This window comes from Dipodomys merriami, unplaced genomic scaffold (genome assembly GCF_024711535.1).
Source record: "Dipodomys merriami isolate MVZ:Mamm:240054 unplaced genomic scaffold, mDipMer1.0.p SCAF_3, whole genome shotgun sequence".
NCBI classification, from domain to species: domain Eukaryota; kingdom Metazoa; phylum Chordata; class Mammalia; order Rodentia; family Heteromyidae; genus Dipodomys; species Dipodomys merriami.
The window spans coordinates 85,272,916-85,414,061 of NW_027204492.1; the positions used below are offsets into that span (position 1 = coordinate 85,272,916).

Consider the following 141,146-nt stretch of genomic DNA (forward strand, 5'->3'; position numbering starts at 1 on the left):
GCTTATCTTTTTTGGGGGTAGGTGGGTTTCCAGGGCTTGAACTCAGGCCCACATGATTGCTTTCCCCTCTCCCCTCTCCCTTCTCCCCTCTTCCCTCCCTTCTCCCCTCTGTCCTGTATGTGTGTGTTTGTGTGCTGTTACTAGGCCTGGAACTCTGCCTTCAGCTTTTTTGCTCAAGGATAGGGCTCTTATCACTTGAGCCACAGCTCCATTTCCAACTTGCCTCAGGTTAATTGGAGAGAAGAGTCTCACAGACTTTCCTGCCCAGGCTTGTTTCTAAATGCAATCCTCAGATCTCAGCCTCATGAGTAGCTAGAATTGCACACATGAGCAACCAGTATCCTTTCTTTTTAAGGCTATTAATATTCATCATAAATGTATACTGCATTTTGCTTGTCTATTCATCCATCTGTCAATGGACATGAGCTGTTTTTACTTTGAGGCCATGGTTAATAATACTCGTATGCATATGGGTATGCAAACATCTCTTTGAGATCTGCTTTTAAATCTCTAGCATAGCCAGTTGCTGGTGATTCACATTGGTTCAAAGCTAGCCAGGCATCAAAGTCCATGAGACTCTTCAGTTAACCTCTAAAAAACCCAGAAGTGGGGCTGTGGCTCAAGTGGTAGAGGACTAGTATTGAGCACAAAAGCACAGGGACAGCACCCAAACCCTGAATTCAAGCTCCAGGACAGGCACAAGAAAAAAATCTCTTGCCTATCTCAACAGTAGTTCTGTTTTTTTGAGGAAGTTCCATACAGTTTTTGGCAGATGCTGCACTGTTTTGCATTCCCACTAACATCCTTGTTAACTTTATTTTTTTTAAGTATATGAAACAATGCTGAATGCCAGTGGCTCATCCCTGTAATCCTAGCTATTCAGGAAACTAATATCTAAGGATGGTGATTCAAAGCCAGCCCAGGCAGTAAAGTTCATGAGACTCTTATCTCCAAATAATTACCAAAAAATCCAGAAATGGAGATGTGGCTCAAGTGGCAGAGCGCTAGCTTTGGACAGAACAAAAAGTGAAAGGACAGTGTCCAGACCCTTTGTTCAAGCCATTGTACTTGCACCAAACAAACAAAAAAAACAAGCCTAGATTTTAATCCTGTCTGAGCACAGATATATACATGAATATTTTTCAAGCAATTTTCCACTCCTGGGCATTAATGCAAAAGATTACAAACCAAGATACAGTAAAGCCACCAGTGCAACCATGTTCATTGTAGCAAGGTATGGAATCATTATAGCCAAGGTATGGAATCAGCCAAGATGCCCCTCAATGGACAAATGGGTCAAGAAAATGTGGTATATATAGATGATGGAATTTTACTCATCCATTAGAAAGAAGGATATTGTACCATTTGTAAGGATATGGAAAGACCTGGAAAAGATTTATGTTAAGTGGAATAAGTCAGATCCAGAGAGACAAAGAATGCATGTTTTCCCTTATATGTGGAGGATTGAGTTATCCTATAAACTCATACATAAATATGTTGGGTGGAATGCAAGTATATACAAATGTATTAACTGACATCCACTAGACTCAAGGGAGAACTCAAGTAGTGTAACTCCTTAGATAGGCAAAGTCGAAAATTCAACAAAATAAACACCAGTACACAGGTACTTGATAAGGGTGGAGTAGGGTCAAAGAGGGGTAGATGAATGAACAAGAGAAGAGAATAATAAAGTCAAGAATTCTACAAAATTAAGAAGAGGGAGGGAGGGATAAGTAAGGGAGGGATAAGTGAGAATGTTGAAATGGATAACATTGATCAAGATACATTGTATTCATAAACTTCCTTGTTAAATGGCAACGTTGTTGTACAACTACTTAAAGATAATTTTAAAAACAAACATAGGGCTGGGAAGGTGGCTCAGTGGTAGAGCGCTTGCCTTGCATGCATGAGGTCCTGGGTTTGATTCCTCAGCACCACATAAGCAGAAAAAAAGCCGGAAGTGGCACTGTGGCTCAAGTGGTAGAGCACTAGCCTTGAGCTGAAGAGCTAAGGGACAGCGCCCAGGCCCTGAGTTCAAGCCCCACGACCGGACCCCCCCCAAAACAAACAAACAAACAAACATAAAAAACGAAACAAATGAACAAATTATCTCCCAACTGGCTGTGTGTGTGTGTGTGTGTGTGTGTGTGTGTGTGTGTGTGTGTGTGTGTGTGTGTTAGTACTGAGGCTTGAACTCAGGGCCTTGCACTCTTGCTTAGCTTTTGCACTCAAGGCTAGTGCTCATCCACTTGAGCCACAGCTCTACTTCTGGCTTTTTGCTGGTTAGTTAGTCATAAAAGTCTTTTAGATTTATCTGCCTGGGCTGGCCTTGAAACTTGATCCTCAGATCTTAGCCTCTTCAGTAGCTAGGTCCTGAGCTACCAGCACCTAGCTGTTTTGAGATTTTTTTTTTTATTTAATTTTTACATTTTTTAATTTAATTTTATTTTATTTTATTTGAGAACATACTGTACAGAGGGGTTACAATTACATGGGCAGGATAATGCATGTTTTGAGATCTTGATAGCACTTACAGAACTTACAGAGCTGGCTTCATATTTAAGGGTTCTTTATTCATAGATTCCATCTATACTTTATTCATAGATTCCTTGTTAAGTGGCCTAGAGCATCAGTAATAACATTAAATGGAGGGATAAAATTAAGTCTGCCCAGACATAGTGTTTGACACCTGTAACCCTTGCTACTCAGGAGGCTGAGATCTGAATATCTTGGTTAGGAGCCAGTCTGGGCAGACAAACCAGAGACTATTCTCTCTAATTAACAAACAGAAAGTTAGAAGTGGAGATGTCACTCAAGTAGTAGAGCTCCATCCTTGAGGAAAACAACAACAACAACAACTAAGGGGCAGAGCCTAGGCCCTGAGTTTGAGTCCCAATACTGGCACAAAAATAATAACCAGCAGAACACAGAGCTAGAAATGTGGCTCAGAGAGTAAGAGCTCCTACTTAGAAAGCATGAAGCCCAAGGCTCAGGTGCACTGAGGGAGGGAGAAAGGGACAAATGAAGAGAGGGAGGAAGAAGGGAGAGAGCAAGAGGGAGAATCTAGTTCCATCTAGGAAGAGAGGGAGAGGGAAAGAGGAAGAGGGAGTTCCATCTCTGGAATTAGCCTGTCCTGAGCAAACCTTTTGTCCATAGGCTTTTGCCACATCTCTGTCCTGTTTAGGATCGTCATTGTTCCAGATGATGTCTGGCCAGTGTTATTAACTCCACCAACCAGGCTACAGTAGTGATGAATATGAGGTGGCCTTTACCTGCCTGAATAAGTGCCTGAGATAGAGCTGATGCAGGACTTCTTGGCTTTGGGGACATTGAAGCCCCTTCTCACCCTCTAGTCCCATTGCCCTTGGCGTCCAGCAGTACTCTAGAAGCAGGCTACAATCTCCTTCTTTGAGAGGCAGTTGGGGTTTCTGCGCAGTACCTTGCCCCTAGGAGCTTCCTAGTACACTGTGTCCCCTGCTCCAAATGCTCTAATACTACAGAATCTGCTAGCAGTAGCTGTCAGGAAAGAGAGCTGTTGCTGACTAGGTCCTGACACCTAGAAGCCTGGCAGCACGTAACAGGCAAGGTTGGTTTGGTCACTAAGCCTTGTTCTCTTCCACAATGTTGTTCCTAGGAGAAATTCTCAACTGTTATACTAGCTTTCATTCTCTATGAATGACAGCTCCTTTCAATGGAACCAACAATGCCTAGTGCTCCTGACAGAGGCCTAAGATGGTTTCATTGGATCAAAATTCAACTACACTCGGGAAAAATTCGAAGCTGTTGTCCTTAGGGCTGTACTCAGCTGCAAGCAACCTAGATTTTCTGTGTCCTTCCCTTGGCAACATAGCCATGCTTCCTGCCAGTCCCCCTAAGCTTGATTGAGCCAGTTACATTGGGGTCCACATGCCTGTTGCCCCTGACCATGTTCCATCTCTGGCACATATGCCCAGAATGCCTGGTGTGGATCAGACCTCATGAGTGCCCTACATACTATACTATGTAAGCATTCATTTGTCCATCTGTCCATTGGTCTCAGGGATAGTACCTATGAACCACATCCTTCCTGGAGTTTAGTCTTTTGCTTCTTTGAGTCATATGCTAGAGGACGGTTTGTCTATCTCCTTGGGTCCTGCAGCAGGAGCCTACTGGCCATCTCAAGCTACTAGCCATGTTCTCCTGGTACTGGCGTTTTTTTGTCAGTTGTGGGGCTTGAACTCGGGGCCTGGGCACTGTCCCTGAACTTTCTTTTTCTTTTTCTTTTTGCTGGTCCTGGGGCTTGAATTCAAGTACTAGGCACTGTCCCTGAACCTCTTTGTGCTCAAGGCTAGCACTCTACCACCTGAACAATAGCTACAACTTCTGGCTTTTTCTGTTTATGTGGTACTGAGGAATCAAACCCAGGGCTTCATACATGCTAGGCAAGCACTCTACTACTAAGCCACATTCCCACCACCCCCCCGAGCTCTTTTTTCTAAAAGTTAGCACTCTACCACTTTGAGCCACAGCTTCTCTACTGTGGGGTTTTTTTTTTTGGTAGTTAATTGGTGATAAGAGTCTCACAGACTTTCCTGCCTGGGCTGGCTTTGAACTGTTATCCTCAGATCTTTGCCTACTGAGTAGCTAGGATTATAAGTGTTAGCCACCAGTGCCTGGTGGTCATGGTTCTGCACTTGCTAAAAGCTAGCTGAACAGGTGGTTGTCTCCCCTTTTGGACTAGAAGAGAATGTCAAGGGTAACAGTCAGATATGGTTCATCTCTGTGTGCTCTTAATTCACACACAAACCTGGATGCCCAGCAGGCATCAGAAATGTTGGTGCACATTAGGGAGTTAGATAAATGAACAGAGAGAGTAAATATGGGTTGATGATGAGAGTGAGGCTAGCTGAGCGCTTGAGTATATTACAAGTATGTTCAAGAGCAGGTTGATAACTGTTCTAATTTTTGAACATGTTTCATCTACCCTCCAGTCCTTGTCTCCAATCCTCTTACACACTGCCCATGTTTAATGGCTTATAATGGAGTATACCTTCCCCTGTCCTTCAAAAAAAGTCAAGGTTTGCTGGGCACCGGTGGCTCATACCTATAATCCTAGCTACTCAGGAGGCTCAGATCTGAGGATCCCAGGTCAGAGCCAGCCTGGGTAGGAAAGTCCACGAGACTCTTCTATTAACCACCACCAACACAACCAGAAGTGGAGCTGTGGCTCAAGTAGTAGAGGGTTAACCTTGAGCAAAAATTCTCAGGTAGCCGGGCGCCAGTGGCTCACGCCTGTAATCCTACTCAGGAGGCTGAGATCTGAGGATCACAGTTCAAAGCCAGCCCGGGAAGGAAAGTCTGTGAGACTCTTATCTCCTATAAAAACCATTAGAAAACTGGAAGTGGCATTGTAGCTCAAGCGGTAGAGCGCTCACCTTGAGCTGAAGAGCTGAGGTATAGCGCCCAGGCCCAGAGTTCAAGCCCCACGACTGACCAAAAAAATGCTCAGGTACAGTGCCTAGGCTCTGAGTTCAAGCCCCCAAACTAGCGCGCGTGCGTGCGTGTGTGTGTGTGTGTGTGTGTATGTGTGTGTGTGTGTGTGTGTGTGTGTGTGTGCGCACGTGTGCGCACATCCCCACCGTCCCCTCCATTTTATCAGCGATAAAATTGAGCTCACTTCTATTATCCTAGCTACTCAGGAGACTGAAATCTGGAGGGTTGTGATTAAAAGCCAGGCTGAGCAGAAAAAGATGTGAAACTTTATATCCAAAATAGGTAGCAAAATGTCATGCTGGAGGTGTGGTTCAAGTGGTAGAGCACCAGCTGTGAGTAAGCAAACTGAGCAAGCCAGAGGTTCTGTTCAAATCAGAGTCAGAAACTGATCTTAGGGTTGTAGTTCCATGGCAGAACCATTGCTAGCATGCATGAGGCTGTGTGTTTGATCCCAAGTGCTGAAACCAAAATTAAAAAGAAAGAAACTCATGCTCAATGAATATATACCTACACAACGGCATTTGGAGCAGAGCCAAACTGAGAGATTGACAGGGGGACACATATTCTCCCAGAGGAAGGGAGCAGCATTTGCAGAAACTCTTCAGTGCCTACAGGGCCATCTGCTCTGCAGAGACATAAGCTGGGAAGGAGGTTGCTCTCTTTCCTCCTCCGCTGTCTCGGAGTTGGTTCACTGAGTACTTGGAAGTCTCCCCAGAGAGCCTCCCTCCCCCATCCTTTGCTGCATTGCCCTAAATTCAGCCTGAAGAGCCTTCGTCTTTATAGACAGCTTCTGTCACAAACATGTTTCACCACTCCTGGGAATCATTTCCATTTTAGTATAAATTATCTTGCCATCTGTCATAGCAGCCAGAATTTCTGGTGGCTATGAGAGGTGGGTAATTTTGTTGCATAACTAACCTCAGCCACATGCTGGTGGCTCATGCCTGTAATGTAGCATTCAGGAGGTTGAAATCTCAGGATTGTGATTCAAAGCCATTCTGGGCAGATAAATCCAAGAGACTTCTTTTTCTTCTTCTTCTTCTTTTTCTTCTTCTTCTTCTTCTTCTTCTTCTTCTTCTTCTTCTTCTTCTTATTATTATTATTATTATTATTATTATTATTATTATTATTATTATTATTATTATTATTGTCAGTCCTGGGGCTTGAACTCTGGGCTTGGGTGCTGTCCCTGAACTCTTCAGCTCAAGGCAAGCACTCTACTGCTTGAGCCACAGTGGCACTTCCGCTTTTCTATTGGTTTATTGGAGATAGTCTCACAGAGTTTCCTGCCTGAGCTGGCTTTGAACTGAGATCCTCAGATCTCAGCCTCCTGAGTAGCTAGGATTACAGGTGTGAGACACTGTCTTCTGGCTCCAAGAGAATCTTATTTCTAATAAGCCAATAAAAAGGCCAAAGTGGCTGGGCACTGGAGGCTCTTGCCTGTAATCCTAGCTACTCAGGAGGTTAAGATCTGAAGATCACAGTTCAAAGCCATCCCAGGCAGGAAAGTCCATGAGACTCTCATCTCCAATTAACCACCAAAAAGCTGGGAATGGAATTATGGATCAAATAGTAGAGCACTAGCCTTGAGCAAAACAGCTCAAGGACAGAGCCCAAGACCTGAGTTCAAGCCTCAAAACTAGCAAAAAACAAAAACAAAAATCTTGGAGTGGCTAGTAAAGCACTAGTCTTGAGTAGAAAAAAGCTAAGCAAGAATATGAATCCCTGCCCCTGCAAACACAAAAAAGTTAAGGACTGGGCTGGGAATGTGGCTTAGTGGTAGAGTGCCTAACATGCACAAAGCCCTGGGGTTCAATTCCTCAGTACCACATAAACAGAAAAAGCTGGAAGCAGCACTGTGGCTCAAATGTTAGAGTGCTATTCTTGAGCCAAAGAAGCTCAGGAAGAGTACCCAGACCCTGAGTTCAAGCCCCAGGTCTAGCAAAAAACAAAACAAAACAAAAAACAAAAAACTCTAAGGACTGAGCAGGGCACTGGTGGCTCACGCATGTAATCTTAGTTACTCAGGAGGCTGAGATTTGAGGATCACACTTTAGAAGCTGAAGCAGGAAAGTTTGTGAGACTCTTACCTCCAATAACTACCAAAAAGGAGCTGGAAATGGAGCTGTGGCCCAAGTGCTAGAGCACTAGCCTTGAGCAAAAGAAGCCCAGACTGTGCACAGGCCCTGAGTCCAAGCTCCAGGACCAGCACAAAAACAAATACTGACTCACACATATAAACCTAGCTTCTCAGGAGGCTGAGATCTGAGGATCACAGTTCAAAGCCAGTTTAGGCAGGAAAGTTCATGAGGCTCTTATCTTCAATTATTATTATGAAGAAGAAGAAGAAAGAAGAAAGAAGAAGAAGAAGAAGAAAGAAGAAGAAGAAGAAGAAGAAGAAGAAGAAGAAGAAGAAGAAGAAGAAGAAGAAGAAGAAGAAGAAGAAGAAGAAGAAGAAGAAGAAGAAGAAGGAAGAAAGAAGAAGGAAGAAGAAGAAGAAGAAGAAGAAGAAGAAGAAGAAGAAGAAGAAGAAGAAGAAGAAGAAGAAGAAGAAGAAGAAGAAGAAGAAGAAGAAGAAGAAGAAGAAGAGGAAGAGGAAGAAGAAGAAGAAGAAGAAGCAGCAGCAGCAGCAGCAGCAGCAGCAGCAGCTAGAAGTGGCACTGTGGCTCGAGTGGTAGAGCATTAGCTTTGAGCAAAAGAAGCTTAGGTATAGCATCCAGGCCTGAGTTCAAGCCCCAGGACTGGCACAAAAAAAGAAAAGAAGAAACAAACTAAGGACCTTCAAATGAGTTTCAGTGGGAATGCCAGGCGCCAGTGGCTCACGCCTGTAATCTTAGCTACTCAGGAGGCTGAGATCTGAGGATCATGGTTCAAAGCCAGGCCAGGCAGGAAAGTCTGTGAGACTCTTATCTCCAATTAACCACCATAAAACCGGAAGTGGTGCTATAGCTCAAGTGGTAGAGCGCTAACCTTGAGCTGAAGAGCCAAGGAACAGCACCCAGGCACAGAGTTTAAGCCCCACAACTGACAAAAAAAACCAAAAACCAAAAAACCATGAGTGTCAGAGGGAGCAGGGAAGCTAGTTTTTTTTCCCCTGAAGGATTAATGACTCACTGTAGCAGTAGCAGTTCACATTCCTATTGCCAAATCAGCATATGCTAATTTCCTTCAATTAAATGCCACCCACTCTCTCCATTTCCTTTTTTTCCTTCTTTCTTGTGATACTGGAATTTGAGCTCAGAGCTTTGCATTTGCTAGGCAGATACTCTACCACTTGAACCATAACTTCAGCCCAGCTTTTTGCTGGTTATTTTGGAGATGGAGTCTCAAATACTTTTCTACCCACAGTAGTTTTGAACTCTGATCCTCAGATCTCAGTCTTTTGAGTAGCTAGGATTACAGGCATGAACTATCGGTGCCTGGTGCCTGGTTCATCATTTTTATACTTCACCTTGCTGACTGCATGTGGTTCTTGAGCAGGCATTGAGGGGAGGCTCCCACAGAGGAACTGATTAGTCTAGCCAATGAGAGCAGTCCCTAATGTTGACCACAGGATCAAAGCAAGCCACGAAGCTCGAACTGAGAGAAATGTGAGATTTTTGTCAAGATCTGGGGCTCTTAACTGTAGGTGAGGCAGCACCCCACTGGGAGATCCTGCCAGTGGTCCATGCTGTCAAAAGGAAGGCAGATCCCCTTTACAGATTCACATAGAGTATAGTGCATGGCTGTGCTATGCATTCCCGTTGCTCCTGCTCACTTAGGCCCATGCCTTTTTCATTACTCCCTGCTACCTTTAACTGAGTTGACTTGGCTTTCTGCCCTTTACCATTCACACACCCCACAGAGTATATCTGCTCTTTCTGCCTTGGTGGGACTATCTTCCCATTTCATAGGAGTCCAGACATGAAGGAATCCCTCAGGCTCCTCAATCTATTCTGTGGCCCCACAAGCTCCCCAAGCAGACCTAGGGAGCCTATGCCTATTTCACTTAGGAACTCCTCCCTGGCCCAGAAACTTGGGCAACCGGGTTCTCTGTTGCTCAACTTGCTGGGTAACTTCCCATGCTGGGTATGTGAGGAGGAGTATATTCTCCATTCTTGTCTGGTGGACTTCATTTTCAAGAGCAGGGTCTGCCCTAGGGGAAGAGGGAAGCTTCAATGTCTAGCTGTTAGAAGCCAGGAGACCATCTGTTCCCCCCCCCTCCAAATAATAGTTGAAGGCCTGGGGATATGACTCAGTGGTAGAGCATCTGCCCTAACAAGTGTGAAGCTATGAGTTCAAAACCCATCATTATTGGAAAAAATTTAGTTGCAGATGCCTTTAGCAACTCCAGACCATTGTACAGATGTGAAAACTGAGGCCCCAGGAGGCTACACATGCTTTTGCTTTTCCTCCTTTAACTCCCAGGCCCCAGGATCCCCTAAATGACAGTCTGGAGGCTCCAAAGAGAGAGGGAGAGAGAAAGAGAGAGGGTGGAGAGAGAAAGGGAGAGAGAGGGAGAGAGAGAGGGAGAGAGGGGGGGAAGTACATCCTCCCTGCCAGGGATCTGACTTCTGTCATCTATTATTACGCATGAAGAACTTATTGTGGGTCTTATTCAAGCATGAAGCAGCTGGGACCGACTAGGTTATCATCTGGAAAGGGTTCAAGAAACCTTTAAAAAATATCTGCCTCGGGGCTTGGAAGGTGGCTCAGTGGTAGAGCGCTTGCCTTGCATGCCTGAGGCCCTGGATTTGATTCCTCAGCACCACACAAGCAAAAAGAAAAAAGCTGGAAGTGGCGCTGTGGCTCAAGTGGTAGAGCGCTAGCCTTGAGCTGAATTGCTCAGGAACAGTGCCCAAGCCCAGAGTTCAAGCCACAGACTGACAAAAAAAAAAGGTTTGTGCAGGCAAGTGCTGCTCGCTCAAACCTGCAATCCTAGCTATGCAGGAGGCTGAGATCTGAGTGAGAATTGCTGTTCAAAGCTAGCCCAGGCAGTGACACTTTTATCCCCAATCAACCACTAGAAAAAACAGAAGTGGAGCTGTGGCTTAAAGTGGTAAAGTGCTAACCTTGAGCAAAAGAGTTTGAGGACAGTGCCTAGGCCTTGAGTTCAAGGTCCATGAACAAACAAAAATAAATACAATAAAGACTTGTGCCAGTACTGGGACTTGAACTCAGGACTGAGGTGCTATTCCTTAGCTTTTCTACTCAAGCTGGCACTTTACCACTTGGGCTATAGTTCCATTTCCAGCTTTTTAGTGGTTAATTGAAAATAAGAGTCTCAAGTGTGAGCCACTGAAATTCAGTATTTTTTAAATTTTTAGTCAATTACTAATTAACAGATCTTTACTGATGGACTCAGTCGTTACTCCAGGACGCAAGCAAACTTCCTCAGCTCAAGCTTCAACCACTTAAGTAAAAGAGTGTGCCTGGCTTTGTATTTGCAATCATTTTGGTGGTGCTGGAGTTTGAACTCAAGGCTTGGTTTAGGATAAGCACCCTACTGCCAAGCCACACCTGCAGTTATTTTGCTTTTAGTTTGTTTCTGATGTAGCATTTCTAGGTTTTGCCTGGAGGAAGGGCCTCTGACCCAGATCCTCCTTCATCCTACTCTAGAGTAGCTGAGACCACATGCCTGGGAAATCACACAAGGCCTTCACTTTTTTTTTTGCTAGTCCTTGGGCTTGAACTCAGAGCCTAGGCACTGTCCCTGAGCTTCTTTTGTTCAAGGCTAGTACTCTACCACTTGAGCCACAGTGCCACTTTTGGCTTTTTCTGTCTATGTGGTACTGAGGAATTGAACCCAGGGCTTCATGCATGCTAGGCAACCACTCTACATTCCCACATTCCCAGCCCAAGGCCTTTATTTTATTTTATTTTATTTTTGTCTGTCATGGGGCCTGAACTCTGAGCCTGGGCGCTGTCCCTCAGCTCTTCCACTCAAGGCTAGTGCTCTACCACTTGAGCCATAGCACCACTTCCAGCATTTTCTGCTTCTGTGGTGCTGAGGAATGGAACCCAGGGCCTCAGGCATGCAAGGCAAGCACTCTACCACTGAGTCACCTTCCCAGCCCAAGGCCTTCATTTTATAAGAGCAGTCATTAGCTTTGCATGGGATAACTTTTACGTCTATTGTTTAAAAATTGTCCCACACAAAAAAGAAAGAGAATAAGGTGGGTGCCAGTGGCTCATGCCTGTTATGCTAGCTACCCAGAAAGCTGAGATCATGCTTTGAAAGTCAGCCCAGGCAGGAAAGTCCATGAGTCTTTTTATTTTCCTGGTCCTGGGGCTTGAATTCAGGGCATGAACACTGTCTCTGAGCCTCTTTGTGCATAAGGCTAGCACTCTACTACACTAGCCCCAATCCCACTTCTGGCTTTTTTGGAGTAGTTTATTGGAAAGTCTCATGGACTTTCCTGCTCAGGGTGGCTTTGAACCTCAGATCTCAGCCTCCGAGAAGCTAGGATTACAGGCATGAGCCACACTGGTGTCTAGCTATGAAACTTTTTAATTAACCACCAAAAAAAGTTGGAAGGAGAGCTGTGGTTCAAATGCAGCTGTGGCTCAAGAGTTAGAGTGCTAGCCTTGAGCAAAAAAGCTCAGGGACAGAGGCCAGGCCCTGAGTTCAAGCCCCAGGACTGGTACAAGAGAAAAAAAGAAAGGAAAGAAAAAAAAACAGGCTGGGAAGGTGGCTCAGTGGTAGAGTGCTTGCCTTGCATTATGAGGCCCTGTGTTTGATTCCTCAGCACCACATGAACAGCAAAAGCTGGAAGTGGCTTTATGGCTCAAGTGGTAGAGCGCTAACCTTGAGCTAAAGTGCTGAGGGACAAAGCCCAAGCCGAGTTCAAGCCCCACAACCAAAAAAAAAAAAAAAAAAAAAAAAAGAAAAAGAAAAAGCAAGCTATTGGTTTTGGGTTGAAGTAGAGATAGAGCAGGTTGTGATACTGAACCTGAGGAATTTGGGGGCCAGGCTGAGGTGCTGAGACCAGAGGGCCGATCTTTCTGCCCACTCCAAATCTGCTCCTCAACTGGGCTAGATTGGGAATTTAGAATCAACAGTTATTCTTCTCCAACCAAATCCAGGAGGAGGGGCTGGGAAGGTAGCTCAGCGGTAGAGTGCATGCCTTGCAAGCATGAGACCCTGGGTTCGATTCCTCAGCACCACATAAACAGAAAAAGCCGGAAGTGGCGCTGTGGCTCCAGTGGTAGAGCACTAGCCTTAGCTGAAGAGCTGAGGGACAGCGCCCAGGCCCAGAGTTCAGGCCCCATGACCGGCAAAACAAACAAACAAACAAACCAAATCCAGGAGGAGACTTGGGGGTCCCTTGCCTTCCTTGCCACGCTCACATGAGACCAGGGCTTACAGCCCCTTTAGGCCTAGTTTCCCCCATAACAGGTCTCAGCGGAACTGTGGTTCCCCAGTACACTTCCAAGCTTTGTTCCTGGGGACAGGGTGTGTAACAGGAAGGGTTTTGGGTCCAAAAGAGTGGACTCTTTGTCCACTTACTATGGTTTATTCTTTCCATTCAATGCTTGCCTGACCTGGACTGCAGATAGGCTAGTCATTGGTCAGTGGACAACCCTGAAGCTCCAGAGACTAGTGGAGTCTTGGACAGATAAATGCTCTCCCTTAAACTTCCCACAGCTCTGGACCCCTCCCAGGACTAGGAAAATGTTGCCATAAGTTAGGAGATTTAGATAGTTTTCTGGCCAAACAAACTCTACTCCCAGGCTCCAGCCTTGCCAGGGCCCGAGCCTCCCTTGTCTATTTGCAGAACCCAGACCTGAAAGTCCAGATCTTCTCCATCGTTGCGGGCAACCTCTGAGAATGAGCACACATCTTCTCTCTGCTGGATGGGCTTCTTGGCACCTCTGTCTCATGTTGTGGATGCCTCTTAACTTTATTCATCACGAGGTAAGCTAAAGCAGAGAAAAGCTGTGGAAAATGACAGCCAGGAATTCACAAACACCACATTCATGAATAAATGGCCTGAATAAAAGCACACAGGTTAGCTGGGCACTGGTGGCTCACACGTAGCTACTCAGTAGGCTGATACCTGAGGGGCGAGGTTCAAAGGCAGCCCAGACAAAAAAGTCCCCAAAAACTAGAAGTAGAGTTGTGGCTCAAATGGCAGCGTGCCAGGGCTGGGAAGGCCGTTCAGTGGTAGATTGCTTGCCTTGCATGTATGAGGCCCTAGATTGGATTCCTTAGCACCACATAAGCAGAAAAAAAAAAGCCTAGGCTGAGTAATTTTTTTTTTTTTTGGGTCCAGTTGTGGGGCCTGAACTCTGGGCCTGGGCGCTGTCCTTCAGCTCTTCAGCTCAAGGCTAGCGCTCTATCACTTGAGCCACTTCCGCCACTTCCGGCTTTTTTCTTTTTGCTTATGTGGTGCTGAGGAATCGAACCCAGGGCCTCAGGCATGCAAGGCAAACGCTCTACCTCTGAGCCACCTTCCCAGCCCTAGGCTAAGTAATTTTAAAATACATTTTATCTGTGTATGGAGATGACATACAAAATCACATTGAAAGGCATTAAACAATAAGAGGGTGGAGAGATGAGACTAAGATATACAATTTTTAAAAAGAGAGGAAAAACATTTATGCTGTGTATGGGAAATACTTGGGAAAATGACTCCTTTGGGTGCAAAAACTGCTTGCAAAGGAAAATATTTTTCTCAAATATTTCTCAGCTTTGAAGGGAGTATCTGACAGAACCTGATTCTTTTTCTTTTCTTTTCTTTTCTTTTTTTGTCAGTCGTGGGGCTTGAACTCTGGGCCTGGGCGCTGTCCCTCAGCTCTTCAGCTCAAGGCTAACACTCTACCACTTGAGCCACTGGTTTTGTGGTGGTTAATTGGAGATAAGGGTCTCATGGACTTTCCTGCCCAGGCTGGCTTTTAACTATGATCCTCAGATCTCAGCCTCCTGATTAGCTAGGATTACAGTTGTGAGCCACCGGCACCTGACCATTTCTTTTTAATAACTTTTTTTTTGGTGCTAGTACTGGGGATTGTACTCAGGTCCTGGGCCCTAATCCTTAGCTTTATTGTTCAATTCTGGCACTCTACCACTTGAGCTGTGGCTCAAGTGGCCTTTTTATTGTTATTTGGAGCCTGGAAAGTCTCGGGTACAAACTGTGATCTTCACATCTCAGCCTCTTGAGTAGCTAGGATGATGATGATAAATGTAAGCCACCAGTGATTGCTCTAACGTTTTTTTTGTGTGTGTGTGTGTGTGCGCGCACGCGTGTGCGTGTGTGCATGTGCACACATTCATGTGCACAACACCCTCAAAGGTAGGTACAAACCTCCCTCCTCTTAGAGATCTTCCTGAAGCATTGCTGGTTTTAGTAGTAATTTGCAGCCCTCTGGTATCTGGCTACATTGTCTCTGGGTTGGCACAGAACTCTAAGAAGTGGTCTACTCAGGGGGAGGGGGCTGGAGGAACAAAGCTACAGTTTAGTTCCAAATGAAAAAGTTTGACAGGAGTCAAATGGTCCTAATTTCAATCCCTTGGTTCTGCAGAAAACTAGATTCTTAAGGGGAAAGCATTCCTTGGCTTCCTTTAGGATCCTCAGCCAAATGAATGTGCACATTAATCTCCAGCTCATGGCCACAGAAGCATGCATAACTGTTAAACATAATTCCCCAAAGAGACATGTGCAGACACCAAGATCCTAGCCCCTGGCATGGCTGTCCTAGGGGAATAGCCATGCATGAATAGCCACCAAGGCCTAGGGCCACATCTGAAACCTGAACACACACCCATACACAGGCCTCAGGGTTGCACATGAGTGCGACCTAGCCTTGTAGGTACACCTGCATTTTCTTTAAAAAAAATTGGCTTGGCCATGGGTGGCTGACACCTGTAATCCTAGCTACTCAGGAGGCTGAGATCTGAGGTTCATGGCTGGAAGCGAGCCAGGGTAGGAAAGTCCATGAAACTCTTATTTCTAATAAACTACTCAGAAAAAGCTGGAAGTGGCACTGTGGCTCAAATGGTAGAGTGCTAGCCTTGAGCACAAAGAGGTTCAGGGACATGTCCAAGCCCTGAGTTCAAGCCCCACAACCGACAAAAAAAATTATAGGTCCTGTTTGAACTACTTGAGCTATACTACTTGAGCTACAGGGGTCACTTCTGGGTTTTGAGTGATTAATTGGAGAGTTTCATGGGGACTTTTCTGCCCTGGCTAGCTTTGAACCATGATCCTCAGATCTCAGACTCCTGAGTAGCTAGGATTAAAGGTGTGAGCCACCAATGCCCCGCATTTTTTAAAATTGTTCTTATAAAGGTTCTGTATAGAGGAGTTACAATTACATAAGTCATGTAAAAGAGTACATTTCCTTTTGGACAATGTCACTTCTTCCTTTCTTCCTTCTCTCTCAGTTTTCCCCTCGTATTCCTACTCACAATTTTATAGTTCATTTTCAACATAGTGTCTAGTATCACTGCTGCATTTGTTCACCCTTTGTCCCTCCATTTTTGTGCCCCCTTACCTCCCTCAAAGACAGATAAATGAATAAACAAGACAAAACACACTTGCATTTGTATACACACACATGCAAGAATATGCAGAGACACATGCACACAGACACTAAGGGCCAGGTCTATGAGCACACCTGGTCACTTTCACACACATGTGTTTACACATACACCCCACTCCAGGCCCATGGAGAAATATTCATCTGTATACATGTACATGTTTATGGGCATCTTGGTATGTATATACTCAGGCCCAGCCCAATGGAGATCTTTGCACACACACACACACACACACACACACACACACAGAGTGTGCATGCACATACATATGTACATACAGGCTTTCACAGATATACAAGTACTGACTTCCAGGCCCAGGCCTGTGTGTATACCTGTTATTCGTTCTTGCACCTGTTATTCGTTCTGTGTATCACCTAGAGGTTTATATGAGTATACACCAGATAGACCAGCCTTGGCCAGGGGGCCACCTGTACCTATACACAAACACACACAGAATTCATGAGCACCCAGATGCACATATGTGCACACAGACATGACCCATAGCTATAGGCTTTTGCTTATAGAATCAAAATCATATGCACAATTGCTTATGCACAAATGCCATCTGTACACTAACATCTCCATGAGAATATACACTTGCACTTGGCTAAGCCCCATGTACATATAATTACACCTGTACCTGAGGCAGCAAAAGTATAAATTCACACACATGTACTGTGCATGCATGCACAAAGCTTTGTGAATTTGCACACACATATAAGCAAAAGCATACTGGGTGCATGCACACAATTTCACTCCCTGGGCTGTAAGCATCTTCATGAAGACAAGCCCACCCACCTATCTGCACAACTTATCATCTACCAACACTGCCTGGCTGGCAATCACTTCCAGCTTCTACATTTGACAGAACTTTCTACTGAGGCATGGTCTGTGGTCCATGATTTAGCTCAGCTTTCCACAGTCCCTGTGTCATCATCTAATCAGAGTAAGACACTCCTTCCCATGGGCTGCTACTAGGCCTGAGCTGACACACAACACATGCTCTTTGAACAAAGGCATGACTGGCTCTTGTGGCTCATGCAGGGAACATGCTTGGGTGGAGCATTAAGAGGGCAAACAGACCATTTTGAATGTTCCCTAAACAGTCATTACTCATCCTGCAGCATGGCAAGGAGGATGTAAGAAGCAATTTTCCTTCCTTCATTTGAGGGCCTGTTGCCCTGAAATCAGCCCTGAAACTGAGAGGCAATGAATGTGTTAATTGCTAGAACTATAACAAAATACCATAGGCTAGTGGGGCGGGCACTGGTGGTTTATACTTATCATCCTAGCTACTAAAGGTTCAAAGCCAGCTATGGTAGGAAAGTCCATGTGACTCTTATCTCCACTTAACCAGCAAAAAGCCGAAAGTGAAGGTTGTGGCTCCAGTGGTAGAATGCCAGGTTTGAATAAAAAAGCTAAGGGACTGAGAATGTGGCTTAGTGGTAGAGTGCTTGCCTTACATGCATGAAGTCCTGGGTTCAATTCCTCAGTATCACAAAAACAGAAAAAGCGGGAAGTTGCTGTCGGTCAAGTGGTAGAGTGCTAGCTTTGAGCAAGAGAAGCTCAGGACAGTGCACAGGCCCTGAGTTCAAGCTCCATGACTGGCCAAAAAGAAAAAAAAAAGCCAAGGGAGAGTATAAGGCCCTGAGTTCAATCCCCAGTAAGGCACAAAAATAACCACATACTTGAAGGGGTAGGGTGCAATCAAGGCGAAAAAGGTGGACAAATGAAGAGGAGTGGGGGAGAATGCAGTTTAGAATCAAATGTATGGGGCTGGGAAGGTGGCTCAGTGGTAGAGTGCTTGCCTTGCATGCATGAGGCCCTGGGTTCGATTCCTCAGCACCACATAAGCAGAAAAAGCCGGAAGTGGCGCTGTGGCTCAAGTGGTAGAGTGCTAGCCTTGAGCTGAAGAGCTGAAAAGCAGTGCTCAAGCCCAAGAGTTCAGGCCCCACGACCGACCCCCCCCCCCAAAAAAAATCCAATCCAATGTATATCCTACAAAATTAAGAAAAGTAATGGAGGGATGGGTAGGAATGTGGAAGGGGTGACAATGAACAAGATATATTGTATTCATGAGCTGCTTTGTTACACGGCAACTCTTTTGTTCAATTAAAGATAATTTAGAAAAAACAATTTTATTTATTTTTGCTGGCGCTTGTAGTCTTGCTCAAGGCTAGCACTCTACCACTTGAGCCACAGCACACTACTGGCTTTTTCGGTGATTAATTGAAGAGTCTCACAGATTTTCCTTCCCCGGTCTGGCTTTGATCCGAAATCCTCAGTTCTCAGCCTCCTGAGTAGCTAGGATTACAGGCGTGAGCCACCAGCACCCAGCTCTAAATTATATTTAAATAATAAAGTTCCTGAGATGCTCTGTGTAGGTTATATGAGACTAATATACTATAATACAAGGTACTTGCACATCTGGGCAGTTAGGTGGTGGTAGGTTCTGGGACCAATTTCCCATGAATATTCAGGTGATTGACCAGAGTCACATTAGGGTTTAGAGCCTGACTATTTGCATTTGTTTAAGTCAGAATCCAGTTGGCAATAGACAATGTTTGCTACCCAGAGCAGATGCCTGGCAGCCAGGGCTTCCACTTACTTGGGTACATTCTTGGACATGTCTGTGCAGAAGCCATGCACAGGAGTGAGGCAGAAGCAGCTGGAAAGATCTCAGCAAACACTTTCCCAGACAGAGATCTGTTTAGCATAACATTCTTTTTTTTTATTGTGAAAATACTGTACAGAGGGGTTTCAATTACATGGGCAAGATAATGAGTACATTTCTTATCAAGCATTGTAGCCTGCTCCTTTGTTTTCCCTTCCCATCCTCCTCCCCCCCCACCAAAGTTGTAAAGTTCGTTTTTCCATTTGCAATAACTAGTATATGTCTGAGTCAAGCAGAAAAGGTCAGATAAGTTGATGTTAGGGAAATGAACCCTAAGATATGTATTCAAATGTTTTTTTTTTTCAGGTGATTGTTTCTAACACATTTATAAGATTAGCATAACATTATTGTGTGCAAAATCCTGCCTTTTTTTGTTTTGTTTTTGGTAGTGGGGCCTGAACTTGGCCTGAACGCTGTCCTTCGGCTCTTTCGCTCAAGGCTAGCGCTCTACCACTTGAGCCACAGCGCCACTTCCAGATTTTTCAGCTTGTGTGGTGCTGAGGACTCGAACCCAGGGCCTCATGCATGTAAGGCAAGCACTCTACCACTGAACCACTTTCCCAGCCCCATTAAAGAACTGTTTTTATTTTTATTTTTGTCTTTGTCGGTCATTGAGCCTGAACTCAGGGTTGGGACACTGTCCCTCAGTATTTCAGCTCAAGGCAAGCACTCTACCACTGAGCCACCTTCCCACCTTCTTTTTTTTTTGGTCAGTCATGGGGCTTGAACTCTGGGCCTGGGTGCTGTGCCTGTGCTCTTCAGCTCAAGGTGAGAGCTCTACCACTTGAGCCACAATGCCACTTCTGGGTTTTTGGTGGTTATTTGGAGATAAGAGTCTCACAGACTTTCTTACCCTGGCTGGTTTTAAACAGCGATCCTCAGATCTCAGCCTCCTGAGTAGCTGGGATTACAGGCATGAGCCACCGGTGGATGACAAAATCCTGCCCTTTTATGAAGGTATAAGTTACAAAGAGTTAAAATTTTCCTACAGTAAAGTTCACCCTTCTAGGTTCCACTTCTTAGAGGTGTTTTTTCTTTGTCAGTCTTGGGGCTTGAACTCAGGGCCTGGGCAGTGTCCTTGAGCTTTTGTTTACATCTAGTACTCTACCAATTGAGCCACAGTGCCACTTCCGTTTTTTTCTGTTTATGTGGTACTGAGGAATCGAACCCAGGGCTTCATGCATGCTAGGCAGCACTCTAATTCTAAGCCACATTGCAGCCAGGTGTGTGTGTGTGTGTGTGTGTGTGTGTGTGTGTGTGTGTGTGTGTGTGTGTGTGTGTGTGTGTGTGTGTGTGTGTGTGTGTGTGTGTGTGTGTGTGTGTGTGTGTGTGTGTGTGTGTGTGTGTGTGTGTGTGTGTGTGTGTGTGTCACTTTAATTCTAAGCCACATTGCAGCCAGGTGGGGTGTTTGTGTGTGTGTGATTAATTGGAGATAAGAGTCTCATGGACTTTATTGCCCTGGCTAGCTTTGAACCTAAGATCTCAATCTCCCAAGTATTAGGATTATAGACACGAACCGCCGGTGTCTAGCTTAGCTCTCTTAAATTTTGATAAGTGAAACCACAGTAACATGAGGGATCTTGTTATAATCCAAGTTAGCTTCTGGCCATTCTGCATGGAGCCTTACTCCATGTTATTGCATCTCTGAGTTAAAAAAGAAGTCCTCCCCATGGCCCATGAGTCCCTATAGGCCCTATCTGATTTCTTGTCCTACCACTGGCCCCCCTCACTCATTTAATTTAGCTCCATCACTGGTTTCCTTGCTGTTCCTTGAGTATGCCAGGTTTTTTTTGTTGTTGTTGTTTCCAATGGCATAGATTACTTCCTCCAGGCATACCCTTCCTGGAATCACATGAACTGGCAAGAGACCATGCTTGGGGTCCTAGTCTTAAAGACGGACAGTTCTTTTTTTTTTTTTTCCAGTCCTGGGACTTGAACTCTGGGCCTGGGCACTGTCCCTGAGCTCTTCAGCTCAAGGCTAGTGTTCTACCACTTGAGCCACAGCACCACTTCCTAGAGATGGACAGTTCTGAGGTTGCTAGATGGGGCCCAAACTACTCCTGGAACACCACATCAGCTGTATACTGGGGCCACCCAGACTGGAGAGCAGATACTTGAGGTATGACAAGATCGGGTTGTGAGGGCTGGGACTGTGGCTTAGTGGTAGAGTGCTTGCCTAGCATGCATGAAGCCCTGGGTTGGATTCCTCAGCACCACATAAATACAAAAAGCCAGAAGTGGTGCTGTGACTCAAGTGGTAGAGAGCCAGCCTTGAGCACAAAAAGGCTCAGGGAAAGTGCCCAGGCTCTTGAGTTCAAGCCCTAGAACTGGCAACCCCCCCCAAAAAAAACTAGGCTATGGCAGGTCCTGTGGCTGCAGACTAAGCTTTACTGTCAGCTGGGATCCCAGACACTTGCAGACAATGGAGTCTGCTCTGTAATAGATGTGGCTCCACCTGTGATCAAAGTCTTTTGTGGGCTCTCACCAGGCTTTTGCATATTCCTGGGGCCAGAGTCCCCAAACAGGTGTGGCTACTCCTGTGGTCAGAGATTTAAACACACACACACACACACACACACACACACACACACGCGCGCGCACACACACATGCACACACAGAGTTGTTTCCACACTATTTTCAGTGGGAGGAGCAGTGCAGTCATGGATTTGAGGCTGTGTACTCTTGGGGCCACACAGACATGGGTGTGGCCACTGGTCAGGCCACAATCCAGTCTGGAAAGACTAGGGTCTGACTAATCCTTGGGTCACAGAGGATGTGGGCTTCTAAAACCACAGACTAAGCTGGGAAGTCTAGGTCAGTTCCTGTTTGCTAAATTCAAGACTGGACAGACTTTGGGAGATATATATATATATCAGTGCTGATGATGGAACCTGGGGTATTGCAGGTGCTAAGTATCAAGCATTTCCTTTTTTATTGTAAAGATACTGTACAGAGGGGTTACAGTTACATGAGTAAGGTAATGAGTACAATTTCTATCTAGCATTGTTACCCCCTCCTTTGTTTTTCCCCTACTATCCCTTCCCTCCCCACCTCCTTCCCCTTCCTCCCTGAAGTTGTAAAGTTCATTTTCAACATAGTGTCTTGTACATCTCATTGTTACAATGGGTCAACCTGTATCCTTGTTTCAGAATTCTGTTATTTCCCTTCCCCTCCCCAAATTAGAAAAATGTATATACAAGATGCAGGTTACCAGAGTTAAATACAGTGACAACAGGGGTTATACCATGGGGGAAGAACATACAATAGAAACAAAAAAAAATCAGATAGTACATTAAAAACAGCAACAAAGAAAAAATCTCGTGTCCCTATCTTGGGGTTCATTTCACTTATCATCATCTTATTTGACATATGTATATAGCTTTAACCTTTTCTGCTTGTCTGGTAAGATTATCCTAGATGTATACTAGTTATTGCAAATAAGGGAAACCATGAGACCTGTTTCTTTGGGTCTGACTTACTTCACTTAATATGATTTTTTCCAAGTTTTTCCATTTCCTAACAAATGAGGCAGTGTCATTCTTTCTGATGGAGGCATAGAATTCCATTATATATATATCTCGCATTTTCTTGGTCCATTCATCTACTGAGGGGCATCAGGGTTGGTTCCTTATCTTAGCTATGGTGAATAATGCTGTGATAAACATAGTTGTGCTGGTAGCTTTAGTATGGCCTTGTTTGTGCCTAAAAGTGGGATTGCTGGGTCATAGGGGAGCTCTAGACCTGAGGACCAATGGAATATAACTGAAGACCCAGAAAGAACCCATACTTATAGCCACCTAATCTTTGATAAGGGAACTGAAAAAATAGAATGGAAGAAAGCCTCTTCAGTAACTGGTGCTGGCAAAATTGATTAAACACCTGTAGTAAACTAAAGATAGATCCTTATATATCACCCTGCATCAGAATCAACTCCAAAGGGATCAAAGACCTTGAAGTAAAAGGAGACATTACAGGAAATATTAAAGGAAAGAATAGGAGAAACTCTAGGGCTCCTTGGCACAGGCCAAAATTTTCTTTCCTTTTTTTTTTTTTTTTTGTCAGTCGTGGGGCTTGAACTCTGGCCTAGGCATTGTCCCTCAGCTATTCAGCACAAGGTTAGCGCTCTACCACTTGAGCCACAGTGCCACTTCTGGTTTTCTAGTGGCTTATTGGAGATAAGAGTCTCATGGACTTTCTTGCCTGGATTGGCTTTGAGCTGTGATCCTCAGATCTCAGTCTCCCGAGTAGCTAGGATTACAGGTGTGAGCCACTGGCGCCTGGTTCTGAATTTTTTTTGGGGGGGGTCCGGTCGTGGGGCCTGAACTCTGGGCCTGAGCGCTGTCCCTCAGCTCTTCAGCTCAAGGCTAGCGCTCTACCACTTGAGCCACAGCGCCACTTCTGGCTTTTTTCTTTTTGCTTATACGGTGCTGAGGAATCAAACCCAGGGCCTCAGGCATGCAAGGCAAGCAATCTACCACTGAGCCACCTTCCCAGCCCCTGAAATTTTCTTAATAAAGACCCAGAAACAATCAAAGAAAGGTTGAACAAATAGGATTGCATGAAGTTGCCGAGCTTCTACATGTCAAAGGACATAGCCAGCAAGATCAATTGAAAGCCTTTGGATTGGGAGATCTTCACTAGCCATACAACGCCCTCATATCTAAAATATACTTAGAACTCAAAAAGTTAAACGCTCCAAAAATAAATCCTCAAAGAAACAACTGCCCCATTAATAAGTGGGCTAAAGACTTAAAGAGAGACTTCTCTGAAGAGGAAATAAGAATGGCCAATAGACACAAGAAGAAATGCTCAACTTCTCTGGCCATAAAAGAAATGCAAATCAAAAGAAAACTGATATTCCATCTCACCCCAGTTAGAATGGCTATAATCAAGAAATCTATTAACAGATGCTGGAGGGGATGTGGCCAAAAAGGAACTCCACTGCATTGTTGGTGGGAATGTAAACTTGTTCAACCACTTTGGAAAGCAGTATGGAGGTTCCTCAAAAGACTACACATAGAATTCCTTTATTTTTTTGTGCCTGTCCTAGGACTTGAACTCAGGGACTGAGCACTATCTTTTAAGATTTGTTGCCCAAGCCTAGTGTTCCCTACCTCTTAGGCCACAGCTGTACTTGCAGCCTTTTTTTTTGGTAGTTAACTGGAGTTAGAGTCTCACTGACTTTCCTGCCAGGGCTAGTTTTAAATCTAGATCCACAGGTCTCAGCCTCCTGAATAACTAGCACTATAGGTGTGAGCCACTGGTACAAGGCAAGAGTTTCTTAATGCAGTTTGCTCTTGGAAACATCAGTTAAATCTGTGGAACCAGCCTGACACTGGTGGCTCATACTTGTAATCCTAGCTACTCAGGAGGCTTTGATCTAAGGATCTCAGTTCAAAGCCAGCTCGGGCAGTAAAGTCCTTGAGACTCTTTTTTTTTTCTTTTTTTTTGGTCCGGTCGTGGGGCCTGAACTCTGGGCCTGGGTGCTGTCCCTCAGCTCTTCAGCTCAAGGCTAGTGCTCTACCACTAGAGCCACAGCGCCACTTCCGACTTTTTTTCTTTTTGCTCATGTGGTGCTGAGGAATTGAACCCAGGGCCTCATGCATGCAAGGCAAGCGCTCTACCACTGAGCCACCTTCCCAGCTCGTCCTTGAGACTCTTATCTCCAATTAACTACCAGAAAGCTGGAAATGGTGCTGTGGCTCAAGTGGTACAGCGCTAGCCTTGTGCTTAACAGTTCAGGGACAGTGCCCAGGCCCAGAGTTGAAGCCCCATGACCGTCCCCCCTGCAAAAAAAAAAATATCTGTGGAAACATCACATAAAGTTTTTTGAGTTGTGTGTGTCTGTGTGGAGGGTATCTCACTATGTTGTCCTGGATTCAAGGTCCTCCTACCTCAGCCTCTGGGACTACAGTTGGCAACACTTCACAATTTTTATTTTTGTAGAGTTGAGGATGGTATCCAGGACTTCACACATGATGGCCAAGAGCTGTTACCACTAAGTTGCATCTGAACCCATTACAGAATATTTTCTAAGCACACATCCAAATATACATTGACACATAATTACAATGAAAACCACTAACACTAATTAACTTATTGCAGGTGCTGGGGTTTGAACTCAGGGCCTCACACTCTTGCTTGTTTTTGCCCAAGGTTAGCACTCTACCACGTGAGCCACAGTTCTACGTCTAGCCTTTTACTGGCTAACTGGAGTCTCATGGATTTTCCTGCCTAGATTGGCTTTGAACACTGATCCTTATATTTCAGCTCCTGCGTAGATAGGATTACAGCTGAGCCTTTGGTGCCCAACCTAATTACATTTCTATTGGTAAAAAAATAAAGATCCAAGTTGATGGAGATCACTGATCCCACTTTTGGAGAAGATCCTAGACATAATCAGAACATTTCAGGACAAGTTTAGAGAAAAAACAAGTCCTCACACAGACCAAAAAAAGGTCCCATTGCAGTGAGGCTGATTTCCAAGCAGTTTCTTTCCTTGTTTTCCTCCTGGGGCTGTTGCAGTTGCCTGCTCAGACATCTTGCTCCATATTTGATTGATGAGATTTGAAATCAAGTTAATTAACCCATGATCTGGTTTTCCTGAAAGTTGGCAGCTTCTGAGCTCTAATAGCTTCCTAGCTAACTAATGGTTAAAGTTTCAAACCAGTAGTCCAGAGCAAGCAAAGCATGCACAAAGCATAGATTTCATCTTTAGCACCACTATCACAATAAAAAGTTCCGACTTCCTTCTACTAAACTGCTAACATTTCTATCAACTTTTCAGACTTTTACTATGAACAATGCCATGGAAAATGCATAAAACAGGAGACTGCACAATGGTTCAAGCCTGTTGTCCCAGGTAAGCAGGAGACAGAGGTAAGGAGGACTGAGGTCTGATGCTGGCACTGGGCAAAAGTATGATACCTTATCTAAAAAATAAAACAAAAAAGGTTGGGAAATGGGTGACACTGAAAAAGATTCATTGTACTCATAACCTGACTTTTGGAATTGAAGCTCCTTGTACAAGTATGTAATTTAAAAAAAAAAAAGGTTGGGCTGGGTGCTGGTGGCTCATGCCTGTAATCCCAGCTACTCAAGAGGCTGAGATCTGAGGCTCATAATTCTAAGCCAGCCCCAGCAAGACAGTCTGTGAGACATCCTATCTCCAATTAGTCTCCAGATAACTGGAAGTGGCACTGTGGCTCTAAGTGGTAGAGCACTACTAGCCTTGAGCACAAAAGCCCAGGGATAGCACGCAGGTCCTGAGTTCAAGCTCCATGATTAACCAAAAAATGGTTGGGGATATGGTTCCACTGGTAGAACATCTGCCTATCAAGTGGTAAGGCCCTGAGTTCAATCATTAGTACTACTCCTTAACCCCTTTTCAAAATGCATTATAATGGCTGTGAATGTGTTTGCCTAGCATGCATGAAGTCCTGGGTTTGATTTCCTCAGTACCACATAAACAGAAAAAGCTGGAAGTAGCACTGTGGCTCAAGTGGTAGAGTGCTAGCCTTCAGCAAAAGAAAAGAAACTCAGGGGCAGTGCCCAGGACCTGAGTTCAAGCCCAGGACTGGCAAAAAAAAAAAAACAACCAAAATGCATTATAACACAGCCAATGTGGCAGCTTATGCCTAAATTCCCAGTATTTGAGTGATTAGTCTGAAGCCAGCTTGGGCTACAGAGTGAGAACCTGTCTCAAAAAAACAAAACACAGGCCTCCGGGTGCTTACCACAGGCTGTGTTCTTACACTGACTATATAGAAAGAGGAGGCAGAGTAAACCTACCCCATATACACCTCAGCCCAGGCCTGTGCCTAGTCTGTATTGTGAATGGGGAGACAAGGGGGAAAAACCCAAAAAACAAAACACAGAAAAATTCATGAAATATAAGTTCCACTTATTAAGTAAAAGGCATGATTTTGTAAATTGTAGAATGTTGGTTCTCATTGATGTGAACAGATCATGGTTTATAGGGGAGGAGGGTACTAGAAATAGTGCTGCCAGGAATATTCTAATACTCATGTTTTAGGAGTAGAAATGGTATACATGCCACTTTAGTAGGTAAATTTTCCTAGTGTCTGTACCATTTGATACTCTGAGCACTATGAGTCAAAGTTGTACTTATGGAATAATCTGCCAGTGTTAGCAATCTTTTTCAGTGTTAGCCTGTATTTTCTTTTTGTTTCTTTTTTTTTTGTCAGTCGTGGGTCTTGAACTCTGGGCCTGAGCAGTGTCCCTCAGCTCTTCAGCTCAAGGCTAGCGCTCTACCACTTGAGCCACACACACGACTTCCAGTTTTCTGGTGTTTTATTGGAGATAAGAGTTTCACACCTTTTCCTGCCCTGGTTGGCTTTGAACTACGATCCTCAGATCTCAGCTTCCTGAGTAGCTAGGATTACAGGTGTGAGCCACTGGCACCCGGCTTGCAAATTTTTTTTGTGCCAGTTCTGGGGCTTGAAGTCAGGGCCTGGGCACTGATCCTGAGCTTCTTTGTGCTCAAGGCTAGCACTCTACCACTTGAGCCATAGCACCACTTCCAGTTTTTTTTTTTAATGTGGTACTGAGGAATAAAACTCAGGGCTTCATGCATGCTAGGCAAGCACTCTACCACTACTAAGCCACATTCCCAACCCTAGCCTGTATTTTCATAAGCAGCTTTTCATTCATTCACTGGCCATTGCCATTTTTTTGTCTCCTTATTTATACAACCTTCTCTAGTGTTGGGGATGCAACTCAGGGCCTTGTACTTGCTAGGCAAATGTCCTATAGGACTTCCTCTTCTGGCTTTTTGAGACAATATCTCAGGCTAGCCCCAAACTTGTGATCCCTTGCTCCAGATGCCTGAGGGCTGGAATTATAGGCATTTGAAATCATGCCTGGTTCTTATAGAACGTTCCTAGTATTAAGAATAATATAAGGAGTGACATTGTTCAAAAAAAGAATATAGGGTTGAAGGCATGACTCAAGTTGCAGAACACCTGCATAGTAAGCTTGAATCTCTGATTTCAAATCCAAGTCCTTAAAAAAATACACTACAAGGATTTTAAGTACCTTTCCCACAGTGATTAATTGTCATTGCTTTAATTCTTTTTAAAATATGGTGCTGGAAATGGATCTAGGGCTTCAAACAGGCTTGGGAACATGCCAGCGGTAAGCTGCAATTCCAGCCCTGTTTCGGTCTTGCTATTAGCTTAGGTTAGCTCTTTCAATCCTCTGTCTCATATTCCTGAGTGCCATGATTTCAGACATATACTAACTACCACACTGATTAAATAAGTAAGTGTGATTTTCATTCACAGCTGGCTTTCTACCACTTGAGCCATGCCTCCAGTTCTGGCTTTTTGCTAGTTAGTTGGAGATAAGAGTTTTGGAGCTTTATCTGTCTGGACTGGGTTTGAATCTTGATCCATAGATCCCAGCTTCTTCAGTAGCTAGGATTATAGGCATGAGCCACTGGTGTAAAGCTTCAGTTCTGGCTTTTTGCTGGCTAATTGGAGATGGAGTCTATTAGACTTTTCTGCCTGGTCTGGCTTCAAACTTCCATCCTCCAGATCTTAATTCTCCTGAGTAGCTGGGATTACAGGCGTAGTCAACAGCAATGCCTGCTTCTCAGCTACTTCTTTTCATATTTGTTCTTCCACTTGTCTATGCTGGTTCCTGTGAACACAGATAAGAGATAAAAATCTAGCGATTTGTTTACCTGGGCTAGTTTTAAAGCAGATCCTTAGATCTCAGCTTTTTGAATAGAGCTAGGAATAAGATACTAGCATCTGACCATTGCTATTTTTTCTACCATGCTAGGAACAATTCTACCTTTGGAACTTTGTGGTATTCTTTCTCTGGAATGCTATTCTCCTAAAGAAATACATGGATTCCCTCTCTCTGCTTAAACATTATCTAAAGGAGGTACCTTTATAACCCTGTTTATTGATTGATTTAGTGCTGGTTGTAGTGCTTGAACTCAGGGTCTGGGAACTATCCCTGGACTCTTTTACTCAAGGCTAGTACTCTACCACTATGAGTCACAGCTCCACTTCGGTTTTCTGGTGGTTAACTAGTATGAGTCTTATGGACTTTCCTGTCTGGGCTGGCTTTGAACTGCGATCCTCAGATCTCAGCTTCCTGAGTAGCTAGGATTACAGGTGTGAGCTACCAGCGCCTTGGCCAACCATTTTCACTTAATTTATTGTGCTACTGTGACTTGAACTCACGGCCTCTTGCTTGCAAGGCAGTCTACCAATTGACTCACATCCCTAACCCTTTTATTTTTCAGGTAAGGTCTTGTGGTTTTGCCTGAGATGAGCCTCAGACCTCAAATCCACCTAATTATGGCCCCCTGAATAGCTGGGATCACATGTGCCCACCACCATGCTTGGCTTATTTGTTTATATGAAGTCTCTTTGTTCCCTTCTCGAGCTTCAAACTCGAGTACTGGAAGAGTACCGGACACATAATCCAGCTCTTAGATATACTGAATGCCTCAATATATATATATATATATATATAAAACACGTAAAATGCTTGAAGCAGTTCTCAGCATACAACAGATGGTTAATAAATATTTGCTGACTTTGTTCTTGAGACAGGGTCACATTGTGTAATCCATCCTGGCCTTGAACTCATAATCTTCTTGGATTATAGTTGTAACCACCATGCCAGGATCCCAACTGAAATCTTATCAGTTGGCACAATATTTCGAATGTGAAATTTATTTTGTGGGACTAGGGAGCGAACCCAAGGTCTTGCCCACACAGACAAGTGCTTTCCTATAAGTCTCATCACAAGCTGAAATTTAGCTTGCTATAGGGGTACATATCTGTAGTCCCGGCTATTGAAAAGTTGAGTTGGGTTGACTGCTTGAGACCATGAGTTCAAAACCAGCTTGGGCAATATAGTATGACTCTCATCTCAAAATACATCCTACCTAAAATGAACCACTCAAAACGTGGAATTTTACTGAACATTTTCTTATTCAAACCCTTAAGATTAAAAGGCAAGCCAGGTGCTGGTGGCTCATGCCTGTAATCCTATCTATTCTGGATGCTGAGATCTAATCTCCAATTAACCACTCAAAAACCTGAAGTGGAGCTGTGGCTCAAAGTGGTAGAGGGCTAGTCTTCAGCAAAAGAGCTTAGGGACAGCACCCACATCAAGTTCAAGTCCCACACAAAAAAGGGACAACTTAAAGCCAAGCATAGTGGCAAATGCTTATATTTCTAGCTACTAAAAAGGAGGCTGAATGATTGTGAGTTTGAGACCTGCCCCAGGCAAAGTTACCTGGAAGACTATCAAAAAAATACAAAGCAAAAAGGCTGGTGGTATGGCTGCAGTGACAGAGTGCTTGCTTAGAATGTGTCAAGGCTCTGGGTTCAATGCTCAGAACCATCAAAATAGGGGCAAACTTATCCTAATGTGTTAAGGTGAACAATTTATTTCACTGCCTCCCATGTACCCAAGGAAAAGAAAACCATGTACCCAAGGAAAAGAAAAGAGACTCAGGGCTAATTTATAAGTTATTCCATGTGCCATGCTTGGATTGACCAGTTTTGTGTGTGTGTGTGTGTGTGTACACCGTCTTGAACTCAGGACCTGAACATTGTCCTTGAGCTTTTGTGACCAAGGTTAGCACTCTAGCACTCTCACTTAAGTCAAAGCTCGGCTGGGAATGTGGCTTAGTGGTAGAATACTTGCCTAGAATGCATGAAGCCCAGGGTTTGATTCCTCAGTACCATACAGGCAGAAAAAGCCAGAAGTGGCTCTGTGGCTCAAGTGGTAGAGTGCTAGCTTTGAGCAAAAGATGCTCAGGGACAGTGCTCAGGCCCTGAGTTCAAGCCCTAAGACTGGCAAAAAAAAAAAAAAGTGCCAACGCTCTACTTTTGGCTTCTTGATGGCTAACTAGAGATAAGTCTCATGGTCTTTCCTGCTCAGGCTGGCTTCAAACAGTGATTCTCAGATCTTAGGCTCCTGAAGTTAAGATTATAGGCGTGAGCCATTGGAGCCTAGCATGACCTACAGACTTTTATAGTTAGTAGGAAACAGGAAAGAAAGAAGCAAAGAGAAACCAATGAGTCATGAAAGGAGACACACTGGGAAGGGATCAGTTTAGGCTCAGAGCCCCATTTTCAGACCTTGGGAGCCAGGACGGTGTGGTGGTAAGGGACGGTCTGATCTACTTTGCTGACAGCACAGTACTGGGTATGGACCTCCTTGGCCAACTGCCCCTTCTTCTTCAATATGCAGGCCTCCTGGTACGGGGGTGAAATGGGGGGCTGTGTGGGTGGAGTGTACTCATATTTGGAGCCATCCTTGAGCTGCAGGGACACAGGAACAGGCAGATGGTGAGGACCTGAGAACCACAGTCTTCCCCACCAGCCTTCTGCTGGCTATGCACTCACATCCAAAGAGTAACTGCAGTCTGAGTCGTAGGCGCTCAGGTCCCCACAGGTCACAAAAGGCACAATAAAGCGAGTGGGACCATTCAACTGGTTGAAGTCTGAATCTTAAGGAAAGGCAGAAAGGAGACCGAAGATGGGGCTGGTTATGACTCAGGCCATGGAGTGAATTCTCCCCACCCCCAATCTCCACTAACCACTTTCTCATCCCTTTGGTGACAACTCATCCTTTAGTTCCGATGACCTGTTCAGGGCCCCCTTGACTACCGCCTCTAGGATGTTGGCCTCTGCTCTGCTTTTCATTGAACTTGTGTGCACCTGCCAAGATCTTGTCTCACCCAAGCAAGATCTCAGGGGTGAGGCTACAGACCTACAGGGAACAAATGTTCATTATGGGGGGCCATTTCCACTTGGGAGCATGACTGAGGATCTTCCTAAGAATTTCCTGCCGGGAGCCAGCATCTCATGCCTGTAATTCTAGCTACTCAGGAGGCTGAGATCTGAGGATTGTGGTTCAAAGCCAGCCTGGGCAGGAAAGTCTGTGAGACAGCACCCGGGCCCAGAGTTCAAGCCCCGACACACACGACACACACACGACACACGACACACACACACACACACACACACACACACACACACACACACACACACACACACACACACACACACACACACACACACACACACACACACACACACACACACACACACACACACACACACACACTTCCCTTAAGAAGGTGGAATTCTTCTCTGGGGCAAGGCTTAGGGGCCTGCTGAAGTAGAATTGTCATAAATGATCCTGCAAGGGTGGGGAGTGTCTTAGGCTGGTAGAGGCTCAGGATTCTCACGAGACATGAGCTGAATGATGTGGGGGACACTTCCCCTAGGGACCAGGCCCCTGGGCACCAGCTCTCACCGTATGAGTGGTCCAGCAGGGGTTTGGCCAGGTCTGCCACGAAGCCCTCAGGAGGGTCATAACCCCTACAGACAGCGAAGGCCTCTAAGGGAGGGAAATAAAGAAGTGTGGGGAGAGGGTTTTGACCACTTGCACCTCATGCAGTCCATATTCCCAAGTACCCCCTTGCTGCCAGGCCCAGCTCACAGACCAATGCTAGAGTTCCGGCTGCTCCTGGGCTTGGCACAGAGCACACTGGCAAAGAAGACCCGCAGCTGGCTGTAGAGCAGTGTCACATCCCGGCCTCGGAATATCTGCAGGGTGGAGACCAAGATGAAGGGTAAGGCCAGTTCAAGGACCTCTTTCTACAGTTTACCAGGTCCCCCAAGACCTACCTTGGCCACAAAGCAGCCACCTGGCTTCAAGACATGTGTAGCAATATTTAGCGCCTGTGGGTAAGGACAGAGGCTGAGGCAATGGTGGAGGCTGCCAAGAGGGGGACAAAGCTGGGCAGGGGTGGCTGGGGTTACTCACGGCTAGGAGGAGCTGAGCCTGCATGTACTCATCAACATCATGGAGGCCAGTGACTGTGGCAAGAAGAACAGTGTTAGGAGCCCTCTGCTTCTAGGCAACTTCTTCTATCAGAGATCAGAAAGCTAAAAACACTATGTTTCAGTTTTTGCAACTTACGATCTGTCAACCCAAGTAGCCTGAGTTCCAGGCCCATGATTAGGAAGTTATGTAAATTCTCACAACTTACTCTCCCCTCCACCCTCCCCCCCCGGCCCACAGAAGCAGCATTACCATTCAACCTCCAGCCAGATAGCTGCTCTGAGGTTGCTTTACTGACCAGATGTCACTCACCCACAAACCTAAAATGCTTTATCTCCCTTCCCAAACCCACTCCTTTGATCTCCATCTCCATCTGATTTTATTCTTTTTTTTTTTTTTGTCCGTCGTGGGGCTTGAACTCTGGGCCTGGGCGCTGTCCCTCAGCTCTTCAGCTCAAGGCGAGCGCTCTACCACTTGAGCTACAGCGCCACTTCCAGTTTTCTGGTGGTTTATTGGAGATAGGAGTCTCACGGTCTCTCCTGCACGGGCTGGCTTTGAACCGCGATCCTCAGATCTCAGCCTCCAGAGTAGCTAGGATTACAGGCGTGAGCCACCAGCGCCCGGCTATTCTCTTTTTTTTTGACCTGAGAGCTTTCCCTGAGCTTTTTCACTCAAGGTTAGTGCTCTACCACTTTGAGCCACAGCACCACTTCCAGTTTTCTGGTGGTTTATTAGAGATAAAAGTCTCATGGCCGGGCTGGGAAGGTGGCTCAGTGGTAGAGCGCTTGCCTTGCATGCCTGAGGCCCTGGGTTCGATTCCTCAGTACCACATAAGCAAAAAGAAAAAAGCCGGAAGTGGTGCTGTGGCTCAAGTGTTAGAGCGGTAGCCTTGAGCTGAAGAGCTGAGGGACAGTGCCCAGGCCCAGAGTACAGACCCCACGACCGGACCCCCCCCAAAAAAAAAGTCTCATGGCCTTTCCTGCCTGGGTTGGCTTTGAATTGCCATCTTCAGATCTCAGCTTCCTGAGTAGCTAGAGTAATAGGCGTGAGCCACTGGTACCTGGCCTTCAGTTCTCTTTCATACCTCCCTTCCCTATAAAGAAAAGCCCTCCTCACACCCACACTGCAGTCACTGGCAAATACTGGGGCTCCAATTGCCAAGGACTTCCTGAAGTGACCCTCCTCTCCATATCATCACTCATCTGGAATACTGAGTGGCCACTTCCTCCCCATGGTCTCTGCTTCCTTTGTTCTTCACAGTGCCTAAGTAGCTCAAAGGGTCCAGTCACAACCTGAGCCAGGCAGTCCTTCTCTGCCCACAACTCCCTCATGGTTTTCTCCAAATTCTCCTCTCAGTGAAAAAGGCAACACCTGTACTATATTTATCTCCTGCTTCCCACCACTCTTCCAACCACACTGATCTCACTGTTCCTTATACATCACAAGCACTCACCTACCTCAGAAACTTTGCACAAAGGCTGGAACTTCACATGGATCACTCTACTTCCAGACATATATGAACCATATATGTCCTTTAGTTCTCTGTTGTCAAGTCAGTGAAGCCTTTCCTGTCCATTTAATTAAAAATTCCAACAGATACTCCCCGCTTCCTTATTCCATGATTTCCCTGGACCCCATTTACCATCAGGAGCCCCATCGCACACCACTAGGTCAGCAGGGCAGCCCTCAAAGTGCTGGATAATCTCCTTGGCGGTGGAAAGCTATGGAGAGAGGGAGGACAAGTAGGTCTAGGACCTCAATGCTGCCCTCAAGCCCCACTTGCTCATAGCTGTGGTCCCAAAGCCTCTGGGCCAGCTAAATTCTCAGGCTTTGTCTATCTAACACCATGTTCTATCTCTGGGGACTTAGTCTCATCATTTTTTCTTTGCTAGTCCTGGGGCTTAAACTCAGGGCCTAGGCACTGTCCCTGAGTGTCTTTTGCTTAAGGCTAGTACTCTACCACTTGAGCCACAGCACCACTTCCAGCCTTTTCTGTTTCCCTGCTCCCCTTACCTTGCAGTGCGGGGGATGGAACCAGGGCCTTGCTTATGCTAGATGAGCACTCTACCACTGAGTTACACCTAAATCCTTCTCCCTTTCTCCTTCCTTTACTTTGTCTTTTCAAGGCAGGGTCCTAGCTAGCCCAGATTAGATCAAATTTAAGATTAGCTTCTTGAGTGCTGGGATCACAGGTGTATATCACCACATCCAGCTCCATTTTGATTCTATAGATTGGTCTCTCTTCCCCTTTCCCACAGCACCTAGGATATTTCCCAATACCCTCTGCTATGTTCTCACCTGAGTGATGTCCCCTTGGATCTGTATCACACCTGTAAGGGGAGCCATAGCTTGCAAGTCCACAGCCACCACTTGGCTGGATCCCTGGCTCCTAAGGACAATGTGTTCCATTTCAACCCAGTTTTTTTTACACCCCCCCCCCAGACCCTCCTCTACCCCACTCTCCTGGGCTTCCCACACTTACCCAATTTTCCGGCTCAATACCTGGCTCCAACTGCCAGGGGCTGCACATAGGTCAACTGCCCGTGTCACGCCTGGGCACACACAATGAAAGTGTACTGGTCAGCAGTACCTAAAACTCCAACATGAGGACCCTGCAAAGTTCACTCCTTGCCCCTGGGGAGCATCATGTCTAACTACTGCCCAAGTGCCCATCTGCTCTAGGGCCTTTGTTTCATCTTTCCACTTATCTCCCTGCTGTAACGACCCTCCAACCACAAGGAGCTCTGCAGACAAAGCCTTTCCACCCCACCCCAGGGTGATTTGCCAGTCAGTTAGGGACCTTGAAAGAGCTGAAATTCCTCATCAAGCTGTAGCAGCTTGAAGGCACTTCGGGCCCGCCAGCCATTCTCCTTGGCTAGGCGGTAGTAGACATCTCGCTTGTCCTTCGATGTCCGTCCCATCTCACACACTGTTGACCTAGCAACTTGCTGGCAGTCAGCTGATGCTGCCTGGTTTCAGTCTGTCCCAGGGGAGTAGATGACCTGTGCAGGACAGAGAAAACCATTCACAGTGACTGAGTTCATGTGACAACTCACTCAATATCCAAGAAGACTGAAACCCAGGTACTGATCTTATAAAGCCCCCAAGGATCCTGTTACTGAGCTCTCAGGCTTCATTACTTATCACACAACCCCTTCTCCCATCACTTACCCCTTGAACCTACCACAGACCGCATAAACCCAACATTTACTTGACGACCCATTACTGACCCTGTCTACCTGTCTTCACTGTCAGGAACACTCTACACAGTAATGTCTGTGTTTCTCAACTCTTCTCTGCCACTTCATACCCATTAACACCTCCTGCTCACCTCTCCAATTGTTGTCATTGTCCCTAGATTCATAGAGCTCTCTCAGTCCCCCATTAATCCCTTGCTTTTTACTCCCTCCCACTTTGTAGTATATCTGTCTACTCTGCAAGCCATTTAAATGACTAGCTCTCCAATTGTTTCCCGGTCGTGGGTCTTGAACTCTGTCCCTGCGCTCTTCAGCTCAAGGCGAGCGCTCTCCTGTTTGAGTCAGAGTGCCACTTCTGATTTTCGAGAGGTTTATTGGAGATAAGAGTCTCACGGACTTTCCTGCCCAGGCTGGGTTTGAACCATGATCCTTAGATCTCGGCCTCCCGAATAGCTAGGATTACAGCCACTGGCTCCCGGCTTGTTGTTTCCTTTATTATTACATACTTAACTCTTATTAATGCCTGGAAAACCACAGCCTGTTACTTTCCCATTGCATTCTCTTGATTACTGATTTATCAGCCCTCATTAACCTGGCACTCCAGCTGACCACTTACAGATCATATCACTGGCCTCTGGTATCCCCTACATCAACACATAACACATTACTGCCTGATGCTCACATTAGTTTGCCATTCTCCCCTCCGCTGGTCCCAAAGATCATTCATTTGATGCCCAACCCTCTCCTTGTTCACTTCTTCTTTTTTGGGGGGGGGGGGTCCAGTTGTGGGGCCTGAACTCTGGGCCTGGGCGCTGTCCCTCAGCTCTTCAGCTCAAGGCTAGTGCTCTACCACTTGAGCCACAGCGCCACTTCTGGCTTTTTGCTTATGTGGTGCTGAGGAATCCAACCCAGGGCCTGATGCATGCAAGGCAAGCACTCTACCACTGAGCCACTTTCCCAGCCCTCCTTGTTCACTTGTTTGTGGTCATGTAACAATGTAACAATGCTTACTACAACACTCATCCCTGCTCATCACTGCCCAACCCCACCCCATCCCTTATTCCCTCCATAGCTTCACAATGAGCACTGAGATTACTGTGGCCCATCACTCTTTTTTAACTCACTGAATATCTATCTCCAGCAATCCTCAAGGACCACACACTCCCATCCACCTCCATCTTCTCTAGCTGTCAAATAAAAAACCTCCTTAATCAATGAACAACGCCATCAGCCCCTACGAACATTTCACCTAGAACACTATTGGCCTACACAGATCTACCCCCCTCTCCTCACTCCCTGCCCCCTGACTCCATCTTACATTAACAGCCTTCTGGCCACACCCCTAGTCCATTCTCCTTACCTCAACCATGACGACCCCATGTGGAAACACTAGATCCCCTTTCAAAGCAGATCCATCGATAACTTGGACTGTGGCTTCACTACCTGCTCCAGCCCTAGGAGCTCATCCTGCATCCTAGTACTTCGTAGGACACAAGCTTTAGGTCTGGACCCCACACGGAGGCGAACCGTGCTGCTGTTAGAAGCGCCGAGAAGGGACCACCCTCTATTGCCCCCCCCCTCCGGCTTGGGGAAGTGCAGGTATAGGGGAATGCTGGCGTGCTTTCACCATTCTGGCCGGAATCCTCGGACTCAGTGAGCCTGGAACCTACCTTAGCTCTCGGAGCGGGAAGCTGGAGGAGGAAGGAGGCTGGCCTGCCAGCAGCCACAGCCGCGGCAAAATCGTAAACCAGAAAGGGCTTCAGTTCAGAATCGTAGTTGGCCCAAATGAGCGTGGCAAACTTTTCATTGTGGAACACCGAGGCTCCGGCAAAGTCCAGACCTAAACTTACCACGTGAGTCCCGTCATCTAGGGTCGACGAATCCAGGTCACGTGAACGCCGTCCCCAGAAGGCAAAGGGCAGCCGAACGGACGCACAGCGTGGTGGAAACGTAGTTAAACACATGACAGCGGTCCTTTGTTCTTTTGTCCCAAGGTTAAGATCAAATCCTCTGAGATCGAGAGTTCAAGACTAGCCTGGACTATATAATGAGACCTTATCTCAAGACAAACATACAGAAAAGAGTGTACGATCAACTTACTCTCCCTTTTTGGACCACGGTGGTGTCTATGGACTACATCTCCCAAGATGCAACTGTCCGTCTCTTTCCTGCGTGAAGCGTAGATAACTCACAAAGGGGGCCAGAACGTGAGAGTATGCAAAGTAGCAGATAAATGCGCGAGCGCTGGAATTCGCTAATGTGCTTATGCGCAAACCTACTCTGGTATATTTTCTAACTTCACTTCCGCACGTTTAGCTGTCTTAGAAGTTCAATTTCCCATTCTGGAAAATGGGGCTGATCAGTGGTGCGAAACTCATTGCGTTATTACAGTATTTAGCATGTGCTGGCACGTGAAATGAACTCAGAATTCATCCGTGCACCGTTATGTATCATTACGATCCTGCCAATAAAATAGGGGTGAGTGAATTCAGGAGCACAGGGAATGAATGAAAAGCAGTAAAAGTAATTAGGAAGTGAATTCTGAGCATATTACCTTTAAAAATCCAGTTAAAATAGAATTCATTTCAGAATTTACAGTATTTTATTTTATTTATTTATTTATTTGGGTCCGGTCGTGGGGTCTGAACTCTGGGCCTGGGTGCTGTCCCTCAGCTCTTCAGCTCAAGGCTAGTGCTCTACCACTTGAGCCACAGTGCCACTTCCGGCTTTTTTCTTTTTGCTTATGTGGTGCTGAGGAATCGAACCCAGGGCCTCAGGCATGCAAGGCAAGCGCTCTACCACTGAGCCACCTTCCCAGCCCCTACAGTATTTTATTAATTCTGTTTTGACACAGGGGCTCCTAATGTAGTTCAGGCTGTCCTCAAACTCTAGATCCCTTGCTTCTTTCTAAGGCTTTTTTTTTTTTTTTCTATTTGGTAGTTAATTGGAAATAAGAGTCTTGTGGACTTTTCTGCCTTGGCTGGCTTCAAACCTCCACTCTCAGATCTCAATGGCCTAAGTAGGTAGGATTACAGGTGTGAGCCACTGGTACCTGGCTAGCTTTTGCATTTTTCTCTACACAGAACTCAACATGTTTCTCTCATACCTCCTGATTTTTACTCATTCAGCATGGGAATTTTTTTGTGTGTGTGACATAGAGAGAGAGGAGAGGGAGAGAGAGAGGGACAGAGAGAGAAAGAGAGAGGGGAGGAGGGGAGGGAGAGGGAGAGAGAGAGGGAAGAAGGGAGGGAGTCTGGGGCTTGAACTCAGGGCCTGGACACAATTCCATAGCTTTATTTATTTTATCATTCGAGGGGCCTGCATTCTGGGCCTAGGTGCTATCTCTGAGCTCTTCAGCTCAAGGTTAGCACTCCCTCCCTACCTTCCCCCCTCTCCTTCTCTCTCTCTCTCACACACACATCATATACTGGGTATGGGCGTCTCATGCCTATAATCTTAGCTACTCAGGAGGCTGAGACGTGAGAATCAAGGTTCAAAGCCAGCCCAGGCAGAAAAGTCCGTGAGACTCTTTTCTTTGACTAATAAGAAAAAAAAAAGTGCATCTTTATGGCCTTATACAGCCAGAGTAACTTTTATATATTTGGTTGACATAAACCATACATCGACACAAAGTTTCTCAGACTGTACATGTGTGAAGATTTTAGGCATCTGATCTCCTCCAAGTCAAAAGTAAATTTCCTATTTTATTTTTGGGTTGGTCATGGGGCTTGAACTCAGGGCCCTGGGCACTGACCCTGAGCGTTTTTGCTCAAGGCTAGCACTCTACCACTGAGCCACAGCTCTGCTTCTTGTTCTCTGTTAATTGGAGTTAATAGTCTCATGGATTTTACTGCATGGGCTGACTTCGAATCATGATCCTCAGCTCTCAGCTTCCTGAGTAGCTAGGATTACAGGCATAAGCCACCAGCGCCTGACTTAAAAGATTTTTTTAAATTGTTATTATAAAGGTGATGTACATAGGGGTTACAGTTAGTCAAGTAAAGGGGTCATTTCTTTTTGTACAATGTCAACTCTTCCCTTCCCTTAAAAGTAATTTTTTTTTGTCAGTCCTGAACAGTCTTGAACTCTGGGCCTGGGCGCTATCTCTGAGCTCTTCAGCTCAAGGCAAGCACTCTACCACTTGAGCCACAGTGCCACATCCCATTTTCTGGTGGTTAATTGGAAATAAGAGTCTCACAGACTTTCCTGCCCAGGCTAGCTTTGATTCGCAATCCTCAGGTCTTAGATTCCTGAAAAGCTAGGATTACAGGCATGAACCACTGGCGCCTGGCTCTGAAAAGTAAATTTCTTTTAGAGCTGTGTCAAAATGGCATCCTTTGGGCCCTCTGCTCAAAAAGTAAAATCATCATATTTCCTGGTACCATATTTTATGTGCTGGTACTGAGGCTTGAACTTAAGACCTCATGCTCTCAGTGTTTTTAGGTCAAAGCTGGCAATTTACCACTTCAACCACACCTCTTTTTCTGGCTTTTGCTCCTTAACTGGGGATAAGAATCCCACAGATTTTATCTGCCCAAGCTAATGTCAAATTGAGTTCAACAGATCTCAGACTCCTGAGTAGCTAGGATTAAAGGCATGAATCATTGGCTCCAATTAACCAATAAAAAGTTGATAGTGGGGGCTGGGAAGGTGGCTCAGTGGTAGAGTGTTTGCCTTGCATGCATGAGGCCCTGGGTTCGATTCCTCAGCACCACATAAGCAGAAAAAGCCGGAAGTGGTGCTGTAGCTCAAGTGGTAGAGTGCTAGCCTTGAGCTGAAGAGCTGAGGGACAGCGCCCAGGCCCAGAGTTCAGGCCCCACAACTGGCAAAAAAAAAAAAAAAAAGTTGATAGTGGGGCTGTGGTTCAAGTAGTAGATAGCCGGTATGGAGTGAAAAAGCTAAGCGACAATGGCAGGGCCCTCAGTTCAAGGCCTAGGGCTGGCAACAAACAGACAAACAAATAAAATAAAACAGAACAAAACCAAATGTCACACACAGACTGAATCAGGAAAAACTTTGAGGGGCTGGAGATGTAGCTCAGTGGTCGAATGCTAGCATGCATGAAGCCGTGGGTTTGATTCCTCAGTACCACATAAAAAGAAAAAGCTGGAAGTGGCATTGTGGCTCAAGTGGTAGAGTGCTAGCCTTAGCAAAAGAAGCTCAGGGACAGTGTTCAGTCCCTAAGTCCAAGCCCCAGGACTGGTTAAAAAAAAGAAAAAGAAAAGAAACGAAAATCTTTGAATGATCTTGACAGTGGTCCTACCTCACCTGCCTACTCCTTAGCCTCTAGCCCTAGTTCCCCACTTCTCACTAGCCTCAAACACAGGCTTCATTCCCTCAGTGATCTGAACCCACATCCCGGCTATAAGACCTGCATCTTCACTTCCAGACCTCACATGCACATTCCAGACTCTACCCCCAAATTCTACCCTAGCTGCTGAGCCTTCACCTCTAGACTCTTTCACCTCCCCAAGTCCAGTCTCCCAGACCCACTCTTCCCACTTCTTACACATACACTGACTTCCTGACCCACAATCCCATTCCTTCCTGCCCACTCCCTAGGAGTGCAGATTTATAAGCAGCTGGAACAGAGGCCATTCAGGCTTGTAAGGAGGTAGTAGTGGCCTTGGTCATGTGTGTGCACAATGTTGGGGTGAGGACTCTGGGAGGTAAGGAGTCAACAGGGGAGAGAGGGTGTAGTAAGGTGAGATTTCCCTGGCTGGGCTAGGGAGGTCAGAAGGAAGGGAGAGAGGAATCCTTCCATTTCTTTGTATCCCCACCAACACCAGTGGGGCTGTTACCTGTTCATTATCATAATGAGTTCCCCCTAATTATTGGCCCTTTCCTGCACATGGACCCTGATCCCTGATGGTGAGTGCATCCTGTCCCCTGGCTGGCTTCAGAGCTTGACTACATTTGCATTCCATTTTGCTTTTCCAACAGTGTGTTTCTGCCTGACTCACAGGCATTATTATTAATTATTATTATTATTATTATTATTATTAGTGTGCTAGTTCTGGGTTATGAACTCTGGATGTGTTCCTGTCCTTTAGAGTTTTCATTCAAGGTTGGTGCTCTACCATTTGAACCATAGCTCCACTTCCTGGTTTTTGTTGGTTACTTAGAAAAAGAGTTTCACAGAATTTCTTTTTTTTTTTTGGGTCCAGTCGTGGGGCCTGAACTCTGGGCCTGGGTGCTGTCCCTCAGCTCTTCAGCTCAAGGCTAGTGCTCTACCACTTGAGCCACAGCGCCACTTCTGGCTTTTTTTCTTTTTGCTTACGTGGTACTGAGGAATCGAACCCAGGGCCTCATGCATGCAAGGCAAGCGCTCTACCATTGAGCCACCTTCCCAGCCCTCACAGAATTTCTTGTCCATGTTCTCTCTGAACCATGATTCTTAGATTTCAACCTCAAATATTCTAGCTAGCAGTGGGTTCCAAATAGCCAGTGTGTACCGATGGGTGCGTGTTTCATTTGTATTCGTGTGTGTGTGTGTGTACTCATCCAGTATCTGTGAACTCAGTTTAGTGGGGCAAGGAGGCCCAGGATATGTGGTGCTGGTGGTGAATGTTTGAATGTTTGGAATGTTTGGATGGAGGCCTTAGCAATAGGGTACTGGATGGAAGAGGATGCAGGAATGGACACACAAGAGAATAGAGTTCTCTGATGGACAGAGAAGGCAAAAATTGGTGTTCTGGTAGAAGGAGGCAGGGATGGCAGGACAGAGTCTTAGCAGGGAACAGGGCTAGTTAGTTGGATGGAAGAGGAACAGATGCTTGGCTAAAAAGAAGTACAGAGGTGGTTAATCAGAGGATAGATGCATAGATAGAATGAAGATACAAAATGAGGCTGGATGTCCTGACACATGTGTATATTCAACAGTCAGGAGGCTGAGGCAAGAGGATCTCAAGTTTCAAGTCAGGCTGGTCTCAGCCTAGCTCAAAAATTGGTGGGCTGTTGGTTATAGGGGTTGAAGGAGGGATAATCATGATATAAGTATTTTATACTTATGAAACTAGGATGATAGACACTAAAATTGGCTAAAAAGGGAGGGGGAAAAGAAAGCAATAGAAGATTCAATCATATGTACTGTACACAATGAAACCTCATTAACAATTAAGAGGAAAATGACAGAAAAAAATGTTCAGAGAGAATACATGGTAATATTATATGAAATAAGATTTTTCATTTCACATTTTACTAGATTAATTTTCTTTATTGTGATTAAATTCTCATTAATATACTTTTAGCATTTTGTGGAAAATATCTTAATAATAGATGTACAATATTCACATTTACTTCTTTAGTATTGCATTTTTTTGTTTTGTATAATTTTAAGTACCTTTGATTTCCTACCTGTAATCCTAGCTACTCAGGGGGCTGAGATCTGAAAACCATGGTTCAAAGCCAGCCCAGGCTGGAATGTCCAAGAGACTCTTATCTCCAATTAACCACACACACAAACAAAAGCTGGAAATGGAGTAAGGACAGCACAAACCCTGAGTTCAAACCCCAGTAACAACACACATGCACACAAAACATGACCTGGTCATGTAAAGGAGGAGAAACACGAGTCCTCACCCTTGACCTGCCTTTCTCTCAGCACAGATCCACTTAACACTGTTCCTTAGAAGTTACTGCTTGTGGGCTGGGAAGGTGGCTCAGTGGTAGAGCACTTGCCTTGCATGCCTGAGGCCCTGGGTTCGATTCCTCAGCACCACATAAGCAAAAAGAAAAAAGCCGGAGGTGGCACTGTGGCTCAAGTGGTAGAGAGCTAGCCTTGAGCTGAAGAGCTGAGGGACAGCGCCCAGGCCCAGAGTTCAGGCCCCACGACTGGAGGCCCCCCCACAAAAAAAGGAAGTTACTGCTTCTGCTTGCTGTATCCCTGATCTTGCTGGCTGTAGTTATTATTCTAGTCATCTTGTACCATCCATCTGCATTATTTTTGGGGTTATCAGTCAGTATTTCCCATCCAAGTCGGTAGCATGACCTTACTAGGCCAGCCTTGTACCCAAACATACGTTGATGCCTGTCCCTTCTTGTCCTTCAAGCTCCACCTAAGCTGCAGTCTTCCTCTGCACCTTCACCAGCATCCTCTACCATCATCTGGTACCTTATTTTGGGGAGCCCCCTTTTTCCTAGCCCAATAATCAGGTGAGCATCCCATGAGCAAGGGTTGGGGAAAAGAGCAACATTTAGAGGGACTGTTTGTTCTCAGATTCCTGTACACATCAGAAACATTCTCAGAATGTGTTTGGGGCAGGGGGTTGAGGAAGAGTTAAGCCAGGAAGAGGGTGGATGATTTTGGAAGAAGGAAAGCAACTGCCTTAAGAAGGGGCAGAGCAGAGAGAGCACCTGCAAGGTTCAGGAGCACGAGGGACAATCAAAGGGGCAGGTGGGCTGGTGGTGGTGTTTTTCTGGCAGGGTGTTTTTCTAATGTGCATGACCTTTTGGGTCCCATCTCTAACAATGTAAAGGGGACCAAGGTTACACACAGGGAGGATTTCCCAGATAGATGTAGGGAGCACTATTGAAAGGCAGGAGCAATAAAAAATGGTGGATATTGAAAGTACTTCCTGAAGGGATGTGAGAATATGAAGAGATTGAAAGGAAGGTGCTGGCTTTAAGGAAGGACAGGTTGGACCAGGTGTAGTGGTTCACACCTATAATGGCAACTACTTGGGATGTGGAGTTAGGAGGATTGTAGTTGCACTCTAGACTAGATACCCTCCTCCCCGCCCTCCAAAAGTTATTGAGATTATATTTCAAAGAACAAGTTGGCATGGTGACTCATGCCTATAATCCTGTCTATATGGAAGGTATAATTAGCAGAATATTAATCTGAAGCTAGACTAGACAAAAAGTTTGAGACCTTACCTGAAAAACCACTAAAAGAAAAACGTATGAATGAGTATAGGGCTCAAGTGATGGAGAACCTGTGTAGCAAGTCTGAGGCCCTGAGCCCAAACTCTAGTATTGATAAATACATTTTGAAAAAGGGGAGTGAGCAAAGAGGAGCATTGGGAATGGATGGGACACTCCTGGTGGGGCAGGTGAGGGTTTCAGGAGCCTACTCAGGGGAAGTCTGGGTGAGTAGTCCCTGACAGCCCTGCAGGATCTTTGTTTTGGCATCTTTAACCTCCACCTAATCTGGGCTTCCTGTTTACCAACTGGGCTAGAGATCAAAGCCTGAGGGTTTTTTGTTTTTTATGTTTGGTCATGGGGCTTGAACTCTAGGTCTGGGTGCTGTCCCTGAGCAATTCAGCTCAAGGAGAGTGCTCTACCACTTGAGCCACAGCACCAGTTCTGGTTTTCCGGTGGTTTATTGAAGGTAAGAGTCTCATGGACTATCCTGCCTGGGCTGGCTTTGAACCACAATCCTCAGATCTCAGCCTCCTGAGTAGCTAGAATTACAGGCATGAGCCACCGGTGCCCAGCTAAAGCCAGAGTTTTGAACAATGACATGGACTGTCTTAACATGCTCTATTCCTATTAGCATGAGCATATATGTTGAGGGAAACGGGCCATTTTCCTGAACACCTTCTATGGAGTGGTGGTCCTAGTCCCTATCCCAACCCCAAATGCCATGAGAAATGTAAGGGAGGGTGTGGCTTGAAGGGAATCTCACGAAGCCTAGTTCCTATTCTGCTACCCTGCCTGGTAGCCCAATTATCCTCCCAGGATTTCCTTGAGATTAAGAGAAAGAAGGGCTGGGAAGGTGGCTCAGTGGTAGAGCACTTGCCTTGCATGCCTGAGGCCCTGGGTTCGATTCCTCAGCACCACATAAGCAAAAAGAAAAAAGCCGGAAGTGGCACTGTGGCTCAAGTGGTAGAGCACTAGCCTTGAGCTGAAGAGCTGAGGGACAACGCCCAGGCCCAGAGTTCAGGCCCCACGACCGGACCAAAAAAAAAAAAAAAAAGAGAGATAAAGAATTAAAATGCTGTTTGAAAAGATTGCTTTCAGTCTTCTGATCTTTGTTAAATATGTCTCAGAGGAACCTGTCCTAGGATAAGCAAGGGTAACTGAGGTCTCTAGTTGAGCTTCTTTCACTCATTGCTCTCCCCCTTCAGAACTGGAACTTTCAGAGTGCAATTTGGAGATTGTACAATGAAGGTTTAGATGGTGGGCATAGAGCATTAATTGAAGCAGACAAGCTAAGAGCCAGTACTTCACACCTATAATCCTAGCTCCACAGCAGGCTCATATCTAAGGATGGCAACAAGGGCAGAAAAGTCTGTGAAACTCTCACCTGCAATTAACCACCAAAAAATTAGTAAGTGGAGTTGTTGCTCAAGTGGTAGAGTGGCAACTTTGAGAAAAAACCTAAGAGACAGTGCCAAGATCCAGAGTTCAAGCCCTAGTAACAGCACATAAAATAACAACATAAAATAAAATAATATGAAATATAATATAATAAAACTCAAAAAGAAATGCAGCAGCAGTGGTTTCCCATATAACTAGATCCAGTCTGGTGGCTACTTTTGTGTGAATTGTACCGATTACATTATTCCCATTCCTGAATGATTGAAAACAATCAAAAGAAGAATAGGATTTTTGTGATACTTGAAATTATAGGGAAGTCACATGTCCCTGTGTAAAGTTTTGTGGAACTCAGTCAAGCTTGTTCTATCATATACTCTTCATGACACTGGAGCTGAGGAGTTGCCATTCAGACATGTAGTCAGCAAAGTCTGAGCTATTTACTCTCTGGATCTTTGCAGGAAAAGCTGACTGGCCTCTGATTTAGCAGAGAGAGGCGAAATGCCATCGCAGGTAGAGATGAACACTGAAGTCAATGAGTGAGTGTGAATGTTGAGGAGGCATAAGGGAAAGAGCTTGTTTGGGGTTCTCACTGAGGAAGGAACAAGCAGCATGGACCTGAGCTGTCTAGAAGGAGCATTTCCCATGATTAGCTAGGAAAAGAATGTGTCAGGAACCGGAGAGCAGCAAGTGCAAAGGCCCTGAAGTAGGTACCAGCCTGGCAGATCCAAGCAAGAGTAAGAAGTAGCTAGGGTAAATATTTAAGGGCCAATTTCACCCCAGCTTTGTCAAGAAGTCTGAGTTACAAAACAAGGATTTTTGCTACCCTATTAGGTGAAAAAGTAGTACTCTAAATTTGAGAAATTTACAAAAGCCTGAATTACAAAACATGTATTTTTGCAACCTTAATAGGTGAAAAAGTAGTACTCTAAAATTGAGAAATATATAAAGAAATATATGAAAGTTTGTCATTATCATCTTAGATAATTTTTAGTATGTGTGTATGTATGTATGTATGTGTGTATGTGTGTGTATGTATGTATGTATGTAATTTTTTCTGCTTGTGGGTCTTGAACTCAGGACCTGGGCACTGTCCTTGCACCTCTTTGTGCTCAAGGCTAGCTCTGTACCACTTGAGCCACAATGCCTCTTCTGGTTTTCTGAGTGGTTTATTGCAGATAAGAATCTCATGGGGACTTTTCTGCCTGGGTTGTCTTCAAACCACAATCCTCAAATCTCAGCCTCCTGAGTAGCTAGGATTATAGGTGTTAGCCACTGGCACACAGCCCACTGGGAGTTTTGAGCCTGGGTAGCTTTGAACTACAACCTCAGATCTCAGGCTCCTGAATAGCTAAGATTACAAGTGTGAGCACCAGTGCTGGCTCATTTTTTGTTCTTTTCTGCCACTAAATGTAAGCTCTGAAAGGCTACCTGACATCCTTGGTGCTAGAGACAGAGCTCATGGTCTTGTACATATGAATCACACACTTTCCTACTTAGCTGAACATCCCTTCTGACATGTACAATTGTCCAATTGTCTAATTCTACTTGTGAGCTGGACAGGAGTTCATACCTGCAATCCTGGCTATTTGGGAAACAAATATCAGGAAGATCCAGGTTTGAAGACAGCCCAAGTCAACAAAAAGTTAATAAACCAAGCCTAGGCAAAAAATAAAAAAAAATGAGAGTACTTATCTCAATTAAGAAAAAAACTATGCCTATTATTTCACCTTTGTAATTCTAGCACATCTGGAGGAAAAGGTAGAAAGATTCCAGCAACCTGCCTAGGAAAATGTTTGAGAGCCTAACTGAAAAATAAATTAAAGCAAAAATTGTCTAAGGGGGTAACTCAAGGGGTAGGGCCCTATTGGCCTGGCAAGCCGAAGGCCTTGATTTCATGGCCAGTACCACACACACACAAAAAAAAAGGTAAAGAAAAAAACAGCGGGATTGGAGCTCATGGAAAAGTGTAGCACCATTAGGTGTGACCATATCTCAGTATCCCCTTCCTTCTCCTTCATCAACCTTCCAGCGTGGGCAATTGCAGGATATTGCTGTCACCTTTAAATTCTTAGAGTGGGGCTTGGTTGCCAAGACAGAAGTGCTGGTAGCTTCCCTGGGAGTCATAGCTAAGGGGAGAGACATAAGGATTGGCTGAGGTCAGCCCCTGGGACTCTGTAGGTTAGAAATTTCAACTCTCAACTCTTACAAGCATATGGTGTGTCTGGCTTACATATGCTTCCAGATGCAAATAGTTATTTAGAACAACCACAGCAGGAAATGGATTTAAAAACTTAATTGCTCAGAGAAAAAATTCAGTGGGATGGATTGGAAATTACAATGATGCAGGGGAGGACTGGAGGCATGAGTGAAACCATATGTGTGCAAGATCCCGACTTAAAACTCCAGTAATAACAAAAAATGATCCAGTTGAAAAGGAAATAAAGGGATGAAAAGGATTCTTTTTTTTTTTTGGTCGGTCGTGCAGCTTGAACTCTGGGCTTGGGCAACGCCCCTGCGCTCTTTAGCTCAAGGTGAGTGCGCTACCGCTTAAGCCACAGCGCCACTTCTGGTTTTCTGGTGGTTAATTGGAGATAAGAGTCTCACAGACTTTCCTGCCAGGGCTGGCTTTGAACCGTGATCCTCAGATCTCAGCCTCCTGAGTAGCTAGGATTACAGGTGTGAGCCACTGGCACCTGGAGAAAAGTATCATTAAAGAACTCATAATCCAGGCATCAGTGATTTAGTCTGTAATCCTAGCTACTCAGAAATTGAGATCTGAGGATTGCAGTTTGAAGCCATCTGAGCAGGAAAGTTTGTGAGATTCCTCCAATAAACTACAAAAAATCCTGAAATGGAGATGTGTCTCAAGTGGTAGAGTTGTAGCCTTGAGTAGAAATGCTCAAGGATAGCACCCAGGTCCTGAGTTCAATCCCCAAAACTATCACCAAAAAGAAAAAAAAGAACTCTTATAAAAGTCCTCAAGAGTGAAGCTGGTCCTAGCTACTCAAGAAGCTGAGTTCTGAGGATCACAGTTCTAAACCAGCCTGAGCAGAAAATTCCCTGAGACTATTATCTTCAGTGAACTAACCAAAAGGCAGAAGTGGAGATGTGGCTCAGGTGATACAAGTCAAGCAAGAATGAGAGGCACTGAGTTCAAATGCTAGTAATGGCACAAAACAAAAAGTAAAACTAGGCTTGGTGGAGTTTACATGTAATCCAAGCTCTGCGGGATGTAGTGGCAGGAGTATTGTCAGTCCAGGGGCAGCTGGCAAAGTTAGTGAGATCTTGTCTCATAATAAAAGAGAAAAAAAAAGACTGGGAGCATGATTAATGTAGTAGAGGACTTGCCTATCAAGTTCATGGTTCTGGGTTCAATTTGCAGTACAGAAACCCCAACAAAGTAAAACATATAAAGAATGTCCAGTGGTAGAGAAAATGAAATAAAATTAACACGTGAGAAATAAAAATGAAAACACTGATTGTGTAATTAACTCATGAGAACAATACAGGAATTTGAAGAGGAAAGACTTCAATAAGTGAGTTTCTCATGTTTAGACAACAACTTCATATTTAGAAATATCATAGCACACTAAACAGAAGAGAAACGCATTTGCACATCTCGATATACACAAAAAATTTGAGGTTATGAAAAATGAACATTTTCTTTAATGTTAGTACTGGGGCTTGAACCTAGGAACTCAGGCTCTCACTTGATATATTCGCTGAAGGCTGATGTACTACCAGTTGAGCCAGCCAGATTTTTGCTGGTGAGTCTCTTGGATTTCTCTACCTGCAGTGGTTTCAAACCTTGATTCTCACTTTTCAGCTTCCTGAGTAGCTGGGATTGCTCAGCATCTGACTTTGAGCTCAACTCTGTCTCCAATAAGGCTAAGTGGGGATTTGTAGTCAAGGAGCAGGTTCCCGGGATGATTAGTGATGGAAAATTAGTAAGAGACACACAGGAAAAAGGAGAATAGACTTAAACTAATTTCACCAATGTGGGAACAAGCAGAGATAGTGGACTAAGGGCAGAGCTCACCATTTCCCATACTCAGAAAGAATACCCAAGAATATCCAAGACATGTAAGTCACAAATTGGTTATTCTACACAGAGTCTCATGACCTATTCTCCCCTGGCTGAGTTTGCCCCTGATCCTCTAGATCTTAGTCTCCTGAGTAGACTACTTTACACTCATGAGCCATAAGGGCCAAAGAAAGATGTCTTTGATTCTGTGTATTTGTGCTAGTTCTGGGGCATGAATTCAGGTCTTGGGTGCTGTCCGTAAGCTCTTAAAATTAAATTAAATTAATTTTTTTTTGTGATGGTCATGGTGCCTGAACTCTGGGTCTGGGCGCTGTCCCTCAGCTCTTCAGCTCAAGGCAAGTGCTCTACCACTTGAGCCATAGTGCCACTTCTGGCTTTTTCTGCTTATGTGGTGCTGAGAAATCAAACTCAGGGCCTTATGCATGCGAGGCAAGCGCTCTACCACTGAGCCACCTTCCCAGCCCATTTAAATTTTTTTTATTACCAAGACTACTGCTCTACCACTTGAGACACAGTTCTACTTCCAGCTTTTGGGTGGACTTTCCTGCTTGGGTGAGGTTCAAACAGTGATTCTTAGATCTCAGTCTCCTGAGGAGCTAGGATTACAAACATGATCCATGACCACCCAGACAGGATGTCTTTCTTAAGGGCCCCTGAGCCATCTTGCAGTGAGACCATAAGAAAGTTAAAAGCTTTGTCTCCCTGTCACCAAGGAGTTTACCTAAGTAAACTTGCACCAAGCTGTTAGCATCTGCTTGTCATAAACAGTAGTTTTATTTTTTCTTCAGGTCAAGGCAATTTCCTGGCACAAAAGGCTCCTTCCAGTCCCAGGTGAACTTGTGTGTGATTGGCAGTATTGAGTGTCCACACAGCCTGGCCAGGGAGGGGTGTACTTGGACTTTCTGATTTCTTACCCCACTTTTGAATGGTATGAAAAACTGCACCTCAGAGTATGGGATCCACTTCCCAGAGAGTTGCTCCCACATCCTGTCTCCAAGACCTGCATCCTCACTTCCAGACCTCACACGCACATTCCAGACTTTATCTCCAAATTCCACCCTAAGTGCAGAGCCTTCACCTCTAACCTCTATCACTTCCCCAAGTCCAGGCTCCAAGACTCCACCCTTCCCACTTTTTACCCCAACCCTGACTTCCTGAACCCACGATCCCATTCCTTCCTGCCACTCCCTAGGCATGCAGACCTCTGAGCAGCTGGGACAGAGAGCATTCAGTCCTGTGGGGAGATAGTGGTGGCCTTGGTGATATATCTGCACAATGTTGGCATGAGGTCAGGGGAAAGAGAGTGGAGTGAGATGGGATTTCTGTGGCTGAGCTGGGGAGACTGGAAAGAAGGGAGAGAGCAATCCTTCTACTTACATGTACTCCACCAACACCAGCTGTGCTGTTACCTGTTCATTATCATATCTGAACTCATCCAGGTTATTGGCCCTTTCCTGCACATGGACCCTGATGGTGAGTGCACCACATCCGCTGGCTGACTTCTAGATCCTTTACTCTACCTGTAAGGCCCGGCTGGCTTTTCAACCCTTGCATATCCATCTGCCTCTCAGGGGAGTGTGTGTGTGTGTGTGTGTGTGTGTGTGTGTGTGTGTGTGTGTGTGTGTGTGTGTGTGTGTGTGTGTGTGTGTGTGTGTGTGTGTGTGTGTGTGTGTGTGTGTGCTGATACTGGAGCTTGAACTCAGGCTCTAGGTACTGTCCCTTAGCATTTACACTCAAGGCTGGCAATCTACAATTTGAGCATCATCACTACTTCTGGGGTTTTGGGATTAAATGGAGATGAGAGTCTCATAGGCTTTCATCTCTGGGCTGGATTTGAACCACAATCCTGCAATCAAGTAGGATTACAAATCCTGAATAAGTAGGATTACAAATGTAAATTTCATTAGTCTTGGTTTATTAACTTTGTATTTACCTGAGCTGGTTTCAAAGATGATGGTGGTAGGGCCCCCTGGGAAAAATGGCCCTTCTCCATTCTTCTCACTTGGTGCACATGTGGCCCCTTCCTCATAAGTTCCCAGGTAGCACTCACATCCCAGGTAACTGTTACACCTGGGGACAGTGGGAGCTTGCCCCTGCCCTCCCCACCCCCTGCCTGGGCCCTGAGGTCTTAGCTAGAGCCACACCTCCTCCCTACCCTCTCCCTATATATCAGTCTCCATTACTAGTTCTGCTGCTTTCCCCCTTTTGCTTCTGGCCCCCTTGCAACCTTTCCCGTGCCTCCTTTCCCCTTCTCCCTTCACTTTCCCTTTCCCTGCATGCCTTGGCTCCTGAACCCTCCATCTTGTGCAGACTGGTATGTGCTCTCCCCACAATAAGCTGTTCTGACTGAACCATGTGGTACTTTCCTTTCGCTGAATCTTACAGATGGGTCTTCCTGATCTCAGCTTCCCACATAGCTGGGATTATAGTCATGACCCACTGTCCAGCTCACAAGTGGAATCAGACAATTGCATACATACATTTCAGAAGAGATGTTTAGTTCTGTGGTAGAGCATGTACTTAGTGTGCACAAGGATACAGCTTCCATCTCCAGCAGCATGAAGGTCAGGTAGCTTTTCTGAGCTTACATTTTGTGGCAGTAAAGGATGAATAATGAGGGCTGGGAATGTGGCTTAGTGGTAGAGTTGATTGCCTAGTATGCATAAAGCCCTGGGTTCAATTTCTCAGTACCACATAAACAGACAAAAACCAGATGTGGTGCTGTGGCTCAAGTAGTAGGGTGCTATCCCTGAGAAAAAGCAGCTCAGGTACAGTGCCCAGACCAAGTTGAAGCCCAGGACTGGCACACACACAAAAAGAATGCTAGAAGCCAGTGACTCATGACTATAATCCTAGATACTCAAGAGACTAAGATCTGAGGATCCTGGTTGAAAGCCATCAGGGCCAGGAAAAGTCCATGAGACTCTTACTCCACTTGACCAGCAAAAAATCCAGAAGTGAAACTGTAGTTCAAGTGGTAGAGCATGATCCTTGAGCTAAAAAGCTAAGGGACTGCACCTATGCCTTGAGTTCAAGTTCTAGTAAGGCACAAAAAGTTACCTGGGAGGGACAGATGTGTGGCTCACACTTACAATCCCAGTTCCTGGGGAGGCAAGTATTAGAGGGACTGAGATTCAAGGCTAGCCTAAGGCTACAAGTTATCAAGATAATCCATCTTTACAGATAAGCCTGGCTTTTTGGCACAGACACGTCCTGTCATCTCAACTGTGTGTGAGAGAGGTCTAGCTGTGTACAATAAGGGTTCACACCAATCTGATCCCCCCCACAACACAGTGAGATATTATCTAAGAAATGTTTCAAAATAAAAACCAATCATATGGAAGGCTGGAGATGTAGCTAAGTGGTACAACCATCACCAGGCACTGGTGATTTGACTGTCAAATCCTGAATGTCCACTACAAAAACCAAGAAATAAATATTGTCAGGCACCAGTGGCTCAAGCCTGTAATCCTCGCTACTCTGGAGGCTGAGATCAGAGGATCCTGGTTTGAAGCTAGCTAGGGCAGGAAAGTTGATGAGACTCATCTCTAATTAACCACAAGAAGCTGGAAGTGGAGCTTTGGCTAAAATGGTAGAGGGCACCCAGAAACCCAAACCACAGAAACAGTAAAAAAAAAAAAAAAAAAAAAAAAAAAAAAAGGGCTGGGAAGGTGGCTCAGTAGTAGAGCATAGGAGAAAAAGCTTGTATGGGGCCTGGGATGTCTAGAAAGGAGCATGCCCTGTGATTATCTAGGCAAAGAAGGAGTCAGGCACAGGGAGAAGCAATTGCAAAGCCCTGAAGTACATATGAACCTGACAGATCCAGTCAAGTGTGTGGAGGAGCTAGGGTGAGTATTCAAGGACCAAATTCACCCCAAATTTGCCAAGAAACCTAAATTACAAAGCATAGATTTTTTTTTGTCACTACAATAGATGAAAAACTTATTAGTCTAAAGTTGGGAAATCTATCATTTTTTTCAAGTTTGTCATTAATTTTCCCAGACAATTTTTTTGTTTTTATTTCATTTTTTTTGGGGGGGTCTGGTCGTGGGGCCTGAACTCTGGGCCTGGGCACTGTCCCTCAGCTCTTCAGCTCAAGGCTAGCGCTCTACCACTTGAGCCACAGCGCCACTTCCGGCTTTATTCTTTTTGCTTATGTGGTGCTAAGGAATCGAACCCAGGGCCTCAGGCATGCAAGGCAACCGCTCCACTGAGCCACCTTCCCAGCCCATACTTCCAAATTTTTTGATGACTAACTGGAGATGAGAATCTTACTGCTTTTCCTCCTTGGGCCTAGAATTGTCACCCTAATGTGAGCCTTCTGTGTAGCTGGGATTACAGGCATGTACTAATGGCTTCTAGCTTCTCTGCTTCAATTAATGCTCTATCTACCTCTACCATCTAGAACATTCACTGTTCAATCTCTAACCTGCCACTCTAAAGGTTCCCAATTGCTCTACCAATTCACTGGAGGAGAGAAGTGAATTAATGTACCTTTACTTGGATTCCTAGTTTACCCCTGCCTATCCTCAAATAGGTTCCCCCAAGATGTATTTAACAAAGATCAGAAGACTAAGATGAGTGTTTTCAAATAGTATTTTTATTCTTTTTTTTTATATCAGGGAAATTGGGTAGTGGAGTAGGGACTGGGCTGGGTGAAAACTCTTACCCTCCCTTCTCCATTTTCTATAGCATTTGGGGTTGGGATATGGAGTAGGGTCACCACTCCATAGAAGAGGTTACTGGCCATTTCTCTTGACATATAGGCTACTGCTCACAGGCATAGAGTAGACTTAGGCAGTCCATGTTATTGTTCAAGAGTGTGGCTTTGGCCTCTAGCCCAGTTGATAAACAGGAAGCCCAAGTTGATGGTCTTGAGGAGGATGTCCAGGGTGCTAAAACACAGGGCCTGAAGATGAGAGGCACTGTCAGGGAAGATGAGGATGTCAGGGACTCTTCCCTCAGGCTCTCGTGAGAAGACTGCTGAAAATTTAACCTGCTTCCTTGCCCCCCAAACTGTCCATCCATTCCTGTCTCTCCTCTGTGCTCCATCTCATACTTAAAGAATTATTTATTGGTAATGGAGTTTGGGCTCAGGGCTGCACATTTGTGAAAAAGGTCCTCTACCATCTGAGCCATGCCCTCATCCTTTCTTGGTTTTAGTAATTTTTCAGGTGAGATCACACACATTTAATCTAGGTCAGTTTCACACCAAGATTCTTTTACCCAAACCTCCCAGATAGCAGGGGATTATAAGTATGACTACTGCACCTGGACCTAACTCTCCTCAAAGCCAGCACTTTCCTCTATCCTTATTTTGTAGTGTTCTCACTTCTCTTCACAATAGTTCTCTCTCGCTTGTCTGAAGAATCCTCCTTCTATGTAGCCCTGACCTCCTTTGCAGTGCTAGGAATAGAATCCAAGTGTTCATGTAAGCTAGAAAAACATGTTGCCACTGGGCTCCACTTCCAGCCCTCGTGCCTCTTCCAGCATCCCCCGACTTCCTAGACCCTTCTGGTGCTCTGTCTGTCTCCCTTCATTTTTTGCCAGTCGTGGAGCTTGCAACTCAGAGCCTGGGCATTGTCCCTGAGCTAGCACTCTACCACTTGAGCCACAGTGCCACTTCCAGCTTTTTCTGCTTATGTGGTACTGAGGAATCGAACCCAGGGCTTTCATGCATATTAGGCAAGCACTGTACCATTGAGCTACATTCTCAGCCCCTGTGATGTCCCTTCTTAAGACAATTGCCTTTGTTCATCCAAAACCACGCACCTATTTTCCTGGCTTTACCCTTTCTTTAACACCAAACTCCATCCAGAGAATGTTCCAGAAATGTCAAGCCATCTGAGATCATGCATTCCCTCTGAATGGTGCCTCTTTTCCCCAGCTCTTGCCCATGGGATGCTCACCTGATTATTGGGCTAGGAAAAAAGAAGCTCCACCAGACAAGGTACCAGACAAAGGTAGAGGATGCTGGTGAACAGCCCGATGAAACCTGCAGCTTAGGTGGAGCCTGGAGGACAAGAAAGGCCAGGAGCCTATTTAAGTTTAGGTACAAGGCCAGTCTAATGAGGTCAGGCTGGGGACTGGGGTGGGAAATACTGACCGATAACCCCAAAGATAATCCAGATAGACGATACAAGATGACTAAGACAATAACCACAGCCAGAACGATCAGGGATACAGCTAGCAGAAGTTGTAGCCTGTAAGGAGCAGGGTTCTGTGGATCTGTGGGGAGGGAAAGGCAGGTCAGGGGTAAGGTCTCATGTGCTGCCCTACCCTGAAACAACCAGGTCTTTGTGTTTGTACCAGTAGTATTGTTTCTATTCAGATACTGTCTGACATCACTTTGTTTTTAGGTTCATGGGTGGTACTTTACCACTTGAACTATAGGTCCACTCACAGACTTTCTTGCCTGCGCTAGCTTTGAACTATGATATCAGATCTCAGCCCTCTCAGTAGCTAGGGTTATAGGCCTGAACCACCAGCACCTAGCACTTTAACTCTACCCTTTCTGAAATTCCTGCTTTCTCCTCTGGAGACTGTGTCTCTACCTTCTCTGTCACTCTGTGCCTCCATCATCTAAATGAGCTTCCTGCCTCCACCCTCTGACAAGACATTTTTCATCTGTCTGCCCTTTTATCACTGTCTGAACTCTTTTCTTCTTGTTTCTGTCCACTGCTGCCTCCCCTTAAGACTAGCACCTGTCCTCCCTGGTCTCAAAGCCTTGCTTCTGTCTCCATCTAACTAGCTGTATCTTCAACTGTCAAAATTATTCCGGCTGGGAAGGTGGCTCAGTGGTAGAGCGTTTGCCTTGCATGCATGAGGCCCTGGGTTCGATTCCTCAGTATCCACATATGCAAAAAAGAGAAAAGCCAGAAGTGGCACTGTGGCTCAAAGTGGTAGAGTGCTAGCCTTGAGCTGAAGAGCTGAGGGACAGTGCCCAGGCCCAGAGTTCAGGCCCCATGACCGGAACCAAAAAAAAAAAAAAAAAAAAAAAGCAGCTCAGGGACAATGCCTAGGCCCTGAGGTCAAGCCCCAGGACTGGCAAAAAACAAACAAAAATTATTCTCACCTCCCCATCCAAGCCTCATCCTTTCTGTACCTCCCCCTACTTCAGCCTCCCTTGCCCCTTTGTTTTCTATTATATGCCACTGAGGTGTAAATCCCAAACTGAGTACATGTGTGGTAAGTGTTCTATATTGAGCTACATATTTCTAATTCTTGGGCTTTTTTTATTGCTGTTAGGAAACAATATATATTTTTTGGTGCCTGTAATGGGGCTTGAATGTGGGCTATGGGCCCTGTCCTTAGACTACCACTTGAGCCACAGTGCCACTTTCAGCTTCTATCTGTCTGTCTGTCTATCTATCTATCTATCTATCTATCTATCTATTTTGGTGGTTAGTTGGAGATAAGAGGTTTCTGGACTGACCAGCTCAGGTTGCCTTCACATTGTGATCCTCAAATTTCAGCCTCCTGAATAGTTTCAATTATAGGTATAAGCCACTGTTCCATCAGGAAATGAAGCTATTTAATGAGAATGATCTAAAGCAAAAAAAAATTAACCCTGAAGTAGAAGTGAAAATTGTACTTTTTTATATTGACATACTTTGCCCCAAACACTAAATTTAAAATAATGAGACTTTAATCTAATTTAAGAGAGTTAATCTGCTAAAATATGAAATAACATAAAATAATTTAGGCCATATATTATTACTGTGTATCCCATGTGCAAATTTTTCTGTCATTTTTCTTTTGTTCTGCCAGTCCTGGGGCTTGAACTCAGGGCCTGAGCTTCTTTTTGCTCAAAGCTAGCACTCTACCACTTGAGCCACAGCACCACTTCTAGATTTTTGTGTTTATATGGTACTGAGGAATTGAACCCAGGGCTTCATGCATGCTAGGCAAGCACTCTACCACTAAGCCACATTTCTGGCCCTTTTTGTCACTTTTCTATTAATTGTATGAAGTGTTCTAATCAAGTAGAGTGTACTTGAATCCTCTATTGCTTTCTTTACACCCTACTCCCCTTTTAAACAGTTTTAATGGGTCTCATTATTCTATTTACATACATATAAAATACTTCAATCATGATTCTCTACCAACCCTTGTAACTATCAATCCATCAGTCTTTCTTTCTTTCTTTCTTTCTTTCTTTCTTTCTTTCTTTCTTTTTCTTCCTTCCTTTTTTCTTTTTTTCTCTTTATCTCTTTCTCTCTCTCCTTCCTTCCCTCTTTCTTTCTCTTCTTCCCTCCCTCCCTCCCTCCCTCCTTCCCTCCCTTCTTCCTTCCTTCCTTCCCTTTCTCTCTTTCTTCCTTTGTGTGTGCCAGACTTGGGGCTTAAACTTAAGGCCTAGGTGCTGTCTCAGATTCTTTTTCTCAGAGCTAGCGCTCTACAACTTGATTCACGGTGCCATTTCAGGCTTTTTCTTTTTCTTTCTGTGCCTGTACTGGGGCTTGAATCCAGGGCCTGGGCACTGTCTCTGAGCTTTTGTGCTCAGGCTAGTGCTCTACCAGTTTGAGCCACAGCACCATCTCCAGTATTTTGGTAGTTAATTGGAGAGTCTCATGGACTTTCTTGCCAGGGCTGGCTTTAAATTATGATCCTCAGATCTCAGCTTCCTGACTAGCAAGTATGAGCCACTGACATCTGCTCCAGGCTTTCCTGAGTAGTTTATTATAGATAAGAGTCTTACAGACTCTCCTGCCAGGCTGCCTTGAAACTGGAACCCTCAGCTCTCAGCCTCCTGACTAGCTAGGATTACATACATGAGCCAACAGTGCCTAGTAAGACCTTCAATTTTTGTGATAGGCTCTTACTTAGATATGAGCCTGGCTTCAAACTCAAGACCTTCATGCCTCAGTCTCCTAAGCGCTGGGATTAGAGACATGTGCTGCCACATCTAGCTTCAATCCGTTTCTTCATTCTACCTGTGCTTCTATCCACTGACTAACTGCTTTTGCCTCTCCCTTCTGTCAGGCCATTTGTCTGTGCCTCCTCTCTCGAACTGACTATCCCTGCTTTCTGTTGAGTCTCTCTGTCCTGGCCTCCATTTCTCCTTTTTCATCTGTCCATCACATTTTCTATCTGTTTTTGTTTTTTGGGTCCGGTCGTGGGGACTGAACTCTGGGCCTGGGCACTGTCCCTCTGCTCTTCAGCTCAAGGCTAGTGCTCTACCACTTGAGTCACAGCGCCACTTCCGGCTTTTTTCTTTTTGCTTATGTGGTGCTGAGGAATCAAACCCAGGGCCTCAGGCATGCAAGGCAAGCGCTCTACCACTGAGCCACCTTTCTAGCCCCATCATATTTTCTATCTATCAGACAACTGTGACTTCTTATATGTCCATTTCTGCCTCATTCCTTCCATCCAGTCTTCCCCTCCCCCCCAGCTACATCCAAACAACTATGTCCAGGTCCTCTATTCATCTACCCCCAGCACCCAGTTCTCTGGGCCTCCTCACCCCCCCCCCCACTGGGATCAGCACCGTTGGCAGAGTTAGGGCCCCGACAAGGAGGGCGGCGAGGCACACGAAGAGGCTGCCCAGGTTCTGCTCGTTGTATATGTGGACCATCGCCTCCAGCGTACAATCTGGATATGAGAGAAGAGACATGGTATTTAGGATGTGACAGGAACATGAAAATTGAAGCCTCAAATCCCACACCCACAGTATCAGAAATCTACACAGGAGATGGCATGCTTCCACCCCTTGGATAATGATTGGCCCAAGGTCTGGGAAGAAAGGATCTCAGAGGCTTTTGTCTCAGTCCCTAGCCCTGGTCCAATCTGTATTCACTGGAGAATATGAGGAATCCATAAGTGACCATGAGTCTCTACATGAAGAGCATGGCCCCGATGGACACATTAGCCACAGACTACATCCTAGGCTAGGAGGGACTAGTAAGATCTACAGGCCGTGAAACTGTCATGCTGAGAGCACTGAACTTGGCCCAGGTCCTCAAACCCAGCTTTAATCTCCAGAGTAGCCCCTTCCCAGACTAGCATTCAGCTGGTACACACTGGGGTGGTGTGTGACAGCAAAACCTCTCTTTTCTGTTCTCCTCTCATCCATTCTGTCCACCCCTACCTTTTTCTTCCATTTGCAAGTCTATACTGTGCCTCTGTGTCCCATCACCCATATATTTCCCCATTGCTTTATCCTGCCTCCCTTTCCCATAAACATAACCCTCCTCAGCCATCTCATGGTCTTTGGTCACCAGCCCTGTCCATGCCAATTCCTACTCCAGCTGAGCCCCTGATCCTGCCATTCTCACAGCTACTGGGGTTAAAATAGTAGACAAACTCACTCAGGCAACATGGCTGTCCTTCAGTCCCTCAAGGCTCCTGATCATCTGAAACTCTTCCTTTGTCAGGGTCACACCTGAAACTAAAGTTCCAAGGCTGCTATGGGGACCATCAGACATAAGGAGAGCCCCTCCCGCTCCCAGCTGGCCCATCACACAGGCTCCATGGCTGCCCACTCACTGGCAGAATTCCATGGAGATGTGCATGTCATCAGGGTGACACAGAAGGCCAAAGCCATAATGGGCACTGTATAAGGCACATATGCAGGAGCAGAACAAGCCCATGGGGTCAGAGCATGGGACAATCAAAAGACCTCTTTCTCCCTCTCTTATCCTCTCTGTCAGATACATGTCAGCCCCCATGGTCCACCACATGGCTCCACCATGAGTAATGCAGTAGGGGCCATGACCAGAGTGTCTGAGAGCTCCTACTCTCCTACACCCTTACTGTAAACAACTGGACCTCAAAGGTGCTGTTGAGCCTCTAAGATAGGGAGACTGAAGTGTCTTTTCCCTTCACTGCTGTCTCTTATGGACTTGTAATACAGCTTACTTGTGCTTTTTTAATGTGTATGCTGGTACTAGGGCTTGTAATGAAGGCCTGGGTGCTTTCCCTTTATTGTTCAGATTAGCACTCTACCACTTGATTCATAGCTCCACTTCCCAGTTTTTGGTGGTTATTTTGAGGAAAAAATCTTAGAACTTTACTGCCTTGGATTACTTTGAACTGAAATGTCCAGACCATTAAAGCTACCACAGCTGGTTGCCATATCTCATGCCTATAGTAAGTGCCTGGCCTTGAGTTTGTACAACACAAAAATAGAATTAGACGTTCTCTGTCTCTGGATATTTTCAGAATCAAACCAATCATTTAATAGGATACACACAGATAATAAAAATCAAGCTTTCAGTTAGCCACAAATCAACCACTTCAGAATAGAAGTGACAAAAAGATAAACACCATGCAAAGTCCAGTGACCAGAGTCAGGTCAGTTCTGAATACATAGAACTGTGTGTCAAAACAGAGGATTTGGGAGGAAAATTCATACCTGTAGTCCCAGAACTCTCTAACCCCAGCTCCTGGGAGACTGTGGTCAGAGAATAAGGAAGGAGGAATGCAATTCCAAGTGTAGTCCTAGCTACACAGTGAAACTCCATCTCAGAAAATGGGGAATTGTGCATGTGGCTCAGCAGTAGAGTGCTTGCCTAGCATGCAAGATGCCTAGCACAGTAAACAAATATAAATAAGTCAAGCCACAGAGGGGTAATGTGATGTGTTTGAAAACCCACTCAGTGGCATACCTGGAGTTTTAATAGATACAAACAACCTGACAGAAACTACTGTAGGAAGCTCTAAAATCAATCACAAAGAACCAGAATGAAACCTGTGTGATCATTATAAATATGGATCACACATATACAAATCTACAGGATTCGTGAGAATAGTCACCAAATAAGAGATGGATGGAATTGAATACACACACACACACACACACACACACACACACACACACACACACACACACACACACACACACACACACACACACACACACACACACACCAGCACACATTGATTATTCAGAACCCACTGAATCAGCTAGAAGAACAATCCTAGAATCAGCAGAGCCAAGCAAGAATCACATATACTATTGGTATTTACCATTCACAGGAGTCACCATCTGGGCAGCCCACGTTTCTAAATTGAACATCTGTGATGCTGGGCACTGGTGATTCATATCTGTATTCTTAGTTATTCTGGAGTCTGTGATCTGATAATCATGGTTCAAAGAGAGCCAAGGTAGGAAAAAAGTCTATGAGATTATTTTCCAAATTAGCCACCAAAACCCCAGAAGTGGATCTGTGGATCAAGTGGTAGAGCATTAACCTTGAGCAAAAAAGCTAAGGAATAACAACAGATCCTAAGTTCATATCCCAGAATTATACCTGAAAATCAGGTGGACACATGTAGTTGGAAAAGAAAGGTGAAAGTCACAGATAGAGGCACGGATCTTGAGGTCCATCAGGGGACGGGATGCACTTACAATTGGGGTCTATGTGCAGGAAAGGGCTGATGATCAGGGGGAATTCCGATATGATAATGAACAGGTAACAGCACAGCTGGTGTTGGTGGGAGTATATGTAAGTGGAAGGATTCTTCTCTCCCTTCCTTTCAGTCTCCCCAGCTCAGCCACAGAAATCCCATCTCACCCCACCCACTTTCCCCTGCTGACTCCCACCTCCCAGTGACCTTACCCGACATTGTGCACACATGACCAAGGCCACCACTACTACCCCACAAGCCTGAGTGTCCTCTGTTCCAGCTGCTCATAGGTATGCATGCCCAGGGAGTGGCAGGAAGGTACAGGGCAGTGGGTTCAGCAAGTCAGGGTATGGGTAAGAAGTGGGAAGGGTGGAAGTCTGCCAGCCTGGACTTGGGGAAGTGACAGAGGTTAGAGGTGAAGGCTCTGCACTTAGGGGGGAATTTGGGGATCGAGTTTGGAATGTGCGTGTGAGGTCTAGAAGTGAGGATGCAGGTCTTGGAGCCAAGATGTGGATTCAGATCATGGAGGGAAAGAAGCCTGGAATCAGGGAACTGGGGCTAGAGACAAAGAGTAGGGAGCTGGGGTAGGTCCCCTGTCAAGGTGGCTTTAAGGCTTTGTGGACACCCCCTTATTTCTGGATGTCATCATCTGTGCTTGGGGCAACTCTCTGGAAAGCAGATCACATACTCTGAGGTGTCGTGTTTCACACAATTCAAAAGTGGAGTAAGAACCCAGAAAGTCCAAGTACACCCCTCACTGGCCTGGCTGTGTGGACACTCAGTACTCCCAGTCACACACAAGTGCACCTGGGACTGGAAGGAGCCTTTTGTGCTAGGAAATTGCCTCAATCTGAAGAAAGATTAAAACTGCTGTCTCTATGACAAGCAGATGCTGATAGCTTGGTGCAAGTCACCTAGGCTAGACTAGTTGGAGACAGGCAGATGGGGGTGTCAACTTTCTTTTTTTTTTTTTTTTTTTTTTTGTCGGTTGTGGGCCTTGAACTCTGGGCCTAGGCGCTGTCCCTCAGCTCTTCAGCTCAAGGCGAGCACTCTACCACTTGAGCTACAGTGCCACTTCCAGTTTTCTGGTGGTTTATTGGAGATAGGAGTCTCACGGTCTTTCCTGCCTGGGCTGGCTTTGAACCGTGATCCTCAGATCTCAGCCTCCTGAGTAGCTAGGATTACAGGCGTGAGCCACCAGCGCCCGGCTCTCAACTTTCTTATAATACCACCACAAAGTGGCTCGGAGACCCTTAAGAAAGACATCCTGGCTGGGTGTCTTTGGCTCACATTTGTAATCCTAGCTCCTCAGGAGACTGAAGTCTAAGAATCATGGTTTGATTCCAACCCAAGCAGAAAAGTACATGATACTTCATCTCCAATTAACCAGAAAAAGCTGAAAGTACAGCTGTGTCTCAATCAGCAGAGCAGTAACATTGAGTGAAAAAGCTCAGACTGTGAGTTCAAGCCCCAGTACTACTGCAAAACAAAGAATGAAAGACATCCTGGTTGGGCACCAGTGGCTAATGGGTGTAACCTGAGCTTCTCAAGAGACTGAGATTCAGAGGGTCAAGGTTCAGAGCCACCTGGGAAAAACAGTTCATAAAAGTCTTTCTGTAAAATAACCAGTTCCTGACTCAAGTTTCCTGTTTTGTTTTGTTTTGTGTTTTTCATTTGTGGGCCTGGGCGCTGTCCCTCAGCTCTTCAGCTCAAGACTAGCTCAGTACCACTTGAGCCACAGCACCACTTCCAGCATTCTGAGTGGTTTATTGGAGATAAAAGGCTCATGTACTTTCCTGCCCAGGCTGGCTTTGAACCACAATCTTCAGATTTTAGCCTCCTGAATAGCTAGGATTATAGGCGTGAGTCACTGGCGCCAGGCCTTCTTGGATATTTTTTTCTGAATGTGGGCAATGGCAAGTTATGCAAATAGTCTCTGCCTATTTGCTGCATGGCAAAATCTTTTTTTTTTTTGGTCCAGTCGTGGGGCCTGAACTCTGGGCCTAAGCACTGTCCCTCAGCTCTTCAGCTCAAGGCTAGTGCTCTACCACTTGAGCCACAGCACCACTTCTGGCTTTTTTCTTTTTGCTTATGTGGTGCTGAGGAATCGAACCCAAGGCCTCAGGCATGCAAGGCAAGCGCTCTACCACTGAGCCACATTCTCAGCCCCGGCAAAATCTTTTGAAATCACTTTGTCTATTCTATTTTACCCTGTGTCTTCTTTTACTAATTTTTCACCACTAACCTCCCTCCACCCTACTTCTTGACTACAAATCCCCACTTAGCCTTGTTGGAACCAGAGTTGAACTGAAGGTCAAATGCTGATTGCATGAGCCATTAGCATGAGCTAGTAATTCTACTCAGGGAGCTGAGATGTGAGAATGGAGGTTCCAAACCAAGCCAGTCAAGGAAATCCAAGTGTGTTTTATCTTCAATTCACCAGCAAAAAGCTGACTGGCTCAAGTGGTAGATTGCCAGTGTTGAGCCAAGAGGCCAATTAAGAGTCTGAGTCCCTGGGTTCAAGCACCAAAAGTAGCACCAAAAGAATGTTAATTTTTCGTAATCTCAAATTGCACGGTGTATAGAGGTATGCCATGTATTTCTCTTCTGTTCATCCTGTTCAGTACACTATGTCCCTTCTAGATAGGAAGTTGTTTAAATCTAAGAAAGTCAGTAGTTATTCAAATATTATCTCCTTTTGAATTCCTGGATTGTTTTTATGAGTTAAGTATATAATCAGTGTGCAGATTTTTATTTCTCATGTGTCAATTAGCTTTACTTTATTTTCTCTGTCTCTGGACATTCTTCATGTCTTTTTCTTTGTTTGTTTTTCAGTATTGGGAATTGAACCCAGAACCTTGAATTTGCCAGCCAAGTGCTCTATCATGTTGGTCATAACTGCAGTCTTTTTTTTTTTTTTTTTTTGCATTTGTGAGACAGGATTTCACTTACTTTTCCCACCTGGCCTTGAACTCACAACCTTTCTGCCTCTGTATCCTGAGTATCTGGAATTATACCACCATGCCTAGCTTCACTATATTTTTTTGTTTTATGCCAGTACTAGTGCTTCAACTAAGGGTTACTCACTTTTAAAATGGGACTCTTACCACTGGAGCCGTATCTCCACTTCTGCCTTTCAACTTGTTCAATGAAGATAAGGTGTCAGGGAATATAATCTGCTCAGGCTGAGTTAGAAAAATGAGCCTTAGAACTCAGCCTTTTGAGTAGCCAGGACCAGCTTTACTCATGAGGACTTTTTTTGTGCTTGTGCTGGGGATTGAACTCAGGGCCTAGGCACTGTCCCTGAGCTTCTTTTGCTTAAGGCTACTATTCTACTACTTGAGCCACAGTGCCACTTCTGGATTTTTCTTTTTATGTGGTACTGAGGAATTGAACCCAGGGCTTCATGCACACTAGGCAAGCACTCTACCACTGAGCTACTTTCCCATTCCTCATGAAAATTTTTTTTGGGTCCGGTTGTGGGGCCTGAACTCTGGTCCTGGGCGCTGTCCCTCAGTTCTTCAGCTCAAGGCTAGCGCTCTACAACTTGAGTCACAGCGCCACTTCTGGCTTTTTTCTTTTTGCTTATGTGGTGCTGAGGAATTGAACCCAGGGCCTCAGGCATGCAAGGCAAGCACTCTACCACTGAGCCACCTTCCTAGCCCCTCATAAAGATTTTTGTAAGAGTTAATTTTTTTGTACTGGTTTTGGGATTTGGACTTAGGGCCTGGGTGCTATCCTTGAGCTTTCCTGCTCAAAGCGTTAATTGAGATAAGGTCACTCAAACTTTATTATTTTTTTTTGCCGGTCCTGGGGCTTGACCTCAGGGCCTAGGCACTGTCTCTGAGCTTTTTTCTGAAGGCTAGTACTCTACCACTTGAGTCATAGCACCACTTCCAGCTTTTTCTGTTTATGTGGTGTTGAAGAATCGAACCCAGGGCTTCATGCATGCTAGGCAAGCACTCTACCACTAAGCCACATTCCCGCTAGGCAAGCACTCTACCACTAAGCCACATTCCCAGCCCAATCAAACTTTTTAAAATTTTGGCTAGGTTTGGTTTATTATCTTTTGATTCACCTGAGCTGATCTCTAACCTGGGTTTTCTCTCCTGATATCTGTTTCCCAAGTTGCTGAGATTACAAGCACGAATCCCTGTCTAGCTCACAAGTGGAATTAGACAGTTGTTTGAAATAAATGTCAGAAGAGAGTGTGTGATTAGAATGCACAAGACTGTAGGTTTTCTCTCCAGCACTAAGAATGTCAGGTAGCATTTTCAGAGCTTACATTTATTGGCAGAAAAGAACAAAACATGAGCTAACACTGGTACTCACACTTGTAGTACTAGCTACTCAGGAGGCCAAGGTCTGAGATTCTGTTTTGAAGCCTGCTTGGATTCAAAAGCCAGGAAGGAAGCTCTTAACTTCAGTTAACTACCAGAAAGCCAGAAGCTGGTTTGGTGCCCTGGCTCATGCCTTTAGTCCTAATTACGCAGGAGGCTGATATCTGAGGATCTTGTATTGAAGCCAGAAGGCTGAGATCTGAGGATCTTGTATTGAAGCCAGTCCAGCAGGAATGTCTGTGAAGTTGAAAGTAGAACAGTGGTTCACCTGGAGCACTAACATTGCACAAAAAAAGCTCAGGGACAGTGCCCAGGCCCTGTTGAAACCCCAGAACTGGTACAAAAATAAGTTAATAAAATAAAGCCAGAAGTAGAGTCACAAAGTACAACTTAAGTCTTGAGAAAGAGACCTAATGGACAATGCCTAGACACTTAGTTCAAGCTATAGTATGAGCATATACTCACTCAAAAATGAATAGCAAAATTGCTTGAGCCCAGAGCCACACACAACAAAAAATATGGGAAAATGATTATGTAAATACATTAAAATTATCTGGGAAGAGCAGAGTATTTGTGGTTCATGGGTGTAATCCTAGCTACTCAAGGTGCTGAGATCTGAGGATCCTTGTTTGAAGCCAGCCCAGGCAGGAAATTCTGTGAAACACTATGCCCAGTTAAGCAACAACAAAATTCCAGAAGTGGAGCTGTGGTTGAGCTCCAGCCTTGAGGGAAAATTCTAAAGGACAGTACTCTTGTCCGAAGTTCAAGCCCCACTACTGACAAACACACACACACACACACACACACACACACACACACACACACACACACACACACACACACACACACACACACACACACACAGATTATCTGGAAATTATAAGTGTGGTTCACACTTATAATCCCAACACTGCAGAAGGAAGAAATCACCAGTTTTATGTTAAATGCCTATCTAGGCAAAAAAGTTAGGAAGATGTCCATCTTGAAAAATAAACCTGGTCCTGTGAGACAGACCTGTCATCCCAAATGTGTGAGGCCTAGCTGTATAGGATAGTGGTGTAAGTCATCCTGAACACACACACACACACACACAGACACACACACACACACACACACACACACACACACACACACACACACACGGGTGTGCACATGTAAAATGAAACTCTATCAAAGAAAATTTCAGTATTAAACAACACTTACAATTACCGTGGTCAAATGAGCACTTTTCATGTTTCAAACCCCGATTCAATCTGAACTTCAAAAATAATAAAACTTAAAATTAAAAAATCTAGGAAGATTAATGACAGTTAAACTTGGTCTCGCTATAGGCGATGACGTGCAGGGAGCGTGGGCCCTGGGCCAGGCCTTGGGTGGCTGCCTTGTGGCCTCGAGTTTCCAGGTGCCTCCGCTGGGTGACACAGCCTGCCAGCTCTTCAGCTCAAGGCTAGCGCTCTACCACTTGAGCCACAGCGCCACTTCTGGCTTTTTTCTTTTTGCTTATGTGGTGCTGAGGAATCAAACCCAGGGCCTCAGGCATGCAAGCAAGTGCTCTACCACTGAGCCACCTTCCCAGCCCCTTAAACAGTATTTTTATTTTTTCTCTTTACTTCAGGGAAGTCCTGAGCAGCTACTTGGGCTATGCGGTGGAGTAGGGACTGGGTTTGGTGAGGACCCCTAAAGTCTTCCCCTCCCTCTCGATTTCCCATGGCATTTGGGGTTGGGATTGGGACTAGGGTGTCACTCCATAGAAGGGGTTCAGGAAAGTGGCTCATTTCCCTCTACATACAGTCTTGTGCTCATGGCCATAGAGTGGGTTAAGACAATCCATGTCATTGTTCAAAACTATGTCTTTGGCCTCTAGGCCAGTTGGTAAGCAGGAAGCCCAGGTTGGTTGTCTTTAGGTGGATGCTGAGGGTGCCAAAATGCAGGGCCTGCAGGAGAGAGGGACAGAAGATGAGACTGTCAGGGACTCCTCACCAGGCTCCCCCTGAGTAGCCTCCTGAAACCTTCAACGTCCTCTTCTTCCCAATAGTGTCCCATTTAGTCCTAACTCTCCTTTGTGCTCCCTTTTCTTCCTTTAAAAAACTTATTTGTCAGTACTGGCATTTGGTCTTAGGGCCTCACATTGTCTAGGCAGGTTTTCCACCACTTGATCCATGCCCTCATCCCTTTTCCTTTTAGTGTTTATTCAGATAAGATCTCAAACTGTTTGCCTTGCCTAGCCTCAGATGAATATTCTTCTAACTAAACCTGGTGTATACACAGGATTATAGGCATGAACCACCATGCTAACTTGTTCTGTGAAATTCAATCTTAATAACTTTATTTAGGGAAAGATTTATTTATTTATCTGGTTTAGACTGGAACCACAATTCCTCTAACTCCACCTTCCAAATAGTTGGGATTATAGGTTTGAACCATTGCATCTGGTCTACACTTTATTTCTTTAAATCCAGCACCTTCCTATCAATCTCTACATCTTCTCACACTCCTTCAGAAAGTACTTTCTGCATCCACCATTTTAAAACTACTACTGACTCTTCTTAATAGTGGTCCCTCCATCTATCTGAGGAGTCTTACCTCTATGTAGCTCTGCAGTGCCTACGATGGAACCAAAGGGGTTATGCATGCTAGGAAATTCTGCTCCACTGAGCCCCACCTCTAGCCCATCTGCTTCTTCTAGTGTCCCCCTGTCTTCCTAGACCCTGCTTGTGCTCTGTTTGCTCTGTCCTTTCTTAAGACAATTGGCTTCCTTTTCCCAAAACCATCCACCTCCCTTCCTGACTACACCCTTCTCAAAGCCCTAAAACCCCATCCAGAGAATGTTCTAGAAATCTTCAGGCACCTGAGAACAAGCAAACCTCTCTGAATGTTGCCACTTTTCTCCGGCCTTTGTCCATGGGATGCTCACCTGATTTTTGGGCTAGGAAAAAAGGAGCTCCACAAAACAAGGTACCATATGAAGGTAGAGGATGCTGGTGAAGAGTCTGTAGAGGAAGCTTTCAGCTTAGGTGGATGCTGGACGAAAAGAAGGGACAGGAGTCAACATAAGTTTGGGTGCAAGGCTGGTACAATGAGGTCAGGCTGGGGACTGGGATGGGAGATACTGACTGATAACCCCAACAGTAGCCCAGATACAGAGTAGAATATGACCAGAACAGTATCCATAGACATAAGGATTAAGAATCCAGTGAACAGGAGGCATAGCTTGTAACAAGCAGGATTGTGCAGATCTGTGGTAAAGGAAAGGCAAGTCAGGGGTGAGGACTCATGTGCTGCCCCTCCTGAATGTGATCATGCCATTTTGTGTGTGTTTGTGCCAGTACTGAGGCTTGAACTCAGGGCTTGTGCTGTCCTTACTGCACTTCCAGCTTTTGTTTGTGTGTGTGTGGTTAATTGGAGATAAGTCTTTTGGACAGTCCTGCCTGGGTTGGCTTTGAATCATGATAATCAAATACTAGTCTCCTGAGTATCTAGGATTACAAATATTAGCCACTTTTTTTCAGTAGCAAAGCAAAAATATTTATTTAAAATTATCCAAAACAAAAAATACAATTTTAGCTGGGTGCTGGTGGCTCATGCCTATAATCCTAGCTACTCCGGAGGCTGAGATCTGAGGGTTGCTGTTCAAAGCCAGCCTGGGTAGGAAAGTCCTCGAGACACTTATCTCCAATTAACCACCAGAAAACCAGAAGTGGCGCTGTGGCTCAAGTGGTGAAGCGCTTGCCTTGAGCTGAAGAGCTGAGGGACAGCACTCAGGCCCAGAGTTCAGATCGCACTAAAGCTGCCAGCACAACTATGTTTACTGTAGCATTATTTACCATAGCTAAGATATGGAACCAACCCAGATGCCCCTCAGTAGATGAATGGATCAAGAAAATGTATACAGCCGGGCGCTGGTGGCTCACGCCTGTAATCCTAGCTACTCAGGAGGCTGAGATCTGAGGATCAAGGTTCAAAGCCAGCCCGGGCAGGAAAGACCGTGAGACTCCTATCCCCAATAAACCACCAGAAAACCGGAAGTGGCGCTGTAGCTCAAGTGGTAGAGCGCTCGCCTAGAGCTGAAGAGCTGAGGGACAGCGCCCAGGCCCAGAGTTCAAGCCCCACGACTGACAAAAAAAAAAAAAAAAAGAAAGAAAATGTATACACACACACACACACACACACAATGGAATTCCATGCCTCTATTGGAAACAATGACATCGCCCCATTTGTTAGGGAATGGAAAGACTTGGAAAAAATTATATTAAGTGAAGTAAGCCAGGCCCAAAGAAACATAGGTCCCAATATCAAATACAGTGAAAACAGGGGTTATACCATGGGGGAGGAACATACAAAGAAACAAAAGAATCACATGGTACATTATAAATACGTTAGAAACAATAGCAAGAAAGAGAAAAAAAACAACACTTGGGTCCCTATCTTGGGATGTTGGTGCCCTGCATCTTGTATATGCACTTCTCTAATTTGGGGAGGGGAAGGGAAAAAACAAAATGCTTAAATAGGGATACAGGTTGACCCATTGTAACAATGAGATGTACAAGACACTATGTTGAAAACGAATTTACAACTTCTGCTGGGGGGGAGAATGTAATTGGGGAGGTGGGAAGGAAGGGATGGTAGGAGAAAAACAAAAGAGGAGGCAACAATGTTCGATAAAACATGTACTCATTACCTTACTCATGTAACTGTAACCCCTCTGTACAGTATTTTTATAATAAAAAAACGTAAAAAAAATAATTCTAAATGAGTAAATGTGAAAATTGTACTTCTCTATTGAGATTTTGTTTTACAAAACACTGAAAGTATACCAATGAGAAATCAACCTCACTAAAGAAAATTAATCTGCTAAAATGTGAATTTTCAAAACACCTATGTCACAGAATGTTACTTTGTGTCCTCTATGGGCATTTTTTTCTTTTATCTTTTTGTTGTTGTTGTTGTTGATCATGGAGTTTGAACTCAGGTCTGGGGTGATGTCTCTGGGCTCTTTTTTGCTCAAGGTTAGTGTTCTACTACTTTGGGCCACAGCTTCACTTCTGATTTTTGAGTGGTTAATTGGAGATAAAAATATCATGGAGACTTTTCTTCCTGGGCTGACTTAGCACTGCGATCCTCAAATCTCAGTCTCCTGAGTAGCTGGGATTATAGATGTGAGCCACTGGCACCCAGTTCTCATTATCTTATAGATTGCTAAAGGGGTTTCATCATGTACAGTGCACATGAGTGAATCCTCGATTATTTTCTTTTCCGCATTCTCCCTTTCAACCAATTTTATAATGTACCATTATCCTATTTCATATGTATAAAACACTTCTATCATAATTACCCCTCCCCCAGCTCATATCACCATCAGCCCTTCAATTTTTGGGATAAGTTCTTGGTGTAGAGATAAGCTTGGCCTCAAACTGAAGATCCTCCTGCCTCAGCCTAAGTGCTAGGATTACAGATATGTACTACTACATCTAGCTTCATCTTGTTTCTTCATTCTATCTGTGTGTTTATCCTTTAACCACTTCTACATCTTCCTATTGATCCACTCATCTAAGCCTCCTCCCTCCAACTGACTAACCTTATTCTTTGCTGAGTCTCTTTCTTGTTATGCATGCCTCCCTTTCCTCTAAGACCATTGATTTTTGCCTTCTCTGTGCATCAGAGAAGTATATCTTCATGCGTGTCCATTCCTGCGACCTCCTTGCATATAGCATCCCCTGCCTGAGTTCCAGCCTCCATCCAAACAACCATGTGCAGGCCCTCTATTCATCCACCCCTGGTACCCAGCTCCCTGGGCCTCCTTGCCACCTCCCCCACTGGGATCAGTATCATTGACAACATTAGCCACAACAAGGAGGATGGCAAGGAACTCACAGCGGCTGAGTAGGTCCTGTTAGCTGCATATGTGGACTATCATCTCCAGCATACAAGCTGGGGCACAGGAGAAGTGACATGGCATTCAGAATGAGAAAGGAACATGAGGACTGTCACCCCAAAACCCACCCTCACAGTGTCAGAAATCTACACAAGTGATGTGCATGCACCACCCTAGGAAAGTGAGGGGTCCAAGGTCTGGGAGGGAAAGAGCTCAGAGGTTCTTGTCTCAGACCTCTGACACTAGCCATAATCATTGGAGAAGATGAGGTATCCAAAGTCGACCATAAATCACTACATGAAGAATATGACCCCGATGGACACATTGACTACAGGCTACATCCTGGGCTAGGAGAGACTAATATCTACAGGTCATGGATCTGTCATAGTGAGTACCCTGGACATGGCTGAAGTCCTCAAAGCCAGCCTCTACTTGTAGGAGCCCCACATCCCAGACTAACTGGTATACCTAGGATTGCTAGGTGACTCACTTCTCTGCCCACCTCTCACCCATCCTGCCCACCACTTACTCTTCCTTCCCACAGATCTTCCATATTGTCCATATGTGTCCCTCACCCCTGGATTACTTTATCTATGCCTTCCCCCCACTTAAAGATATCCATCTTCCATCATCTGATCATATCTGTTTTGATGCCTCCTGCTCCAGCTGACCCTCTGATCTCTGCCATTCTCACAGTTACTGGAAGTTAAAATCATAGGCAAACTTACTCAGGCATCACACATGCCCTTATTTCTCCAAGGGCTCCTGATCATTTAAAACCCATCCCTTGTCACAATCTACCCTCAAGCTAATGTTCCAAGGCTCTTATAGGGACCATGAGACCCCATGAGTGCCCCTTCCTCCTGCCCAGTGGCCCATCAAACAGGTCCCCTGGCTGCCCACTCACTGGCAGAGTTTCATGTAGATGTACAAGACCTTGGGGGGCACAGAATGCCAAAGCCACAGTGAGTACTGTGTAAGGTATTTGTGCAGGAATAGAACAAGCCCCTGTGGTTAGAGCATGCAAGCATCAAAAGACCTTCTTCATCCCTCCATAAGCCCCTTTGTGACCCTTCATATCAAACACATGTCAGCCCCCCAGGTCCACCACATGGCCCCATCTTGAGTAATGCATGTGGCCATGACCAGAGGGTCTGGTCATGATGGGAGCTCCCACTCTCCTGCATCCCTACTGTTAGTCAAGTGTCAACAACTGGTCTCACAGGTGTGGTTGAGACCCTGGGATAAGAAGATTGAAGTGTCATTGTCCTTCACTGCTGCCTCCTTGAGAAGCCTCCTTGAAATTCACATGATGGCTTTGCTGTGGGATTTTTTGAAGTGAGGACCTGACAATGCCCTTTAGCTTTTTCACTCAAGGCTAATGATATACCACTTCAACTAGAGCTCCACTTCAGGCTTTTTCACTGTAAATTGGAGATTAGAATCTCAGGATATTGCTGCCTGGGAGCAATAAAAGCCACAATGGCCTGGCTTCAGTCACTCATGTATGTCATCAGCACCTAGGCCTTGAGTTCAAGCCCCAGAACCAACAAAAAAATCAGGCATTTTAGTCTCTATTTTCAGAATCAAACCAATCATTTAACAGTACACAAACAAAATAAAAATTAAACATTCAATTAACCATTACGTAAGTACTCGAGTCAGAATGACAAAACAGACACATACATACACACCACACAAAGTCCAGAAGATAGATTTGTGTCAGTCCTGAACACACAGAACTGTGTGCCAAAACAGTCATTGGATCTTATAGAGCTTATATCTGTAGTCCTAGAACTCTTTAACCTCAGCTCTTGGGAGTTGTGAGGGTATGGAAGGAGGATTGTGAATTCAATAGAAGCACTGGCTACATAGTATAACTTCATCTTAAAAAAGGAGATTCTGCTGGCCGCTGGTAGCTCACACCTATAATCCTAGCTACTCAGGAGGTCGATATCTGAGGATTGCTTTTCAAAGCCAGCCCAGACATGAAAGGCCGTGAGACTCTTATCTCTAATAAACCACTCAGAAAACTGGAAGTGGCTCTGTATGTATCTCCACTGCTTTATCTCCTGCCTCCCTCCTGTTAACATAATCTTTTCCCACCATCTGAACATCTCTTCTTCCCAGCCCAGTCCATGTGATCCCTACTCCAGCTGACTATCTGACCCCTGCAATCCTCTCAGCTACTGGGGGTTAAAAAACTCTCAATAATCATGGCTGTCTTTCTTTGCCTGAAGGCTCTTGACTACCCAAAACTCCTCTCTTATCAGTCTAGCCTGCTATGGGAACCAACAGAGATAATGAGTGCTCCTCCCTCCCCAGCCAGCCTACCACACAGGCCCCCTAGCTGCCCACTCACTGGCAGTTACATGTAGATGGGGAGGTGCTCAGGGTGGCACACAAGACCAAAGTCATAATGGGCACTGTGTAAGACACTTGTGCAGGAACAGAAACAGTTCATGGGGTTAGAGTATGGGAGGATCAGAGGACATCCTGCTCCTTCCCTCAGCCCCTCTATCAGACATCTCCCTATCAGAAACTTATTAATCCCTGAGATTGACCACTGTCTCCAACATGAGTTATACAGTGGGAGCCAGAACCAGAGGGTCTGGATGTGGTGGTGTTGTAACATAAGTCAGTGAGAAATAGAAAAGCCACATTTTGAGAAGACAAATTGGGAATCTTTATTGGAGAGCCAGTCTGCAGGTGGAGTCCTGTCTCAAAGATCTGCAGCCCAGAACAAAACCAAGCTTTTTCTTTTTTCTTTTTTTTTTTTTTTATTGGTCATAGGGCTTGAACTGTGGGCCTGGGTCACTGTCGAGCTCTTTTTTCTTTTGTCGGCTGTGGGGCTTGAACTCTGGGCCTGGGCGCTGTCCCTCAGGAATTCAGCTCAAGGCTAGTGCTCTTCCACTTGCGCCATAGTGCCACTTCCAGCTTTTTCTGCTTATGTGGTGCTGAGGAGTCGAACCCAGGGCCTCATGCATGCAAGGCAAGCACTCTACTACTGAGCCACCTTCCCAGCCCATGTCCCTGAGCTCTTGAGCTCAAGGCAAGTGCTCTACCACTTGAGCCACAGCACCACTTATGGTTTTCTGGTGGTTATTTGGAGATAAGTGTCTCATGGACTTTCCTTGCTGGGGCTGGCTTTGAACCATGATCCTCAGATACCAACTGTAGGGTCTGCTCCTGGATGGCAAGCAGACTCCATTCTCCTTGCTGCAAAGTCTCTGCCTAGTACCTGCATTACCTAGACAACTGGCACACCTGAAAGACGTCACATCTGAATTCAATGTGGCCATACCTTTCTCCACCAATACCTTAGATAAGGCCTAGCCCAGGCCCAGATGCCCTCTTTCCCAGCTGCGTGGAGTGCCAACATGGCCTGGTGCCAGCCTGAATGAATAAACCTACCCCTTATCTGAATACCACGTATGTGGTGCTGGTCTTAACCTCTTTTTAAAACACTGCTGGCCTCTGCATCCACCTCCATGCTTCTACATTTTGGTGAGTGAACTACTCTCTAAGGGTTCTCTGTCGCTCAGTCTCTCTCCAGATGTGGTACCACACTGGAGAACCTGCTAGGCCTTTAACTGAAAGGCCGGTCACCTCTCTGGAGCCAAGGACGCTTGACTCTGGTTGCTTGGCCACTCCTCCCTAAAGGGCTCTGTGGTAAGTGGGGATGCCACTTCCATCCGATAAGCCCTCCTTCACTCACTTTTTTTTTATCTCCTACGCCTTTAATGGGGTGCTGTGTGTCACTCCAGTGATGTGAAACCCCTCTGAAATGCCTCCTGCGCTCCCTGGAAAGCCAGAGCGCCTGTTCTCAGATTTAGACAATTTTTGCCTCTGCAGTGGTAAATGGTCAGAAGTCTGTTTACTTTTAGGTTCGTTTTGCTCTCTCTCTCTGCCAGTCAAGTCCAACTTTCCCTATCTCTCCCTTTCTCTTTTCTACAACATATTGGCTTGTGCCCTGAAGAGTGCAACACAGGCTGGATCCTGGGGACCCCCCTCTAGGTTCCCTCTCAAAGGCTAGCCAATGTAGGCTTGATCTATTTGTTCAGGGTTTCTTTGCATTTTTTTTCAGAAATTCGCCATCTTGGCCACATGGTGGGTTAAGCATTTAGTCCCTTCCACTAAGCGTACTTCTCCATCTATCTATTCTAAGGTGTCTTGCTAACAAGTTGCTCTTTTCAGAAGCCCTGGTAAATGAGGCCCAACCATCTGGTGTGCTTTGTTAGCAAAGATGTCTACACATTGTTGTCAAAAATTTTAGGTTTTGAGTTTTGCCTTTTTTGTTTTGTGTTGTGTATTCTAGCACTGACTACGTGATTCAAAAATATTGGGCATATCTGTGCTAAGATTCTCATCACATCTAACGAGTTTTGTCATTGCAGAATATTTGTTGGTCAATTCTTAATAAGGACCAGGTAAGCTCTACTTAATCTCCCTGTTGCTTTAATTGGAAATAATAAAGGGTTTTTTTTTGTGTGGCAAAGATTGCAATTCAAAGCCAGCCTGGGCTGAAAAATCCCTAAGACTCCATCTCCCAACTAACCTGCAAAGAGCCAGGCTAGAAGCATGGCTCAAGACTCTTATCTCTAATTAACCAGCCAAATACTGGAAGTGGTACTGTAACTTGAAGTGGTAGAGCACGAGCCTTGAGCAGAAGTGCTCAGGGACAGTGCCCAGGCCTTGAGTTCAAACCTACATGAAAACTAACTGGGACAAGCCATCCCAGCAATGAGCACCTAGACTCAGAGTCTGGGGAACAAAGGACCATGGAGAGGAATAAGAGGAGATGATGTCATATCAGCCACTTTGTGCCTGCCCTTTCAAAATTAACCAGAGCTGGGAGGTCAATAGAAATAAGAAGCCTGCCCATCTAATGTCCATATCTGTCTACCTTTTAACTGGACAGTGTTAGGTTTTTAAAAAGAGGTAGCCGAGTAAGAACAGCACCACATACATGGTATTCAGGTAAGGAGTAAAAGCTAGAAAAGAGGTAGAAAAGAGGTAGAAAAGAGAGCGTCTGGGAAAGGTGGGAAAGAGAGAGCTAGGAAAGAGAAGAGAAAGCTAGAAAAGAGAAGGAAAGAGCTAGAAAAGAGCAGAGAGAGCATCTGGGCCTGGGATAGGCCTTATCTAGGGTATGGGCAGAGAAAGGTGTGGCCACATCAAATTCAGATGTGACCTCAGCGGATACAGATGTGACCTCTTCCAGGTGTGCCAATTGCCTAGGTAACACAGGTACTGAGTGGAGACTTTGCTGCGAGGAGGGTGGAGTCTGCTCACCATCCAGGAGCGGACCTTACATTCCGGCCTTTTAATAATCATGAAATAGGTCGCAGATTCTCTCTAGCTACTTCCTGCTGACAAGGGGCGTTGATATTAGGGGTAAAAGGCTAGAATTTGGTCCCTCCCAGAGAAGGTAGCAAGCAGCAGCAGTCCCTTGGTATGCCTGAGTCCTTAGATGAAGTCTGGAGAAGTCTCATGAGCATTGAGGGAATGAAAAAAAAAATACTACAGAGCAAATAAATGGCAAGAGGAAGGATTTGGGGCTGAAAATGTTGCTAGAAATGTCCCTAGCATACTTTGAATTCCAATGGACACAAATAATCTGACAGATAATACCATAAGATGTTAGTATTATGCTCACCTTTTGTCCTGAGCTCCACCCAGACCTGAGCCCCTCCCCTTAAACTCTGCCACTTACTGTTAAGGAGCTTCGGGTAACCTCTCCCTTCTTCCAACTAAAGGTAACCACAAGTATTTGATATGCTAAATGCCTTGGTAACTAAAGGTATCCACAAGTATTTGATATGCTAAATGCCTTGGTAAAGCCCTAGAAGAATGTAGGTCAACAATAGCTTATTTATACTCGCTGAGATAAAAGAATGGATGAGTTTAAGTTTAAGCTCCCCAAAAGGTCAACAAGTTTAGAAATACCAAAAGTGTAAAAAATTATTACATTGTTTTAAACAAAATTTTCAGTTCTTGCTAAACATGAAGATTAAATCTTCTAACATTGAGCATATGGTGGATGTGCCATCTTGGCATCGTGGCAATTCAGGTGCTGTTTTACACCGACTCAACTTGATTCTGTGACCTTATCTCCCCCACCCCCAACTTGACCAGCAGCACCATTATGCTATGCCACAAGTCTGTTAGTGTCTTGTCTCCAATTTACTAAAAGTTTCTTGTAAGGTCTGCACAGGGACACCTCCCTCCCTCTTGGCTAAGTTTCCACTCAGAATCTGTTACCTAGGTAATGGCAGACCTGGAAGCAGTCACCTTCCCCTCCTGCTAGGGTACATCCTAGGCCTCCTCTGGTCACATGCCTCCCACTGACCTTAGGAGGGTCCCAGACTCTGAGGTCACATCCAGATCCAGTTGGCCACACCTTTCTCCCACCTGGCCACACCTCTTCCTGTCCCTGGCCTAGATAAGTCCTGGCCCAGAATTGGGCTGCCTCCCCCCCCCCCCCCCCCCCCCCCGCCTTTCCTTTTGAGCCATGCCTCTCCACCATGCATGGCAGGGCAGCAGTTCGGTAAATTAACTTCTCCTGCCTGAATAGCGTGGGGCTACCTAATGAAACCTACCTATTTAATATACCTTACATATGGTGCTGTGACTCGGATGGGGTTTTTGAGTTGGAAATGTTAGAATTTCCTAACCACCCCTTTTCTGTGAACTGAACTGCGTTGAGACACCACTCGAGACTTTTCACCAATACTATTGCTGGCCTTCACATCCACATCCATGCCACTTCTCTACTCTGGTGAGTGAAACTACTCTCTACGGTTCTCTGTTGCTCAGTCTCTGTCCAGATGTGGCGCCACGCCAGAGAGCTCCTACGGCCTTTAGCTGAAAGGCCGGTCACCTCTGAAGCCAAGGACGCTTGGTTTTGGGGGCTTGGCCATTTCTCTCTAGAGGGCTCTGGGGGAAGTTGGGATGCCTCTTCTGCCTGGTCAGCTCTCCTTCACTCACCAGACTGACTCTCCTACTATTAATGGGGTGCTGTAAGTCATGCCCGAGCCGTGAAACACCTTTGAAATGCCTCCTGCACTCCCTGGAAAGCCAGAGAGCCTCATTTTTATGCCATTCTCAGATATAGACAGTTTTTGCTACTGCAATGGTAAATGGTCAGAGATCTGTTTACTTTCAGGTTCACTTTGCTCTCTCTCTGCCATTCATGTCCAACTTTCCCTATCTCTCCCTTTCTCTTTTCTACATTTTAGCTTGTGCCCTGAAGAGTGTGATGCAGGCTGGGTCCCAGGGACCCCCCTCTAGGTTCCCTCTCAAAGGCTAGCCATTCTAGGTTTGAAAACTGTCAGAGATGGGCTGGGAAGGTGGCTCAGTGGTGGAGCGCTTACCTTGCATGCATGAGGCCCTGGGTTCAATTCCTCAGCACCACATAAGCAGAAAAAAAAAGCCAGAAGTGGCGCTGTGGCTCAAGTGGTAGAGCGCTAGCCTTGAGGTGAAGAGCTGAGGGACAGTGCCCAGGCCCAGAGTTCAGGCCCTACAACCGGAACCAAACAAAAAAATTGTCAGTTTCCATTTGTTTAGATTTTCTTGGTGTTTTTTCAGAAATTCACCATCTTGGCCACATGGCGGGTTAACGGTTGGGTCTTATCTGACTTTTAACCTTCTACCAAGCTTACTACTCCACCTACTTATGCAGCCTTCCCCGTGAGGCACCCCCATTTGTGGCCTCACCAGCGAGGTACACCCCGTTTTATGGCCTTCCCTGTGAGGCCCTCCCCTCTTGAGGCCTCCCAAGTGAGGTGGCCTCCCCAGTGAGGCCCCCCTCTTTTGCAGCCTCCCTCATAAGGTATTCCCTCCTTTGTGGCCACCCGTGCAAGGGACCCCCTCTGGCCTTTCCTGCAAGGCCCCCTTCCCTGCAGGACCCCTCCTCTGCCTTTGTAGTGGGGGAGCTTCATGTGTGCTAGAACCCTCACTGTCAAAATCATTAGCTCTCTGTAGCATTGATCATGTGGTGGATGCACCATCTTGGCATCATGGGAGTTCAGATGCTATTTTGTGCCAACTCGATTTCATGCTGACCTCAACTTGATTCTGTGTGTGCATGCCTATACGCGTGTGCCTGTGTGTAAACTTGTTATCTGGCATTGTAATTAAGTTATTTGGCTTAAATTATCTGAGATTCCTGGTTTGTTAAGTTTGGATACATAGTTCAGTGCTAGCCAGTCTACATGCAGTCCAGATCCAGTCCATCACTTCCAACCTGGAAGACAGGCCACACTCCTGCCTAGACCATCTTGACTACCTCCACCATGGTAAAAGTAGACTGGAGTCTCACTTGGCTCCATCACAAGCAGCTGATTTCCTGGTGAAAGACTGCTTTGGATTTGTAAAAGCTAAGGCTCTTTCTGTAACTTTGGTTAACTTAAGCACTGTTAGGGTTACCAGAAAGAAGTCAATACTATATCTGTGCTAAAATTCTCATCACATCTAACAAGTTTTGTCATTTCAGAGTATTTGTTGGTCAATTCTTGATAAGAACCAGGTAAACTCTATTATTCTACTTGATTTCCTTGTTGCTTTTTTTGGGGGGGGGGGAAGTCCAGTCGTGGGGCCTGAACTCTGGGCCTGGGCACTGTCCCTCAGCTCTTCAGCTCAAGGCTAGCTTTCGACCACTTGAGCCATAGTGCCACTTCCGGCTTTTTTCTTTTTGCTTCTGTGGTGCTGAGGAATCAAACCCAGGGCCTCATGCATGCAAGGCAAGCGCTCTACCACTGAGCCACCTTCCCAGCCCCTTGTCGCTTTAATTGGAAATAATAAATGTCTTTTGTGGCAAATTTTGCAATTCAAAGCTAGCCCAGGCTGAAAAATCCCTAAGACTCCATCTCCCAACTAACCTGCAAAGAGCCAGTCTAGAAGCATGGCTCAACACTCTTATCTCTAACCAGCAAACACTGCAAGTGGTACTATAACTTTTTTTTTTTGGTCCGGTTGTGAGGCCTGAACTCTGGGCCTGGGTGCTGTCCCTCAGCTCTTCAGCTGAAGGATAGCGCCCTACCACTTGAGCCACAGCGCCACTTCCGGCTATTTTCTTTTTGCTTATGTGGTGCTGAGGAATTGAACCCAGGGCCTCAGGCATGCAAGGCAAGCGCTCTACCACTGAGCCACCTTCCCAGCCCCTGGTACTATAACTCAAAGTGGTTCAGTGCTGGCCTTGAGCAGAAATGCTCAGGGACAGTGCCCAGGCCTTGAGTTCAAACCTCCTTGAATACCAACTGGGACAAGCCATCCAAGCAACGAACACCTAGACTCAGCCAGTTTGGGGAACAAGGGAACATGGAGAGGAATAAGAGGAGATGATGTCACATAAGCCACTTTGTGCCTGCCCTTTCAAAATTAACCAGAGCCCGGAGGTCAATAGAAGTAAGAAGCCTGCCCATCTAGTGTCCATACCTGTCTACCTTTCAACTGGACAGGAATTTACATTCTTGCCTTTGTTACCTGACTTCTCTTCTACCTAATCACCAGATGTCAGAAGTAGCTAGGGACATTTCTACCAACATTTTCAGCCCCAAGTTCTTCCTCTTGCCATTTATTTGCTCTCTAGTATTTTTTTTTCATTCCCTCAATGCCTCATGAGACTTCTCCATACTTTAAGAGACTTTCCTCCACCAGACTTCATCTAAGGTCTCAACACTCAGGTGTCAGCTGCTGCCTTCTTCCAGAGGGGAACACATCTCAGCTTTTTACCCCTACTGTCGATGCCCCTTGTCAGCAGGAAGTAGCCAGAGAGAATTTTCACCCTTTTTCATAATTATCAAAAGACTGGAATGTAAGGAATGAACAAGGACACCTCCCTCCCTCTTGGCTAAGTTTCCACCCAGTATCTGTTACCTAGGTAACTGGCAGACCTGGAAGCAATCACCTTCCCCTCCTGTTAGGTCACATCCTGGGCCACCTCTGGTCACATGCCTCCCATCTAACCTTAGGAGGGTCCCAGACCCTGAGGTCACATCCTGATCCAGTGTGGCCACACCTTTCCCCCACCTGGCCACACCTCTTCCTGTCCCTGGCCTAGATAAGTCCTGGCCCAGAGGTGGATTCTCCCCTTTTCTTTTTCAGCCTTGCTTCTCCACCATGCATGGCATGGGCAGCAGTTCTGTAAATAAACTTCTTTTCCTGCCTGAATAGCAAGTGGTGTTCTCTTCATCAGCTACCTAATGAAACCTACCTATTTAATATACCTTACAATATAGAATTTTGCAGGTAACCAATGGGAGGTGTGGCAGTCCATACATGCTGGGAGATGCCACAGCCTTGCCCAGACCTTACCGACCTTGCTTCATCACACATGACCAAAAGCTTGCTGATTTGGAGTTAAAAAATTATGTTAATCCCCACAAGTTAGAGCATAGGGGTGTATGAGCAATGTCATTGGATGTATTTCTAAAGGAAAAGAGATGCTACAGTGCTAGTACATTAAGAAAAGCTGCTAATTTCCTAAAGGTAACTCAGACTGCAGAAAAAAATGGCCAGTCTTTTTTTTTTTTTTTTTGGGTCCGGTCGTGGGGCCTGAACTCTGGGCCTGGGCGCTGTCCCTCAGCTCTTCAGCTCAAGGCTAGTGCTCTACCACTTGAGCCACAGCACCACTTCCAGCTTTTTTCTTATGTGGTGATGAGGAATAGAACCCAGGGCCTCATGCATGCAAGGCAAGCGCTCTACCACTGAGCCATCTTCCCAGCCCCCATGGCCAGTCTTTTGATTCCTACAACTGCTGCATTGCTCACATAGTTGAGGTGCCAGCCGGCAGGGCACCCAGACTGAAAAAAAAAGTGGCCAGTTTAAACTTTTGGCCTAGAGGCAAAGGGTGTAGCCCAGTGTTTCAATGAGGCATTTAAATGCAAATTAAAGTAACTGAACAAAAAGGGATTCAAATGACATCCCCTTTGTAAAAATTTGAGAAGTTGTAGGGAGTGGCTAGCCTCCCAGACTAAGAAAGTTTAAAAGATAAAATTGTCCTAAAGGTTTATTTCAAAGTAGAAAAGATAAATTAGGATTATTCCAGTTTGCCCTTACAGTTTTTTTTTTACAGTTTCCAGCAGGCCCACAGTAAAAGACAGAACAAGCTTGTCAAATGTAACTTAATAATTCCAGGTAAAACCATGCTTATAAAACTACTTCCAATGACCATCTTTGTAGCTTTTAATTGGAGTAAAAGTGGCCACTCCTGGGACCCCAGCAATATTAAAACATCCCGAGGCGATTACAAGCATTTGCTTGGATGACAAAAATGGTATCAGATCCTGAGTTACTTGAGCTTGGCCTTCCAAAAATTGATCAAAGCCAGGAAGTCATGGAAAGAGCTTGTAGACATGCCTACACCCATGTTGGTCCAACTGGGCAAAACTTGTCAGTCATGTGATAGTGGGCAGTAAAAGCTAAGGTTGTAAAATGTAAAAGTAAATTTTAATCCCAACCCCCCTGTATCTGCTCAAAGTCCTAATTGGCAGTAACTTTTGAGCTGGCACCAACCACATAAATTCATCTGTTAAAAAAGCTTGTAAAGCTGAGATTATGTCCCTATTGAGATCTGTCTAAAGGCCTACACTGGTAGGCATTGTTGGGGCCACTAAAAATCAGGTTCCTCTGCCAGCCAAAAAACGCTTTTCCAAAACAGTGTATTAAACAGGCTATGTTGCTGTAGTCCAAGAAAAAGCCTGTACATGTGTTAAAGGTTAAATGTTGTATATAAGTCACTTGAAACACGCTGCCTAAAGGCAGTGGGTGGAACCAATCAGTCAGGTTAAAAACATCTACTTGGTTTTTATTAAAAAATTCTGACTAGTAATTGTTAGTCAGTTGTTAACAAGTTATAGGAAACCCCTATCTCATTGATCTTGTTGCTTTAATTGGAAATAAAAGGGCTTAAGACTCCTTTTGCCACAGTTCAAAGCCATCCCGGGCACAAAGAATCCCTCTAAAACTCCATCTCCCAGCTAATCAGCACAGAGCCAGGCTGGAAACATGACTCCAGACTCATCTCTAAGTATCCAGCCGAAGGCTGAAAGTGGCATTGTGACTCTTAAGGGGTAGAGCACTAGCCTCAAGAAAAAGTGCTCAGGGAGAAGTGCCCAGTCCTTGAGTCCAAACCCAGTAAATGCCAACTGGGACAAGCTATCCCAGCAATGGATGCTGAGAATGCCCCAGGACAAAGTCAGTCCTGACAATGGAAAGCCATGGAGAGGAGTAAGAGGAGATGACATCCTAAATAGAGTCACTTTATGCTCACCCTTTCAAATTAATCGGAGCCAGGAGATCAAGAGAAATAGTTGCTTGTCCACCTATCCATACCTGTCTACCTTCTAACTGGACAGAAAATTAACAGTCTTGCCTTTGTTACCTGTTATTTGTACCTATAGTAGCCTCTGACTGGTAATCCCAACTGTTGGGACCCCATCTTAATGTTACCCAGTGAACCTATGTGACTCCACCCTGGTTAAACATCCATCTTGTTTACAAGTTTTGGAAAAATGTGGATTGCAAGTCTCTGATAACAGCCTAGAGGCCAAGTGGACACATCCAATCACTAACGAGTACATATGTAACTCCCCCCCCCCACCAAGGAATGCAAACCCCACCTCCCCCCCCCACCCCAACCTGTGTGCCCAAACTGACCAAAGTGGTAGGATAGTTTAAACAACTGCTTAGGATGTTATAAACTCATTGGTCACCTGCGTGTGGCCCAGCATAGCTGCATTTCTGTGCGATTTTTGCAATGCTATTGGCCACCTGCACATGGCCAGCCTAACTGTTCCCTATAAAAGTTAGCCTGTGCAGCTGAATAGGGTTCGCTCTCTGCCAAGGCGGCCCTGGCCCGTCAGTCTGTTTCTAGATGCTTGGTGCAAAATATAGCTTTGTCTGACTATCGCTTTGTTTCAGTCTCATTCCTTTGATCATGGACCCCAATATTGGGGGTCCACCCTGATACCAACCAGTCCATTATGCTCTCCCCTACTTAGTTACCCAAAAGACCTTAGACACCCTCTTTCTGCCTTTCTGACCGGAGACCAGTTATTCCTCCCCTGTAATGGGCTGCAACTGGTCTTATATTCCGAATGGAACATTTCTGGCCCATGGCCAAATGTATGCTCTCTCTCCTGTGTCATTCATGTTAACTGACCTTGTCACTGTGTCAGCTTTTTGCCTGATATTTCCAAAAGTCTCTTTCAACAGGATAACATCCCCTGCCCAGGATACCACTTGGAAACATATCAAGGCAATCCTGTTCCTACAGGCAACCAGATACATCACTTACACTGCCGTGCCTTGCCCAGCGCAGACCTGCACCCTAAAAACCCAGCTCCAGGGATTCCTTGATGCCCTCAGTCCAGCAGGAAGTAGCCAGAAGCCCAATATACCCGTTACCTCTGGTACCTGTAAATATTTCTGCTACCCCTTCCTCAGGTTACTATGATCCTAAAGCAGGATGTCAGGAGTCAGGTACCATGCTATGTCTCCAATCCAAGACAGAAAAGGCAATTTCAGGTCTTTGATAACCCCTTCTGGGAATCAATCCCTCCATGGCATATTCCTCTCTTGGGCTACTAACAACAATTTTTGCCTTTTATTAATTGTCTTGCATTTTAGATAACTATTGTAATGGAAAAAGGAGGACCTTTGCCAACCACTGTCAAGCAGAAGCTTCTTGGACAGTACTCAGCCGAGCAACAAAACAGGGACCCCTGACTATTTCGCCACTTTATAGCAGGAAGTAGCTCCAGAAGAAATGACCTCTGCCCACACCCCTTTGGCCTGGTACCCCCTATTTTTATTAAACAACAGAGTGGGGAATGTTGTATTATGCTCACCTTTGGTCCTCAGCTCCACCCAGACCTGAGCTCCTCCCATCTCTGGAGTTCCTGCCATACACCTGGCCCCTCCCTCCCTCTGCCCAGATCCACCTGGGCTCCCATCTACCTCACTTCCGGACCCCCCTGCTACCTGGATGGTGATGGAGGCCATGTGTTCCCTCTTGGGGGAAATATGGCTCCTCTAATAAAACTTATAATAATCTTTCTCTTGTGCCAGCCTGCCTGAGTGCTCACAGGAGTTTAAATTTGGGGCCAAATTAGATCTGATGGGGGCTCAGCAGCCCTCCAATGCCCAGGTGGCCTTAATGTAAAGAAATTTAGTGTCCTTCCCATGGTATAGTGACTAAGAGCCAAGCACTTGCCACAGAGCGTCCCCTGTGGTGCTATTTGGCTCCTAATGGGGGAGGGGCTTTCTCTAAGGGTAGGCCCTAGTGGCACTTGGCCAAGATTTAGGTCAGAGGGCAGGGGTGGGGCTTGGTTAGCCCATGAAGGCCCAGGTGGCCTTACATACAGAAATATAGAAATCAGAAACCCAGAATTTCCATACTGGTTACTAACCTGTGTAAGGCTTAATTAGTGGTATTGGATGAATAGCAGGTAGAGCGCTCGGTCAGGAGAAAGTTACCTTGGTGGTCCTCTGGTGACCAGAGTGTAGGATCTCAGGTCCCAGGGCAGCTAGTTGAACCCCCTTCCTAAGTGGAGGGGGGGTGGAAATCCACCAGGGAGCCTATCCCCATATGGGCCATCACTAATGAAGGGTCCCACACATCTATCCCAGGGGATCATACAGAGGCAGGCTGGCACAGGAGAAAGGTTATTATAAGGTTTATTAGAGGAGCCATATTTCCCCCAAGAGGGAGCACATGGCCTCCATCACCATCCAGGTAGCAGGGGGGGGTCTGAGGGTCGGAAGTGGGGTAGATGGGAGCCCATGTGGATCTGGGTGGATAGAGGGAGGGGGCAGCTGTATGGCAGGAACTCCGAGGAAGGGAGGGTCTCAGGTTTGGGTGGAGCTGAGGACCAAAAGTGCTCGTAATACTAACAGGACTGATCTGGAAACAATCACATAGAACAGCCAAACCTTTCTGATTGTAACTGCAATACAGAAGATATATACCATTACAACAAGGAATCACACAATTGAAAAGATTCATCAGAACCTTCACCAAATCAATCAGAGGGGAATGGAGTTGAACACACACACACACACACACACACACACACACACCATACCACACAACATCACACCACACACACACACACACACACACACACACACACACACACACACACACACACACACACACACACACACACACACACACACACACACACACACCCATACCACACAACATCACACCACTGGGGCCCTCAAGCAAATATTTGGAGCTAGACGGAGTTCAAAAGCCTGATGAACCCAAAATCAAACTCACATAATCAGCTGGACAAGAAAGTTTTGAGTGTCACAGAGAAATGTTTGGAATCACAGTATACAGAACTTAGCTCCCACACATCACATGGCCAGCCAGAGAGAATCAGCCAGTACAACAATCACAAAGTTAAACTCAGAGTTCAGAGACTGGATCAATACATTCACATACACAAAATTCTCTGTGTCTGTCTTCTCTTTTTTCTCCTCTCTGTCTCTCACACACACAGACACAGACACAGACAGACACATACACACAAAAGCATCAGCTACACTGGAAATTCAGAAAACACTGACAGCCAGAGTAAGCCAGAAGACCACTTCCAGAATTGGCACTTGGTCTACAGGCCTCCTAGAATCAGCAAGAGTCACAGATACTGGAGCCATTTAACCTTTCACAGGAGTCACCATCTGGCCAGCCCAAGTCTCCAAACAGAACTCCTGAGAGGCTGAATACTGGTGGCTCTCACCTGCAATCCAAGTTATTCAGAAGGATGAAATCAGAGAATCATGGTTCAAAGGGATCCTGGGCAGGAGAGTCTGTGAGACAGTTTTCTCTAATTAACGACCAAAAACTTAGAAGTGGAGCTGTGGCTCAAATGTGTTTTTCTTTGTTTATATTTCAGTACTGGGGATTGAACCCAGAATCTTTTTTTTTTGGGGGGGGGGGTCCGGTTGTGGGGCCTGAACTCTGGGCCTGGGCGCTGTCCCTCAGCTCTTCAGCTCAAGGCTAGCACTCTACCACTTGAGCCACAGCGCCACTTCCGGCTTTTTTCTTTTTGCTTCTGTGGTGCTGAGGAATCGAACCTAGGGCCTCATGCATGCAAGGCAAGCACTCTACCACTGAGCCACCTTCCCAGCCTCTGAACCCAGAATCTTGAACTTCTCTACCATGCAATCATGCTCTTAGTCTTTTTCTTTTTTCTTTTAATTGAGACAAGTTCTTACTAACTTTGCCAGCTGGTCTTGATATTACAATTTTCCTGCTTCTGCATCCTTGGTAGTTGGGATTTCAAATGGGAACCACCAAGCCTACCTTCTATTTTCATGCTTTGCGGGGGGGGGGGGGGAGCCTACCTTCTATGTTTTGTTTGTGCCAGTACTAGTGCTTGAATTTAGGCCTCTAACTCTCAAGAGTGGGACTTCTATTACTTGACCATATTTCCACTTTTGCCTTTTGGCTTGGTCACTGGAAATAAGAGTCTCAGAGTATTTTCTGCTCAGGGTGGTTTAGAATTGTGATACTCAGAACTCAAGTCTCTTGAGTAGCTAGAACCAGCTTCATGCTTGAGGACTTTTATACATTTTTTTTGGTGCTGGTTTTGGGGCTTGAACTCAGGGATTGAGTGCTGTCCCTGGACTTTTCTGCCAAGGCTAGTGCTCTACCCTTTGAGCCACAGTTCCATCTTAGTCTTTTTGCTAGTTTATTGGAGTTAAGGGTCTCATGGATTTTTCTGCCTGAGCTGGCTTCAAACTAGCTTAGTCTTCTGTGTAGCTAGGATTACAGTCCTTAGTCACTACTGCCTGGATTATAAGAACTGTTTAAGAGTCCTTTTCATCTCACTATTCCATTTGCAACTGCATCTTTCTTTTTTTGTTTTTTTTTTTGTGTTGGTCATGGGGCCTGAACTCTGGGCCTGAGCACTTCCCTCAGCTCTTCAGCTCAAGGCTAGCGCTCTACCACTTGAGCCAAAGCGCCACTTCCAGCTTTTTCTGCTTACGTGGTGCTGAGGAATCGAACCCAGGGCCTCATGCATGCAAGGCAAGCACTCTACCACTGAGCCATCTTCCCAGCCCCTCTTTTTTTTGGCATACTGGTTTTTGAACTCAGGGTATTGCATATATGAGGATGTGACTCAGGCCTCCAGTCATCACCTGCATCACTGTAATATCCAGTTCATTCCAGTTAATTTTTCTGAGCAATTAAAAAATTTATATCCAGTATCTGCTGTGGTTGTTCTAAGTGACTATTTGCATCCGGGAACAGATGTAAGGCCAGACACTCCATGTGACTGGAAGAGTTGGAATTTGGTATTTGACTCCCAGGGAAGCAACCAGCACTTCTCTCTTAGCCACCAACCCCTGCTCTAGGGATCTAGAATTCAATCAGCTGCAATTGCCTAGGCTGAAGGGTGGGTACTGGGTAAGGAAGGGGATACTGAGTTGTGGTAACCTTTAAAGGCACTGCATTTTTCCATGAGCTCCAATCCCTCCATGGGTTTTGATCTTTTTTTGTTGCTGGTCCTGGGACTTGAATTCAGGGCTTGGGCACTGTCTTCTTTTGTTCAAGGCTGGCACTCTACCACTTGAGCCACAGTGCCACTTCTACCTTTTCCCTGAGTAGTGTATTGGAGATAAAGTCTCACATACTTTCCTGGCCTGACTGGCTTCAAACACCAATACACAGACCTCAGCCCCCTGAATAGCTAAGATTACAGGCATCAGCTAATGGCACATGGTGGATTTTGCCTTTTTAAAATGTTACTGGTGCATGAATTCAGGGCCTTGGGCTTGCCAGGCTAGTAGGAGCCTATTACTTGAATGACCACTTAGACCATTTTTGCTTTATTTTTCAGATAAGATCTCACACATTTGCCCAGGCAGGCTGCTGAGACTTCCTACCTCATCCTCTGGAGTAGCTAGTATTATAGGTATTTATTGACATAAGGACAGTCATACTTTTCTTTTTTCTTTTGGTTAAGCTTGGTTTATTAACCTTTTATTCACCTGGGCTTTCCTAACACCTGCATCCTCCTGATGTCTGCTTCTCAAGTAGCTGGGGTTACAAGCATGAACCCCTATCGAACTCCAGAGTGGAATTAGACATCAGAGGGGCTGGGAAGGTAGCTCAGTGTAGAGTGCTCACCTTGAGCTGAAGAGCTGAGGGACAGTGCCCAGGCTCAGAGTTCAGCCCCCATGACTGACAAAAAAATACACATTAGAAGGGATGTTTACCTCAGTAGGAGTGTGTGATTAGTATGCAGAAGACTAGATTCCATCTCCAGCACCAAGAATATCAGGTAGCCTTTTAGAAGTTACATTTAGTGACAGAAAAGAACAAAAAGTGAGCTGGGTACTGGCACTCACACTTGTAATCCTAGCTACTTAGGAGGCTGAGGTCTGAGTTTGTGGATTGAAGCTAGTATAGGCTGAAAAGTCTGTAGGCTCTTGTCTCCAATTAACTACCTAAAAACCAGAAGCAGAGCTGTGGCTCAAGTGGTAGAGTTCTTGAGAAAGAGATCTAATGGATATGCCCAGGCCCTTAGGCCCTATTATGAGTGCGTGGGCACACACACACACACACACACACACACACACACACGAATAGTAAAATTTCTTGAACACAGAGCAATACACATGTGAAACAGAAAAAAAATAAGAAAATTATCATGTACCTACATTAAAATTATCTGGGAAGAGCTGGGCATCTGTGGCTTATAGGTGTAATCTTAACTACTCCAGGTGTTGCATTCTAAGGATCCCTTTTTGAAACCAGAACAGGCAGTAAAGTCTATGAAACACTTAAATTCAAATGAGAAGCAAAATTCAAGAAGCTCAGCTGTGGCTTAAGTAGTAGAGTGCCAGCCTTGATTAAAAAACCTAAGGACAGAACCCATATCCAGAGTTAATGTTCCGGTATCTGTCGAGGAGAGGTGTGTGGCTCATACCTATAATCCAAGTGCCTTAGAAGGAAGAGATTAGGAGTCTCAATGCTAAAGGCCATCCAGATGAAAAGTTAGCAAGGTGTACATCTTGACAAATAAGCCTGTCATTCCAGATGTGTGCGAAGCTCAGCTGTATATGGTACTGGTGTAGGCCACCCACATACACATACACACACACAAGCACACACATGCATACATGTATGTGCACTTGCAGAATGAGATACTATCAAAGAAATATTTTGAAGTTAACAATCATCTGGAAGGCTAGGATGGAGCTTCATGGTGGAGTGCTCATCTATCATGTATTAAGCCCTGAATTCAATCCGCAATTCCTAAATAATAAAAAAAAAAACCTAAAACTTACCCGGGAAGATTAATGACACTTAAACTTGGGAAAGTTGTTCATAAATTTCTCAGTTTTAGAGTAATATCATTTTCATTGATTAGGGTGACAAACAGCTATGTTTTGTAACTCACATTTCTTGGCAAAGCCTGGGTGAAATTGGCTCATAAATACTTAACCTCAGGCTGGGAAGGTGGCTCAGTGGTAGAGCATTTGCCTTGCATGCATGAGGCCCTGGGTTCAATTCCTCAGCACCACATAAACAAAAAAGAAAAATCCAGAAGTGGTTCTGTGACTCAAGTAGTAGAGCGCTAGCCTTGAGCTGAAGAGCTGAGGGACAGCGCCCAGGCCCAGAGTTCAGGCCCCACAACCGGACCCCCTTCCCCCCCCCCCAAAAAAAAAAATACTTACCCTAGCTTCCCTTTACTCTTGCTTGGATTTGCCAGACTCATATCTACATCAGGATGTTTGTCTGGCATAGTCTTTGCCTGGATAACATAAGGCACACACCTTCTGGGGAGCATATAACCCTGCTGCTTGTTCCATCCTCAGTGAGTTGCTTCTAACAAGCTTCTTTCTCTCTTCCCCACAAGACTTTCATTTGCTTCAGTGTTCATCTCTATCTACAATGGCATTTAAAAATTGTTATTGTAAGCACATTTTTTCCCTTTTTTATGGTCAAGGTGAAGTATAGAGGGGTTTAGTTACATAAGCAAGGTAATGAGTACATTTCTTTTTTTTTCTTTTCTTTTTTTTGGGTCCGGTTGTGGGGCCTGTCTGGGCGCTGTCCCTCAGCTCTTCAGCTCAAGGCTAGCGCTCTACCACTTGAGCCACAGAGCCACTTCCGGTTTTTTTCTTTTTGCTTATGTGGTGCTGAGGAATCGAACCCAGGGCCTCAGGCATGCAAGGCAAGTGCTCTACCACTGAGCCACCTTCCCAGCCCCATGAGTACATTTCTTGTCAACCTTGTTGCCCCTTCCCTCAATTTTCTCCTACTTTCCCACTTCCAACCCTCCCCAAGTTGTACAGATCATTTCTAACATATTGTCTTTTGTATATCACTGTTGCATTGGTTCCCCCTTTGTCTCACCGTTCAGTTCCCCTTCCCTTCCTTTCCCTAATTCAAGTAAATGTATATACAATACCAGGGTCCCAAATCAAATACAGTAACAACAGAGGATACACCATGGGGGAAGAACATACAAAAGAAACAAAAAAATTACATAGTGTATTAAAAACAGCAGCAACAACAAAAACCTCTTGTGTCCATGTCTTAGAGTTCATTTTCCTTAGCATCATCTTATAAGGTCATATGTATGTATCTATTGAGCTGTTCTGCTCATCTGCTAAGATTACCCTAGATGTATACTTATTGCAAATAAGGGAAGCCTTGGGACTTAACATTTCTTTGGGTCTGGCTTATTTCTCTTAATATGATTTTTTCCCAAATCTTTCCATTTGCAATGGCATTTTCCCCCCCTTTGGTTGTGGGGCCTCAACATTTCAGCTCAAGGCTAATACTCTAACACTTGAGCCACAGTGCCACTTCCAGCTTCTTCTGTTCATGTGGTGCTGAGGAATCAAACCCAGAGCCTCACCTTCCCAGCTCAGCAATAGAATTTTTTTTATCTCTGCCAGTCAGAGGCCAGTTAGTTTTCCCTGCAAAAAGCCAGGGAGTAAATAGCTCAGAATTTGCTGACCATGGATTACGTGGCAACTCCTCAGCTCCAGAGTCGTGAAGAACAACCTTGATTAAGTTCCACAAAGCATTAGACAGGGACATGTGGCTTTCCTAAAATTATTTCTTTTTGTTCCTCCTCCTCCTCCTCCTCCTCTTCCTCCTTCTCCTCCTCTTCTTCCTCCTCCTCTTTCTTTCTCCCTCCCTCCCTCCCTCCCTCCCTCCTCCTCTCCCTTTCCCTCTCCCTTTCCCTCTCCCTCCCTCCCTCCCTCCCTCCCTCCCTCCCTCCCTCCCTCCCTCCCTCTCTCCCTCCCTCTCTCTCTCCCTCTCTCTCTCCCTCTCTCTCTCCCTCTCTCTCTCTCTCTCTCTCTCTCTCTCTCTCTCTCTCTCTCTCTCTCTCTCTCTCTCTCCCTCTCTCTCTCCTCTCTCTCTCTCTCTCTCTCTCTCTCTCTCTCTCTCTCTCTCTCTCTCTCTCTCTCTCTCTCTCTCTCTCTTGTCCTGTGGCTTGAAATATGTGTCTGGGTGCTGTCCCTGACCTTCCTTTGCTCAAAGAGAGCACCCTATTGCTTGAGCTACAGTATTATTTCTGGCTTTTTTGAGTACTTTATTGGAGATAAGAGTCTCATGAGTTTCCTGCGTGGTGTGGTTTTGAACCATGATCCTCAGATCTCAGCCTCCTGATTAGCTAGGATTACAGGCGTGAGCCACCGGTGCCAGCACTATGACACTCTTATCTCCAATAAACTACTCAGAAAAAGCCAGAAGTGGCGCTGTGGTTCAAGTGGTAGAGCGCTTTCTTTGAGCAAAAGAAGCTCAGGGACAGCACCCAGGTCCAAAGTTCAAGCCTCAGGACCGGCAAAAAAAAACAAAAACAAAAACAACAAACAACAACAACAAAAAAACCCCCAAAGAGTCTCGCAGACTTTTCTGAGGGTTGGCTTTGAATCATGATCCTCAGATCTCAGCCTCCTGAGTAGCTAGGATTATAGGCATGAGCCACCAGTACTGGACTTTTTCCTATATTTTCATGTATCACAAAAATGCTATTCTTTTGGTTACTTTCAAACATACAGGAGTAATGTTATAAGCAAGGTTCATACAAAAATAGCTACCAGTCTAAATTTAGCCTGTGAGGGAACCATTATCTCCTGAATTTTTTGAGTTTGATTGTTTGATTTTATTTTATTTTTTAGGTTTTTTTCCCCTTTGTCCTGTTACTGTGCTTGAACTCAGGGAATGGGTATTGTCCCTTAGCTTTTTTTGTTTTTCTCAACTTTGCCACTCTACCACTGGAGCAACAACTTCACTACTTAATTATTTTGGTGGCTAATTGAATATGAGAGTGTCACAGACTTTCCTGCTTGGGCTTGGAGTTGCCATCCTCAGGTGTGAGTCTCCTGTGTAGCTAGGATTATAGGTGTGCATTCATTCCTAGCTTCTAGCTTGTCTGCTTCAATTAATGTTCTTATGTCCACCATCTGGAACATTCACTGCTCAGTCTCCAACCTGCTACTCTGAAGTCTCCTGATTGTTATACCAATTCACTAAGGAGGAGAGAAGTGAGTGAATGCAGCTGTACTGTGGGCCTCTGTTTACTCCTGATGATCCTAAGACAGGTTCCTCCAAGACATGCTTAACAAAGATTAGATGACTGGGAACAGCGTTTTCAAAAATCCTTTTTGTTCTTTCTTTTTGTCTGAGGGAAATCCTAAGTGGCCACTTGGGCCAGATAGCAGAGTAGGGACTGGACTGGGTGAGGACCCTTGAAGACTTTCCTTCCCTCTCCATTTCCCATGGCTGTTTTGAGTTGGGATTGGGAGTAAGGTTACAACTCTATAGAAGGGGTTCTGGCAAATGGCTTGTTTCCCTCAACGTATAGGCCCATACTCACAGGCACAGAGTGGGTTAAGGCAGTCCATGTCCATTGTTCAGGTATGTGGCTTTGGCCCTTAGCTCATTTGGTAAACAGGAAGTCCAGACTGATGGTCCTGAGAAGGATGTCCAGGGTGCCAAATCACAGGGCCTACAATGAGGAAGAAAAGACAGGACTGTCAGGGACTTAGTACCCAGGATCCCCCTTAATAGGCTCTTGAAATCAACACTTCTTCTCCCCACTCCCCAAGATTGTCCTATCCACTCCTAACTCTCCTCCATACTCCCTCTCCTTCTTTTTAAAAGTTTATTGATCAATACTGGGGTTTGGGCTCAGGGCCTTTCCAGCAGGTTCTTTACCAACTGAGCCATGTGTTAATCCCTTTTTCCTTTTCGTGGTTTTTCAGGTAAGGTCTAAAACATTTTGTCTATACTAGCATCAGATGAATATTTTTTCTAGCTAAACCTCCCATATAGACAGGATTACAGGCATGAATCACCATACTAACTTGTTCATTGAAATACAATCTCAGTTACTTTTGATAGGGGAAACAGGGTACCTGGTCCACACTGGAACCACAATTCTCTTAACTCCACCTTCCAAATAGTTGAGATTATAACTGTGAACTACTTAAATGTTTCACCCTGTATTTTCTTAAAGCCAAAAGCATCTTCTCAAGCTCTTCATTGTCTCCTGTCTCCAAGTAAGTTTTGGAGTTCATTTGGTAGCAGGAGTGGAGAATGAATGGCAGAGAGCCAGTCATCATACCCTGGAAGGAGCTGCCACAGAGGGCCCCAGTCACCATTAGGAGCAGTTTGCCATTCCTCCCCCCTCCCCCCTCCTTTCAGGGCTGCAGACATCAAGCACCACAGAGTGGTCGGCCTCACATCAGCAGCACCTGTGGGCCTGTGGCAGGGAACAAGAATGTTATTGCAATGAAGGTTTGGGGAACATTAAAATGATTCAATGTAAGGACTGGATATGGTTTCATCAACAGAAATGACAACAAGGAATATGTATTTGTACATCAGACTGCTATAAAGAAGAATAACCCCAGGAAGTCCACTCATAGTATAGGAGATGGAGAGACTAGAGTTTGATGTTGAAAGAGAAAAGGATGTGGGGGCAGCAAATGGTATAGGTCCTGGTGGTGTTCCAGTTCAAGGCAGTAAATATGTAGCAAAACATAACCAAGATAGACGCTATCCATTTCATAGGAGTCCTCTATACAACTGCCAGCAGAATTACCAGAAAAGAGTGAGGGATTGGAGAGTACTCTTGAAGGCCAGGCCCAACAATGCCGGCCCTATCACAGATGAAGGTTCCCACCTTACTACATGAGGAGACCCTATGGACATTGACCACTGTATTGCAACCCACCTGTGCAGGAAGAAGTGATGAAAGGTGTCCACAACCAGGGTGCAGGAGAACAAGGTAGACCAGTGAGATAAAACGTGTATCAGGATTATAGACCACGATTTTGTAGAGACCCTTCTTGCCAAAGACAGCCTAGAGAGGATGGTAATGAAGAGGATAAGGAAAAGCAAGGAGATGAGACCCAAGGTCAGCAACCTCCTTAACGTTGGTACCCCCGCAACTTTATTTTTATTTATTTATTTTTTTTGGGGGGGGGGTCCAATTGTGGGGCCTGAACTCTGGGCCTGGGTGCTGTCCCTCAGCTCTTCAGCTCAAGGCTATCGCTCTACCACTTGAGCCACAGCGCCACTTCCGGCTTTTTCTGCTTATGTGGTGCAGAGTAATCGAATGCAGGACCTCATGCATGCAAGGCAAGCACTCTACCACTGAGCCATCTTCCCAGCCCAAAGTAACACACAGCATTCCTTTTTTTTTTTTTTTTGGTTGGTCATGGGGCTTGAACTCTGGGCTTAGGCGCTGTCCCTCAGCTCTTCAGCTCAAGGTGAATGCCCTACCGCTGCAGCTACAGCGCCACTTCCGGTTTTCTGGTTGTTCATTGGAGACAAGAGTCTCACAGTCTCTCCTGCCCAGGCTTGCTTTGAACCATGATCCTCAGATCTCAGCCTCCTGAGTAGCGAGGCTTACAGGGGTGAGTCATCAGCGCCCGGCTCCCCCGCAACTTTAATTACCAATGTGGACACCCAGAGAACTCTAAACTACAAGATGGCAAAGAGACAAAAGCAGCTGATCCACCAGCTGAGAATTCACCCACTCCTGAGGCTGAGCAGGGCAAGGCTGAGTAAATGCTGGCTTACCATCATCCAGTTTAGTTATCCAACAAGAAGAAATGAATATGAAATTCCAGCAATAAGAAATGAACAAAAGAATGGAGCTGAAGATCTCAAGTGCTTGCTTTTTGCCCGTTGACCAGATAACTAGAACTATCTGAATTATCTATGCAGCACGGGGTTTTATTATCTAAAGACATCTCTTTTTTTGGTAATGGCATACATGTTTGTTTTTTTTTTTTGGCTGGATGTGAGGCCTGAACTGTGAGCCACTTCCAGCTTTTTCTGCTTATGTGGTGCTGAGGAATCGAACCCAGGGCCTCATGCACTCAAGGCAAGCACTCTGCCACTGAGCCACCTTCCCAGCCCGGCATGTTTGTTTTTTTAAAGCCTTTTTTTTTTTCTCTCAATACACCTTTAAAAGTTTTTAAATTGTTTCATATCTGGTCAAGTTGCTATTTTTAAGAACTTTCTTTTAAATTTGTAATAAAAGTTTACAACTTGATTTTTTTTTGAAAAAAAAAAAGTCAACAAACTGCAAGCACCCATTACATTAATAAAGGTCTTAAATAAAATTAAAGAAAAAGAAGTACTTTTGGCAATGTACACTTTTTGAACTGCTCCTCTCCTCTCAACAATTTTCCCTCTTTCTATGTATTTGTATACCTGCATCTATGTATTTATATCTTCCCTTTTTGTATCTCTATCCCCTTTTGCAGTGTCTTGGATGGGACCCAAGTGGTCATTCATGCTAGGAAAGCATGCTGCCACTGTGATCCATCCCTGGTCCCCCCTGCCCCTTTCAATGTACCCTGTCTTCCTAGACTCTGCTGATAATTGGTCTGCTTTGTCTCTTGTTAAGGCAATTTCTTTCCTTCTTCCAAGACCATGCATCTTTATTCCTGGATTCACCTTTCTTCTAACCACCACAACCCCATCATGAGATGGCATCTGAGAACCAGCAGTCTCTCTGAATGTTTTCTGTTTACCCTGGCCCTAGCCCATGGGATGCTCACCTGATTATTAGGCTAGGTAAAAGGGGGCTCCACCAAATCAGGTACCAGACAATGGTAGAGACAGATGAAGCCTGTGGCTTAGGTGGAGCCTGGAGGACAAGAAGGGACAGGATGCAACCTAAATGTGGGTACAAGGCTGGTCCAATGAGGTCAGATTGGGGAGTAAGGTGGAAGATACTGACAAATAGCCCCAAATATACTCTGATTGAACAGTATACCATTCACAAGAACAATAACCACAGGGAGCAGAATCAAGGATACAGTGAGTAGAACACAGTTTGTAATGAGCAGTGTTCTGTGGATATGTGGTGAGAGAAAGGCAGGTCAAGGGTAAGGACTCATGTACTACCCCTCCTGGGCAGGATCAGTTCGTTTTGTGTTTATGTGATGGTACTGGGGCTTGAACTCAGGGCCTGTGTTGTTCTTATTACACTTCTGGTGTGTGTGTGTGTGCGTGCGTGCGTGCGTGCGTGCGTGCGTGCGTGCGTGCGTGTGTGTGTGTGTGTGTGTGTGTGTGTGTGTGTGTGTTCAATTGGAGGTAAGTCTCTTGGACATTCCTGCCTGGACTGGCTTTGAACCATGATTCTCAGATCTTAACCCCCTGAGTAGCTAAGATTGTAAGTATAAACCACTATCACTGTTCCCTATTACCATACCTTTAACTTTATCTGAAATCTTTACTTTCTCCTCAAATTTTGGCTTCACCTTGATTGCTGTCCCTCTGTGCCTCCATTGTATAAATGAGTTTCCAGCCTCCACCCTCTGACAAGATCTTTTCCTTCTATCTGTTTATTGCCACTGTTTGAATTCTTTTCTTTTCTCTCTGTCCAACTCTGCCTCCCCACTGGACCAGGACTTTTTTTAAATCCCTAGTCTCCATTTAACTAGCTCTAACTTCCTCCTGTCAAAATTATTGCCTACTTCTCATCTGAGTCTCATCCTTCTTACAAATCTGTACATTAGCCTTCACCTTTTTCTTTCCCTCCACTCCTTTGTTTTATTTGCTGCTGAAGAGTAAATCTCAACCTGAGCACATGCATTATAAGTGTTCTATATTGAGCTACATATTTCTAATCCTTGGGATTTTGTTTGTTTATACACATACACACACAGACACTTCTGTGTGTGTGTGTGTGTGTGTGTGCGCGCGCGTGCGCGCGCGCGTGCACTCGCGCACTGGTAGTGGGGTTTGAACTCAGAGTCTGAATGCTGTCTCTAAGTTTTTTTTTCCACTCACCTCTGGATTTCTATGATATGAGCCAGAGCTCCACATTCAGCTTTATTTTTGGGGGGGGGGGGCGGGGGGAGGTCACTGGAAATAAGTCTTGTGGACTTTCCAGCCTGGCTGGCTTTGATTTGTGATTCTCAGATCTCAGCCTCATAGTTATGATTACAGCTATGAGCTATGAGCCACTTTTCCAGTAGGAAACCAAATATATTTATTAAAAATGATGCAATACAATAATGCAATTCAGTGGTGGGGTTTGAACTCTAGGCCTGGGCACTGTCCCTGAGCTCTTCAGCTCAAGGGGACCGCTCTACCAATTGAGCCACAGCGCCACTTCTGGTTTTCTGGTGATTAATTGGAGATAAGAGTCTCATGGACTTTCGTGCCTGGGCTGGCTTTGAATCCTGATCCTCAGATCTCAGCCTCCTGAGTAGCTAAGATTACAGGCGTGAGCCACTGGCTCCGGGAAAAATGCAGCTCTTAAGTAGATTGAAATTTTTACTTGTTTGTATTGAGATATTTTAAACAAAACACTAAATGTATATTAAGGAGAATTTGATTTCACTGAAGAAAATTATTCTGCTAAAATGTGAAATTGCAAAGCACTTATATAATATTACTGTATATCTTCTATGGACATTTTTTCTGTCATTTTTTAATTGTCAAAAGGATATCATCGTGTATCTTTCTTTTCCTCATTCTCCTTTTTTGAACCAATTTTTTTTGGTTGGTCATGGGGCTTGAACTCTAGGCCAGGGTGCTGTCCCTGAGCTCTTCAGCTCAAGGTTAGCGCTCTACCACTTGAGCTACAGTGCCACTTCTGGCCTTTTCTGTTTATGTGGTGCTGAGGAATCAAACCAAGGCATGCAAGGCAAGCACTCTACTGCTGAGCCACCTTCCCAGCCCCTGAACCAATTTTAAAGTATTACATTATTCTATTTTCACATATACAAAATATTTCTGTCATGATTTTCCCTCCCCTAGCTGATATCATTAGTCCTTCAGTTTTTGAGATAGGCTCTTGCTGTAGAGACAAGCCTGGCCTCAAACTTAACCTTCTGTGTCAGCCTCCTAAGTGTTGTGGTTTCAGAAATGTGCTACCACATCCATTTCCTCTTGTTTCTTCATTCTAACTGAGCTTCTATCCTCTAACTATCCACTTGTGCATCTTCCTTCTGTCTGGCCATCAATCTGTGTCTCTTTCCTCCAACTAACTAACTGTGTTCCTTGCTGAGACTCTCTGAACTGCCATCCATGCCTCCCTCTTCTGTTGGACCACCAATTTTTGCCTTCTCTATCCATCAGAGAACTGTATTCTCCTGTGTGTCCATTCCTGCTTCCTCCTTTCATCCAGTCCCTTCAAACATCCAAACATCTACCTCCTCCACCTTGCTTCCTGGGTCTCCTTGCCCCCAAACTGGGATCAGCACCAAAGGAGAGTTAGGGCCATGACAAGCAGCACAGTGAGGTGCCTGCAAATGATGAGCAGGTCCTGTTCAATGTATGTGTGGATTATCAAATCCTGCATATAGCCTGGCACACAGGAAAAGAGATATAGCATTCAGGATGTGACAGAAGCACAAGGACTGACTGCCCTAAAAGATATACTCAGTGTCAGAAATCTACACAAATGATGGATATGCACTGACACCCCCAAACGCACCCTTAGTGTGTCAGAAATCTACACAGGAGACTCTCATACACCCTCCCCTTGGAAACTGAGGAGTCCAAAGTCTGGGAGGGCAGCAGCTCAGAGGCTCTTCTTCCAGCCCCAAGCCCAGGCCCTAGCTGTACTAATTGGAGAAAATGAGGTATTCATAAGTGACCATGAGTCTCTATATGAAGAACATGGTCACTTGGACACAATGAGCATGGCCTATATATAGGTGGGACTAAGATGTACATGTCATGGAACTGTCATGCTGAGTGCTCTAGATTTGACCCAGGCCCTCTAACCCAGCTCTAACCTCCAGATTCCCGTTCTCCTAGACTGGTATTCAGCTGATACACACTGTGGTGTTGTGACTAGCCAAGATTCCCTTCTCTGCCCTCCTTTACTCATTCTGCCCACAACACCATGCTGCTCCTCTGTGTCCCATCACCCCTGTACTGCTTTATCCATTCTTCCCCTCTGTAAAGATATTCTTTACCTACCATGTGATCTTCTCTGTTCCCCAGCCCTATCCATTCCAATCCCCTCACCAGCTGACTCTTATCTCTGCCATTTTCACAGCTACTGAAGATTAAAATAGTAGGCAAACTCACTCAGACAACATGACTGCTCTTCTCTTAAAGGCTCCTAATTATCTGAAACTCCTCCCTTGTCTCAGTCTAGCCTCAGGCTAGACTGTTCCAAGGCTGCTTTGGGAACCATCACACACAATGAGTGCCCCTCCTCGCCCATCACATAGGCCCCCCCCCTGCCCACTCACTGGCCGAGTTCCATGTAGATGGGCTAATGCCATAATAGGCACTGTGACATCTGTGCAGAAACAAAAATAGTCTATCGGGTTAGAGTATGGCAGGATCAGAGGACATCCTTCTCCCCTCCTCTCAGTCACCCTACCTATCAGACACATGTCAGCCCCAGCGGTCCACCATGTGACTCCACCATGAGTAATGCAGTGGAGCCAAGACCAGAGAGTCTGTTTTGTGGGAGTTCTTGCATTCCTGCATCCCTACTGTGAGTCAGGTGTGAACATCTGGCCTCACAGATCTCCTGGGATAGGAAGACTAAAGTGTCTTTTGTTTTCATCACTGTCTTCTTAGGACTCATAATACAGCTTAGCTCTGTGTGTGTGTGTGTGTGTGTGTGTGTGTGTGTGTGCATACACACACACATGTACGTGCCCACACGCGCGCGTGCTTACTGGAATTGGGGCTTGAACTGAGGGCCTGGGTGATGTTCCTTAGCTAATGATATACCACTTGAGCCACATCTCAGCTTATGGCTTCTTTTTTTGGGGGGGGGTGTCCGGTCGTGGGGCCTGAACTCTGGGCCTGGGCGCTGTCTCTCAGCTCTTCAGCTCAAGGCTAGCATTCTACCACTTGAGCCACAGTGCCACTTCTGGCTTTTTTCTTTTTGCTTATATGGTGCTGAGGAATCGAACCCAGGGCCTCATGCATGCAAGGCAAGCGCTCTACCACTGAGCCACCTTCCCAGCCCCAACTTATGGCTTCTTGATGGTTAATTGGAGATAAGAATCTCAGGACTTTCCTGCCTGGGCTTACTTTGAGCTGGGATCCCTAGACCTTTAAAGTCATGATGGCCTGGCTCCAGTGGCTCATTCCTGCAATCAGTACCCTGTACTAGAGTTTAAGCCTTAGTACTGGCAAAAGAATAGACATTCTTAGTCTCTAGGTATTTTCAGTATCAAATCAATCATTTAACATGATACACATGAACAATAAAAATTAAACTTTTAGTTAATCATAAAGTAACTACACCAGAGTCAGAATGACAGAAACACAAATGCAGGCACTCCATGCAATGTCTAGGGACCAGTTTTGGTCAGACCTGAAAACATAGAGCTATGTGTCAAAGCAATCAGAAGAGTTTGGGGTGAAGTTCACACCTGTAGTTCCAGAACTGTCTAACCCCAGCCCTTGGGAGACAAAGTTGTGAGGGTCAGAAGGAGTGTGATTCCCAGGGCAGCACTGGCTACATAGTGGATCCACATTTTAAAAAAGGAGGACCTGGGCATGTGGCTTAGTGGTAGAGTTCTTGCCTAGCATGCAAGAGGCCCAGTACAGTAAAAAAATATAAGTAGGTCAAACCGCTGAGGGGTAGTGAGTTGTGCACATTTGGAAAAGCACTTGGACACTTGGAGTCTCAATGAACAAACAACTAAACAGATTCCATCAATCTGTTCCATCTAGAATCAATCACAGTCAGAACAACAGCCAAGCCTTCTGGATTATAGCTGCAAAACAGAAGACATGTACCATTAAAATAAGGGATCACATATATAAAACTTGAGAGGATTTGCCAGAATAGTTACCAAATAAAATAGATGAATGGAGTTGAATTCACACACACACACACACACACACACACACACACACACACACACACACACACACACACACACACACACACACACACACACACACACACACACACACACACACACACACACACACACACTACTGGAGCCATCAAGCAAGCATTTAGAGCTAGACAGAGTGCAAAAGCCTGATGAACCCAAAATTAAACTTGCAGAATTAGCTGGATGAGGAAAGTTTGAGTGACCAAGAGTCATAGACATCTGGTTGGAATGACAGTATACAGGACTCAGCTGTTATACACCATATGGCCAGCCAGAGAGAATCAGCCAGTACAACAGTCAGAGTCAAACCCAGAGCTCACAGTTACTAGATCAGTACATTCACACACAGACACAGACACACAGACACGCAACACAGTCAGACAGACAGACAGACAGACAGACAGACAGACAGACAGACACACACACACACACACACACACACACACACACACACACACACACACACCAGTTACCTCTGGTTATTTGGAACACACTGCCAGCTAGAATATTCCGGAAGATGAGAGCTGAGAATCATGGTTCAAAGAGAATCCTGGCAGGAAGGTTTATAAGACTCTTTTCCCAATTAAGCACCCAGAACTCGAAAGTGGATCTGTGGATCAAGTGGTAGAGCGCTAACCTTGAGCAAAGAAGCCAGGGGATAGCAACAGATCCTGAGTTCATGCACCAGAATTAACGTATAAAAAATAACACCAGTGAATCAGGTGGACACATGTAGTTGAAAAAGAAAGGTGAAACTCACAGGTAGAGGCAAGAATCTTGAGGTCAACTTAGGGACTGGGTGTATTCACTATTGGGGCCATGTGCAGGAAAGGGCTGATGATAACCAGGGGGAGTTCAGCTATGATAATGAATAAGTAATAGCATGGCTGGAGTTGTTGGGAGTACATGTAAGTGGAAGGATTTCTTTCTCCCTTCCTTCCAGTCTCCCCAGCCCAGTCACAGAAATCCCATCTCACTCCACCCTCTTTCCCCTGGTGACTCCCTCCTCCCAGTGTCTTCACCCCAACATTGTGCAGATACATGACCAAGGCCACCACTACCTCCCAGAAGGCCCAAATGTCCTCTGAACCAGCTGCTCATAGGTCTGCATGCCTAGGGAGTGGCAGGAAGGAATGGAATTGTGGATTTAGGAAGTCAGGGTTGGGATAATAAGTGGGAAGGTGGTTCTGGGATCCTGGACCTGGGGAAGTGATAAAGGCTACAGGTGGGGGTTCAGCAGTTAGGGGGGGATTTGGGGGTAGAGTCTGGAATGTGCATGTGAAGTATGGAAGTGAGGATGCAGATCTTGGAGCCAGGATGTGGGTTCAGATCGCGGAGGGAAAGAAGCCTGGGATAGGGGAACTGGGGCTAGAGGCAAAGAGTAGGGAGCTGGACTTCGTGGACTTTCCATTACTTCTAGATGTCATCATCTGCCCTTGGGGCAGCTCTCTAGAAACTGGATCCCGTTCTCTGAGGTATAGTGTTTCATACCATTAAAAAGTGGGGTAAGAAACCAGAAAGTCCAAGTACACATCTCACTGGCCTACCTGTGTGGACACCTGAAATAGGGAGTTTGGGTCTGACCAGGGACATCTTGGCCACATGATGGATGGTAGGGTCTGGCATCTTGTTTTCATGATGGGGGAAGGTGAAGCCCCTGCTTCCCAAGTGATGGGTGTGCCTGAATCCTTGAAAGCAGTGGCAAGCACCTGGCTGATAGGTTACTAAACCTGTTAGTCCAGTGCCTGGGAATGGGAGTTTCCTGTGACCCTGCCCCCTGACCTGACCCTATTTAGGCCTGGACCCGTGTCTCTGTGTTTATGTCCTGTTTCCTGGCTCTTCTCTGGTCACCATGGTGTCCCAATTCAGCTCTCCATTGGAACTGAATTGGTTTGTTGGTATTTTTTGTTCTTTCCTTCCTCTCTGGCCTTCATGGCTCAGTTTTCTAACAGTGTTAAGTGTATTTCCCAACAGCTGGTCTTTGAGACAGGAGTCCACCACACAGTTGCCAGCCTTTTAATAAAGAGACTCCAAAATGTTAGCTCTCAAATGTGTCTTCTCCATTTTCTTACCTTACAACACACTCAATACTGCCAGTCACACACAAGTTCACCTGGGACTGGAAGGAGCCTTTTGTGCCAGGAAATTGCCTTGACCTGAAGAAAAAATAAAACTGCTGTTTGTGACAAGCAGATGTTAACAGATTGGTGCAAGTCACCTAGGTAAACTCCTTGGTGACAGGGAGACAGGGCTGTTAATGTTCTTGGGGTCTCACTGCAAGATGGCTCAGTGGCCCTTAAGAAAGACATCCTGTCTGGGTGGTCATGGATCATATTTGTAATCCTAGCTCCTCAAGAGACTGAGATCTAAGGATCATGGTTTGAATTCAGCCCAAGCAGGAAAGTCCATGAGATTTTTATTTATAATCGCTCGCCCCAAAACCAGAATTGTAGCTGTGTCTCAAGTGGCAGAGCAGTAGCCTTGATCAAAAAAGCTCATTGATAATGATTATGCCCTGAGTTCATACCCCAATACTAGCACAATACAAATAACGAAACATCATGCCTCACACCTGTGGCTCATGAGTGTAACGTAGGCTATTCAGGAGACTAAGATCCAGAGGATCAAGATTCAGAGCCTGCCTGGGAAGAACAGTTAAAGAAACACTGTGACTCAAATTTCCTGGGTATTCTGAGGGCCTTCTTTCTGCATATGGGCAATGGTGAGCTCTGCTTAATTTAATCCAGTGTCTCTTCCTGTTTCTCACATTGGCAAACTCTTGTGAAGTCAGTTTAAGTTTATTCTCTTATTTCCCTGTCTCTTCTTATGAACTTTCTACCACTAACCCTCTCTCCAAATTTCTCCTGGACTACAAATCTCTACTTAGCATTGTTGGAGTCAGAGTTGAGCTCAAAACCACATGCTAATGGCATGAAACATTAGCATGAGCTAATAGTTTTACTCAGAAGCTGAGACGTGAGAATCAAAGTTTGAAAGGAACACAGAGAAACCAAGAGACTCTTATCTCCAACTCACTAGCAAAAAGCTGGCTAGCTCAAGTGGTAGTATACCAGCCTTGAACAAATAGGCCAAGTGAGAACCCGATTCCTTGGGTTCAAGCCCCAATACTATCATTAAAGAAAATGTTCACTTGCCATAATCTCAATTTTTTGTGGCTAGAGGTGTGCAGGGGTGTTTTGCTTCTCCTGCTGAGCATACTATGATCCTTGTAAATATGAAGTTATTGTCTAAACTGAAGCTGTTGTCTAAAACCTCAGGTTTTCTCCTTTGAATCACTTCATTGTTCTTATGAGTCAATTATACAATCTGTATGTGCATTTTACTTCTCATGTATTAATTAACTTTACTTCATTTTGTCCCAATGCTTTTCTTTGTGTTTCAGTACTGGAGATTGAACCCAGAACCTTGAACTTGATGGCTAAGTGCTCTACCATGTCAATTGTGCTCCTAGACATTTTTTCTTTTGAGACAATTTTACATTAACTTTGCCCAGCTGACTTTGAACTAACAATCCTCCTGCCTTTGTATTGAGTAGCTGGGATTATATGTGGTCACCACCAAGCCTAGCTGTACTATATTATTTTTGTTTGTGAAAGTACTAGTGCTTAAAATCAAGGCCTGTCACTCTTAAGTCTGGAGCTGTTACCACCTGAGCCCCATTTCCACTTCTGCTTTTGGACAGGTTCACAGTAGGTAAGATTCTCAGAGAATTTTCTGCTCAGGTTTTAGAACCATGATCCTCTGAACTCAGCCTCTTGAGTACCTAGTTTGACCTTCACTCTTGGGGACTTTTTATAAGAGTTCTTTTTTTTTGAATGCTGCTCTTGGGACTTGAAATCAGGGCCTGGACACTGTCCCTGAGTTTTTCTTCTCAAGGCTAGTGCTCTACCACTTGAGCCATAGCCCCCCTTCTGGATTTTTGATAGTTTATTGGAGATGAGAATAACAGTCTTTCCTCCCTTGGCTGTATTCAAACCTGGATCCTCAGTTCTCAGCTTCCTGAATAGCTGGGATTATTGGCATGAGCCACCAGCATCTGGCATTCTTCAGAAATTTATGAGTTCTTTAAGAAGCTTATTTATGTCAGTGTTTCTTCTTAAATGCTCCATTTTTTAGCATTACTGGGGCTAAAACTATGGGTCTGCACTTTCTTGGACACTACAGGAAAGGCAGATGAAGAAAGTGATTTTGTCAGAGGTGGAAGCAGGGAGTTTATTTAGAAAATGGAGGCACAGGGGACAGGAAAACAAGGTGAAGACAAACCTCTAGAGATGAAACCAGGGAGTTCAGAAAGTGTGAAGTTCAAGATAGAGTAATTGAGAGATAATGATGGTGGCTCAGACGTATAATCCTAGCGACTCAGGGGGCTGAGATTTGAGGAATATGATTCAAAACCAGTCCAGGCAGGAAATTCCAAAAGACACTTACCTCCAATTAACCATCACACAAAAAATTCTGGAAGTAGAATGAGGACAGCAATGGCACTGAGTTTAAGCCCAAGGAAGAAAACACACACACGCACACACACACACACACACACACACACACACACACACACACACACACACACACACACACACACACACACAAACACACCCCCCCCACAGTATGTATCCTGGGAACATTCAGGAGGGGCAGCATATAAGACCTCACCCATGACCTGCCTTTCCCTCCCCACAGATCTGGAGAATGCTTCTCCTTACAAACTAATCCTTCTTCTTGTAACCTTGATCATGCTGGCTGGGGTTACTATTTTTGTCGGTGTGTACCATTCGTCCAGGGAATCATATATAATATTGGTCAGTATCAATCACTGCAGCCCCCAGCCTGACCTCATTGGATTGGTCCTGTACCCAAACTTAGCTTGACTCCTGTCCCTTTTGTCCTTCAGGTTCCACTTAAGCCACGAGTGTCCCCTGCTTCTTCACCAGAATCCTCTACCTTCATCTGGTATATTGTTATGTGGAGCCGCTTTTCTCCTAATCCAATAAGGAAGTGAGCATACCATGGGCTAAAGCAAAGGAAAAGAAGCAGCATTCAGAGGGACTGCTTGTTCTCAGATGCCTGGATATTTCTAGAGCATTTTTAGGATGGGGTTGTGTATGTTAGTGGAAGGGTGAAGCCAGGAATAAGACTGGATAGTTTTGGAAGAAGGAAGGCAATTATCTTGAGGGATAGAGAAGACCGAGCACAAGCAGGGTGTAGGACACTGGAGGAGGTAGAGGGGCTGGGGGTGGAACTCAGTGGCATGCATGACCACTTGAGTCCCATCCTTAAAGGGAGAAAGGACTACTATATACAGGGAGGATTTTTCAGCCTGATAAGGGTGATCTGTTCTGAAGCAAGGTGGAAGTACTCTGAAAAATGAAGATTAAGGGAAGTGCTACCTTTAAGGAAGAGAGTTAGGGCCTGGTGTGGTATTTATACCTACTATCCCCAGCTGTATGAGAGATTTAGGTAGAAGAATCTTGGTGTGAAGCTGGCCTGGGTTATATGTGTGTGATCCTACCTGAAAAATTACTAAAAGCAAAAAAGGATGTAGTTATGGCTCAGATGGTAAAGCACTTTCCTAGCAAAAGTGTGACTCTGAGCTTAAATTCTAGCACAAATAAAGACATTTTAAAAACTCTAAGTGGGAACACAGAGGAGAGTCAGGAATGGATGGGATATTCTGGAGGGAGGGCTAGTGAGGGTTTCAGGAGCCTACTCAGAAGTAGCCTGGATGAAGAGTCCCTGACAGCCCCATCTTCTGTCCCTCTCACCTGCAGGCCCTGTGTTTTGGCAAGCTCAGAATCCACCTCAGGACAATAAGTCTGGGTTTCATGTTTACCAAGTGAGATAGAAGCCAGAACCATATCTCCGGATGATAACATGGACTGTCTTAACCCGCTCTATGCCCGTGAGCATGAGCATGTATGTCGAGGGAAAAAGGCCATTTTCCTAAACCCCTTCTATGGAACGGTGACCATAGTCCCAATTCCAACCCAAAATGGCATGGGAAATCAAGAGGGCGGGGGAGACTTCAGTGGCCCTCACCCAGCCCAATCCCTATTCCAGTACCTGGCCCACGTGGTTGCTCAGGAGTTCCCTGAGCTTAAGACAAAGAATAAAAATGCCGTTTGAAATCACAAGTCTCAGTCTTCTGATCTCTAATAAACACATCTTGGAGGAACCTGTCTGATGGAAGGCATGGGTAAACTGAGGCCCTAAAAAGAGCTATATTCACTCACTTCTCTCCTCCTTCAGTGAATTGATACAACAAGTGGGAACTTTCAGAGTGGCATGTTGGAGATTAAACAGTAAAAGCTGTAGATGGTGGACATAGATAGAGCATTTAATGAAGCAGACAAGCTGGGAGCAAATAGCTCATGCCTATAATCCTAGATATGCAGGAGGTACATATCTGAAGATGGCAACTCCAAGCCAGGGCAGGAAAGTCCATGAGACTCTCCTCCCCATTGACCACTGAACACTGGGAATTGGAGGTTTACCTCAAGTGGTAGGTGAACTCAGGGCCTGAGCAAATGGACATGACCCGGTTCAAGCCCCAGTATCAGTAAAAACAACAATGCTATTTATAATGAAATACTGTGATGAAGAGGGTTCTTAAAAAAAAAAACAACAAGTCATACAAGTCTTCAAGGATGCTGGGTACTGGTGACTCACTCCAATAACCCTATAGCTACTCAGGAGTCTGAGATCTGAGGACTGTGGTTCAGTGCCAGGCTGGGCAGGAAAGGCTGTATGATTCTTATCTCTGATTAACCACTAAAAAGCCAGAAGTAGAGCTGCAGCTCAAGTGTTAAAGTGCTAACCTTGAGCAACAATGTGTAGAGACACTACCTGGGCCCTGAATTCAAGCCCCATGACCAACCAAAAAAGTAGTCCTCAAGAATGAACCTGGTTCTAGTTCTCAAGAAGCTGAATTCTAAGGATCATGACATAGAAAATTTCTCCAGATTTGTCAATGAACCAATAAAAAGGCAGAGGTGAACATGTGGCTCAAGAGGCACAGTGCCAGCCTTGAGAGTGAATGTCCTTGACATCAAGCCCTAGTGATACAAAAACTTTATAGTGGACACAGGGCACCAGTTCAAATCCAGTGGGAGAACAATAAGGGAAGGGGTAAAAATGCTCAGCAAGAAATGTACTCATTGCCTTACTCATGTAACTGTAAACCCTCTGTACAGCATTTTTACAATAAAATAATTTTTTTTAAAAAAGGCCAGTCCAGGCAGGAAAGTCTGAGAGACTCTTACTCCAACTAACCATCAGAAAGCTGGTGGCTCAAGTGGTAGAGCACTCACTTTGAGATGAAGCGTACAGGGACAACACCCAGGCCCAGAGTTCAAGCCCACGACTGACAAAAATAAAAGAGCATATGGGGAATGGCTAGAGATAGAATAAAGGTAAAATTGTAGAGTAGAACTAAAAACAGGCACACATTTTATAGTTAACTTGAACAATTCAAAAGGGAAAATATTTTAAAATAATGATTGTGGTTCTCAGATTTAGACAACTTCCTATGTAAAAGGATCGTACCTTAGTCAACAGAAGAAGAGCAACATATCTGCACACCTCTATATACACTGCAATGTTAGATGATGAAAAACGAAGAATTTCTTTGGTGCCAGTACTGGAACTTGATTTTGAACCCAGGTTCTTACTTGGCCTATTCACTCAAGGTTGGCATTCTACCACTTGAGCCAGCCAGTTTTTTGCTCGTGAATTTGAGTGCTCTATATAGTTTTTTTTTTTCTTTTTGTCGGTCGTGGGGCTTGAACTCTGGGCTTGGGCGTTGTCCCTAAGCTCTTCAACTCAAGGCGAGCGCTCTACCACTTGAGCTACAGCGCCACTTCCTTGCTCGTGAATTTGAGATAGGCCACTCTTGGATTTCTCTGGGCTGGTTTGGAACCTAAAATCTCACATCTCAGTTTCCCAAGCAGCTAATTACAGGCATCAGCCACCAGCATCTGCCTTTGAGCTCAACTCTGCCTCCAGCAAGGGTAAGTAGGGGTGTGTAGTCAAGGAGCAGGGTGGAGGGAGGCTTAGTGGTGAAAAATTAGTAAGAAGAGACATGACATGAGGGGAAAGGAGAATAGGCTTAAAAATATTTCACAAGACTCTGTTAATGAGGGGAACCTGCAGACACTGGACTGAGGGCAGAGATCATCACTACCCACATTCAGAAAAAAATGCCTCAGAATACGCTGGAAACTTGAGTCAGGAGCTGGTTATTTTATACACAGAGTCTCATGAACTGTTCTCCTCAGCCTGGCTTTCCCCTGATCCACTGCATATGAGTCCTGATTTTCCTGTTTTACACATATGAGTCATTGTTGCCCAGGCAGGGTACCCTTCATTCTTTCTATTTGTGCTTGACATCATAACCTGGGACTGTCACTGAGCATTTTTGCCCAAGGCTAGTTAGTACTCTGCCACTTGAGCCACAAGGTTACTTCCTTTTTGCAGGTGAATTGGAGATAAGAGTCTCACAGACTTTCCTGCTTTTAGATCTCAGTCACCTGAGGGCCTAGATTACAGGAGATAGCCACAACCAACCAGCCAGCATGTCTGTCTTAAGGGCCTCAGAAGCATTTTGGAGTGAGATCATAAGGAAATTAACAGCACTGCCCCCTTGTCACCCAGGAGCTTAGCCTAGGTGATTTGCACCAAGCTATCAGCATCTGTTTGTCATAGAGACAGCAGTTTTATTCTTTCTTCAGATTGAGGCAATTTCCTAACACAAAAAGCTCCTTCCAGTCCCAGGTGCACTTGTGTGTGACTGGGAGTACTGAGTGTCCACACAGCCAGGCCAGTGAGGGGTGTACTTGGACTTTCTGGGTTCTTACTCCACTTTTGAATTGTGTGAAACACGACACCTCAGAGTATGTGATCTGCTTTCCAGAGAGTTGCCCCAAGCACAGATGATGACATCCAGAAATAAGGGGGTGTCCACAAAGCCTTAAAGCCACCTTGACAGGGGACCTACCCCAGCTGCCTACTCTTTGTCTCTAGCCCCAGTTCCCTGATCCCAGGCTTCTTTCCCTCCGTGATCTGAATCCATATCCTGGCTCCAAGACCTGCATCCTCAATTCTAGACCTCACACGCACATTCCAAACTCGATCCCCAAATTCCCCCCTAAGTGCAGAGCCTTCACCTCTAACCTCTGTCACTTCCCCAAGTCCAGGCTCACAGACTTCCACCCTTCCCACTTCTTACCCATACCCTGACTTCCTGAACCCACTGCCCTGTACCTTCCTGCCACTCCCTGGGCATGCATACCTATGAGCAGCTGGTTCCGAGGATATTCAGGCCTTCTGGAAGGTAGTGGTGGCCCTGGTCATGTATCTGCCCAGGGTTGGAGTGAGGACTCTAGAAGATCCTGTGCCTGCTGGGGAAAAGAGGATGGGGTGAGGTATGATTTCCCTGGCTGGCCTGGGGAGACTGGAAGGAAGGGAGAGAAAAATCCTTCCAGTTACATGTACTCCCACCAACACCAGCCATGATGTTATGGGTTCATCACCATATCTGAACCCCCCACCCCCGCCCCCGGTTATTGTCTCTTTTTTGCACATAGACCCTGAGTGCGCTCAGCCCTTTGACTGACGTGGAGATCCTTAATTCTACCTGGGAGGTCCAGCTAGCTTTTCAACTTCTGTTTGCCTAACTCACATATTCTTTTTTTTTTTTTTTTCAGTAGATGTGTTTGTTAATGGTGGTTCAGCGTTTCCAGTGTTTTAAGTCACGTATAATCATGGTAGATCCTATGTCAAAAAATAGCAATACTTCTACTTTATCAGAAAATAAACTGTCTCCATTTATATGCTATGATTATCTTATAGTTCTCAAATTTTGTAGCTTTTATAAACAAAATAAGAACTAGGCATATTACTAAACTTCATTTGCCACAACAGGGTTTCATAAAATCATCTAGTTGAAAACATAGCATAGTTTTTGTGCACTCTACTCTTACAGAACAATTAGATTAATAATTGATTTCATTATTTTATTAGCTTTATCAATATACATGGCAGCTTTCTCAATTTTCAAAGTTCCAAAAGTATGTAATTTTAAAGGTAAATAATCATTTTTCCTTAGATGTCATACTCCTAGAGTTATTAAAATCTATTCATAAACAAAATAATTGACAAACTGACTTACGTAAGGAGTGAAAATATTTTAAATTAAAATGCTTTAACTGAATACAAGATGTCTTTTTCCTGAAAATTAACTATCATAGTTAAATTTAGTACCACAAAGCTAAACAGATTATCCCCATTAATTTCTCAAGTGAGGGAAATTCATTGGGATTCATATATAAGTTTTAAACATGATTAAAAATGAGCAATATTTTATCAGTTATAGGAAACCTTCATTTATAGAAATTTCCCCAGGTCCATCAATCATCTTAGACCAAGTTTCAGCCTGTGTCAATCTTAAAGGTTAGATTTAGTACACCCAACTTACCTAAGAAATGTGTCAATTTAAGGATATGAATTTCATTAATAAGAGACCATGTAGCTAACTCACTATCCAAAACCAACCCCCTGAAAATCTAAAATTTAAAACAAGAATGGTGAGCGATGTTGGGCTCAAAATTTCATAGGATAAACCTTTTTAAAAATGTAAGAAAAAGTGAAGCTAACATTTTCCTGATTAAAAAAAGATCCCTAAGTTTAATAATCATTGAAGGGATAACAGTACCAATATACATTTAAAAGAAATTTAAATCTCAGTTAAGAAAACTAGACATAATGGTATTAAGGTGCAACAAAAATATTAAAATATCTAACACCTAAAATATAGATACTTAAGGTCCTAAACACACACATTAAAGGTAAAAGGGCCTTATAATATTTTACAAAAATTCATCTTATAAAATCAGTTCCTAAATAGCTCATAATCTGTTGGCTTTAGTGTTTCATCTGCTATCAACTAGTGCAGTAGAAAACCACTCAGGCTCTTTTCAAATGTTTCTTATTATAATGTGATCTCCTGTCTTTTCTCAAATCATATTTTGCCCCATATATTCCATATGTATACAGATGAACATACACATTCTGCCCCAACTGTACATTAATTGGGAATACCTGAAAACAGACCTGACATATAGTCTCACGAGCAGATAAATGAGAAACCATATGCTGTACATGGTCATATATTCTGAAGTTTCCTTGATCCCAAATGGAATAGACATACCTGGCCATGCCTTTGTGCTATTCATCAGGTAGATGCAATTGACGTTCTCTTAAAAACTGCTTTCCATGGGCTGGGAAGGTCCTGGGTCCTGGGTTTGATTCCTTAGCACCACACAAGCAGAAAAAGCCAGAAGGGCCACTGTGGCTCAAGTGGTAGAGCGCTAGCCTTGAGCTGAAGAGCTGAGGGACAGGGCCCAGGCCGAGTTCAGGCCCCTTGACCGACAAAACACACAGACACGCAGACACACAGACACACACACACACACAAATGCTGCTTTCCATCTGTCTGACAAACTGTTTTTCCTTAGTCTGAACAGTGTAGTGTTCTCTTAAATGTCAAATCTGATAAAATTCTTGTCCACACAGATTAAATGCTTTTGCCTCTGATGTAATCTCTTTCATTTTCTTCTATGATGGCACTCTATAACCATATGTTGGTCTACGCAGCTGGACATATGTTTAACCAGTTTCATAATGCTGGCCACAATTAGGACATCGGAATGGACAAGCAGAATGTTTAAACAGATGCTTTCTTTGGATATTGCTTATGTGGCAATGATTGTCCCTAAAAAGCATCCAATATTTCAACAAACACACATGTCTTATTTTAGACTGCTCATCAGGATTTTCTTTCATGTCCATTTTCTCCTCAGTATTTCCTAGTCCATTCATTGTCCAATCTTGAGGCTGTCCATATCCTTGAGTGTGTTCCTGAAGCTGTCTGCCCTGCACCAGTCTTTGTCCATGTTTACCACCTGCACAGATCTTTTCAATGGGCTTGTGTTTGGCTAAAGCCTCCTTGGTTATTGTGTGTGAGTCCACACAGCTCACAGGATGCATTTTCAGCATCTTCCTGTTCTGGACTGTTGTTGGTAGGAGGCCTCATATTTTCTAAACCACCACTTTCATCAACATGTATGGACATCCAAGGTTTTAGGGCTTTCCTACCAATTTTTTTTGGGGGGTGGGACGCTGACATCTTCTTCAACATAGTTTCTATAAAATGGCTCCTGGGGTTCATCTTCTAACATCGCTGCCAGGGGATTCATTACAGTCTTTATCATTAACTCTAATAATGTAAACTATTTTTTTAACTCATCTGTAGGAATCTCTTTGGGTTCCATCTTGAAAATGATTCCTTTCCACTCAGCCACTCTGCTTTTTTCTTCACTGACTACGTCAGACTCCACTGTGCTACTTTTTTGGTGCCAGTGCTTGAAGGTGAGTCATCAGGAGCCTAGCTTGTGTTTTCTCTGTACTTGTCTGCCTGTGCAGACAAGTGTGTGGTATTCCTGTGTTTCCCCTCTCCATTGTCTACTATTCAGTGGTAGATCTTGAGTTTTGGCATGAATGTCTGTTAGTACAAATAGGCACATGTTCATTTGTTAGTTTTCAAACCTGAAGTCAAAGTCACAGCTATTACAGGTACAACTGCAACCAAAGCACACCATGCTTTCTTTTGGAGTAGACAGCTTGGACATGAAACTTTTTTTAAAATCGTCCATCTAATAGTGGTTGAGGAAAATTACCTAATTGTAAATATTCTTCCTCCAGCTCCCTGATATGACATGCATTTACTGTTGAGCTTGGTTCTGCACGCCACAGGTTGATTTCATTGGCATTTCTAGGCATAATGTCTACATACATTCTTATCTTAAACATCATTTTGTTGTTCTGCTTGCTCGAAGCAGAAGATGAACATTTTGAACTAGAAGAGGCTGCATCGCGTGTGTGTTCTAAGCAGTCCGGAACACTCATTGCCATTTTGAATTACTCAAAACTAAACTGGGCTGTCATGATCTTTCCTAGGTACATAAATTGCACAATGAGGCCAAAATGCTCAGCAGTAATTTTCCTATTGCTAGGATTCAGTTGTGCAGTACTATGCTGATGGCTCATGACAAATATTCTAAAAAAGGAGCTACAAGCAGCTCAAACTGCTTTGTGTGCTTGAAAGACAATGTCGTTAGTTGCCATACAAGATCTTGGTTGTTTAGCTTGCTGCTGATGAACTAGCTGCAGTGCCTAGGCTTGGCTATCTTCTATTAGACACCTGGCCACAGCAAGAACCAGGTGTGTGGAGATTTTAGGGAGTTTAAGGTGAAAGGGCCATGGGAAAAGCGGGCAGAGGCAGTGGGAGGGCAAGCAATCCTGTGAGATGGGGCTTCGCCAGGGAGTAGGCTGTAATGGAGGACTCCCACTGTTGCACAGCCAAGCCTGCCGCACCCGGTTGAGCAGGCCCTGCTTAAGTGGCAACTCCAAGAGTCTGCCCAGCACTTGGCCTGAGGTCTGCCAGCCTTCCCCTCCCTCTGGCTCGCCCGCGCACCCCCCCCACCCACTCCGCCGCTGGCGGGGAGCGGCCCTCAGTTCCTGGCTTGTTGGGGCGGGTGGCACAGCCGGTACCGCGGGGACTGGCGCGGCGGGGGCCTGACCGCCCCTCCCCAGGCGGCATGGCAGGAAGGACTGTGCTCCAGCCCACATCCTAGAGGCGCTAGGCCGCTTCCCCACTCAGATGTCAGATTGCCGCCCCCTCAGGGCTCTGCCGCCGGGCTCTCCCCCGCGGTACTCCCTGGAGCTTTCTGGGGGTGCAAGCACCCTCGTTCGCCCCGGGACGCCCATTCCCCACGCTTCCCGCACTCTGACTTTCATGGGCCAACCGGCTCTGTCCCTGAGTCATTTCCCCGCCTTGCGCGCCACACCCGCACCCCACCTCGTCGTCCGGCTTTCCCTGCCCCCCATCCTCCACCATTGCTGCTCCTCACTGGCCTTGTGCCTCATCCTGGTCTGGCGGACACACGGGGCCATCCTTGCCCCCCCCCCGGACTGAAGTGATGCCCATGCTTTGGCGTACTCTGTGGGAAGTCCCCGGGTCACGCGATTGTGCATGGGACGCCCTTGTCTCTCAGGCTTCTCTCCATGTTCCCGCCTACTGTCATGACAGGGATTTTGGCACGTGAGCCAACCCCGAGCCCCAACTCCGGCGGGCTGATGCATAAGTACGTATGTACGTACTTACGTACACACGCACCCCGGTCCAGCACTCCAGTGCCAGGAGTTCCCAGCTACCAGGCACAGGGCTACATAGGTCCATAGCCCAACTGCCTGCTAGGCAGAGCAAGAGCAGGGGCCTATGTGCGCATGCGCTCTTCATGAAGCCTTTGCATGCCACGTGCAGTGCGGGAAGGGCGGGCTCTGCCTCCTCCCACTCGGAGGAGCCCACCTGCTACTGCTGCCAACATATTTTTTGTGCCACTTCTAGGGCAAGATCTCAGGGTCTATAGCTGTCCTTTGGCCTTTTTGCTCAAGATTGGCGCTCTGGCACTTGGGCCACTGCTCCACTTCCAGGGTTTTGGTGATTAACTGGAGAAAAAAGAGTCTCACACACTCTCCTGCCCCAGCTCTCTTTAATTAAAATCATGATTCTCAAATCTCAGTCTCTTGAATAACTAGGAATACAGATGTGAGCCATTGGTGCCAAGCCTTTCAGTTGTTCTGTTTAAAGACTTGGGTTGGTCAAATGGTGTTGCCTGTGGATGATAAATGCCTACACATCCTCTTTTGACTCCAGGAGACATAGAGACCATGTGCTGATTCTAGGAGTGTTCTGGCTGATTCTGGCTGGCAGTGGATTTCCAATGGCCATTGTGTGCTGAAGCATGCTTGTGTGCATGCATGTGTGTGTGTGTGTGTGTGTGTATGTGTGTGTGTGTATTCAACTTCATCTCTGTTTGACTCAATAACTTTTCTGAAAATTCCTCTTGAATTGTATATGTGTGATCCCTGATTAAACTGTACATGTCTTCTCTATTGCAGTTCAACCACATAGGCTTGGCTGTTGTTCTGACTCTGTGATTGATTCTAAATCTATCCTATGGTGGAATCTGTCAAGTTGTATGTGCCCATTGGGGCTCCAGGTATGCTGCTGTGTGCATTTCCAAATGTAAACAACTCACAACCCCTCTGTGGTTCCACTTACTTACATTTGTTTACTGTGCCAGAGCCTCTTGCATGCTACCACTGAGCCACATACTCAGCTCCACATTTTTTTTTTGGTCGGTCATGGGGCTTGAACTCTGGGCCTGAAGCTGTCCCTGAGCTATTTAGCTCAAAGTGAGCACCCTACCACTTGAGCCTCAGCACCACTTTCGGTTTCCTGGATGTTTATTGGAGATAAGAGTTTCATAGGCTTGGGGCTGGGAAGGTGGCTCAGTGGTAGAGCGCTTGCCTTGCATGCATTAGGCCCTGGGTTCGAATCCTCAGCACCACATAAGCAAAAAGAAAAAAAAGCCGGAAGTGGCGCTGTGACTCAAGCAGTAGAGCACTAGCCTTGAGCTGAAGAGCTGAGGGACAGCGCCCAGGCCCAGCGTTCAGACACTACAACTGGACTCCCCCCCCACCGTCGCCTCCCCCCAAAAAAGAGTTTCATAGCCTTTCCTGCCTGGGCTAGCTTTGAACCATGATCCTCAGATCTCAGGCACCTGAGTAGCTAGGATTACAGGTGTGAGCCACCAATGCCCGGCAGCTCCTCCTTTCTTTCTTTCTTTCTTTTTTTTTTTGGGTCCGGTTTTTGGCCTGAACTCTGGGCCTGGGCGCTGTCCTTCAGCTTTTCAGCTCAAGGCTAGTGCTCTACCACTTGAGCCACAGCACCACCTCCGGCTTTTTTCTTTTTGCTTATGTGGTGCTGAGGAATCAAACCCAGGACCTCAGGCATGCAAGGCAAGCGCTCTACCACTGAGCCACCTTCCCAGCTCCTACAGCTCCTCCTTTCTTGAAATGGGGTTTCACGATATAACTGAGGTTTCCCTTGGACTTAGAATCCTCCTCCTTACCCTTGCACTTCAACCTCCCAATGGCTGGGATAGAGAATGCTGAGATTACAGGTGCCAGCTTTGTTACTATTATGCCCACCTTCTGTCCTCAGCTCCACCCAGACCTGAGCTCCTCCCAGCCCTAGAGTTCCCTCCATATGCTGTCTACTCCCTCTGTCCAGCCAGACCCACCTGAGCATGCACCTACCTCAGTTCCTACCCCCAGACCCTCCTGCTACCTGGATAGGGATAGGTGCCATATGCTCCCTCTCCTGGGAGATATGGCCCCTCTAATAAACCTTACAGTGATCTTTCTCCTGTACCTGTTTGCCTCAGCCTGGTCCCCTGGGATGGACGTGAAGGATTGTTAAAAGCTCCCCTCCCACTTCCTCTATCTGTTTGGACACACAGCCCTGTGTAATTGGGAACAGTCCTTAACTCTGGTCCCTAGCTTTTGAATGTTGTGACTGTGCATGTTTTTTTTTCTGTCTCACTCTGGGGAAGTTGGTTTGTGGTCTGATAGTTGTAACTGAAAGATATTACCTGTGTGTGTATTGTTAAATGATCTGTTTGATTGTGAAAAAATCTAGACTATAAATGCTTATTTTTTGTGCATGTGCCAATTTGGGGGTTTGAACGCAAGGCCTAGGCACTGAATATAGACATGAGCCTCCAGAGCTCAGCAACTGTGGTTTTAATGGTCTGGAGATCCCAGTTCAAAATATGTTCAGGAGTTGGATGCTGGTATCTCATGCCTACAATTCTAGCTACTTAAGAGACTGAGATTTGAGGATTTGGGTTCAAATCTTAGCTCTAGCTAACTTCCTCAAAAAAAAAATACCCAGAAGTAGATTTGTGTCTCCAGTGGTAGAATACTGGCCTTGAACTAATAATCTTTTATTTTATTTTTTTTAGGTCTGGTCGTGGGGCCTGAACTCTGGGCCTGGGTGCTGTCCCTCAGCTCTTCAGCTCAAGGCTAGCACTCTACCACTTGAGCCGCAGTGCCACTTCCAGTTTTTTCCTTTTTGCTTATTTGGTGCTGAGGAGTAGAACTCAGGGCCTCAGGCCTGCAAGGTAATCGTTCTACCACTGAGCCACCTTCACAGCCCATGAACAAATAATCTTAAGAACAGTACTCAAGCCCTGAGTTCAAGCCCCAAAACTAGCATACACACCCATTACCCCTGCCCCCCAGACACATGTAAGTATAGGGAGAAAAGTCCTGATATTCTTAACTCAAAATTAATCACCAAAAAGCCAGGAATGGCAGAAGTGGAGTGCTAGTGGTATATCATTAGCTCTGAGAAAGACAGCTAAGGGATAGCACCTAGGCCATAAGTTCAAGCTTTAGGACAATCACACACACATACACACACACACACACACACACACACACACACACACACACACACACACACACACACACAGAGGACACACACAGAGAGCACACCGAAGGTGTGATTTGCATTTCAGTGAGACAGCATTGAACGGTAAAGACCCTTAGCTCTCCCTATCTCAGAAGGGGTCAGCAGCACCTTTGTGGCCCTGTGGTTCACACTTGACTCACATGGATCAAAGGGAGTAGGAACTCCCACCACAACCAGAAACTCTGGTCCTGACCCCCAATGCATTACTCATGTTGGAGCCATGGGGTAGATATTGGGGAGTGACATGTATCTGATATGCAAGTTGACAGAGGGACTGGGGTAAGAGGAGATAGAAGTCCTCTATTCCTTCCATGGACTGTTTCTGTTCCTAACCCCATGGAAGTTTTGTTCTTATACAGGTAACAGACACAGTGCTCATTATGGCTTTGGCCTTACATGCCACCCTGAAGTCCTGCCCGTCTATATGGAACTCTGCCAGTGAGTTGGCAGAGAGGGAGTTTGTATGGTGGGATAGCTGGGAGGAGGAGTGCACTCATTGTGTCGTCTGATGGTCCCTTTAGCAGCCTTAGAACTTTAGCTTCTAGATAGACTGTGACAAAGAAGGGGTTTTGTGTAGTCAGAAGCCCTCCGGCAAAAAAAAAAAAAGCAGCCATGATTGCTGAGTGAGTTTTCCTACTACTTTAAACCCTAGTAGCTGTGAGAATGGCAGAGATCATGGGTTCAGCTGGAGCAAGTAGCCCATGCCTATAATCCTAGCTATGCAGGAGGCTCACATCTGAGGATGGCAACTCCAAGTCTAGACAGGAAAGTCATGGGATTCTTCAATTAACCACTGAAAAATTAGTAATTGGAGGTTTTCCTCAAGAGTGGAGCAGTAGCCTTGAGGAAAAGCTATGGGACAATGTTTAGGCCCTGAGTTCAAGCCCCAGTATCAGCAAAACAAATTTTTAAAAATCAACGAAAAATGTTCCCAAAATTGCTAAATCCAGCTTGTTGCATTTTTTTATGTGACTCTCACCTATAACATCATTTGTTTTTGAATGATTGGAAACAATAAAAAGAACAGGAATTTTTTGATACATGAAATTATAGGGAAGTCACATATCCATATCTAACCTTTGTGGAACCCAGTCAAGCTTGGTCCTTCACATACTGTTCATGACTATGGAGCTGAGGAGTTGCCATTCAAACCATATGGTCAGCAAAGTCTGAGCTGTTTACTCTCTGACTCTGCAGAAAAACCTGACTAGCCTCTGATTTAGCAGAATAGAGAGGAAGTACCATTTCAGAGAGGTGAACCTGAAGCTAAGCGGTGGTGTGAGTGTGATGTGAGGAAGGAGGTTGTAAAGCGACTTGTTAGGAGGACCTCGCTGAGGAGGGGACAAGCAACAGAGTTCTTCCATGCCTAGAATGAGCATATCCCATGGTTACATAGGCAAAGAACATGGCCAGCACTGGGAGCACAAAGTGCAAAAGTACTTAGGAGCCTGGTAGATCCAAGCAATAGCAAAGAGGAGATACAGTACGTATTCAAGGCCAATTAGAAAACAGCCTTTACAAGAAACCTGAGTTAGAAAACATGGATTTTGCCACTTTAATTATTAATGAAGGTATTACTCTAGCTGGGTATGGAAAGCTCACACCTGGACCTCATGTCTCAGCTACTCACCAGGATGAGATCCTCAGATCTGGGTTCAAAGCCAGTCCTGACAAGAAAAACCTTGAGATTCTTATCTCCAATCTGCAACCAATAAACTAGAAGTGGAGCTGCGTCTAAAGTGGTAGAGCACTATTCTTGAGGAAAAATCTCAGGGACAGTGCCCAGACCCTCAATTCACATTCCAGAATCAGTAAAACAATAGTCCTCATGAGTGAGGCTGGTCCTAGCTCCTAGAGGCTGAGTTCTAAGGATCACAATCTAAAACCAGCCAGAACAGGAAATACTCTGGGACTCTTAAACTGGTATTCTCTGAAACTATCCCACATATTTAAAAAGGGATATTACTCTAAAATGGTAAAGTGTATGAAAGACTTTCCCCAAGTTTTACTAATATATAAATTCTCAGACAATTTTTTATTTTTATATTTATTTTATACTGAAGATTGAATCCACACATGGACACATGCTAGATGAGCATTCATCCATTGAGCTATAACTCCTGCCTCCCAGATAATCTAAAAATGTTTTCCAGACAGTATCTCGCTTTGTACGTGTTTGTGTGTGTATGTATGTGTATGAGAGAGAGAGAGAGAGAGAGAGAGAGAGAGAGAGAGAGAGAGAGAGAGAGAGAGAGACAGACAGACAGACAGACAGACAGACAGACAGACAGACAGACAGAGAGACAGACAGATACACAGAGAGACAGAGAGAAAGAAAGAGAAAGAATATGCCCAGGATGGCCTGGAACACTACTCTACAAGCTAGAACTTACACAGCTGGAGTGACAAGCTTGTTCAACCAGGCTAAGCTTATTTGTTGAAATGGTCAGCTTGATAACTTTTTTTGTTACATGGGCTTCACTTAAACCTTATTCTTCCTAATGTCTGCCTTCAGGATATAAGTTGAGCTACACACCTGGCTTTCCAATGTAATTTTTGGAGTCAGTATTGGGGCTTGAACTCAGGGCATGGGCCCTGTCCCTTAGCTTTTTCCTCAAGGCTGGCACTCTGACACTTGAACTATAGCTATACTTCTGATATTGTAGTGATTAATTGGAGATAAGCATCTCATGCTCTTTCCTGCCTGGGCTAGCTTCAAACTGAGATCTTCCTGAGTAGCTAGGATTAGATGTGTAAAGTATAGCCTCCTGGATCATCCCAGATTATTTTAATGCTTATAAAGCCCACTACTGGTACATAATCTGTTCCAGTATTTTTTGTGTGTAGTATAGATGTGAGTGCGTGTGTAATATTGGTATGTATTATAGGTGTGTATTCTAAGTGTGAGTCTGTGTGTGTCCCTCTGCTCAAGTAATATTGGTATTCTCTTTTTAAATTTGTATTTATTTATATTTTGCTGGTAATGGGGCTTGAACTAAGGACCTGGGTTCTGTCCTTTAGCTTTATACCTCAGGCTTGATCTCTGCCCTTTGAGCCACAACCCCATTTCTCACTTTTGGGTGGTTAATTGGAGATAGGCACCTCATGGTCTTTTCAGCACAAGCTAGCTTTGAACTGAAATCCTGACATCTCAGGCTCCTTAGTTTCAAGGTTATAGATCTGAGCTACCAGTGCCTGGTTTCCTTTTTGTTATTTATTGCCAAAAATATAAGCTCTGAAATGCCATGCGATAATCTTCATGCTGGAGATGGAGCCCACAGGCTTGTGCATAGGAAGAACAGACTCTACTGAGAGCTAAACATGTCCTCTGTTGTGTACTTTATGCACTTGTCCAAGTCCACTTGTGAACTGGGAAGGGGTTCATGCCTGTAATACCAATATTTGAAAAGCAGAGATGAGGAGAACTCAGGTTTGAGTGTACCCCAGATGCACATAAATTTAAAAATGAAGCCTTGGTGGAAAAAACAGTTTGCGATTCCAAATCCCAATGAAACAAAAACAATCTAATGGGACTAGTATTTCACCCTGTGACCCTAGCTATTCTGAAGTAAGAAGTAGGTAGATCTCAGCAGCAGCCTGGGCAAATCTGTGAGATCCTATCTGAGAAATAAATAAAATACTGTAAGGGACAGCTCAAGTGCTAGGCACCTACTGGCCTGGCAAGCCCAAGGCCCTGAATTCATGCTACAGTACACCAAAAGAAAAAGAAAAAGAAATGTTGAGAAACAGTAGAATGGAGCTCATGGAAAAGTGCAGTCCCATTAAGGGTGGTGCCATTTTAGTATCTGCTTCCTTCTCCTCCCTCCACCCTGTAGCCTGGGCAATTGCAACTGATTGTTATCATCCTGAAATCCTTAAAATGAGGCTTGTTGGCTAACACAGAAGTTCTGGTAACTTCTCTTGGAGTCATAAGCTAAGGTAGACAAGGTATGGTTGAGATCTTAACATCACATGGAGTGTCTAGGCTTACATATCTTCTCAGGAAAAATAGTTACCAAGAACAACGATAGTATATTAAAATTTAAAAAATGTAAATGCCCAAGTAAATAATTCAATTGTATCATTTGGATACTAAAATGATGCAGTTGAAGGCTGAAGGCATGAATCCAGTCCTAACAAGTGCAAGACTATGAATTCAAAACCCAGTAATGACACTCAAAAATATGCAGTTAAAAAGGAAATATTGGGATAAAGAAGGGTTTTTTTTTCAAGAACTCTTATAAAAGTCTTCAGGAATGCTGGGTGCTGGTGGCTCATGATAATAATCCTAGCTACTCAGGAAGCTAAGATCTCAGATTGTGGTCCCAATCATCTGGGAAAGTCAAATCTGAGAGATACTTATCTCCAATTAACTACCAAAAAGTCAGAAGTGGAGCTGTGGCTCAAGTGGTAGAGCACTTGCCTTGAGCAAAGCATTTAGAGATAGTACGGAGACAGTCTGTTCAAGTCCCAAGACCACTTAAAACAGAAAAGAATGAAGTTGGTACTAGCACTTAAGAGGATGAGTTCCTGAGACTCTTTCCTTTAATGAACCAACAAAAAGGCAGAGGTGGATATTTAGCTCAAGAGGTAGAGTGCCAGATTTGAGAGTGAGAATCCTTGAGATCAAGCCCTAGCAGTGGTACAAGTATCATATATCTGTCAGGCACTGGTGGTTCATGCCTGTAATCCTAGCTTCTCAGGAGGCTGAGATACGAGGGTCATGGTTCAAAGGGAGCCTGGGCAGGAAAGTCTGTGAACTCTTATCTCTAATAAACTACTCAGAAAACGCCAGAAGTGGCACTGTGTCTCAGGGGCTAGAGTACTACCCTTGAGCCCAGAGAGGCTCAGGGACAGAGCCCAAGCCCTGCGTTGAAGCCCCAGAACCGGATATATGCATACATACCTATATATACATACATACCGATATATATATAGAGAGATAGATAGATATGTGTGTGTGTATATATATACATATATGTATATATATGTATATATATATATATATACATATATATATATATATATATATATATATATATATATATGGAAGCTACTCTTGTCTTGGTGGTGTACATTTGTAATCCCAGCTACTCAAGATGAGAAGCAGGAGGATTTTGAATTCAAGGACAGCTGGGGAAAGGTAGTTAGACCCCTGTGTCTGAGAAGAAAAAAAAGACTGGGAGCCTGACTGATAAGCTAGAGAGCTTGCTTAGCAAGTTCAAGGTTCTGGTTTCAATCTCTAATGCTAAAATACAAAGATAAACTTGTGGAGAACAGCCAGAGATAGAGGAAATAAATTCAAGTTAAAAAGAGTGGAAATGAAAATGGGCACACCACTTGTACAGTTAAATCATAAAAAGAATAGAGTAATTCAGAAGGGAAGCATAATAAAATAATGGGTTTCTCGGATTTAGACAACGTCCTATCTAGAAGGATCATTGCATACTGTACAGGAGAACAGAAACACACTGTGTTGCAGACCCTAGTATGCCAGGAGCTGGCAACATGGGAGCAAAGGCTCCTGGCCATTGACTCCAACCCCCTGGGCTGCAAGTCCTTGCCCTTTTATTTGAAGAAGTGTTTTTCTCAGATTATGGGCCTGAGGGCTTATTTGAGGGAGTAGGGTAGACAACGATTGTTTGAAATAGAATGAGAAAGGATGCATATACTGTCTGCACTTGTTGGCGCAGAGGGTCCTAGAACAATGTGATGCAAGTGTTTGACAAATATAGAAAGGGTATATAGCTGAGGCTTTTGCTGGAATAAACAGCGTTGTGCCTTCAGCCTTCTCTCTGTCTCCTTCATCAATCGCCTTGCCCCTTGGGAGCCCCTGTTCATGCTGTGGCTGGACCGCGGCAGAACTGCTCTTCTACACACAGTGGAATTGGTGATTATGACAAATGAACGTTTTAGGAACTCAGGCTCTTACTTGGCATTTTTTCTCAAAAGTGGCCATCTTACCCATTGAGCCAGTCGTGTTTTTGCTGGTCAATTGGAGATATGGCACTCTTCGACTTCTCTGTGTGGGCTGGTTTGGAATCTCAATTCTCACAGCTCAGCTTCCTGACATTAGCACCTGTCTTTGAGCTCAACTCTGTTTCCAACAAGTTAAGTGGGGATTCGTAGGCAAGGAGCAGGGTAGAGGGAGGTTTAGTAATGGAAATTAGTAAGAGAAGTCATGGGGGAAAGAAGAATAGACCTAAATGGATTTCACAAGATTTTGCTGATCTGGGAAACAGGCAGAAGGCACAGGACTAAGCGCAGAGTTCACCATTGCCCGCCTTCAGAAAGAATACCCAATAATACCCTGGAACCTTGAGTCAGGAGCTGGTTATTTTACACACACAGTTTCATGAACTGTTCTCCCCAGATCCTCTGGTTGTCAGTCTCCTGAGTAGCTTTGTTTACCTACATGAGCCACTTGTGCCCAAGTAGGATATCTTTCATTCTTTGTAGTTGTGCACTAGCCTTGAACTCAGGGCTTGGGCACTATGCCTGAGCTTTTTGTGTAAGGCTACTACTCTGCCACTTGAACCAAAGCTTCTCTTGTAACTTTTTGGTAGTTAGTTGGAGAGAAGACTGCCATGGACTTGTCTTGGACTTGTCTTGGCTGGGCTGGATTCAAACTATGATTTTTAGAATTTAGACTCCTTTGTAGCTAGAATTGTAAATGAGAGCCACGAACTCCCAGCTAGGTTGTCTTTCTTAAGGGCTTCAGAGAAATGTTGTGCTGGGACCATAAGGAAGTGAACAGCCCCGTCTCCCTGTCACCAAGGAGTTTAGCCTAGGTCACTTACACCAAGCTATCAACATCTGCTTGTCATACAGACGGGAGTTTTATTCTTTCTTCAGATCAATATAATTTCCTGACACAAAAGGCTCCTTCTAGTCCCAGGTGAACTTGTATGTTCATTGTTCACGCGGCCAGGCCAGTGAGGGGTGTACTTGGGCTTTTCTGGTTTATTTTTTCCACAGGAATAATGCTAATTATGAATGCGAATAATTTATGGTCACTCCAGAAGAGTTTAGAAATAGTTTCAGGAAGCAGGCTGCTAAGTGACATGGGACAAGAAAAGAGAATGGCAGCTGGGCACTGGTGGATCACACCTATCATCTTAGCTACTCAGGAGGCTGAGATCTGAGGACTGCAGTTCAAAGCCAGCCTGGGCAGGAAAGTCCACAAGACTCCTGTGTCCAATAAACTATCCCCTACTCAAAGAAAAGCCAGAAGTGGTGCTGTGGCTCACGTGGTAGAGCATTAGCCTTGAGCAAAAGAAGCCCAGGGACAGCACCCAGGCCCTGAGTTTAAACCCCAGGACTGGCAAGAGAGGGAGGGGGTTTGCTGGCTGAGTAAAATGCAGGGAATCAGAGTAGAAAAATCTAAACATTCCTTTGGTACTGTCTGTAGGGGCAGTCTCTAAAGTAGTTCCCCTACTGATGTTCCTATTTTGTGTAATCTCATCTTGTACAGTTTAGGTGGACATGTGACTTGGCTCTAATGAGTGGAACATGGCAAAGAGGATGGGAAGTCACTAAATATTGGAATTTTAGTAGTTTTTGTGCCATATCACATTTCTTTTGGATGAACATGTCAATAGGGTAGCAGTATATGACAGGAGAATTATTAGATCATATGCAGATTTCTCACTTTTTGAGGAAACAGATATTTTTCCACAGTAGCTATACCATTTTCCATTTCTACCAGAGTTGCAACAGGATCCTGATTTCTTCCAATCCTCATTAGTTTCCGTTGGGTTGAAGTTGTTGCAAGAAAATAGCCATACTAGCCAGTGTGAAGCTATTCCTCCCTATAATTTTGATTTGCATTGTCCTAATGATTGCTGGTGTTGAGGAAGTTTCCATGTGCCTTCTGGTCATCTCTATCTACTATCTATCTATCTATCTATCTATCTATCTATCTATCTATCTATCTATCTACAGATATATATCTTCTCTAATAGCTTCTCAATTCCTTTGACCATTTCTGAATTGGTTATTTCTTATTGAGTTGTAGGAGTTCTTCATGCTGGATAATAACTCTTTATGAACTACTGACCTGAACTACTGACATCCTGTGGATTGTCCATACACTCTCTTGTACACAGTTTTTATACTTTATACACTTCTTTTCAATTGTTACCTGTTGTTTTTGGCATCATATTTAGGAATTCTTACCAAATCCAAAGCAAGGAACATATCCCCTATGGTTTAACAGTTTATAGTTTCAGCTCACATCAATTAAAGGAAACATACCTTCTTGTTTCTGTTTCTCCTTGATATTTCTTCCTGAATAAAACCGGGGCCATCCAGGTGCAGGACCCAGATCTGGGGGCAAGATGGATGCGAGTGTGGGTGTGGGATGCAGGTGCATAGGTCCAAGCTGACCATGTCTGCTCAGGAGCCCATGTGTTGGACTTAGAACGCCACGTGATGCTGTAAGTGTGCCCACCCCCGGAGCCCTCAGACCACCGCTTTCGGGTTTCTTACCCCACATTTGTAGGGTGTGAAACACTACACCTCAGAGTATGGGATCTGGTTTCCAGAGAGCTGCCCCAAGAGCAGATGATGACATCTAGAGGTAAGGGAGAGTCCACAAAGCCTTTAAGCCACCTTAAGACAGAGGTCCTACCTCGGCTCTCTACAACTCTAGTCCCAGTTCCCACTTCCAACTGGCTCTGATCCCAGGTTTCTTCCCCTCTGTGATTCGAACCCACATGCTGGCTCCAAAACCTGCATCCTCACTTCCAGTACTTACATGCACATGCTAGACTCTACCCTCCAATTCCACCTAACTTCTGAACCTTCACTTCTAGCCTCTATCACTTCCCCAAGTCCAGGCACTCAGACCTACCCTTCCCACTCCTTACCCCAACCCTGACTTCCTGAACCCACGATCCCATTCATTCCTGCCACTCCCTAGGTATGCCGACCTATGAGCAGCTGGAATAGAGGCCATTCAGGCTTGCAGGGTAGTAGTAGTGGCCTTGGCCATGTGTGTGCACAATGTTGGGGTGAGGACTCTGGGGGTGGGAGTCAGAGGGTAAAGAGGATGGGGTGAGGTGGGATCTCCCTGGCTGTGCTGTGCTGGGGAGACTGGAAGGAAGCGAGAGAGGAATCTTTTCACTTACATGTGCTCCCACCAACTCCAGCCACGTGTGACCTTTGCATTATCCTACCTGAACTCCTCTGGTTATCAGCCCTTTCCTGCACATAGACCCAAAGGGTAACTCTCAGATCCTCCACTCCTCCTGTGAGGCCTAGCTGGCTTATCAACCTATCTATCCATACCTGACTTGCAAGTATTCTTTTTTGGTGCCAGTATGAACTTAGGGTCTGTTGCTGTTCTTTAGGCTTTTCACACAACATTGTTGTCTGCCACTTGATCTCCAGCTCCACTTCTGGGTTTTTGGTGGTTAACTGGAGAAAAGAGTCTCACAGATTTTCTGCCTGGACTCTCTCTGAACCATGATTCTCAGCTCTCAGCCTTCTCAATAGCTAGGAGTACAGGTATGAACCACCAGTGCCCAGGCTCTCAAATGTTCTATTTACATTGGCTTAGGTTTGGCTGTTGTTCTGACCCTGTGATTGACTCTAGGTCCATCCTATGGTGGAATCTGTTGGACTGTGTCCACTGGGAGTCCAGATGTGCTGCTGCGGATGTTTCCAAATGTACACAACTCACAAACCCTCTATGGTTTGACTTATTTATAGTTTTTTACTATGCCAGAGCCTCTCGCATGAGAGACAAGCACTCTACCACTCAGCCCAGATCCTCCTTTTTCTGACTTGAGGTTTTACTATGTACCTGAGGTTTTCTTGGGACTCAGAATCCTCCTTCCGTAGCCTCACACCTCTGACTCCCAATGGCTAATGTAGAGAGTGCTGGTACTACAGGTGTGAACTCCACTACTACCTTCTCTGTCTGTTTTGACACAGCTATAATTATGTGGGATTGTGGTGTGTGTGTGTGTGTGTGTGTGTGTGTGTGTGTGTGTGTGTGTGTGTGTGTGTGTGTGTGTGTGACTGTCCTTGACTCTGGTCCCTGGCATGTTTGGAATGTTGCATGTCTGATTTTCTCAATCTGACTCTGAGGAAGTTGGTTTGTGGTCTGATAGTTGTAATTGAAAGCTTGCTTTTTTTATTAGCTGTGTGTATACTGGTAAATGATGGATTTGATTCTGAAAGTATCTGGAGATTAAAAATGCCCAATTCTTTTTTTGTAAGTGCCAATTCTGGGGCTTGAACTCAAGGCTAGGTACTGATTAAAGGCATGAGTCACCAGAGCCTGGCCATAGGGGCTATAATGGTCTGGGAATCCCAGGTCAAAGTAAGCCCAGGGAGGAATGTCCTGAGATTCTTATCTGCAATTTATTAAGAAAAAGCCAGAAATGGTTGGGTGCTGGTGGCTCACGCCTGTAATCCTGGCTACTCAGCAGGCTGACATCTGAGGATCATGGTTGGAAGCCAGCCCTGGCAAGAAAGTCCATGAGACTCTTATCTCCAATAAACTACTCAGAAAAAGCCAGAAGTGGTGCTTTGGCTCAAGTGGTAAAGCAGTATCCTTGAGCACAGAGATGCTCAGGGACAGAGCTCAGGCCCTGAGTTCAAGCCCCATGACTGACCAAAAGAAAACAGAAAAAGATAAAAAAATGCAAAGAAAGAAAAAAAAAAAGAAAAAGCCAGAACTGGAGCTCAAATGGTATATCATTACCTTTGAGTAAAATAACTAAGGGACAGTGCCCAGGCCCTGAGTTCAAGCCTCAGTACCTCAGTTCAAGCCTCACACACACACACACACACACACACACACACACACACACACACACACACACACACGGCTAATTTGTGATTTGTAGTGAAGAACATTAGGTATTCCTATCCGAAGGTCTCAACAGCACCTGTGAAACCCAGTTGTTCACAGTTGATTCACAATAGAGATGTAGGAGAGTAGGAGTTCCCACCACACAGATTCTCTAATCCTGTCTCCACTGAATTACTCATGGTGGAGCCCCACGGTGGACATCAAGGGTTACATATGTGTGATAGGGATAATGACAGTGGCTGAGAGAAAGAGAAAGAGGTCCTCTGAACGAGCCTCTTATACCATAACCCCAAGGAGTGTTTCTGTTCATGATGAATGTCATACCCATAATGTGCCATTATGACTTTGGTCTTGTGTGCCACCCTGATGACCTACATGTAACTCTGCCAGTGAGTGGGCAGCCAAGGGGCCTGTGTGATGAGCCAGTTGGGAGGGGAGGGGCACTCATTGTGTGTGATGGTTCCCATAGCAGCCTCAGAACTTTAGATTCAGGCAAGAGACCCTGACTAAGGAGGACTTTCAGACGGTCAGTCAGAAGCCCTCAGGAAATGAAGGGCAGTATGCTGCCTCAGTGAGTTTGCCTACTATTTTAATGCCCAGTAGCTGTGAGAATAGCAGAGATCAGAGGATCAGCTGGAGTGGGGATCTTTATGGAGAGGGCTGGGAAGCAGAAATGGTTAGCTGGATGGGGAAGAATACGTTTATGGGGAGTGAGGCAAGGATAAAACAGTAGGGTGGTGGGACACAGAGGGACAGCGGGGACTTTCAGATGGAAGGAGAGGATATTAGGGGTGGGCGGAATGGGTGAGAGGTTAGCAGAGAAGGGAGGATTGGCTAGCCACACAGCACCTCCGTGTGTACAGGATGAATGCCAGTCTGGAAGGAGGGAACTCTAGAGGCCTGAGCTGGGATTGAAGACTCAGGCCAAGTCCAAGGCTCTCAGAATGACAGTTCCCTGACTTGTAGACCTTAGTACCTCCCAGTACAGCCTGTAAGCTATGGCCAATGTGTCCATCAGGCTTATGTTCCTCATGTAGAGACTCATGGTCACTTATGGATACCTCATCTTCCCCAATGAGTACAGCCAGGTCCTGGGCTGGGGGCTGGAAGGAGAGCCTCTGAGCTGCTTCCCTCTCAGACCTTGGACCCATCAATACCCAAGGACAGGGTGCATGCCATCTCCTGTCTAGATTTCTGACACTTCGAGGGTGTGGTTTGGGGGTGTCAATCCTTGTACCCCTATCACATCCTGAATGCCATGTCTTTTCTCCCATGTCCAGATTTTACACGAGGGTAAATGATCCGTATATACAGCGAGGAGGATCTGCTCAACCGCTGGATGCACCTCCATGTGTGGCCTGCCTTGTGACTGAAGCCACCAATGGTGCTGAATCCAGAGGTATAGGGGTTGCGGGGACAGGGAGGGCGGCGGGTGAGGAGGCCCAGGGAGCTGGGTGCCAGGGGTGGGTGAATAGAGAGCCTGGGCATGGTTGCTTGGATACAGACTGGAGCTCTGGGGGGAGGGGGGCTGGATGGAAAGAGGAGGCAGGAATGGATACACCAGGAGGCAGAGTTCTCTTATGAGCAGAGAAGGCAAATATCAATGGTCTGCCAGAGAAAGTGTGGGGCAGAGAGGCTCAGGGAACAGGGCTAGGCTAAGATCTGAAGATAATGGTTTGAAGTCAGTCTGGACAGGAATGTCTAAGAGACATCTATCTCAATTATCCACTAAAGAAAAGCTGAAAGTGAGGCTGTGGTTCAAGTGGCAGAGAGTCAAACTTGAGGGATACAACTAAAAGCACAGCACTCCAGCCCCAAGTTGAAGCCCCAGTACCGGATCAAAAATATATTTGGTTTCCTAACCCGAAAGAAAAAATAAAATCCAGCTGTGGATTTGATACTCAGTGTCACAAATGAAAAAGAGAGAGAGTGGGTGGGAAGGAAGGAAGGGAAAGAGAAAAAAGGAAGGACGGAAGGAAAGTAGGAAGGAAGGAAGGAAGGAAGGAAGGAAGGAAGGAAGGAAGGAAGGAAGGAAGGAAGGAAAGAAGGAAAGAAGGAAAGAAGGAAAGAAGGAAAGAAGGAAAGGAAAAAAGTTCAGAAATGGCAGAAAAAGATGGAGGCCCAAGTAGGGAGGCATAGGAAGGATGAGGCTCAGGTGGGCAGGTGGGAATGATTTTGACAGGAAGAAGGTAGAGCTAGTCAGATAGAGAAAGAGGGAAGGCAATGAGACCAGGAAGACAGGTGCTGGTCTGATGGGGAGGCAGGAGTGAACAGAGAGAGGAAGAAAGGATTTCAGACATTTGTGGAAGGGCAGATAAAGGAATAGAGCTTGTCAGAGGGAGGAGACAAAGCTCTTTGTCTGCTCCTGTGTCTCTTGGAGGCACAGATGGATAGACAAGATGAAGCCACAGTCCACTTCTCTTCCAGAGAAGAAAGTGGGGATTTTAGAGGGGATAGAATTAAAGGCCTGCTCCTGGAATTGGTGCTGGTGGCTAACCTAAAACCCTCCCTATTCCAGGGCTGAGATCTGAGGATTGCCCTTCAAAGCCAGCCCAGGCAGGAAAGTCTGTGAGGTTCTTACCTCCAATAACTACCGAAGCACTCAAAGTGGATCTGTAGCTCAAGCGGGGAGAGTACCAGCCAGGAGCCTAAAAATCCACAGGGACAGTACTCAGGCACATTCAGGAAGGGCAGCACACGAGCCTTCCCCCCTGACTTGCCTTTCCTCACCACAGATCCGCATCCTGCTCGCTACAAGCTGCGAGTTCTCATCGGCGTCTTCATGGTTTTAGTGACATTAATTGTTGCTCTCATTGTCTTCTATCGGCCATCGGAAGTCTCTCTGAAATTATTGGTTAGTATCTCCAATCCCAGTTCCCAGGCTGTCCTCATTGGGTCGGGTTTAAATCCAAATTTGGTTAACTTCTGTCCCTTCTTGTCCTCCAGGCTTCAAGTAGACACAGAGCCTCACCAGTGTCGACACCAGCCTCTTCTACTGTCACATGCCTTGAGTGATGGAGCCCCTTTTCCTAGCCCAACAACTAAGTGAGTATCCTATGGGTGAGTGCTGGAGAAAAGAGGCAGTGTTCAGAATGAATGCTTGGTCTCAGATGCTTGGAGACACACATCTGGAACATTCTCAGGATGGGTGGGTTGGGTGGGTTAGAGGAAAGCTGATGCCAGGAAAAAGGGTGGATGGTTTTGGGAGAAAGAAAACAATGGCCTTGTACGGGACAGAGCAGATAGTGCTCCAGCAGGGTAAATAAGAGATGGATCACAGAGGAGAGTCAGGGATGGATGAGACACTTGGTGGGACAGGTGAGAGTTTCAGGAGTCTTCTCAGGTTTAGCTTGAATAAGGAGTCTCTGACAACCCCATCTTTTCTCTCTCCCACTTGCAGGCCCTGTACTTTGACACCCTTGACATCTTTGAGATCATCACTCTGGGCTTGTTTATCAGTTGGGCTAGAGGCCAAAGCAATATCCCTTATAATGAAATGGATTTCCCTAACCAGCACTATGTCTTATTAGTTTTCCCCAATCCCTTCAGTGGAGTAGTAGTACTACTCCCAGTCATAGCCCCAACCTTCCTGGACAATGGAGAAGGCAGGCAAATCTTCAAACATCTCCACCCATCCCAGTCCCTACTCTGCTTCTTGCCCCCATAGCTGGTTAGAACTGCTCCCTAAAACCACAGCAAATAATAAAAATTCTATTTGAAGTCACTGGTGTCAGTCTTCTCATCTATGTTAAACACATCTTTAGGGAACTGGTCTGAGATAGGCAAGGGTAAACTGAGGCCTCAGCTAGGGCTCTATTCACTCACTTCTGTCCTTCAGTGAATTGATACAGCAAATAAGAACCTTCAGAGAGGCAAGTTGAAGACTGAGCGAACATTCTCTATGCTAGAGATAGAGCACTAATTGAAGCAGAAAAGCTAGGATCCAGTAGCTCAGTCCATAATCTTAGATACCCAGAAGGGTCCCACATGAGAATGGCAACTCAAAGGCTGGACAGGAAAGTCCATGTTACTCTCATCTTCAATTAACCAGCAAAAAATTAGGAAGTAGAGTTTTTTTTTTTGGGGGGGGGGTCCGGTCGCGGGGCCTGAACTCTGGGTCTGGGCGCTGTCCCTCAGTTCTTCAGCTCAAGGCTAGCGCTCTACCACTTGAGCCACAGCGCCACTTCTGGCTTTTTCTTTTTGCTTATGTGGTGCTGAGGAATTGAATCCAGGGCCTCGAGCATGCAAAGCAAGCGCTCTACCACTGAGCCACCTTCCCAGCCCCGGAAGTAGAGTTTTTGCTCAAGTGATAGAGCTCCAGCCTTCAGTTCCCACCCCAGTAACATCTCTCTCTCTCTCTCTCTCTCTCTCTCTCTCTCTCTCTCTCTCTCTCTCTCTCTCTCTGTCTCTCTCTCTCTCTCTCTCTCTCTCACACACACACACACACACACACCCCTGAAAGATAAAGTAAAAACTAACCTGAAAAAATGCAACAGACAATGGTGCTCCCAGATGGCTAAATTTAGCCTGTGGCTTATTTCATGTGAACCTTACCTATAACTTATTTCTAATGTATGTGAAACTCAAGCTTGTTTATTCAAGTACTATTCATGAATCTGAAGATGAATCCTACATGATCAGCAAATTCTGAGGTATTTACTCGCCGGCTATTTTCAGAAAAAGCTGATTGGCGTCTGATTTAGGAGAGAGAAAATACCATTTCAGATAGAGATGAACAAACAAATGAGTGACTGTGATGTGGGGGAGGGGGAAAGAAGCTTCTTAGGATGGCCTCAATAGGAGGGCACAAGCAGCCCGAAGGAGCATGCCCCATGTTTACCTAGGTCAAGAATGTGCCGGGCACAGGGAGCAGCAAGTGTAAAGGCCCGGATGTAGGTATGAGCCTTGCAGATCCAAGTAAGAGTAAGGAAAACTAGGGTATGTAATCAAGGACCAAATGCACACCAGCTGTGTCAAAAAGCTTGAAGGAGAAGGATTGGGATTGGGGGGGAGGGGGGAGACTGGGAAGGGATGTGAAGGGTAAACCAAAGGAGGAGGCTGCAATGCTTGGTAAGAAATGTACACATGATCCTGCCCATGTAATTGTAACCCCTCTGTAGAGTATGTTCACAAATAAAATTAAATTAAAAAAAAAAGAAGCTTGAGTTACAAAACACAGATGTTTGCCACCCAAATTGGTAAAAAAAAAAAAAAAAAAAAAGTGCTACTGCAAAATGTAGAACTTCATGAGACTTTCCCAAGTTTAATTGTCTTTAATCATCTCAGATAAATTTTAATTTAAATGATTTTAGCTTTGAAGTTGGGACTGATTTCATAGTGTGACACATGATAGCTAAGTATTCTACCACTCAGGTCCACCTCCAGCCATCCAGAGAATTACTTTCTAATTTAAAATGTTTCCTCTGTGTGTGTGTGTGTGTGTGTGTGTGTGTGTGTGTGTGTGTGTGTGTGTGTGTGTGTGTGTGTGAGTGCGCGCACACGCACGCGTGCAGCATGCACTATACCACTATCCTCCTCAGCTGGTCTTCTCACACTCCGGGATGACAGGTCTGTCCCACAGTGCCAGGCTTGTCAAGATGGACACAATGCTAACTTTCTTGCCTGCACTGGTCTTTAACATTGAAACTCCTAATCTCTTGTCTCTGAGGGGCTGGGGTTATAGGTGTGAGCCACATACCTGTCCTCTCTAGTTAATTTTTTTGTGCCAGTAGTGGAGTGTGAACTCTGCACATGGGCACTGTCCTTTAGGTTTTTCACTCAAAGTTGGTGCTATACCATTTGAGCCACAACTCCACTTCTGGAATTTTCTACTAAATTGGAGATAGGTTTCTTAGGTACTTTCCTGCCTGGGCTAGTCTCAAAAAGGGATCCTCAGATCTTAGAACCTTAAGTAGCAAGGATCACACCTGTGACCCCCAATAACCTGGTCTTCCAGATAATTTTAGTGTGTATACATAATCTTTTTCTCCACTATTTTTTTTGCCAGTCATGGGGCCTGAACTCTGGGCCTGGGCACTGTCCCTCAGCTCTTCAGCTCAAGGCTAGTGCTCTACCACTTGAGACGCAGTGCCACTTCTGGCTTTTTCTGCTTTTGTGGTGCTGAGGAATCGAACCCAGGGCCTCATGCATACAAGGCCAAGCACTCTACCACTGAGCCACCTTCCCAGCCCTTCTCCACTATTTTGTGTGCTGTGTATGTGTATTTCTCCATGCTCAAGCTAATTTGCTCTTCCTTTTTTTTTTTTTTTTTTTGTTGGTCATGCAGCTTGAACTCTGGACTTGGGCACTGTCCCTGCTCCTCTTCAGCTCAAGTCGAGTACTCTACTGCTTGAGCCACAGCACCACTTCCGGTTTTCTAGTGGTTTGTTGGTGATAAGAGTCTCATGGGCTTTTGTGCCTGGGATGGCTTTGAACCATGATCCTCAGATAGCCTCCTGAGTAGCTAGGATTACAGCGTGAGCCACCAGTGCCTGGCTTGCTCTTCATTGTTTATGAGTGTGCACCTGTACTGGGGCTAGAACTAGGGTCTAGGCGGTGTCTGTGAGGTCCCTTTCTCAAGGATTGAGCTCTACTTTCACAGCCACAGCTCTACTTAATGTATGTGTGTGTGTGTGTCTGTGTGTGTGTGTGTGTGTGTGTGTGTGTGTGTGTGTGTGTGTGTGTGTGTGTGTGTATGTGTGCGCGCGCGCAGATCATGAAGCTTGAGATCAGGATTTGGGTACTGTGCCTGAGCTGCTTCTTTTTTAAAAAAAATAATTTCTTATTGTGAAAATGCCTTACAGAGGGTTTACAATTACATGAGCAAGGTTATGAGTACATTTCTTATCAAGCATTGTTTCCTCCTCCTTGGTTTCCCCTTACCATCCCTACCCTCACAGCTCCCTCCCAACCCCCCACCAAAGTTGTAAAGTTCATTTTTCGACATAACATCTTGTATATCTCATTGTTGCAATGGGTCCACTTGTATCCCTATTGAAACAATTTGTTTTTTCCCTTCCCCTCCCCAAATTATACCAACATCAAATTCAGTGAAAACAGGGGTTATACCGTATGGGAGGGACATACAAAGCAACAAAGAAATCATCTTATAAATATGTTAGACACAATAGCAAGAAAGAAAAACCATTTGAGTCCTTATCTTGGGGTTCATTTCACCTAACATCAACTTATTTGACCATTTCTGCTTGTCTCAGACATATACTAGTTATTGCAAATAAGGGAAACCATGGGACCTATGATTCTTTGGGCCAGGCTTACTTCATTTAATATAATTTTTTCCATGTTTTTCCATTTCCTAACATATGGGGAAATGTCTCCTGAGCTTTTTTGTCCACGACTAGTGCTCTACTAGGTGAACCCCAACTCCACTTCAAGCTTTAGGTGATTAATTGGAGATAAGAATCGCATGGACTTTCCTGCCCAGGCTAGCTTGAGCTAAGAGCCTCAGATCTCAGCCTTCTGCATAGCTAGGATTACAGGCAGGAAACACCTGCACCCAGCTCTCTTCTGGCTTCCTGATAATTACTTGGAGATAAGAGCCTCCTGGACTTGAACCCGGGCTAATTTCAAACCCCAACCTCAGACCTCAGCCTCCTGAGTAGCTAGGATTACAAGTGTGAGCATCAGTGTCCGGCACATTTTGGGTTCTTTTATGCCACTAAATGTAACCTCTGAAAGGCCGCCTGACATTCGTAATGTTGGAGACAGAAGCCACATACATTGTTGTGCATTCTAATCACACACTCTCCTACGGAGCTAAACATCCCTTCTGATGCATAGTTCATGCAGTTGCCTATTTCTACCTGTGAGCTGCACAAGGGTTCATGCTATAATCCCAGCTATTTGGGAAGCAGATATCAAGAGGACCCAGTTTGGTTGTCTCAGACATATACTAGTTATTGCAAATAAGGGAAATCATGGGACCTATGTTTCTTTGGGCCTGGCTTACTTCCCTTAATATAATTTTTTCCAAGTCTTTCCATTTCCTAACAAAGGGGGCAATGTCATTCTTTCTGATGGAGGCATAGAATTCCATTAAATATACCACATTTTCTTGATCCATTCATCTGAGGGGTATATGGGTTGGTTCCATATCTTAACTATGGTAAATAATGCTGCAATAAATATAGTTTTGCTGGTAGCTTTAGTATGGTCTTGTTTGTGATCATTTGGGTAAATGCCCAAAAGTGGAATTGCTGGGTCATAGGGGAACTCTATGTGGAGTCTTGGATAATTTGTGGAGGGGAAGGGCAAAAACAAATTGTTTCAATAGGGTTACAGGTGGACCTATTGCAACAATGAGATGTACAAATCGTTATGTTGAAAAATGAACTTTACAACTTTGGTGGGGGGTGTGGGGTGGGGGAGATGGGAAGGGATGGGAAGGGGAAACCAAGGAGGAGGAAACAATGCTTGATAAGAAATGTACTCATTACCTTGCCCATGCAATTGTAACCCCTCTGTACGGTATTGTCATAATAAAAAAATTTAAAAATCCAGGTTGGCAGCCATCACACATGAATAAAATGTTAATCAGCCAAAGTCTTGCCAAAACGTTAAAAAGTTTGAGCATCCTCTTTAAGTTTTTTTAATGTGGGCCTATTTTTATCACCCTTGTAATCCTAGATACTCCAGAGCAAGAGGTAGCAGGATCTTAGCAGCCTGCCTGCCAAATGTGGGAGATGCTATCTGGGAAATGAATAGCTCAAGTGGTAGGGTGCTACTGGCCTGGCGAGCTCACGGTCCTATATTCATATCCCTGGACCAACAAAAGAAAGTCAAAAGCCATACAGGGAATGGTGCTCATGGATTACTGCAGGCCATTAAGTAACCACATCTCAGTATCCCCTTCCTTCCCCTCCATCCACCTTGCAGCCTAGGCAATTGTAACAGAGTGCTGTCACTCTTCGATTCTTAGAGATG

At 45.2% G+C, this 141,146-nt stretch overlaps 2 protein-coding genes, 1 non-coding gene and 2 pseudogenes across 6 annotated transcripts; 2 read left to right on the forward strand and 3 right to left on the reverse strand.

Annotated features, from left to right (window-relative positions):
• Positions 1-26,388: 26,388 nt before the first annotated feature.
• On the forward strand, positions 26,389-26,519 carry LOC138840565 (small nucleolar RNA SNORA51). The gene has a single exon (XR_011376130.1). It is a non-coding gene; the product is annotated as a small nucleolar RNA SNORA51 (small nucleolar RNA).
• Positions 26,520-26,551: 32 nt separating this feature from the next.
• Positions 26,552-37,832, reverse strand: Ftsj1 (FtsJ RNA 2'-O-methyltransferase 1). The gene is made up of 12 exons (XM_070040526.1): positions 37,385-37,832; positions 35,318-35,519; positions 35,000-35,069; positions 34,816-34,906; positions 34,160-34,238; positions 32,500-32,552; positions 32,361-32,414; positions 32,177-32,279; positions 31,987-32,070; positions 31,071-31,174; positions 30,804-30,986; positions 26,552-28,332 (listed from the first exon to the last, which is right to left on the reverse strand). Exons 2-12 carry the CDS (start codon positions 35,436-35,438, stop codon positions 28,321-28,323), a joined length of 954 nt encoding a protein of 317 aa, XP_069896627.1. The 5' UTR covers positions 35,439-35,519; positions 37,385-37,832; the 3' UTR covers positions 26,552-28,320.
• A 16,825-nt stretch (positions 37,833-54,657) lies between these two features.
• On the reverse strand, positions 54,658-68,129 carry Slc38a5 (solute carrier family 38 member 5). Of its 4 annotated transcripts, none has more exons than XM_070039185.1 (8): positions 67,920-68,129; positions 66,703-66,947; positions 61,990-62,098; positions 60,330-60,409; positions 59,510-59,613; positions 56,129-56,250; positions 55,932-56,035; positions 54,658-54,931 (listed from the first exon to the last, which is right to left on the reverse strand). In XM_070039185.1, exons 4-8 carry the CDS (start codon positions 60,338-60,340, stop codon positions 54,790-54,792), a joined length of 483 nt encoding a protein of 160 aa, XP_069895286.1. In that variant the 5' UTR covers positions 60,341-60,409; positions 61,990-62,098; positions 66,703-66,947; positions 67,920-68,129; the 3' UTR covers positions 54,658-54,789. The 4 variants fall into 4 exon arrangements, with proteins under 4 accessions (XP_069895286.1, XP_069895285.1, XP_069895288.1 ...); XM_070039184.1 differs by having other exon boundaries at positions 67,914-68,129; XM_070039187.1 differs by lacking the exon at positions 67,920-68,129 and having other exon boundaries at positions 54,658-54,947; positions 66,703-67,079.
• A 27,338-nt stretch (positions 68,130-95,467) lies between these two features.
• On the forward strand, positions 95,468-97,642 carry LOC138839880 (Y-box-binding protein 1 pseudogene; annotated as a pseudogene).
• Positions 97,643-113,317: 15,675 nt separating this feature from the next.
• On the reverse strand, positions 113,318-117,353 carry LOC138839881 (zinc finger and BTB domain-containing protein 1-like; annotated as a pseudogene).
• Between the last annotated feature and the right edge of the window lie 23,793 nt (positions 117,354-141,146).

What these genes read in the sequence shown, in the direction of transcription:
- Ftsj1 (XM_070040526.1), bottom strand. Translation starts at nt 35,438, where the DNA reads ATGGGACGGACATCGAAGGACAAGCGAGATGTCTACTACCGCCTAGCC. An exon ending in GTGCGATGGGGCTCCTGATG is followed by an intron (nt 32,553 to 34,159) that starts GTAAATGGGGTC and finishes TTCTTGCCACAG; the next exon opens with TCACTGGCCTCCATGATGTT. An exon ending in GTGGCTGCTTTGTGGCCAAG is followed by an intron (nt 32,280 to 32,360) that starts GTAGGTCTTGGG and finishes TCCACCCTGCAG; the next exon opens with ATATTCCGAGGCCGGGATGT.
- Slc38a5 (XM_070039185.1), bottom strand. An exon ending in GGGCCCTAACTCTGCCAACG is followed by an intron (nt 56,251 to 59,509) that starts GTGCTGATCCCA and finishes CCCTCCCCACAG; the next exon opens with ATCCACAGAACCCTGCTCCT. An exon ending in TTTCCTAGCCCAATAATCAG is followed by an intron (nt 54,932 to 55,931) that starts GTGAGCATCCCA and finishes TCTCATCTTCAG; the next exon opens with GCCCTGTGTTTTAGCACCCT.